At 39.0% G+C, this 144,179-nt stretch overlaps 2 protein-coding genes across 7 annotated transcripts; one reads left to right on the top strand and one right to left on the bottom strand.

The window, feature by feature from the left end:
- The first annotated feature begins 2,817 nt into the window (after positions 1-2,817).
- PLBD1 (phospholipase B domain containing 1) lies at positions 2,818-40,640 on the top strand. The gene is made up of 11 exons (XM_060777182.2): positions 2,818-2,999; positions 18,676-18,895; positions 20,720-20,803; positions 22,798-22,936; positions 26,010-26,171; positions 27,885-28,029; positions 34,619-34,819; positions 34,924-35,064; positions 35,367-35,552; positions 36,834-36,940; positions 39,250-40,640. The coding sequence occupies exons 1-11, from the start codon at positions 2,900-2,902 to the stop codon at positions 39,415-39,417; spliced, it is 1,653 nt and encodes a 550-aa protein (XP_060633165.2). The 5' UTR covers positions 2,818-2,899; the 3' UTR covers positions 39,418-40,640.
- Positions 40,641-49,466: 8,826 nt separating this feature from the next.
- ATF7IP (activating transcription factor 7 interacting protein) lies at positions 49,467-143,974 on the bottom strand. 6 transcript variants are annotated; one of them, XM_060777185.2, is made up of 15 exons: positions 143,725-143,974; positions 101,899-102,989; positions 87,654-87,737; positions 84,346-84,491; positions 79,402-79,539; positions 71,412-71,477; positions 70,253-70,314; positions 69,115-69,182; positions 66,374-67,000; positions 64,774-64,892; positions 60,982-61,051; positions 60,196-60,351; positions 58,306-58,491; positions 54,782-54,894; positions 49,467-53,826 (listed from the first exon to the last, which is right to left on the bottom strand). In XM_060777185.2, the coding sequence occupies exons 2-15, from the start codon at positions 102,980-102,982 to the stop codon at positions 53,410-53,412; spliced, it is 3,336 nt and encodes a 1,111-aa protein (XP_060633168.2). In that variant the 5' UTR covers positions 102,983-102,989; positions 143,725-143,974; the 3' UTR covers positions 49,467-53,409. The 6 variants fall into 6 exon arrangements, with proteins under 6 accessions (XP_060633168.2, XP_060633171.2, XP_060633166.2 ...); XM_060777188.2 differs by lacking the exon at positions 143,725-143,974 and adding an exon at positions 130,489-130,530; XM_060777183.2 differs by lacking the exon at positions 143,725-143,974 and adding an exon at positions 130,189-130,482.
- Between the last annotated feature and the right edge of the window lie 205 nt (positions 143,975-144,179).

Genomic DNA, 144,179 nt, shown 5'->3' with positions numbered 1-144,179 from the left:
TCACATTATCTGCTTTGAACTGGGTTATATGGCAGTGTGGACTCAGATAACCCAGTTCAAAGCAGATATTGTGGGATTTTCTGCCTTGATATTCTGGGTTATATGGCTGTGTGTAAGGGCTCTGAGTCATTACTTAATATCAAGGCAGATATGCCTGCTTTGAAGTGGATTATCTTAGTCCACACTGCTATATTCCAGTTCAATGTGGATTTTATACAGCTGTGTAGAAGAGGCCTAAGAGACTAAATAAGTATACTTGCCTCTGGCTTAAGTCACAGGACTGCATGAAATATTTACAGTGGTTGAAGCAGCGCCTGGTAAGAGGACACTGTCTCTTTTCATTCAAAACATAACTAGGATACGCTTGCATCAAAATGCCAGTCCATACATTTTCAGACATTTTAAAATGCTGGAGCGTGTTAAATAAGGAATGAATTACATTTTAATGACATAAAAACTATACAGTGGTTTGTATACTGAACTATATACCCCCATCCCTTTATCACTTTTGAAGAACAGCAAATGCCCTTGAAAATATGAGTATCTGGTTTAAGACCATTACAGAGCCATGAAGTACATTTACCTCTGTAACGGGACTACATAATCTGTAGCACTCCACATGCTTTTGAACTTCTTAACTTTATTTCCAACAATGAAAGGACCAAGACAGTGGCATCTCTGGCTCATCCCCTGTTTGGATATCAGCCAGCATGCCAACGCCTTAAAACAAGAAATAGTTTTCTAAGATCTACAGTAATACTCGCAGGAACACCTCAGCAAATGAGAGTCCAAAAGTGGCAGGCTAAAACCCGGAACCTCAAGCTATGGCTGATACTGAAGGAGAGACCCCCTTCTGGGCACTCAGAAGACTGGGCAACTTGGAAGGCGCTGAACAGACTGTTCTTTGGCGCCACGAGATGCGGAGCCAACTTTAAGAAATGGAGCTGCATGTGAATGTGGAGAAGGGCAAACCACAGATCACTTATGACAACGCAGTCTGATCCCCGCCACATGCACAGTGGAGGACCTTCTGATAGCAACACCAGAGGCACTCCAAGTGGCCAGCTACTGGTCAAAGAACATTTAATATATTGCCAAGCTTTTAAACTTTGTGTTTTTAAAGACATTAAAACCGTACCTTCACTTTGTTTCTGACACGATAAATAAATAAATTTCCCACAATGCCTGGTTGAAGTACTTGGAGCTGATAGGAATTGGCATCTCAAAAAATAAATCCAAACCAAACAAAGAAAACAGGCCCTCCATCTAAACCAGTGGTTCTCAACCTTCCCAGTGCCACGACCCCTTAATACAGCTCATCACATTGTGGTGACCCCCAAACATAAAATTATTTTCATTGCTACTTCATAACTTCAGGCTGAGAAAGGTGGTATACAAATACAGTAAATAGATATTAATTAACTGTATTTTTGGTACTGTTATGAATTGTAATCTAAATATCTGATATGCAGGATGTATTTTAATTCATAGGGCCAAATTTGGCACAAATACCCCATACACCCAAATTTGAATACTGGTGGGGTCTTGAGAGTGGGTTGATTTTGTAATTTGGGAGTTGTGGTTACCTGGAATTCTAGTTTACTTACAATTAAAGAGAATTCTGAACTCCACCAATGATGGAATTGAGCCAAACTTGGCATACAGAACTCCCATGACCAACAGAAAATACTGGAAGGGTTTGGTGGAGATTGGCCTTGAGTTTTGGAGTTGTAGTTCACCTACATCCAGAGAGCACTGTGGATGCAGACAATGATGAAACAAATACTCAATATGCCCAAATGTGAACACTGGGGAAAATAGACCTTGACATTTGGGAGTTGTAGTTGCTGATTTATAGTTCACCTACAATCAAAGAGCACTGAAGTACCACCATACCTTCGCTTTGCTTCTGACACGATAAATAAATAAATTTCCCACAATACCTGGTCGAAGAACTTGGAGCTGTTAGGAATTGGCATCTCAAAAAATAAACCCAAACCAAACAAACAAAATAGGGCCCCATCTGAACTTTCATATAAAATCCAGATTGTCTGCTTTGAATTGGATTATATGAGTCTACACTGTGATATAATCCACTTCTATGTGGATTTTAGGAGCCCCCAGTAGTGCAGTAGGTTAAACCCCTGTGCCGCAGGTTGCAGGTTCGAATCCGGGGAGAGCACAGATAAGCTCCCTCTGTCAGCCCCAGCTCCTCATGCGGGGACATGAGAGATGCCTCCCAACAAGGATGATAAAACATCAAAACATCTGGGCGTCCTCTGGGCAACGTCCTTGCAGACGGCCAATTCTCTCACACCAGAAGCAACTTGCGGTGTCTCAAGTCACTCCAGACACAACAACAACAAAAAATATGTGGTATTTATGCAGCTCTGTGGAAGGGCCTTTTGTCTCCACAGTGTAGTTCAGGCATGGGCCAATTTGGGCCTTCCTTCTAAGTATTTTGGACTTCAACTCCCAGAATTCCTAACAGCCTCAGGCCCTTTTCCCCCTCAGCCGCTTAAAAGGGCCCGAGGCTGTTAGGAATTCTGGGAGTTGAAGTCCAAAACACCTGGAGGGCCCAGATTGGCTCATGCCTGTGCTAGAGTCTGTTGACTAGATTGGACAGCTCTTTATGATTTGGTGATCTGTTTGCACTCGGTTTTCAACCCGTAGATGAGGGCGGCCATACATCCATCAACAAAGCTGCGTGTGAGGAAGATACCTGCAAAGAGTGGGGCCTTGGCCTTGTGGCCCATGGCGGGCGGGGCGGGGCGAGCTCCGGGAAGGCAGGGAAGGGAAGGGAAGGGCGGGCCATGTGCCGCCGGCCGGGCGAAGGTACAAAACTGGCCCAAGCGAGGAGGCGGAAAGCTCCGTCGGAAGCGCGCTTGGCTCCCTCAGCATGGCCCGGCTCGGCCTCCCAGCCTCCTCCTGCTGCTGCTGCTGCCTGTGGCGCTGCTGGGCGCTCTTCCTCCTGTGGGCGCCGTCGTGGACGCGAGCAGGTGAGAAGGAGCCTCTCCAAAGGCCTGGCTCCCATCTCTGTGCAGAACACCTGAAGTTGGGCCCTCCCTCCAGGTGTTTGGGACTTCCAACTACCCCGGGCCCTTTCCTTTTCCCCCTCAGCCTCTAAGCGTAAAAGACATGAATCCTTAGCAATTCAAGCTTAAGTATATGGGAATGCATGTATTTCCAGCCCAAGAGGATTCAGAGTTCCTTTGAGTTTACTTTGCAGTTTTTGGGGACCTTAAAAGACCACCTTAAGATGTGAATCCTCAGCAATTCAAGCTTAAGTATATGGGAATGTATTTCTAGTCCAAGAGTTCCTTTTGAGTCAGTTTTGGAGTTTTTGGGGACCGTAAAAGACCTTTCTTATGGTGTGAATCCTGTTTTGGAGACTTTTGAGTGTTTGGACTGACACCTTCCAAAGCCAGATACACAACCACCATCTACGTTTGCCCAGATACACAATCGTCATCTAAGTTTGAATACTAAGTTTTGGAGACTATTTAGTTTTTGGACTGGCACCTTCCAAAGCCAGATACACACCACCATCTAAGTTTGAGTACTAAGTTCTGGAGACTTTTGAGGTTTTGGACTGACACCTTCCAAAGCCAGATACACAACCACCATCTACGTTTGCCCAGATACACAATCGTCATCTAAGTTTGAATACTAAGTTTTGGATACTTTTGAGGTTTTGGACTGACACCTTCCAAAGCCAGATACACAACTGCCATCAAAGTTTGAACACTAAGTTTTGGACTGACACCTTACCAAGCCAGATACACACCACCATCTAAGTTTGCCCAGATACATAATCGTCATCTAAGTTTGAGTACTAAGTTTTGGAGACTATTTAGTTTTTGGACTGGCACCTTCCAAAGCCAGATACACACCACCATCTAAGTTTGAGTACTAAGTTCTGGAGACTTTTGAGGTTTTGTACTGACTCCTTCCAAAGCCAGATACACACCACCATCTAAGTTTGAGTACTAAGTTCTGGAGACTTTTGAGGTTTTGGACTGACACCTTCCAAAGCCAGATACACAACCGCCATCTAAATTTACCCAGATACACAACCGCCATCTAAGTTTGAGTACTAAGTTTTGGAGACTTTTGTTTTTGGACTGACACCTTCCAAAGCCAGATACACAACTGCCATCTAAGTTTGTCCAGATACACAATTGTCATCTAAGTTTGAGTACTAGGTTTTGGAGACTTTTGAGTTTTTGGACTGACACCTTCCAAAGCCAGATACACACCACCATCTAAGTTTGCCCAGATACACAATCGTCATCTAAGTTTGAGTACTAAGTTTTGGAGACTTTTGAGGTTTTGGAGTAACACCTTCCAAAGCCAAATACACAACCGCCATCTAAGTTTACCCAGATACACAACCGCCATCTAAGTTTGATACTAAGTTTTGGAGACTTTTGAGTTTTTGGACTGACACCTTCCAAAGCCAGATACACAACTGCCATCTAAGTTTGCCCAGATACACACACAATCATCATCTAAGTTTGAATGCTAACTTTTGGAGACTTTTGAGTTATTGGACGGACACCTTCCAAAGCCAGATACACACCACCATCTAAATTTGCCCAGATACACAATCGTCATCTAAGTTTGAGTACTAAGTTTTGGAGACTTTTGAGTTTTTGGACTGACATCTTCCAAAGCCCAGATACACAACTGCCATCTAAGTTTGAAGCCTGTTGGTGTCACTCCATGCTATGGGAACGTAGGACCAGTCTAAGAGAAAAAGGCAGTATTGTTTGGGTTCCCTTCCTGTTTGATGAATTTTTGGGGGGAACTTTGCAAGAAGATTAAGAAGAAGAGATTCCAACTTGTAGGTTGTAAAGTCTGGGAAATGTTTGGCAAATGAGGAATAGTCCCTTTGTGTACCTAATGAATTGCAAAGAGTTCTTGGTTTAAGCATTTCAATAAAACTTGGTTTTGAGCATCCTTTAAAAAAAAAGGAATGGCGGTAGTTGCAGTCCAAAACACCTGGAGGGCCTAAATTTGTCCATACGTGTTTTAAAATCTAAAAACGAGACTGTTGGTAAAGCTGTTGAATTCAGTGATTCCAGCCATGAAAGCCTTTGACAATACATTTAGCTCTGTGTTTGTTTGGGGGAGGTGACCCAAATGACAGAACACAATACTTTGGTATTTATTGTGTATTTTCAACACACTTCTCTTCATGTTTCAGATTGTTTTTTTTAATCTTAGAAATATTTATTATAGTTGGAGGCTCTAGAGAGCCCTGTACTGTTCCCCCCTTTTTAAACTGTTCACATTGTCATCAGATATTGTAAAGAAACATTTGCATTACTTCAATTTTTAATTTGACTGATATTTTGGAAGTCTACATTTAGAGTGTGAAAATGTTCCATCAATTTTCCAGAAAAGATTTATAATTTCTGGTGGAAATTTGTGCCATGTCCACAAAGATAGATTGGGCTAAGCAGTCTATACTAAGAGGTATCCAAATCCATATTACACAGCCATATCAATTTGATACCACTTCAACCACCATGTTCCATTCTACAAAACTCAGGGATTCATAGTTTGATGAGTTAGAATTGTCTATGAGAGCAGTAGTCCATCTCCCTGAATTAAATCCATAGAATGCCTAGATATACTATGCTACAACTCTTTTAATAACAAAATCTTGGAAATCGTTATCATACTTTTGGAAATGGAAACTGTTTTCACAGTACATGGTCATAACTGTGATATAACTATTACATGTCTGCAGCGGGGCTTGTAGGCTTGTGATGTAACTTGTAATTGCAAATACAGTATGATGGAGCTATGAATTAATAAGATTTCAAAATCCAAAGTTATCATGAAATCTTAAAGAGAGGTAATAGTATCCATGGGAAAATCCCTTGAGTACATTTACCACGTGTACTCAGTGATTTATACACACCATATGGGTTGGCCCATTTGTATGCAAAGAAAATATGCCTGTAGTCGTTGGCCCAAGCAGATGTGCCGATGTTATGCTAATTCTGAATCTGAATAGGCCAACTTGCATGGTAAGTTCATTTAAATGTGATTCATTTGTGATCTGTTGAATGGTTATTGAGTTCAACACACTACTCACCTCTGCCACAATGTCGGGGCATTTGTCTTAGGCTGTCGTCCTATGTGAATGAACTTCAGTAGGGCTGCTGTCTGTGCAGTTAACATTCTTTCATTGCAGTCATTCTGAAGTGTACATGGATTCCAAACATTTTGTGAATCCTGTTTGTTATTTCACATTACTTAAGCCTGTAAACCTGAAGTTGCTATAGCATCTAACAGGTTTTTTTTTCTTGATGGGTTAGTTATTTGGTCTCTTCTTTTATAATCTTCATTTAAGATCATTGCCTTTCCAGGGAAACTCATTCAGAAAATTGGGAGGAGGGGTATTTATAGTTGCTATGCTCTCACTTTTGTATTTTGCACTTTGTTGACTTCTTGTTATCACTGTTACTAGCTATCTTATTGGCCTGAGAAATTTGATGATCTCGATTTATTCGTATGGGAGTGTGAAATATGAAACCTAGTGTGGCTAGATAAGAGGTTTTTTTCTATAAACATCTTCTAGTCATAAGATAAATTTGGTGTACTGTACTTTAAATTCATAGGTTTCTGACAGTCGGCCATCTATAAATGGAAGATGTTATGTTAGCTAAAAGGGCAGTATAGACACATATATTAAATTACCCTATCTCTGTCTTATCATAAGTTTGCCCTTGTAATAACTGTTATCATGTGAAGTAGGCATAGCTCAAGAAATTTATCTTTTTAAACAATTGCTTCCACAACCTTTCAGCCTGCACAGCTATGCTAGTTGAAGGATTCTGCTATAGTCTAAAAGGACAACTTTATCAACTTTGTACATATACTGTATATATATATTATCATGTCAGGAACGACTTGAGAAACTGCAAGTCACTTCTGGTTTGAAAGAATTGGCTGTCTGCAGAGACATTGCCCAGGGGACACCTGGATGTGTTACCATCCTGTGGGAGGCTTCTCTCATGTCCCCACATGGGAAGTTGGAGCTGACAGACAGGAGCTCATTCCATCTCGTGAATTCGAACCACTGACCTTCAGGTCAGCAATTCAGCTGGCACAAGAGTAACCCATGACGCCACCATGGCTCCCAGCTCTGTTGATAATTCTCTGTAAATCTCCCTTTTAGAATATGGGAAGCTGAAGAGTTCAACTTGTCAAAGAACACATAGATTTATAGTGTTACAACTGGCTCGTATGCCATGTTATTTACTCATATCACTCTGTACTTCTATTTGTTTTCCTAACAAAAAGAATGAAACAATAACAGTGAAAATACCCAGTAAGCTGAAAGGAACAGAATCTTCAAAAAACACCTATCGGACAATAAGATTAAATTGTATCTTAAATGCCAGAGCAAATAAAATTCATGTGGTTTCTAATAATAAGGTAACTGCCAGTTGACCGTTTCTGAATGAAGTGTTCCATAATTGGAATGCCACCACTAAGAAGATACATTTCTTGTAGCTGCCTGTCTTACCTCAGGTAGCAAGTTCATATATGGGAGGTCCCCACAGACATTCCACAGATAATATATATCATTCCACAGATATATAAACCTCACTTGCCTTGTTTCCAACAGACCTCACAACTACTGAAGTTTCTTGTCATAGATGTGAGTGAAACGTTAGGAGAGAATGCTTCTGGAATATGGCCATACAGTTCAGAAAACTCACAGCACCCCAATAATAATTTGAATTAGACACATACATATTAAAATAATGATTTAAATGTTTTCAGAGCTATGTACAACACTGTTGGGGATGAATTAATGAAGCCCAAAGACCTTGATGAATAGCCAGGTTTTCACATCACCTAGTGAGTGTTGACACTAGTTGTGCCTCCAGACAGGGGGCTATTCCACAGTTGTAGTACCATGGCCAAGGAGGGCTTCTCCCATATTGCATATTGATGTCGCTGGTGGAATACATGGGAAGGCCCTCCCAACAGACCTAATTCCTCAGGCAGGCTTATATAAGCAGAAACACATCCTCAGGTTTGAAGTCCATTTAGGACTTCAATTCAAACCAGAAACATATTGGCAGATTCTGTATTTCTGTAGAGATTGGCATTATCTGCTGTTTTTATAGCATTCCACTCAGCAGTTGAACTGTTGCATTTGCTATATTTGCCACTTCCTATTTTTCAAGGGCAGCCTCACGTAGAATGCACTACAATAGTCTAATGCAGTGGTTCTCAACCTGTGGGTCCCCAGATATTTTGGCCTTTAACTCCGAGCAATCCTAATAGCTGGTAAACTGATGGAGTTTTCTGGGAGTTGTAAGCCAAAACATCTGGGAACCCACAGGTTGAGAGCCATTGGTCTAACGGGAGGCTAAGTTATTTCTGCTTGAGGAAGGCTGTAGCTGGCACACCGGTCTAAGTCCTCAAAGCCAGCTCAATATGAAGCACATAACTCAATAATTACTACAGTATGGAAACTGAAACAAGATTATTTCTGTCAAAGAACACTCAATGCTAGAGAAACAACTTGTTTAGTCCTTCCTGGTTTATTTTGTTCATTTGAACTTGTTCAAATGAACAAAATAAACCAGGAAGGACTAAATTTTGAGCATCTTTGGCTTCAGGAAAAGTGCAGCTCTATCTAGCATATATGGAACACTTTTCAGTGGCAGATCCAGAAATAAGTCTCGCCCCAATGGAAACTGTTGAAAGATCCCCCTGCCAAAATTCAACAGTAGGAGTGAAAATAATTGTTGTTAGTTGTTGGAGGAATTTAAGTTTTTGCTTTAATATAAATTCCAGGAGAGCTATTCAATGCAGTTTATATGCATTTTTTTAAAGCAGAGATACAGACAGAGAACCCTTATCAAAGCAGATAAGGTAGATGATTTGCTTTGATAGTCTGGATTATATGGCAGTGTGGAAGGGGCCTTAGTGATCAGTGCAGCTTGATTCCAGGACTTCCCATGGATATCAGGATCCAGATATGCTGAAATCCTGTTATACGCGAGTACAATTGGCCCTTCATATCCATAGATAAATTGAAAACATTAAAAAACCCAAAAAACAAACCTTGATTTTGCCATGTTTTATAAGACCATAATGGTGCTCCATGCAGTCATGCTGGCTACATGACCTTGGAGGTGTCTACGGACAATGCCAGCTCTTCGGCTTAGAAACAGAGATGAGCACCTACCTCTAGAGTTGGACACAACTAGACTTAATGTCAGGGGAAACCTTTACCTTCACTACATTTTCCTCATAAATTAAAACCTCTAAGAACCACAAACTAACCTTTTAAATTAAAACCAGTCTGAAATTAAAATAATATTCCCGGCATAAGTATGTAAAAGGAAATAAGGACGATTTTAAGGAAAATATTTTAAGAACATACAGCCAAAAATGAGAATATCATGCTGTTGTGTCCATTAGCCAAACTGTCTCTTGTGATTAAACACAATCAAACTCATGTGAGTGTGCTATAAAGGACAATTACTAATTTGATCCTAGACTACTAAAAGCATTAAAGGTCAACTCCAGCACTTCAAACAGTACCTGCATTTATTTGCCTTGCCTTGTATGTGAAAGACCTATGGTCTAAGCATCGAATAAACTTACTAGAAGATAAAAACAAAACACAATAACAAACATCAACATAAAACAATATTATGGCTGAGATAAAGTAGACTTTATCTTTGTCTTCGTTAAACTGTAATTTTCTAATCAGTGACTAGGTAGGTCAAGGCAAATACTTTGCAATGTTTCTTTTAGGTGGGAGATTGGCGAGCTTGTTAGATGTAAAGAATGCGTGTTTTCTACCTGCAAGCAAATAAATAGCCAATGTAGCTGATGCAGAATAGTTATAATATGGTTCAGGTTTTCAACTTTATCAGACTCTATGCTGTATGCGTTCTGTATCAAACGAAGCTTAAATCGTCTTCAAAGACAATGATAGCTTGACAACAGGTTGGTTCTGTTTCAGTTACCTAATTAAAGAGCTAGAATTTACAAGCAGAGTAAAACCAGTCTGGCAGTTTTATTTTTGATTAAATATGCAGGAGATTGCATTTTACTGCTTTGAAATTTTTTTTTTTTTTCAGAAGTAAAGGTATATGGCTAAATTTGGTATTGGCCTCAGGTAAAATAGAATCATTGGGGTAGATGGGAATTGTTAACCATCACATTTTAAGACTCTTACTTTTCAAAAAGTTATAGTTAGGCGTAAACTTGTATTTAATTCATAGAATTTACAAACTTGTGCATCTTGTGGCAAGAAACTCCATAGTTACCTAAGCTATGTACTAACTCACCCATTACGAGAAAAGCAAGAAAGAACATAAACCTTATCAAATTTTGTAATTCACTAATAATTATTTAACTTTATTAGAAATGTCATTGATTATTTATGTTGATCGGTTGATATGCCACAAATGTTCCTTATTTATTACTGGCTGACCATCTTGTGTTGCTTAAAAGCATGGAATTGATCTTGCAAGACACTGGAGTATCAAGTTGATATGCCAGCAGTACTATTGTCTGTTTGGCCATCCTTCTGAAATGGGTTGTAGCATGGCAAAGCAGGCTCACATAGTTTAGAGAACATGTGTCAAATTCAAGGCCCGTGGGTCAAATTGAGCCTGCCATGTTATTTTATGTGGCTCTTCAGATGCTGGACTACATTTCATGTATTCCTCATCATTAGACATCATGACTAGAGCTGAAGACAGGTCTGATACAGTAACATCTGGAAGGCTGCGGTTTGTTCTATTTAGTTAGGATAGTGGGATTTGAATTTAGATGCAAGGCTTGTGGTTATGATGTCTGGCTTAAAAATGTGATTTAACGTTTCTCTAACCTCAGAGGCACAAGTGCTATTGGGCTATAATTCCCATTATCCCCAGTTCATATGATAGATAATCAATAACACCTTGTAAAATATTATAGTTGGTTCCTTGTACCCACAAATTCTCTGCCCATGCATTGATGGCAACTATAAGACTGATGTGGCCTTCATTGAAAATTAATGTGCCCACTACAAAATTAACAGTGAGTTGCAGTGGCCTATTCCACGAAGGTTGGTTACATTCCCCTTATTCAGATATTCATTAGGTTGCTGTAGAATTGAGTTGATTTTCCAAAGCAGGAGTCAGGATGTTGTCACAAGTCTGTTTGAAAAGACATAAATCATAGAACCATAGAGTTGGAGGAGACCTCGTGGGCCATCCAGTCCAATCCCCTGCCAAGAAGCAGGAAAATCTCACCCTGACAGATGGCAATCGAACCTCTGTTTAAAAGCCTCCAAAGAAGGAGCCTCCACTACACTCCGAGGCAGAGAGTTCCACTGCTGAACAGCTCTCGCAGTTAGAAAGATCTTCCTCATGTTCAGGTGGAATCTCCTTTCCTGTAGTTTGAAGCCATTGTTGTACGTCTAGTCTCCAGGACAGCAGAAAACAAGCTTGCTCCCTCCTCCCCATGACTTCCCCTCACATCTTGGTATGTGGCCATCATGTCTACCTTCAGCCTTCTTTTCTGCAGGCTAAATATGCCCCACCCTTTAAGCCGCTCCTCATAGGGCTTGTTCTCCAGACCGTTGATCATTTTAGTCATCCTCCTCTGGACACATTCCAACTTGTCAACATCTCCCTTCAGTTGCAGTGCTCAGAATTGAGACAGTCTTTTCAGTACTCTCTCTTCACAAGCAGGCAAAAACTTATTGTTAAAGATTTAATGATTAGTAGTTTCTAGGAGAGATTTTTAGGTAGTATGTGCCTATTTTAACTCTATTAAAGTTTTGTGTGTGGTGTGTGTATGTGTATATATATATATATATATATATATATCGTTTTAACGTGATAATTTTTTAAATTGTGTTAGGTTGTCACTGATCTTGTTTGAACTTTATGGACCACCTTTGGTCTCACATAGGGAGAAAATGGTGTGAAATTGAATAAATGGGTAAACCTGTAATGTGTTTGTTACCTTTGGTAATAAAGAGTGAATAATAATGTTCTACTTCCCGTTTTTAAAAACTATGAACCCTACCTCATTAATTTTACGATGTTGTGACATACTGTACACATACTCACTATTCACAAGCTTAGCTTGTGAGGGGTCATTTTTCTGTTTCTAGTGTTAATGTTTAATGTTTAAGTAATAATTGAAAAAAGGTACAATGTTCCGTTAGCAACTCCTTAAATAACAAGTAATGATAAAGCCTTATCTTCTAAAAACTAATGGCAACACGTCAAAAGTTGTGCTTTGCACTCTACGTTGACATTGCTGCTTTTACATTGGCCACTATTGCTTCTTATTGTGGTCTGCAGGAACATTGATGGGAAACACTCCTTTCCTCACTGCATATTGACAAACTGTTTGATGTGGTGTAGCCAAAGTCACAGTGGGATAGGAATGAGTGGTAACTACAACGATGCTGAGAGGTCTGACCAAGGATCCTGCTATGCTTCTGGGAAGCTCATAAGAAGAATATGAATTTAACAGCCCCCCACTCTGTGTTTGCCTTCCAGTTTTATCGATGAGTTGTAAAGTTTCAATCTTAGCCTGGCTCAGCCAAAATAACTCAAGGGACAACATTGCACTGTAACTAATTACAGGGATACACGACGAAGCTTCTGATAGTTATGATATAGAAAATTACAATTTTCCAAACATAACCCTGGTGCCGCCGCTGTTAAACTGCTGAACTTGCTGACCGAAAGGTTGGCAGTTCGAATCTGAGGAATGGGGTGAGCTCCTGTTGATAGGCCCAGCTTCTGCCAACCTAGCAGTTTGAAAATATGCAAATGTGAGTAGATCAGCAGTTCTCAACCTGGGGGTCACGACCCAAAGGTGGGTCGTTAGGCCATTTTCTGGGGGTCACCAAGGTGCTTTGGCTGGCCCCGCCCCCTCCAAAATGGCTGCCGACCCCCGGAGCCAGCCACATGGCACTCCTGGCAGGCCCTTTCTCCTGCTCTTCCCACAGACCTGTTGGAGGCAAAGGCACGAGGGGAAGAAGACCTACCCTTTGTTCAGGCCGCAAGGTGAGTAAACCTCGTCCTGCCGTCCTGATGCCTGGCCATCTGTGGAGCCTTCACCGCCTGACCTTTGCCTCCTTCCGAGCTCAGAAGGGAGTGAGGGATGGGTGGAGGGAGTTTTCTGTGCCAAGTTTGAGTGCATTGCATGGTTGCGTGAGTTCAGAATGTTTTTGGATGGGAGAGGACTATATATCCCAGCAACTCCAAAATACCAAGGTCTATGTACCCCAGTCCTCTCCAGTATTTTCTGTTCACCATGGGAATTCTCTGTGCCAAGTTTGAGTACATTGCATGATTGGATGAGTTCAGAATGCTTTTGGATGGGAGAGGACTATATATCCCAGCAGCTCCAAAATGCCAAGGTACCCCAATCCTCTCCAGTAATTTCTGTTGGTTATGGGAGTTCTGTATGCCAAGCTTCTTCAATTCCATTTTTGTTGGAGTTCAGAATGCTCTTTGATGGCTGAGGAACTATAAATCCTAGCAACTGCAACACCCAAATGTCAAGATCCATTTTCCCCAAATTCCACCATTGTTCAAATTTGGACATATTGAGTATTCATGCCAAGTTTGGCCCAGATCCATAGTCATTTGGGTTCTCAGTGCTTTCTGGATGTAGGTGAACTACATCTCCCATAAATCACTGTCAATTCCTCCCAAACTCCTCCAGTATTTTCTGTTGGTCATGGGAGTTCTATGTGCCAAGTTTGGTCCATATCTGTAATTTGTGGGGGATCTCAGTGGTCTGTGGGCGACAGAGCTGAATTGGTTGAAGGTACTGTAAATCCCATCATACATTATCCATATTCCCCTAAACATATTGTTTTTGTGATTAATCACTATGCTTTAATTATGTTCAATTTGTAACAATGAAAATACATCCTGCATATTAGATATTTGCATTAGAATTTATAAGAGTAGCAAAATTATTTATGAAGTAGCAACGAAAATACGGTTGGGGGTCACCACAACACGAGGAACTTTATTTGGGGGTCACCGCATTAGAAAGGTTGAGAACCACTGGAGCAGATCAGTAGATACCATCTTGGTGGGAAGGTAACGACGCTCCGTACAGTCATTCTGGCCTCATGACCTTAAGGTTGTCTACTGACAACGCTGGCTCTTTGGCTTAGAAATGGAAATTAGCACCACCCCGCAGAACTGGACACGGCTAGACTTAATGTCAGGGAAAATCTTTACCTTTACCTTTTTTAAGGACCTCAAAAACTGCAAGCTATGGAATAAATTCAGATCTCTGTGTTTGTGCATACAGCATTTAGATGCTAAACTTTAGAAGATTTCTTTTAAAGTTTCCTTTTAAACTTACTTGGTGTGTCTAAAACATAAGCACATTTTTTTCAAAGAGCTGTGCAATTTCTCAATGCAGCTAGTTTAAACCTGATTTTTAATTGGTATTTTTGTTGCTGAAAATGAAGCAAGTACTTTTGTGCAACTTCTGCAATTGTGGTTATTTTACTGATTCATAATTGTTTCCACATGAATGATAGGGGAAATGAAATAATGTAGATCCTTTTTTTCCCATTAATTTTAAAAGCTAAGTGTTTTAGGTGGAATTACTATTTCCAAAAATGTCCCATAGAAGTTCATAAGCAAAAAGCTGTCTGCAGTCTGTTATCAACCCCCTAGTTCAAGGATGAGGCTTTGGGTTTTTTTCTTCGTATAATTGCACAACTTCAGATGCACAAGATGAAATTATGTTCCAGGGTTGAAATGCAAACATGTTGAATAAGCCTTGAAGTGCAAAGCATACTCCCCCTCCAGTGTCTTTTACATCAATGTGTTATCTTTAACAGGGTTATAGCAATTGAATTACAAGTTTGCCATTGTTCCATTGGAATAATTTTATAAACTAGAGGGCAATCAAATTAAGTAGGCACATACAGTATTTTCCCCATCAGTATGTCTCCATATGAAGGAAAGTTGTACCTGCTGTGTGTTCTATTCTATGATTTACCATAGCCAGTTGTTTGTAAATCCTCAAGTTTAGTAAGGAAGGCTATTCATTTATTTACAGTATTTATATTCCGCCCTTTTCAACCCGAAAGGGACTCAGGGCGGATCACCGAACATTCATATTTGGCAAACATTCAATGTCGTTTTATACACAACTAGACAATACAATTATACATAGATAAGAGGTATACATATCACCTTTCCCCATCTTTCCGGCATCTTGGAAGGTGTTGTGTTTGATTCCAGAAGCTCACCCTGACCTGGCTTCGAACTGGCAGCCTTTCGACAAGCTTGACAAGCTGGTGTTTAGCTTGCTGTGCTAAAGCTGGCCCTACCACACAGAATTTATTTACTGATATTTATACACACACACACATTTATTTCTTTCAGACCAAAAGTGAGTAAAATGTATGTGTGGATCAGTAACATATATTTGTGGTCTTGCAATAATTGTGGGTAAATTTACAGATCCTGAAATAAAAGGAACAGTACTGGTTTCTTTTCTGCATTTTCTGGTTCCATTCAGCTGTGGCATGAGAAAAGCAATGGCAGGAGCTTAGATGTAAATCAATATGATTGGGAGGAAAATCTGCTGGGAGGAAAATGACAGTTTCATATTTTATATTTTCTTCTTTCTGTCTTCAGCTACATTCATTATTACTCAAACAATGACTAGTCATAGCCTGGAGACAAGAACACATCAGATTGTGTTCACAGGCAATTAAAAGTACATTGAGGAGACACAGGGTATCAACATCTTACACATCAATCTAATATAAGCCTTATTTCTGGTAAATAAGTAACAAGCTTAAAAAATATAGTGCTGGTTTTAGTTTTGCATCTGAAAGAGGAGAGCTACACCCTTTTGGAGTTTTTTTTTTTTTTAAAAAAAAGAAACAGAGAAGAGTTGGTCGGAATAAAATTGTGCTACTAATGGAATCTGCAGCCAGAGCAACTACTTCATAGTAATGATGTCCTAGAAGAAAATAACATATTCTACTTATCTTGCCCTTTTTATGAAATGATTGTTAAAACTCTTAATAACAGATACAAATTTTCAGTTATCACACTACTCAGTATCCTTGTAGGTGTAAAAAGATGATCTTTTGGGTGTTTATTGTAACCAAACATAACCATAGAAGCATCCTAGACAAAAGTGTTATTGCATGAGCAATATTTTAATGATCGGATTAGGCTTGCTATATCAAAACTATTATTGGAATACATTTAAACTATTCATGAGCATTCAGATTGGAGCATTTCTTAGAATGGTATTCAGAACACAATTTGGTTATATGGTTCCAGTTTGTTTGATGGGTGCTTAGGATGTAGATCTTAGGTAGATATAATGTTTCTTTCTTGATGTTGCTGGACTGCAAAGTCCAGAATCCCTAGTTCTCACATCCAATAGTGAAGAATTCTGGAAGGTGCAATCTAACATCATATAGACCAGGCATGGGCAAACTAAGGCCTGGGAGGCGAATCCCCCCCCCCCCCCCCCGGTCACTTATTTATTATTTATTTACAATATTTATATTCTGCCCTTTTCACCCCGCAGGGGACTCAGGGCGGATTACAATGTACACATATAAGGCAAACATTCAGTGCCAAGACACACAACATAGACAAGACAGTCAGAGGCTATTTAACTTTTTCTGGCCACTAGGGGAGCTGTCGCTTTCATTGTCCATCTGTAACACCGATGAAGTACTTCTGCATTCCACGCATGCTTTTGCTGGAGTGCATTGCTGGAGTCTTTTTATGGCCTCGTAAATTTTGTTAAATTAGCCTCCCCACACATACTTGACATATGCAACTGTCTTTCGGGTTGCAAAGGTCGACAACAAGCTACACATTTGGTCTGACGCTCACTCCGACCCGGACTGGCTTCGAACTCATGACCTTTTGGTCAGAAGTGATCTTATTGCAGCTGACACTCAGCCAGCTGTGCCACAATCCCGGTGCTTACCTCAGGCCTTCCTCATCCTTATGCAGAAAGGACGGGGCAGGAAGGTGCACAGCGGTTAAGAGCCTTCCGGAGTGCTCTTGGACTTCGCCTGTGTCGCCCTCCTCCTGGCATAATGCTGAGAAGACAGCCTGAAGATCGAGGGAGAAGTATTTGGGAGGAGGATCAGGACAGTCGTCGTCTCATTTTCCTCCCAGCATAAGGATGGAATGAGCAGCCCCATCCTTATGCCAAGAGGACAATCTGAGAATGACCCGGCTCCTGCTCCGCCCCCTTCTGATCCCAGGCTCTCCCCCTCCCGGTCTCATCTTGGCCACTGTGTGCCCGGCCACACTCCCTCCTGGCCTGGCCCACAATGCGGCCCCAAAGCAAAACAAGTTTGCCCATGCCTAATGTTGGCAGTTTCATGGTTCTCAGCTGGATGCAGACAAAGTTCTTACAGTGATCAGTTTACATTTGTCAGAAAAGGCATCTGATAGAAGATCAAAGCTAATACTACTTGAAATAAACCATGTGCTATGTATGATCTAACAGAACTTTAACAGAAGTTTTAAAAGTAGAAAGTATACTATACTTTCCCAGAATATTATTGATTGAAAAATAGAGAAATTTTCAAGATGTTTGCACTTATTAAATAAGATGAAATACAGCTAGCTAAAAGTAGCCATTATTGGGTTAGATGCAAGGGAGAGGTTCATATATAAATATTACTGAAGTCTGTGATTGAAATGTGTTCTAGAAACAAATCTCCGTAGAAGCCAAAATGACTAAGCAGGCCACTGTACTTTGTGGCTCAGTAAAGACACAATAATGTTTGGTAAGGTTTTAGGCAATAGGAAAAGAGGAGGGTGGATAGACTCAACCAAGGAAGCCACACTTTATTGCTAAAGAAGGCAATTGCTTAAGAAACATGTTAAGGAAATATGGCTAACTGAGAAAGTCTGCATCATTTCAACAGATGGGTCATTTTCAGACTTTTTCTGTCTCAGCTATGTTTAAGTATTAAGACAAAATGTTTTTTGTACCTTTCAGTGTGACGAATTTGAATTGTGCAATGAACTAGAAATAGTTCAAAGAGAATAATTCAAAATCTGAACTTAAGTGTGGAGAGCAAATAGGCAAAAGTATCCGAATCTTAACATTTATTGTTTGACATATTAATGTGAGTGCATAGCTCTCCTTGTTAGATTTTGAAAAACAAAACAGTTTTCATTTCCTTTTTCGGTCACCAAGGATAATGTAAGATGGAAAGATTTGAACTTTAACCACTTTTGAAGTTTCTGGGTCTGTGTGCTTGTGTAATTCTTTACTAAAAACCCATATTTAATACAGATTGCTGTAGGGGGTTTTTAGGAGGAGGATAGCATTAATATTACAACATAGAGGAAGTTCCTTCATGTTCATATTTGGGGAAAATACTAAGACAATTTGGGGGAATTGTTTATATAATCAGTGAAAAAACAAGAATAGAACATATTTTCACTCACAAATGTCTTATTTCCATGGATTTGTTCATTGTAGCAGCATCTCCTCGCAGTATCTAATGTTGTTAAAAAAAGTTCTCAAATAGTTCCCATGTCCAACATTTAATTTTTTATAATTGTATTGAGATATTTTAAAATATTCGCAGTAACATATGCTGATTCTCTCATTTTCTCCTGGATTCCTTTGCAGATATTCAGTATGCGACTGTATATTGGTCAAAAGCTGAAAAGTCCTTCCAGATTAAAGATGTATTGGACAAGAATGGTGATGCTTATGGCTACTACAACAACAGTGTACATTCCACAGGGTGGGGGATTCTTGAGATCAAAGCAGGATATGGCAGCCATGCCCTTGGCAATGAAGACCTCATGTATGCCGCAGGCTACTTGGAGGGCTATCTCACTGCTTCGTAAGTACTTCTGTAAACTTGAATAATGGTGCTCTGTTAAACACTGTTTCAATATAATTATTTTCTTGTTTTCTTAAAAAAAAACCCTCTCAGCACCTGCAAGAAATTATCAACATGTATTGTTGGCATAAAACGTTTGTTTTTTCATATTTCCCATTACCTATTTGAATGAAGGACCAAAGTCTAGACTCAACAGGCTAATTGATACTCCACCACAGACATCAGAAAAGCTGCAAGACCAACAACAAGCCATGAGAATAAAGACAAAGATCCACCCAGAGGAAAAGTATTCTTGCCATACATCAAGGGAACCACTGACCGCATAGGGAAGCTGATGAGGAAACACAACAAAAAGCTATCTACAAACCCTCTAGGAAAGTCCAACAAATGCTATGTTCAGCAAATGACCTTTGCAGGAGTCTACCATATACCATGCAGTTGTGGACAAGTCTACATAGGGACCACCAAAGACAGCACCCAAACACAAATTGAGGAACATGAAAGGCACTGCAGACTAATTCAACCAGAGAAGTCAGCCATACCAGAGCATTTGATGAACCAACCTGGACACAGCATATTATTTGAGAACACAGAAATGCTGGACCACTCTAACAACCACTATATCAGACTACACAGAGAGTCATTGAAATCCACAAGCATGTGGACAATTTCAACAGAAAGGAAGAAACCATAAGAATGAACAAAATCTGGCTACCAGTATTAAAGGTAAAGGTAAAGGTAGTCCCCTGACATTAAGTCCAGTCATGTCTGACTCTGGGGTGTGGTGCTCATCTCCATTTCTAAGCCGAAGAGCCGGCGTTGTCCGTAGACACCTCCAAGGTCATGTGGCCAGCATGACTGCATGGAGCGCTGTTACCAGTATTAAAACACTCTAAAATGAGGACAGTAAATAAAGAGCAACACTCAGAAAACAGGGGAATTCCAGAGAAGAAACAATCAGAGCCAGTTAGCGCCTCCCAACAAAGGATTCCCCCAGTCAGGAAGCAGCCAGGCTTTGAAGCTGCAAGGCTATTTGATGCTAATCAAGGTGGCCAGTTGCAACATTAACACGTGCCTCAAGCAGACAAGAGTTCTTTCTCTCACCCTGGACATTCCACAAATATATAAACCCCACTTGCCTAGTTTCCAACAGACCTCACAACCTCTGAGGATGCCTGCCATAGTTGTGAGCAAAACATCCGAACAGAATGCTTCTGGAACATGGCCATACAGCCCAGACAGCTCACAGCAATCCAGTGATTCCAGCCCTGAAAGCCTTCGATAACACAACTTGCACTAAGTTCTGAGTAAATGAAATAAAGTATTTTTTAAAATTTCCTGGAGATGATTATTTGTTTGTTTTACTTCCTTCAGCTATTGACTGGAATTCTTTTGGTTTGTCTCAACTAGAGTAGACACCTTGAATCAATTATTGAGTCAACACACAGATAAATTCCAATATCCAACATGCAAAACTAAGAGATTGTGATACCCTTAGGTTTCAGCTGGTTCATTATACACAAACCATGTTTCATGCACAAAGTTATGAAAACTATTGTGTATATACAATTATCTTTGGCCTGTGTATATAAGGAGTATATAAAACAGAAACGTGTTTCATGTTTAGACTCAAGTCCCATTTCCAAGATACTCCCTTTTTTCTATAAATGTAAGTGCAAGAATTCCAAAATCTGAATGGTCCCAACCATTTCAGGTAAGGGATACTGAATCTCTATAGTATAGCTTATCAGTTTATGTATAAAAGGTATAGAAAAGGATAGGGAAGTATATAAAATAGTGCCGTTTTTCTTTTCTTTCTTTCAGACACATGTGTGACCATCTTGCAAACCTATATCCACAGCTGATTAAAAATGTGATCATTGAAAAAAAAGTTCAAGATTTCATGAGGTACGTACTCAATTGTCATAAATGAAGCCCCTTTATAACTGCTGGAGGTACAGAAGTTTCATAATAGGCTTCAGACATCCCTGGTGACATTATCCCAAACTAGCTGATGCGGGAAAGACTTATACCACAATAAATAAAACCAGTTACTTTGTAAGGCCTAATAAGACTTCTTGCTTTATTTTTGTTTTAATCGGTAATAGTGAAATGCGTCAATTGAAGGTAAATGCAGGGGTGGTTGTTAGTTTGCATATTAATGTGATAGTGAATCTGCTCCAGGTTTAATCCATATACGAGGGACATTCATAAAAGATTTCCTCTGACTCACTTCCTGTGGACTGAGAGCAATGAAAATTGGCCCACTTATTAGTCCTTTCCTACATAGATGCCACCTAGGGACACATACCTCTCCCATCTTTTAAAGCAACTGTAAACACCTCACTTGTAGAAGTCGACAGGTTGCTCTAAAAGCCACGTTGTGACTTCAGAAATCAGAGTCTCATAATCTGAAAAATTCTTGCCCTTCAACAATAACTTCCTTGTTGGAAAGAGGTGGAAGTCCGATGCTGCAAGGTCAAGTGAATAAGGGGGATGCTGTAGAATTTCAAAGCCTGCTTCCGTTTGGGTTACATGTGAGTTGGAAACTGGTGCATTGTCTTGCAGAAGGCAGACACCTGTGGTGAGCATGCCACATCTGTTGATTTTGATCGCCTCCGCAATGTCCACAGCAGTGAAGCATAGTATGCCACAGTGATCATGGTCCCTTTTGCTAGGAAATCCATCAATACTACTGGTCCCAAAATACTGTGAGCATGACCTTGCCTGCCAAGAGTTGGGCACGTGCTTTCTTTGTAAGCTGTAAGCCCTGATGTTTCCATTGCATCAACTGGACTTTAGTCTCAGGATCATAGTGATGGCCCCAGCTTTCCTCCCGTGTGATCAGTCCATTGAAAAAGTCCTCCTGGTTTCCATGGCACATTGTCAATAGAGCCTGAGAGCATTCAACCCTTTCCTGCTTCTGGAAAGGTGTGAGCAGCCGGGAGACCCAGAAAGCAGATACCTTATGCATGTGAAGATGGTCTTGGATGATTTTTTCCATGGATCTCACACTAATCTTGACATTTTGGGCTTGATGGTGAATGGTTAAGCATTGATTTTCCAAAATTGTGACCTCCACTTGCTGGATGGTGTGTTCATCAATAGCAAAGTAGGGTTGCCCTGGAATTGGAGCTTCTACCGAAGTCTGACCACATTTGAATTGACAATGCCAGTTCTGGACTACATCATATGGGGAATCATCACCATAAACCTCTTTCATCTCATTGAACGTTTCCTTTGGTGTGTGGCCTTTCAAGTAAAGGACCATGAGGACTGGCTGCTTTGGGTCCACTATCAAACCTCACACCACTTCAGTACATGTAAAATCAAGAGCATTATCAGTTCTGAGTTGTAAATTGCCATGTAACCTATGGAGACTTATATCATTATACATGTGCAGTTTCAGCATCCTGTGATAAATAGAAGTGGGTCAGGGAAAATCTTTAATGGACTCCCCTCATATCTATCCAGGGGATTGAAATTAGTTTAAGATTAGGGTTCAGTCCCTTGGAGAAGTCTTTTAAAATTGCTGAGAAAATTCACTAACCTGCTAATAGGAGAAAGATCAAGATAAATATGAACACTTCTCCTGAGCAGTTCAAAGGTAAGTTCATATAGCTGAGGGAATGTGACATCTGAACAGATCCTGTATGGGCAGAAAACCAACAACAGCAAGTGCCAGGGAAGTGGGCTGAGGGCTAGTTACTTCTGAACAGAATATATTGAAATAGCCTATATCTTCTCAACTGATTCTATTCTTGGTTGCATATTTACTTAGAGGAAAGTACTACTGGGTTTCTATTTAATTTATTCTGGTCACCCAGTGGAAATCCACATGTAATTTCAGATGATGTGGATTATGGAAAATACACTCTAAACTGATATTATCTTTTTTACAGCAAACAAGATCATTGGACTCGACAACAAATCAAAACCAAAAAGGGCGACCCATTCTGGAGACATGCAGGGTATATTATTGCCCAGTTGGATGGCCTGTACATGGGGACTGTGGAATGGGCTAAACGAGAACAAAGAACAGTAAGAATAATTAAATTAAAATCACTTGGAGTCAGAAAACGAACAAGAATGCAGAACAATATATTCCTTTATTTTAATAAAAAGGGTCCCCACTGCTTTCTTCTCTATATTGTAATATGCAAAAATACATTTTACATCTATGAAAGTGAAATGGAGTAAAGTATTACTTCCAATAATTCTTATTAGCAATTTTTGGATATTTTAGCAGCACGATGAAAATTGGTTTGCACATACAATCAAAATGGCACTGCATGGAGTTACTGTCATAGTTGTAATTGCTATGTAGACTGCTGACTCCTTGGGATATCTACTGGGATTTAGGAAGTTGCAGATTGACTGCAGGCAAATAGCTTTCACCTTTAATGCCAGGCTCTGTCATTTTTACTTCACATTGTGTGAATAAAGATAGGAGCAACTAGTTGACCTTTCCACCTTTTCTAAGTCCTGCAAAGAAACGGAGGGTGGGGTTTAAGAAGTCAGAAATTACAGATACTTCCCCCAAACAATAGCCAGTCTGTTGCCAATGGGAAGTCTTCAAATAAGATGTATGTGTATTCTTCACATCTGTAGTGAATTCAGATGAACGACTCAGCTGGGTAACTGAGGCGATATAGGGGTGCTATTTTGGAAACACAGTGAGCATTTTTATGAATATTATATTACTCACAATGGTAAATTGATCACCTCGTCTTCAAAATTCATTTGAATCTTTCCTATATTTGTGCATGCATACAAAAGTGTGTAAGGATGCTAGTTTGTGTACATTCTGTGTACATTTTTCCCAACTAAAATGCTATACTTATGATAATGCTTGTCAAGGGAAATGTTGACAAGCTGGAATGTGTCCAGAGGAGGGTGACTAAAATAATCAAGGGTCTGGAGAACAAACCCTATGAGGAACAGCTTAAAGAGCTGAGCAATTTTAGTCTTTAGAAGAGAAGGCTGAGAGGAGACATGATGGCCATGTATCTGAGGGGAAGTCATAGGGAGGAGGAAGCAGGCATGTTTTCCGCTGCCCCGGAGACTAGGACATGGAACAATGGCTTCAAACTACAGGAAAGAAGATCCCACTCGAACATTAGGAAGAACTTCCTGATTGTGAGAGCTGTTCAGCAGTGGAACTCTGCCCCAGAGTGTGGTGGAGGTTCCTTCTTTGGAGGCTTTTAAGCGGAGGCTGGATGGCCATCTGTCAGGGGTGCTTTGAATGTGATTTTCCTGTTTCTTGGCAGGGGGTTGGACTGGATCACCCACGAGGTCTCTTTCAACTCTATCATTCTACGATTCTATGCTGCATAATAAGTGCATTTATTGGAGATAGAAAACATCCCATCTTTCCAAAAGAAATACAGCACATCTTTTTTCTTCCTCAAAATCCTGCTGTTTCGCAGAATGTTTTTTTTTAATTCTGAGCAAATGTTTTTTCCTCCTGTGTGACTAGTAATATAGGTCTAGAATGTTACCTACTCTGTGGTAATGCTAATGTACTGAACATACTAACTGGAAGAGTGTTTTCTAGATGTCTCACATAAATCAATTTCGTTGTACATATGCTGTGGAATTTTGAAATTCTGTGGAAATATCCAACAGAATTTCAAAATTAGGTGAGCTTCAAATTGATGATTTGTGATTAAAATAATATTCTGACATCTAGCTGTAATGTCTCAAAAATATGCCCTGCCAATGTTATCAGCTTAGTCACAAGATGAGTTGCTTGTCTGGACTAGGAAGTGAAAAGCTTCCTTGTCCAGACATTTGCTTTTGATGTTCATTTGCTCATTCATTCAATTTATATGCTTATCTTTTTCATACAAATCATCTGTAAGTATAGGTTGAAACAAAGTATGGCTTAAAAATAGTAAAAAAAATTAAAAATAAATAAACCCTTCCTTTTTAGAACAACTCTAATTAAAAACAGTGTAAGCAGCATTTCAAAATAAAAGCTGAACAAATTCAGCAACCCCACTCCCTTTTGCCTAAATAGATTCTTCAATTCATAGTAATAATTCTCACCCCAATCACTAATAGCACTAACTTAGACTGATTTGCCTTGTCAGTCTTACCTAGCCATCCGAAAATATGCAAAAGTGAGTATATCAATAGGTACCGCTCCGGTGGGAAGGTAACGACACTCCATGCAGTCATGCTGGCCATGTGACCTTGGAGGTGTCTATGGACACCGCAGGCACTTTTGCTTAGAAATGGAGATGAGTCCAGAGTTGGACACGACTGGGCTTAACTTCAGGGGAAAACTTTTACCTTATGCAAAAATCAGGGCCAGATCAAACACATTGTCAATCTTCTTCTGTTACTTTGGCATTGATCCAAATCATTATTAAAGTACTTGGGGGACGTGCTGACTTGTCAGTTGATTAAAAACTGACAAGTTGACTTGTCAGTTGATTAAAAACATTTATTTATTCTGTTCATCCTGTATTCTAAGTAAAACTTAGTGAAGAGAATTAATTTATGCACAAAGGAAAATGACAGTAAGAACAAATAAAATACAATCTGTTATAGTTGTGTGTTTCACCATATTCTGGATGTCTCTGTAAATGTAGTGTAAACTATACACACCTGTTTTTGACCCCCATCAGGGACATCTGGCAAAGTTCTGTAAGATGGTTGCAGTCCATTGCTTGTTTTCCCTCTCACAATATGGGTTCGGGACAGTATCATCTGCCTATTGTTTTTCAGAGATCCATATGCCTTTTAAAAAGTCTTTTCCATCTGTCCATTTGCCAACTCAATTTGTTCTGTAACACCTCATGCTTTCCTGATCCAGCATTCCTACTTTCCTAGACATAAAATAAAGTCTGACCAACCAGTGAGAAATCTACAATAATGTTTTCCTCTGCGTATGTGAGGCTGAGTGCCGAACTTTGATGCTGATTTGATGCTGACATATAATACTGTCATCTGAATTATGCTTTCCTATGCTGTGTTTGGGCAATTAGTTACTCCATGATGAGAACTTTAAAATGTTGCTTGTAAAGCTAACATGTCAGCATTAATCTCTTCTTGGCATGTTTAGGATGAACCTGATTTTTCTCTCTCTCTCCATCTCTTCCCTTAGCCTCTCAGTGCTTTTCAAGTTAGTTTTTTGAATGCAGTTGGAGATCTCCTTGACCTTATTCCTGCCTTATTCTCAGATAAAGCAGTGGCCATTGATGATATATTACCAATAGGCATCCAGCGATACCAGGGGGATATGGGCCATTGTTCAGCTCTGATCAAGGTAAGAACAACAGCATTCCAGTTTCTACCTGTAGGACTAAAAGGAGTGATGGAACTTACTCTTAGTTATTTTTCAGGCTCTCAAAATGAAATTTTGCATTAATTCAATTTTAATAGGCCTCATGAACGCTCAGCATTGATATATTAATCTCATGCAAATTGGTTATGAAATACTTACTTAACTTTTTAAAAATTGTTTATATAAAAACCAGATGGAATATATTCTGATATGGATAAAAAAATTAATTGAAAATAAACAGGAAGGAGTTAAGTTTCTTCTACTGATTGTGTTCAAACTACTAACAGGCTAAGATCAGGAACTGAAAGTATTAGCTAAAAATCGGTAGATTCAGCTGTCTAATTTACTAATTTTAATTTTAATTTGCTTCAAAAGATAAATGTACTTGGATAGATCAGATATGTTGCAATAAATAAAGCAACAGGTTTAGCTGTAGTGGCTCAGATAGAACATTATTATTATTATTATTATTATTATTATTATTACTATTTATATCCCGCTTTTTCTCTCCATACAGAGACTCAAAGCAGTCCACAGTTAAAAGAATTACAATACAAATTAAAATATACAATTACACAAATATTAAAGCAGTATTAAACATAATTAATATTAAAACAAATCAGGTTAGATACATAAAACATAAAATCACAACAGCCCCTGATATGATCTTAAAAACCTTCTTCTTTGAATGCCTGTTTGAATAAAAAGGTTTTAGCTTGCAGCCAGAAGGACAGCAACGGAGAGGCCATTCTGGCTTCCCTGGACAGGGAGTTCCAGAGTTGAAGGGCATACCACTCTTTTGTCTGAAGAGTTGAAGGGCAACCACAGAGAAAGCCCTCTCTCTCATTCCCACAAACCAAGATGAGATGGAGGTGGGACCAAGAGAAAAGCCTCTCGTGAAGATTTCAGGGCCAGGGTAAATAGCCTGGACCTAAACCATCTAGGGCTTTAAAGGTCATAACCAGCACTTTGAATTGTGCCCAGAAACAGACTGGCAGCCAGTGGAGCTGCTGCAACCGCGGGTGGGGGGTGGGTATCCATTCTCTGTTGCCTGCCCCAGTGAGCAACCTGGCTGCAGCTCTTTGGACCAGCTGAAGCTTCCGAGCACCCTTCAGAGGCAACTCCACGTAGAGTGCATTACAGTAATCCAGATGGGATGTAACTAAGGCATGTACCACAGTGGCCAGATCTGGCTTCCCAAGGAATAGGCGCAGTTGGTGCGGACGTTTTAATTGTGCAAAGCCCCTCCCGGCCACCTCTGACACCTGGGCCTCCAGGTTCAGTGCCGAGTTCAGGAGGACCCCCAAACTGTGGACTTGTATCTTCAGGGGGAGTGTGACCCCCCATCCAGCACAGGCTGGATCCCTATTCTCTGATCTGCTTTCCAACTGACCAGGAATACCACTCTTTTGTCTGAATTAAGTTTCAATTTGTTTGTCCTCATCCAGCACATTACTGATGACTTGACACTGGTTTAGGGTTAGGACTGCTTCCTTGGATTAAGTAGGAAAGGAATAGTAGAGTTGCGTGTTATCTGCATATAAGTGGCCTCAAACTCCAAAACTCTGGATGATCTCTCCCAGTGGTTTCATGTATATGTTTAAACAGCATGGGGGACATAACAGAACCCCGAGGAACCCCACAGGACAACAGCCATGGGTTTAAACATACCATAATCCTGTGTCTCTTTTCTAGGTTCTTCCTGGATATGAGAATATCTACTTTGCTCATTCTAGCTGGTTCACATATGCAGCCACTCTGAGAATCTATAAGCATTGGGACTTCAGAATCGATGATCCACAAACAAGCACAGGCCGTGCCTCATTCAGCAGTTATCCAGGTAACCCAAATATATGAAAGGAACACCATAAACTTCGATGTTTGCATCTTGCCTGTGTTGGTGGAGGAGAATGAGACAGCAGTTTGGGGTGTGGGGTGTGGGGGGGGGGGGGTGGAGTAAGAAGTAGCCCAGCTTCTTTGCTCCCATGGACAGAAAGAAAGCAGAAGTATAACAGACAGGCCTTGGGCCCCCTTCCAGACTTCTGTGTTTTAGTAATACCTTCTGTTTTCCACTCTCCCTGTTGGTTCTAGCCCTGATCCTGCATTTATACAGAGAAATGAATAGCATACCAAAGGCTTTTTATGTATACCCTTTTGGACTTTTAAATCTTTCTGTGTTTTTTAATATTTCCATGTTCAGAAAGTAAACTAATACAGTATTAGCACCACCATCTATCCTAATCTAAATTACAACAAAAACAAAAACAAATGAGTAGATTTGACCAGAGGCGGCCCTAGGTAATTTTTAACAGTAAGCAAACAGTATTTTGGCGCCCCCCCCCCCCCCCAACCAATCATTGATATATATTTTGTGTTTGTCGTGGGAGTTCTGTGTGCCATATTTGGTTCAATTCCATCATTGGTGGAGTTCAGAATGCTCTTTGATTGTAGGTGAACTATACATCCCAGTAATTACACTTGCCGCATTTGCTCCCTTGCCTGGCCCGCTTTGGGTCCAGAGGCGTGCCTGAAGACCCCGGCGTGTGCACCAAAAGTCACCTCTTCTCCTGACTTTCTCCTCAGCCATTGGGACCGAGAGAGAGAGAGAGAGAGAGACGGAGGTGGAGATGCCCACCTTTCCAGAAGGTAGGCGCAAAAACAAAGGAGGGAGCGGAGGTGGGAGATACCTCCAGCCGGAGGGGCTCTCTCTCTCTCTCTCTCTCTTGGTCCCAATGGCTGAAGAGAAAGTCAGGAGAAGAGGAGACTCTTGGTGCGCACACTGGGGTCTTCAGACACTCCTCCGGACCCGAAGTGGGCCAGGCATGGCGGCTCCGCCCCTTGGCCGACCCGCAGATTGGGGAGAGGAGAGAAGGCGGGTGGAGCGCCGGGGATCAGGAAAGGGAGCCGGTCATGGGGAAGGGATCGAATGCGGAGAACGATTGAGCGCCGGCTCTGCTCGTGCACCCGGTGGCCGGGTGGAGCAGGAACAAGAGGGGCTAGGCGAGGCTCAAGGGCCCGGCCCCTTTGGGAAGAGGATCGCCCGGCAGCGAGGCAAGAAAGCCAAGGCTCCCCCCGGATTGCTAGGGCTGTTGTGAGCTGAGGGGGCGCTCCTCAAGTGGCAATCAAGGGGCATTTACAGAAGTGCCTCTGCGCCCCTGGCAAAAAAAGTGTTCTGCGACCGCTTACTTCGCGTAATGGACGAGCCGCCCCTGGATTTGACAGGTTCCAATTTCATGAAAACATATCACATTTCATTAAAAACTGTTGTATTGGGAGATCCCGACAAAACTGAAATTTAGACAAAATTAAATTCAAATTATTTTTTCTGATTTGAATTAGTGGAAGTTTACAATCATCAGAAATGAGGTAGACTACACAATTTGTTTGCAGATTTCACCCGTGGAAGCAGTTGTATTTCTCCAGTTGTCTAAGGGCCCTTCTACACTGCTATATAAAATCCATATTATCTAATTTGATAATCTGGGTTATATGGCAGTGTAGAATGGGCCTTAATCTTCAAGATACTCACTGCATCAATGCTGCTTTGACTCTCCTTGTGGAGAGAAAGTGGGTTATAAATACACATAATAATAATAATAATAATAATAATAATAATAGTAATAATGCCTAGGAGTGCTCTGTCTTCTATTTTGAAGTAATTGTAGAATTAGCTACCTTCTCTTTAGACCACATAGTATGTGATTTTGGTGGCAGCCTAGTAATGCTTGGCATCACAATTCAATATAAGGATTTGGATCTGGTGTATACTTATAGTAGCCTGCTTTTTCAAATTATGCAGGCTTCAGTTGCAAAACATAGGAAACCATCCAAATATTTAACAATTTGGATAATATAATTAATTTCTGATAGTTTATTTAAATAGTTGGGTACCAATATTATACTTTCCCATAGCCATGTTTGAAATTACACTGTTTGAAAATAATATGTACTGAGAACAGTTCTTGGCTATGAAACATTTTGCCAGACATTTTCATTGTGTTAGACCTACATATCTGACCATGGTTTCAAAAAATAAAATGAAACAAAATAAAATAAAGCAATGGAACCCCATTTCCTGTTAGGTAAAATAAACCTTTTCCCTGACATTAAGTGTAGTTGTGTCCAACTCTGGGGGTTGGTGCTCATCTCCATTTCTAAGCCGAAGAGCCAGCGTTGTCCACACACACCTTCAAGGTCATGTGGCTGGCATGACTGCATGGAGCGGCATTACCTTCCCGTTGGAATGGTACCTATTGATCTACTCACATTTGCATGTTTTCAAATGGCTAGGTTGGCAGAAGCTGGGCCTAACAGCGGGAGCTCACCCCTCTCCCCGGATTTGAACTGGCAATCTTTTGGTCAGCAAGTTCAGCAGCTCGGGTTTAACCCACGGTGTCACCGGGGGCTCCATTTCATGTTAAAATTACTTTTTCTATGAAAGCAGTGTACAATTCAAACGTTTAATCATGCAGTGTTTGATTAAGAATTAATACATATGTAATAGTATATCTGAACTTCATGAAAGCTGATACTTACCTGAAATAAAGTAAAGGGAAAGAGGTGAACAAGTGAAGAAGAGGAAATGAGGAGAGGGGTGGGGCTCTCCTCAAATAGATCCACCTTTGGTGCTGGTATTTATAGAATGTTTCTATTCATTTGTTGAAAGAATGTATTTGTGTACATCACATTTTAAGGGATCTGTCTAAACATTGCTTGAGATTTTATAGGACCAGTCCTGTTTCTGTTGCTGCTGCTAAAATGCCCTCCATTGAAACATGCATTTTTTGGCTAGGTACTTCTTCTTTTTCTATTATGTTTTGTGCTTGTATTCTATCCAGCGCAGGTAATTTTCTTTCAGATCATGACTTGCCCTTTTGGGAAGCACTTGAAGTAATGATCACTTCTAATGAATAAGGTTGTGATGAATGAGGCTGCAAGTTGTGAGCATTCTCTGTAATATCTGTTGAGTGGTTAGATGATAGGGATTCAGAAGATGCAATCAGAAGCATTCTTGTTAGCATTGATAGAATAATAGGACTTATTTCGGATGGAGAGTTATTGATGACACACACACTCACACACTTAATTACTGATGAAGTAGGCAAGTTTGATTACATCAAATTTCTATAAGCACATTCATAGTGCAGGGTAATTAGAGCTGACTGAGTAGAACTTAACAATGGCAGCTGATGCTGAATTTTCCTTTCTGTGGCAGCATCTTCTATACATTGTCTCCTGCTCCCAGCTTGTTTTGTGAAAGGGGTGTGGGTCCTCTAGATCAGTGGTTCTCAACCTGCGGGTCCCCAGATGTTTTGGCCGTCAACTTCCAGAAATCCTAAGAGTTGGTAAAGTGGCTGGGATTTCTGGGAGTTGTAGGCCAAAACACCTGGGGACCCGCAGGTTGAGAACCACTGCTCTAGATGATGTTGGACCTCATCTTCCATAGTTCCTAGCTGTTATAGCCAATACTGAAGCATGAAACATATGCCAGTCAAACTGGTTTGACCGAAAGTGATTTGTAATATTTGGTAGTCCATTTTGTGTAATCCCCAAAAACAGAAAGGGGAGGAGGGAACCAAAAAGCTGAGCAAAACAGATCAAGATTTATCAGCTACTGGAGATGATGGCGTTAAGTCTGCATTTTACCTGAGATAGGTCTGCCACGAGGCTCTTGGAGAAGATCTTGCCGTGTCTTTCTTTCCTCCCCGGCAGCAGAAAAGTTCCCCTAGGCTGCTCCTCCAGAGAGGGCAAAGCTGGGAACTCGCTTTCCCAGCAGCACTTGCATGGGATGGGCATTGAAAAGTCTCTGAGTTCCTCTCAGAGCACAATGGGAGTTCAAGTTTTTCTCTCTGTGTTTCTCAGCCAATAAAATTCCATGCTCTGATTGGCTGAGAATGGGCACAAGTGGTAACTATAATTCCCAGAACCCTCTCTTGCTGTTTGTCTTATTTTTAAAAAATGTTATGGTAAAAACTTGAAATAATTCTAAAAAATCAGTGGATTGATGAATTGTTCTGAAACTTGGCAGGCCTGCAGTTGTAAATGAGGTCTAAAACTGAAGTAGGTTACATGCAGATAGGCCTCAAAATGACTGAGGATTGAGCCTTTGAAATTTCCCATTGTGGCCAATGGGCTGAATCTTTGCCGAATGAAAATGGCACCAATCCTTCCAATTTGAGAAACTTCCCAGTAAACAGAATGAGAGGTTAGCCAAAAACGGACCCCAAAATGGCACGCCTTTTGGCCGAATTGCACAAACCTACTAGCTCATACAACTTTTTCACAGGATTTGGTTGTCAGATCCTTTTATTCCAGTGTTTGTTCTTTGAACATACTCTAATTTGTCAAGATTCTCCTTAAAATACAATGTCCAGAATTGTACACAATAGTTTAGATCTATGCATCTCAAGCTGTTAGTTGGGAAGGGGGTGTAAACACATACACACACACACACACGCACTGTGTACTAATGACATATTTGTTTGCAACTGTTTATTTCCTGGAAACTCAGTCAATGGTTTAAGCAGTGTATCAGCCTATGGATTATCATTTTGAGTAGCATGGTTTTAAATAGAGCTTGACCAGTATGAACTAGAACTCTCTCTGCGTGTTTATGCACACGTATGAGTTCATTACATTTCTAGCATTCCTTTCTGCCCCTAGTGGGCAATCAGGGCAACGAGTGGGAATGGAATTCAGATAAAACAAGTGCAATTTAAATATAAAATTATATTTAAAGTACTATATAAAACACATCAATTAAAAAACTTCATACATTATTCTTCTATTAATATAACTTAATACGGCATTTCCTGTTTCAGCAGTTGCATCCCACATGACAGCATGACTCTGCTCCCTCCTTTTACAGACAACTTTTGAAAGTGCTTTCAGACATCTCATTAAGAACCAAACACTTCTCCAGATCCAGCCGATACACTAGCAAACTGCTGTGTGTTTATTCATACTATGCATTTGGCCATGGCGTACTTGAACTTTCAAACTTCTCCTGGATGTTACTCAGCTAGCAAGCCCCCTTTTGTTACTATGTTTGCTTACTGTAATGGCCCATAAATATTAGTGATTATTGATTGATGATTCTTTATGGGAGGTAACCCGCTTGGCAAAACTCTGCAGTCTCTCTCTGACTAGGAGAATTATCAGGCTAGTTGAGCACCCCATTCCCTCTAACGAAAGAGAAGGGACGGCTGTGTGGAAGGGAGGGACGGGGAATTAGAAGAAGGTTCATTGCAAGGAAGTCTCCCTCTCTCTCTCTCTGGGTATTTTAAGCGGGTTAACTAATCTTCTACTCACAAGTTGACTATACTGTTTGTCTCCATCTATATTTTCAGTTTATTTGTAGTTTGCACTCTTCCAAAGAAAACCACAACCTAGTTGATACACTGTTGAAAAGTTCTTACTTGGGAGGATGTAACAACATATTTCCCTTCCATAGGATGTTGCTTCCATCTTCTTGGGCTGAACCTGAGCTGAAAATGTATTAATCTCTGGCCAACATTCATTTTGGTACCTCAAATGTTAGACTTGTTTCTGTGTATATTTGACCTGCTGGTTCCAAAAATGGCACCACTTTGGCCCTATCAGCTCTAGTATGTGGGACAGAACATATGACATATACCAGTCTTCATATGCTTGCCCATAGAAAACCATGATATTTATTAATTTACTACATTTATATCCACAACCAGGATTTAACTTTCTTCCTGAAGGTCAGGAGTGAGGGAACTGATTTAATTTCCTTGGGGAGGGAGTTCCAAAGCCAAGAGGCCAGCACCGAGAAAGCCTTGTCTCTTGTCCCAACCAGTTGCGCCTGCAAGAGGGGTGGGATCAAGAACAGGGCCTTCCTGCATGATCTTAACCTCCGAGATAGTTCGTAGTGGGAGATACATTTGGACAGGTAATCTGGCCTGGAACTGTTTAGGGCTTTATAGGTTAAAGCCAGCACTTTGAATTGTGCTCAGTAGCAGACTGACAGCCAGTGGAGCTGATGCAACAGGAGGGATGTCCTCTCTCTTTATGCCTCTCTGGTGAGCAGCCTGGCTTCGGAATAGCCCTCAAAGGCAACTGCATGTAGAACGTGTTGCAATAATCTATTTGAGATGTAACAAGAGCATGGACTACTGTGGCTGAATCTGACGTCCCATATCTAACCATATCTAAGAAACTAGAGCTGTTGTAATGCATCCAATGGAACAGGCCTAAAAACCAATACACACACAAAAAAAGAAAAAAAAACTTGAGTTATGTAATAAATTACAATAAATTATATAAGATTGTGGCTGAGAAAATGAAACCCTTATTGTAACAGCTTTTTCAGCTGTAGACCCTAGACCTAAAATAAAATAATGCTAGAATAAAGATTCTGAAGAATCTGCTTATAGATAACCCACATTCTTTTATTCTGCATTCAGGTTTTTTGGTGTCTCTAGATGACTTTTATATACTTGGCAATGGCTTGATCATGTTGCAGACCACCAACAGTGTATACAACCTAACTCTCCTGAGACAAATTGTACCTGAGAGCCTCTTTGCCTGGCAGAGAGTCCGCATTGCCAACATGATGGCAGATTCCGGAAAAGCCTGGGGAGAAATCTTTGAAAAGGAAAACTCTGGTTGGTATACCCAAAGAGGACTCTCTTTCCGTAAATGTTTTGCTTTCCATCTTTCCCTATAAATGTAGTGAAAATTTAAATGTCTCCTCACTGTTTTCCCTTAGGCACCTATAACAATCAGTACATGGTCTTGGATACAAACAAGGTCAAATTGCAAAGGAGCCTTGATAATGGAACCCTCTATGTAATTGAACAGATTCCGAACCACGTCGAATATTCTGATCAGACAAATGTTCTCCGAAGAGGTAGAAACTTAACTATAACTGTAATTTAGTATAACTTTTTAAAAATAACTGTCTACATTGATTGCTTAGTACTTCACCCTGCCACAGTGAAACTTGGTTTTATGGCTGTTGATTTTCAACAGCACTTAGCTTGTGCCCCTATCAAGCTAAGTGCTGTCAACTGTGAGCAATTTGGGGAATTCTCTAAACAGGGAGGAATTTTGTTTTCACATTCGTTAGTGGAGTTCAAATCTTTTAAGAGCATTCAAGCTGTGTGCAAAACTTCTGGCTAATCTACTCAATGATATTGATTCCTCTTATAGGATACTGGCCATCTTACAACGTCCCTTTCTATGAAAATATATTTAACATGAGTGGATATGTTGAATATGTTAAAAAATACGGATTGGACTATTCTTATGAAATGGCTCCCAGGGCAAAAATCTTCCGACGGGACCAAGGAAAGGTTGTGGACATCGAGACCATGAAATACATCATGCGATACAACAGTATGTAATTTTTTTAAAAACCCTGTCTTTTAAGATATATTCTCTCTGCTCTTTTTATGATAAGAAAGAGGGGATTCTTCCTTTGCCAAGACCTGTGCCCCTTAATCTTTTCAAGCAATATTGGAGGAATTACGTAAGGAATTCAGTACTCCTTAGATAGGTTTTTGGCCATAAACAAGGAAGAAAGATGCTGACATTTATATACCAATACAGGCAGTCCCCAAGTTACAAATACCTGGCTTACAAATGACTCATAGTTAAGAACTATGTGATCTTCCTGCTTTTTGGCAGGGGGTGGGACTGGATAGCCCACAAGGTCTCTTCCAACTCTGTGATTCTATGGTTCTAACGGAGCTGAGACAACAGGAAATGAGGTAAGTCTCATTCTAGGAAGGAAAATTCACTCCTAAAAGAGTTATCATGGGGAAAAGGTAGCTCCACTGAAGCTTTATCAACAATCTTTGTTTCCACAACAAGCCATTATTTTTCAAAATCCAATTATCAAAGGGACAGAAAGTGAGCTGAAATCTTCTGAACAGGGTCACAGGCAGCAAAGGAAGCATCACGGGGTGTTAAGCCTTCCCTATGCTATCCAAAGTGCGCGCTCTCTCTCTATATATATACATATTAATCAGGGCTGAGTAGGAGGAATAAACATCCAATTAAAATTAGCCCTCCTCACCTAAGAGCTTCTCAAATCTTTGATTGAAAGGTATGTGTGATGGTGCATCCCACTCCAGAGGAAAGAAAAACCTTTGTGCAACTTCTCTAAATCTTATTAATGTCAAAATACACTCCAGTAAGACTCAAGCCGAACTGTTTTTAAATTCCCGTCTAGAAATATCCATTCCTGTGACCAATGAGAAGTACTTGCATTCTGAGCAGCTGAGATTGCCCTGTATAATGTCCCTCATGTGGTGTACATAATATCTGTCTTGGAATACCATCCTAAGCAGTTGTCTTTAAAGTGAATGTATGATTCATCTCTCTTCCCTCCTGATGGCTCTTTCATCAGTACAAGCTTATGTCCCTTCTTCCCAGTGAAGTTCACTTGCTGCCCTTGGGCTGAACTCCCGCTTTCTCGATTTAGCCAACCTTAATAGTTATGAGAATTAAAGGCAGCAGGCAGAAAAATCCTCTGTGCTCTTTTAAAAAAGGAAATTATATCATCCATTGAGGTCTTCTGGAGGTCTCAGCAATAGCTGTGGGGTTAATGTTTGCCTGCCGATGCCACTCATGGGATACTAGACATACTCCTCTTCTGTCCCTTTTATTCCCTAGACTACAAGAAGGAGCCCTATGCAAGGAACAATCCTTGCAATACCATTTGCTGTCGAGCAGATCTGAACCTCAAGACTCCAGTTCCTGCTGGTTGTTATGACACTAAGGTAAGGAATCCCAGGGGAAGTCGCTAACTAGTGATGCCCAAGGAAAAACCTAGAAATCTGCCTGGATTCTTATGCACTTGCAATTATCTCAGGGGCCTTCCACACAGCCATATAATCCAGAATAACAAGGTAGAAAATCCCACAATATCGGCTTTGAACGGGAATATCTGAGTCCACACTGCCATATATTCCAGTTCAAAGCAGAAAATGTGGGATTTCTTTAGAGACAACTTCCAGCACAGAAGCTAGGGATGTACCATATTTATTCAAATCTGAGATGCACTCCCCCCCCCCCCAATATAATAATCTTAGAAAATCTTAAAATCATGTTTGCAAGACAGCATTGTACATTTTCCCACTCTCACCAGGACTCCTGTCAGCATATTCCCCAATACAACCCTCTACCAGGCTACCATAGAAGCTCCAAGTCCTACCTTTTCCTCTGCTCCATCATGGTTGTTGTTTGTCGCTTTTGGTAGTTGCCAAAGGAAGCAGGGATGGCAGGCATCTGTGGGAAGAAGCCCGGCACTTCTCAGCACAGAGCATCCCTTCTTCATCCTTGTTCTGGCCAGACCTTGCTTATCTGGGAAAAGGGAAGCTTGCCACCACTTTTGTTTCTAAGAAATTCTAAAAGATATTATAAGGAATTATTTTTTTCTTAGAATCAAAGCTTGCGATCTTCCAATCAACAAAGTCTCAGAATCAAAGGAATAGTAGTACTAACTAGCCAAAACAAAACCCCAAACCGAACCAAAAGTATTTGAGACAGGATACAGAAGTTGGCAGGTTAAGTAGTTACATAGAAGTGCTGAAGCTTCATGCCACAAACTGCCAGTGTGCTTAGTTTAACTCTCACTCTGGAGAACTTCCAGACTTTGGAAATGTGTGTTTGGACTACAATTCCACACCCTTGTTATATCGAGAATATCGAGAACCCCTCTACGTGGGGTTGCCTTTGAAAACTGTTTGGAAGCCTCAAGTGGTCCAATGGGTGACAGCCAGATTGTTCACTGGAGTGGCGTTTAAGGAGCACACAACCCCGTGTTATGTCAGCTCTGCTGGCTGCCAGACTGTTAGCGAGCCTAATTCAAAGGGCTAGCTTTAGCCTATAAATCCCTAAATGGTTCTGGTCCAGTTTATCAATCCAAACACATCTCCCTTTATGAGCCAGCTAGAGCATTAAGATCAGCTAGGGAGGTCCTGCTCCCGGTCCCACCACCTTTGCAGGTGCGATTGAGAGACAAGGCGTTTTCGATGGTGGCCCCTCGGCTATTGGAACTCCCCAGTGAGATTAGATTAGCCCCTTCCCTCCTTGTCCAAGTACAGGATCAGCAGAAGCAGTGAAATACATTGGCCAGGTGCCTATCCATGTCTTTTCCAAGTAACCATTAGCTACACATGATGTCAGGTCAGGAAAAGTCTGGCTATCAAAGCAGGCAGCTTTGCCTTGACTTAAGCCTTATTTTGGACCAATGGATAACTTTGAAAAATGTTTCCTCTCCCCTTGTATTGGACAGAAACCTATCAATTATATTTATAAGCAGGACTAGCTCAAAATATTTCAGTGCTTTGTGGTGAATCCTTCTGAAGACACTGTAGTTCCCTGCACACACCCATTACACACTAAAATCCAAAGAGCTCTGCATGTGCTAATGGCTAGGATCCTATTGTTAGTCCTAACTAGAGTAGGACTAACAATACCACTCCGGCAGGAAGGTAGTGGCACTCCATGCAGTCATGCTGGCCACATGACCTTGGAGGTGTCTACGGACAGTGCCGGCTCTTCAGCTTAGAAATGGAGATGAGCACCAACCCCCAGAGCTGGACACAACTGGACTTACTGTCAGGGGAAAACCTCTATCTTTACCTTAACTAAACAAATTCAATCAATGCCTGATTGGTTGGTCAACACATAAGTCAATCCAATTGATTAACTGTAGGATTTAGGCCAATATCCCAAAGAAGAGATGTTCAAAGTGTTTTATATAATTCAGATAATTTCTGCTGCCACCACCAGTGTCTTGGTGTGTCTGATTGTGTTTGTACAGAGAAAATACAGTCTCTGGGCTGTAAATTGCTCCTCAACCCCTCACTGTATCCTTCAAACATACAAATGTAACTGGAGGAGGAGTTCCCGATTTGTACCTTGCCTATCTCTAAAAAGAACAAAATTAGATGCAAACACAGGAACAAGGAGTAGATTTCTGGGCATTTCTGATTCTTGATGAAAAGACGCAGTGGCATGGCCTATTTAGGAAACATCTTTTGTGTCATGGCTTTGCAAAGGTGTCCTCTGTGCTTCCTTCCAGGTAGCAGACATCAATATGGCTATGAAGTTTACAGCCTATGCCATCAATGGCCCACCTGTGGAGGAAGGCCTGCCCATCTTCAACTGGAGCCGTTTCAACAAGACAAAACACCAGGGCTTGCCAGACTCGTATAATTTTGATTTCATCACTATGAAGCCAGTATTGTGAAACTACAATCAGAAACTGAATTGAATGTGTGTTTGTGTGGGAGGGAGGGAAGGAGGGAGGGAGATTTTCTCATTATGCTTTTACTGCTTACCAAATAAAGTGCAACCCAAGATCCCACCTTTGGTGCCTTAACTGGTGTTACGTGGGCTGGGAGTAGGTGGAGATACAATGAAGTAACTTCACAAGAAAGTACAGCAGAAATTAGAAAATGGCACACAGATCGGCAGTAAAAAAATCCACTTTCTGCAGTCCTCTTAATCCTCTGTACAACATAGAAGGTAACTTGCCATCCTTGGTGAAGTGTGTTATAGGCTGAGGAGGAAATCTTTACTATTATAAAGTTTGTTTTGGAATACCTTTAGCTCCCTAAAGGGACTCGAATTATTTCCTGGAACCAGTTTTATATGTATGTGGTTGCTATAGGCTCTCTGTGAGACTTTTTTGCATATAGTGCACCAATTCAGTGCTTCTTTTTCAGACGGGGCCTCAAAATTTATTTATTTCATGTCCAAAGCATTGCATACAATAGTATAAAACTGATAAAAATAGAAGGAGCATAAGCGGCTAAATAATTTTTATCTAAAACTGGGCAACAACGACCACATAGTCTGTATATTTAAACAATTCTTCCTCTGTTCATGAGGCAGAGCATTGTGAATGAGCATACAGGTGCAGAGTTGTTTGTTCTGCTCCACAGTTGCACAAGGTGGAGGATTTTTTTAGGTAGTGCCATTTTGCCAGATTGTCTTTTGATCTTGCCCACTCCACTTCTGAGTCAGAGCCCCCAGTGGCGCAATGGGTTAAACCCTTGTGTCATCAGGATTGCTGATCGATAGGTGAGCGGTTCGAATCTGGGGAGAGCAGGTTGAGCTCCCTGTGTCAGCTCCAGCTCCCCATTCGGGGACATGAGAGAAACCTCCCACAAGGATGGTAAAACATCAAAACATCAGGTTGTCCCCTGGGCAACTTCCTTGCAGATGGCCAAGTCTCTCACACCAGAAGCAACTTGCAGTTTCTCAAGTCACTCCTGACATGAAAAAAAAACCAACAACTTCTGAGTCTGTTCAGGGAGTTCCAAGTTGCCCATTCTTGGTTTGCCGCTGGAGGCAGACCTTTGTGGGGTGCCATCCAATTGGGATTTCCTGGTTTAGCTGCTGAGAGGGATACTCTTGCTTTTGCTGGGGGGACATTAAGAGGAGTGGTAGTTCTCATGGAGCTTTTCCTTGATTACTGGGAGGAGGCTGATAGCCATGCAGTGGGTGGCTTTCACAGTGTTCAACCTTATTTCTCTCATAGTTAGCAGCAACTTCCCATTGCACATTGGTGGGGGGGGGGGGGGGCAGTGCCCACTAGCTTGTGAGTGTCTATCAACAGGTGTAGGTTTGCGACATCCTGTGTTTATTCTGCATGTTTTGTTCAGTGCTATGTTCACCTGCTTCATATGGGCAGACTTCTGCCAAACAGGGCAGGCATACTTAGCAGCTGAGTAAGACAAGGCTTCAATGTGACTGGCATCCGTACTTTGGCTTCAATTCACTATCTTGAAACTTGGAGTTCTTGAATGTTTTAAAAGAGAAGTAATCCACCAGCCTGTAAGAAGCTTTCTTTGCATACATCACAGAAAGCAAGCAAACTTTTCACCTATATCAAGATCAGATCAAAGCACTTCCAACTCACGCTGCACAGTGAGTGAAACCAAAATTGAGAAAAATTCTCTTTAAAATTCAAAAGTGAAGAACTGATGAGAATCCAAGCTTTGAATGGAAAGACTGGTTGGCATTTGACTGTACAGATTGTGTGTGCGAGAGGTGTTTTTCTTTCTCTGTTTCTGGGATGGATGATCCCAAACACTTGTTCAGTGCAAGGAAAGACAATATTCCTAGATACTGTATTCTCTCTCAATCTCTTTCTAGATTATGTCTATTGCAGCAGAAACACCAAGGATTGTTTTGACATCTGAATGGTTAACCACTTTTATGTGATACAAACATTTCTAATCACAGTCCACTTAATACTTTAAATGGAGTGTTTAGTTGAAATACCCTTGGGCAGGTGGAGGAAGTTAAGTTGCAGTTGCAACGTAACTGGGGAAAGGTTCATTCATTCTGTGTCATAACAGCAACTGGTTGTAAACTGGTTTTAATTGCATACATTGTTACATTGTATATATAGCTTATTACTTAGGTGTGTTTTTATTTTGCAGGTGGCTGGTTTGCAGCATTTGGATTACCCTGTGACCAAAACTGCATAGTTTTAAAATTGTATCTTTCACAGTATTTCTTCAATGTTAACTTACCAAATCCTGGAGGTTTTACATAAACTGTATTCATAAACATAATTATCTGGAACAGTGGTTCTCAACCTGTGGGTCCCCAGGTGTTTTGGCCTCCAACTCCCAAAAATCCCAGCCAGTTTACCAGCTGTTGGGATTTCTGGGAGTTGAAGGCCAAAACATCTGGGGACCCACATGGTGAGAACCACTGGTCTAGAATCTGGGTTTGCATAGAGCAACATCTTGTGGAGAAGCAGCTCTCAAAACACTATCTTAAGCAATGGGCCAAACAGATTTTAGTTAGCATGAACTGTCTTCCCTGGCAAGAGTGTTCAAACATAACTCTGTAGTCCAGTCCAAAATATTTACATATTTCAGGTAAAGTTACATGCATTTAAGCCCTCTGGCTGTGATCCTAAATAGAAGCAAGTTAAAACATAGACAAAGCCATAGTGGGTCAGGGCTCTGTTTTCATAGTAACCAAGATGATGCTGTATGCACAGGACTACACTGGTAATTCAGAGCCTCACTTAGCAAGATAAATAAACATTCACTATAGCATACATTTCTTTAAATGTGAAGCACCACTTTTCTTTTCTGGTTGCTTATTAAAATGGTAGTTAACAACATTTTGTTAGGACCAACTGAAACATGGCTCGCTCCTGAGCAAGGTTTTGAATTCTTGATTTTTTTCTTGATCAGGCATTGGCAAACTTCGGCCCTCCAGGTGTTTTGGACTTCAACTCCCACAATTCCTAACAGCCTAGTGGCTGTTAGGAGTTGTGGGAGTTGAAGTCCAAAACACTTGGAAGGTTGAAGCTTGCTCATGCCTGTGCTAGATGAAACATGCTGAAGTCCTAGCTGTTCATCTTTATTATTGTTGCAGAGTTTGGTATTCTTTTACCATATTGACCAACATTTTCCATGGCCCACTGCTACATTGCAATAGTGTATTCCCCTTCCACTGTCAGTATGTCACTGGTAGGTTTCAGAGCTAGATGAAAACTAATGGCACCATCCAAGCATGTAGCCGGGGGGGGGGGGGGGGGGGGCTTGAGGAGCTTCAGCCCCCCCCCCCCCCCCCCGATATTCTCAGGGTGGTACATTATTTAAACTGTTATGTTTATTCACATCATGATCTGATCACCATGCTCAATACATCCCATATGCATGGGGGTATTGGGATAATGATACAAAAGGTTTGCTAGGATAGATCCTCGCCCCCCCCCCCCCCCCCCGAATCAAAATCCTGGCTACGGGCCTGGCACGATCATCCACTGAGAGTTCTGGAGAACCTCCGTGGATCTTAGTGGTCTCCATTTGGCTATGGTGGCATACAGCCATATACTTTTCCAATAGTCTCTTTTCTCCAGCAGCAATGGAATGGATAATCACAGAATAGTGGAGAGTCTATGGGTGGACCTATAGGAATGTCTTGCATGTTGGTTGCCAAAAGTGTGTTAGTATTTGTATTTCTATGCTTTTTAAAATTCACGGACTCATCATCCTACTATGTCATTTCACCAGTGAGCTTTTGTTTTTTATTTCTAATGTTTCACATTGAAAAAATGTATTAAGAAAAGGGACATACTGAGCCTTGAAACTGGAAGGCAGGTTTAAGTCAAGTTTGGAAATGTTGAGCTGCTGGGAGTGAGAGATAGTCAATATGTATGTTCTATGGAAGGAGAAATAAGAATAACTTCGTAATCGTCAAATGCAAGAACAAAATAAATTTTGTGATACATCTCAGGCTAATAAATGTATTGCCTTCAGGGATAACTAACCCATTAAAAGTCTCATCCTTCTCTTTTCCACTTCCGAAGCCATCAGTGCAACACAAATCAAGCCTATGTTCTGTTTCTTTACTGCAGCAGAATAACAGAAAAGGAAAGAAGCTGTCATGTAAGCAGAACTGTGCCCTCAATACACAGATGGAGGGAGAGGGTTCTGCCTGCAGGCCAGGCTTCAGCTAGAATTTGATAAGACTGTCAAGAGTCCCCTGTGCACCACATCTCTTCATACAGTTTTAGTCTGTAAAGGATCTTTGGCACAATTATACAACAAGCAAGAGAGTGATTGGAGTCAGATCGGGGAGAGGCCAGAATCCATGTAATTTTCCCCACACATTTATTTTGGCTGTGCTGAACATCTCTGCTTGAATACCACCTCTGAATGTCTTTCTTTGGTTCTGTGCCAAAGCAACACTTACCACAGAAGCAGTTCCATATGCTTTCAGGTGCATTTAAAAAGCTCCTTCGGGGACCCAGCTGGACATACCTGCCTCTTGCCTCTCTGATTTCTCTTTGTGTTCTTGACTATAGTAATCATCCCTCCTCAACACAGAATAGGAACAGGTTTTTTTGACATTTTGGCAGCAGCTGGTAGTTAAATTATACATAGACATTGTGACAGAGCACCTGCGGCTCTCTCTGAATGATTTTATTTGAACCAAGGCAAAGGGGAGCATATCTTTGCATGCGTTTCAAAGACTGCTATTATCCTTCTTTCCTTCTGTGAACTTCTAGACCTTCAAAACCCCTGCAGCCTGGAAGCTGAACAAATAGACCAGCAGGCACCAGGGAACGCGGAAAGCACATTTTTCACCCGATTTCCCTCAATTCTTGCAGTCCAGTTAGAAGCCACCAAGTGGCAGCAGCACCACACTTGAAAGAGGCAGCTAGACAAATCCTTCTCTTCCATCATCTGTACACCATGCATATTGGCCCAAATACAACCCATTTGTGTTATTCTTCCTCACCAACTTGTATCCTAAACATGAGAATAGCAGCACTTTAAACATTTCTCATACTGTCAGCACTCTGCTAGGCCTGTATCTCAAGTGAGGAGACCCATAAAACCAAGAGAATGACACATGTATGTATAGTACTTCATTTGTATGGGAACCAAGGCAGCTCCAAAAGCCAATTAGAAAGCCCAAATTAAAACAATGTAAATGCATTAAAATAATTTTTTTTTAAAAAAACCCAATGTGTATCATTAAAATCATTGAACATTAAATGTTAAAATGCATTAAAACTCCATTCCCAAATTCCAATTGCACTGTTCCAAGAACCTACCTCTCATCTGTCCACAAATGCCCAATTGCAGAGGATCATTTTACCTGCCTATAAAAGGAGACCAGGGACAGGGCCATCCTGGCCTCCTTAGAGGGGCTTGGGAGCAGCCACCGAAAAAAAGACCACCACCACCCGTTCCCACCAAACAAGCTTGAGAATGTGGTGAGACTGAAAGGCCATCTTCAATTCTTGTAGTGTTCTAACAGGATCATAAAGAGAGAGATGTTCCTTCAAATTGTTTGGGGAAACTACCCCAAAAACATAGCAGAGCATCCGAAATACAAACAGGATACTAAAAGTTGAGCAATCAGCTCACAGAGTGTGAAGTGCCGGGTGCTGTGGCTATAAAGAATTTAGAGCTTAGGCAGGCAAGAGATGCAGAGTCCTGTTTTAAAAATAACATCAGGTTTAATTACAATAAAAATAACTACATTTCTCTAATAGTTAAGAATTGGATCTGAGCTACTCTAAAAACCATCTCTTCTAAGGTTTTAAAGAGAGGGGAAAAATCAATCACTACACAAAGCAGAGAGAATAACTTCCTGACTGTGATTGCTGTTCAACAGTGGAACTTTCTGCCCTAGAGTTTGGTGGAGGCTCCTTCTTTGGAGGTTTTTAAACAGAGGCTGGATGGCCATTTGTCGAGGGTGCTTTGAATGCAATTTTCCTGCTTCTTAGCAGGGGGTTGGACTGGAAGGCCCACGAGGTCTCTTCCAACTCTATGAGTCTGTTATTCTATTAGAGATCTCAAATCACACAGCATACTAAGAAGTAAAAGTAGAAGTCAGAAATAAAGGCTTGCATTAGAAAAGTGTCCATTCTACATAACCAATCAGAATGAGAGTAGAAACAGGAGAGAAGAAATTAGATATATTCCAACTGTCCTACAGGAGACATGGGGGGAAAAGAAACCCTCAGCCTATTCTAAGCTAACTAACATGTTCCTCATTCAAGACTAGAGACTTGGGCAGTGTGGGGTTGAATTCCAACAGAAATAACCTAAGCCCAAGTTGTCTAGGGCTTTTTAGGTTGAACTAGCACTTGGAATTGTGGCCAGAAACACCGTGGCAAACTGGGGAGAGAGTTCCAGATTACTCTCCCAGGGTTTCATGCTGTTAAACAGCATGGGGAATAAAACAGAACCCAGAAGGAAGACCCTCACAGGCCAATAGCCAGGACTTCAGAGAAGCCCTCAGGCACAATTTTTTGAGTTCATCCCAGCCAAGAAAGACCGAAACCACTGCACAACAATGTCCCAAATTCTAAATAACCCATATCACCCGGAAACCTCTGTATCACATGCTCCAGAATATTTCTCAAAAAAGACTGGTCAATAAAAAATGGTGGAATTGAAGGAGGCTCTTCCTTTTTTTTTTTAAGTTCAGGTTTTAGGAACTTTTAAAAATAATTTCTTTTGGTAGGACAGAAACTTTTTTTGCAACATGATATTCATTCATCTTACTGACTTGCTTTCAGAAACCAAGGAGGACAAGATTCTACATATGGAACTATGCATAATGCAAGTGCAGCCTTGCTTTAATTCACCTACTTAAGTTGGAACCAACATTTGAATTGAAACCCCAAGTCGTTGAGGTAGCACATCATTTTTTTATAACAGACTCATGAGGTTATGCTTCTCTCAATATTGCCAGAGATTTCATTGATAGATAATATGGTAGATTTCATTGATAGGTATTTTCAGTTATATTTAGGAAACCAACGTTTAAATCCAGAATCCTGTCTTAACATTGCTGTAGCCCTATGTAATTACTTTTAAAGACACTGAAGGCAGATAGCCTGCACTATCAGAGTAATGTCGATATATATATGTTGTACAAATTTAAAATGTTAATGCTGCTAGCTATGAAAGAGTAAAGTTGTGGACTGTAATGAAGCATGCGTGGAACAGACAAGGAAGATGTTGCAATAGACTAGGAGGTTGGACGCTGAATTAATGAGCTGATAACTGAGTATAAATATAGCAGGCACCATTTTGTTCTTTCTCTTGGCTCCTCCCCCTTTCATATGACCATGCTAATGGGTGTTATTGCAATGAATGAAATGTAAATAAAGAGCCGCTACTGAAGCAGAAAAAACTGTGTCTGAAGTCAGTTAATTGGATGATAAGAAGCAAGTTGGCCAGCAAATTGCACTCACATGTCCCTCCTTTTTACTGTTTCTACATTTGGTGTGGAAGGCACTTTTAAGTTACACCAAATATTCCTGTATAGTTAGGGTTTGTAAAAGATGATGTGAGATGGGGAAGCTATCTTTCAGATAAGCTTAGCGAACCTTACCTTAATCAATCTTAGGGTAACCCAAAGCTTGATCAGAAAAATCAAAAAACAAAACCACACTGTGTATACGTCAGCTTCCTAATATTACCACTTTAAACTCTTATAAAATGTTGTGCATATAGATTTCACAATGCTGCCACTATTACTATTCTTGGAATTGTATGAATAAAAATTAGAAAAAATTACAGTAAGACAACTGTACGCTAAAAATCTTTGGCTGGCATCCACTGGACAAGTGCCGGATGCTACATTTTTGTGTTCCCATCAATTACTCACCAAACAGAGAGACTGAGCTGGCATACTCTCAGAACTGAGTCATGCAGGGACCATGCGTGAGAGACCTGCTCTGTTCTGCTGATAACTGATGATGGCACAAAGCCATTGTTCATGCGGCCGGATCATTTGTCATGGGAAAGTGAAAGGCAAATTCTAGAGCTACTCCTTGCCTTTTCAATGTCTCTCTAGGTGTTCATTGCAGACCATTGGGACACCAGGAACATAGCAAGAGGGGATGACGATATGCTGAGTTGTCTCAAAGCTAGTGTCCTTGAACGAAAGACAACATATTTGTCATAAGTTAAAGAGCACTGGCTGAAATTGTCAGAAATAATAAAAATTAACTAGGTATTTTTAATTACAAAAATGTAATTAAAATGACATTCCTCAAATAGTAGTTCCAGATGCTTCTGAAGCAGCTTCTCCTTTTGCTTTGACTCCGCACTAAGATTACCATATTATGCAAATATAATGTGCATCCTAATTTGGGCAAGATAATTTAGCCAAAAGAGGTGAGCATTATATTTGAGTAGAGTACTTTGCTTTTCTATATATAGATTGTACTCATCTATCTATCTATCTATCTATCTATCTATCCCACTGTGGTGGTGCAATGGGTTAAACCCTTGTGCTGCTGAACTGCTGAGCTGAAGGTTGGCAGTTTGAATCAATGGGACGGGGTGAGAACCCTTTGCTAGCCCTAGCTCCTGCCAACCTAGCAGTTTGAAAACATGCAAATGTGAGTAGATAAATAGGTACCACTTCAGCAGGAAAGACAGAAGACACTCCAAGTAGTCATGCTGGTCACACAACAGGGAGAGGGCAACACAGGCTTCCTCGGCTTGGAAGTGGAGAATAGCACCTCCTCCAGAGCCAGAGATGAGCACCACCTCTAAATTCGGAAATGAAAGGAAAAGCCTTTGTTGTGTCTCTCATTGTTTTGTCACAAGGCATTGAATGTTTGCCGGTATCTGTTTTTATTGTAATCCGCTCTGAGTCCCATCGAGAAGGGCAGAATATAAATGAAGCGTCGTCGTTGTTGTTGTTAGTGCAATGTCAGTATACCAAAAAGCCAGGATGGGGAGGGAGACAGTAAATATAACACAAGGAGTGGAGTATCAGCATTGCAACTTAAGTTTTCTATTGTGCAAGTGATGGCAGCAGAATTACTTATAGCTCTGCTTGCCATCATTTGGGCCTGGGGTCCTCGAAGGTTAGTACTAAGCCTCAATAGGAATGATGGTGTTTTAAACCTATGTTTTATCATTTTAAATTTTTATTGTAAATTGCTGTTTACTCATGCTTTGGTTTATCTTGTTTGTTTTATATTACTTCAATGTATTGTACTGTATGTATTCATGTTGTGAGCCACCCGAAGTCCCTTGGGGAGATGGGGCGGGGGTACAAATAAAGTGTATTAATTATTATTAGTAGTAGTAGTTGTAGTATATCACAACCCCTAGTAGCAGTAGAAGGCTCACAAGTCATCAATTCACACAAGCATATTTGTATTCATTCTACCAAAGTACAGCTGTGCCCTTGAGCTGTATCCTGGCTTAGAGATGCTTCTTATAGTTGGGTAAAAATCAGTAATGAACATTTGTAGAGATTCTCACAAATACTGGTAAACGTGTACTGGAGAATACACGAGAAACTCCTTCAAATCACACCATTCATCCTCTTGTTGATCTCTCAGCTCATCTTCATACATATGCATGCCAGCAAACTTTTCACATCTGTCAGTCAATTCCCATATATATCCGTGGTCTTACTTTTTCATATTATATCAGTGTAAAAAGTATTTATCACCACATCAAACCCCTCACAGCAGCTAGCTGATTACCAAAGTATTTCCTGTGTAGCCTCAGGGAAATGTTAGAAGAGTTGCTATGGAGCAAAGAAATCCACTTCAGTCAATCAGAATGTATGACCTTGAAGCTGGATCCAGTTAATTCTATTTAGTATACAGATGCAATTTCTCCAAAGCAACCGGTATAAAGTTCTTTTGTATGAAACATTGAACGTGTGTACCCAGCTTGTATTACATATGCATGTGCTATAAAAATCATGGACGAAAACCACCAGACTTTCTTGCTGATCGGAACCAACTACGTGAAACTCCAGAGGTTAAAAACCCAGTAGTTTATTTCAAAGTATAAATCTCAGGCTTGTCAGACAAAAATCCACTACAAGTAACACGTATACAGACACTAATCTACAATGCATACAAAAGTTAGGAGAACTTGTCATTGCCCTGCTTATACCGGACTTCTTGGTATGTCACACTTCATCTTTATTTACATGTTCACATCTGGAGAAAAAGGAAAAAAGAGTGCAAGTTTATAGAAAGGGGTTTGTAGCAGTTTACAATGGCTGATAAGTTAACAAGTTCAGCAGGTAGCCCAAGATCTGGCTGCCTGATCACTTTATTTACAGATAAAATTTCCAGGGCAGACAGCATTTAAAATATATTTTTAAACAGGAAAATGCCAGCACAGTTCAGTAAGAAATCTATCAGTGTGTTGTCAAATATTGATCAAACACATTATAATTTATATTTTACCTACTTGTACATTTTACTCTTCTTAACATGAAACTAGTTACAGGAACGATGGAATAACTTGTTTGTGGCAATACAAGAACCTCCTTTGTGATGCCAAAACTTTAGTACCGTTTTCATATTCATACACCCCAAAGGGAAAAAGAGAAGTATCTTTAAAGAATCAAGTTGTCATATACAAATACCTGTGTACTTTTGCCTCTGACTCAGAATAATAAAGGCATTCTAAGGGGTCATTTTCCCAGCTTCATTATGTATTGCAGTTGCAGTTCTAACATTGTTAATGTGGCCGCTCTGAGACCCAGGTTTAAAGCTAATGACACACTGGAACACTGATTCTCTTAGACAAAGCGTTATGCATGAAAGAGTGAGCCAGAGTAAATGCTTTCACTACAAAAGTTGTAATCTCACAATCTTTCCTCATGCTCTCAAAGTCAACAGTTATGTTATTTTTTTTCTTTGAACTGTTTGCAAATTATAGCTCTAACAAAATGTTTGAATGGTCACCCTTAAATTAGCCTTGATACTTCAACAGTTCTTGACATACAATACGACATATGACTTCCAGTACAGGATTTCTGGCTATACCTTAAGAATCAGAAACTACAAGGAAATTTAAATGCACCAGTAACTGTCCCTCCGCATTCTCCTTTTGAATATAAAACACTTTCTGCTTTTATCTTTTCCTCTTAAATAGAAATTCTTTTGAACCAGAAGATGGAATCTAACATATTAAATATAAAGAGTAAAACAATAGTGTAATTTGGGTTGAAAGAACAAACTGTTTTGCATGTAAAAGCAGCCTGACAACAGTAGAAAACAGATTTTTCAAGCATGTGCCCACCATATACTATAGTAAAAGCATAGTATGGTGGGGAAAAACAAATACTGGTACAGTTCAATGTAGACACTGAAATCTCTCCCTGAACTCCTTTTTCAAGATTTTTTTAAAAATCATAAGCAGTTCCTTCCTAATTAATAATATATTCAAAGTGCTGAGTAGGATGTATGATTTTAAATGAGCACAAACTAGTAAAAATCAAATCTGCTCCCACTTCTGTATTATGAAAGCCAGTTTAGTTTAGAATACTTATAGAGAGAAAGAAAATACTATTTTCAAATACCTGTACTTAGCCAGATGAACTCAGACTTCTGCTTTTGGGCAAAAATTAAGAAATATGGCATCAAATACAAGGTTGTAAAGTTGCAAAAGTGTGAGTTCTCCCATTCCATTCCAGAAAGTGTACTTCCCTCTTTAGTTCAGAAATCTGAAGACAAAACTATGTCCTTATTTAACTTTTTTTTAATGTAGTTGCACCTGCCCTACATTCATTTGATTCAAAGAAGAATGGTGTCATAAAAACCAATAAAGTGAAGCTTTAACTGTTAATACCTGCTTGCTCTCTCTCAGGTAAAACACTAAACATGTAGATGTACATTTCCCAAATTTAAGTTTTTTCTAGGTATATTTAGCAAATATAATTTATTTCAGTTTCATGGAAAATTATTTTTTTTTAATTGTCCTATGTACTCCACTACAAAATGAGTTACTTATGCAGCCTTTAAAAACCACTTTCCTTTCTAACTCCATTCAGGGTTGATTTTATTTTCTGAGTGCAATAAAATGTAAGAGGAATAGTCACTTTCTTCCAATGCAGACAATATAACGCCTTTGGATACATATAACAGAGATTGCTGAGATCAACAACAGAGTGGAATGCCCTTTGTTTTAATCTCTTCAAACTCAAAATACACCATATTTTATGTGCTTCTAATGCCAAGCATTTTATTTTAGAATTGTATTTTAAAAAAATAATTCTGGTATTGAAAGTCCTCCCAAACTAAGGAAAAATTGATCTTTACAGTGGCCATATTACTTATCTCATTGGTTGCTTACATTGGTTGCAAAAAAGCAAATGCCTTTATTCAGAAAGAGGCAAACCACTGCAATGTCTCCTGTCTACTTACTGCTTGAGATTGAAAGTATTCCTCACAAAAAACAAGCAAGGAATGCAGCCAGTTCAAATCTCTCTCTCAACTAGAGCCATTAGACAGGCAAGCTAAAGAGGGGATGTTTTGTGTCGCTCAAATGGAATGCAATGCAGACAAGGACAAAAGATGCACCATATAGCAAAATGCAACGATTTTTACTCAGTGTATATTCTCACAGAAACTGAAGTAAATGTTGTCTTCCCAAAATACAAAATACCAACAAGCATCAGTGTGTCCCCATTTTGCACCTTCCATTTCAGTTTCAACTCACTTGAGAAGAGCCTTCCCCACCATTGGAGCTGATAAGCCAGGATGACAATAGATGTGCCATACTTTCCTCTGGAAGACGGTTCAAAGTCCAAAGGTGTGGTTTAGGCATTTGTTCTGAGACTATCTCCTGGTGTGATGGATGAAACCAGGCAGAGGCACTATTCTATTGCCTTGACTCCACTACTGAAAGGAGTAAATATTAGATCAGGAGTTTATCTGATCGCTTTCATTAAGAGTTTTATCAAATTGGTCTTGCACAGCATCTCAAGTATTTGTGTGTAAGTGAAGAGAAAGAGATCTTTGATGCTACCGGTCTATATCTTCTAGAAAGAACATGATCCAAGCCAAAAGCTGTCAACTGTAACCTACTTTCACAGATTACTCAGAACAATGAACTTAAAATATTGATTGGAATGAACTGGGAATTAACCCAAGAATGCTGGGTGCTATGTGTCTTCAAACTCTATAAGGAGAGATGAGGACATTCTGGGTCTAGCAAAAAGAAGAGAAGGAAAGAGGGCAAAAGCAGGAGGAAAGCACAAAGTGTGGCTGCATTTATTTTCAAACTTATTGTTTAAGGCACAAATTAAATGTTTGTTTAAAAAAAGAGAAAGACCTTAAGGAGGGTCAGGGGAGGGCTGGAAATTCAAACAAAGTTTTCTACAAACCTGTTTTTGGTCTAACTTCAGAATGCCCCTGGCTATGGTGGTGAGCAATGAGCTAGCTGTAGTACTGTTCACTCTTCCCCAGTTCTGCTCAAATAAGCAGATGCAAATACATTCTTCAAGAACTGGCCACACACAAAGTCCTTTGCTCTCTAGAAAGTAGATGATGCTTTGTAAAGTAAGACTGGTTACTGTTCCTGAACAAAAGACAGCAAGACCCTGAATCCTGGCTTACCGTCTTAATCTGACAACTGAACACTTTCTTTGCCTTTGTATCACAGCTTGAGATTCTTGATTAATCCATTGATAAACATCAGATCTCTACTTTGCATGTAGACTAGCTTGTAAGGGAAGGAGTAAAGATTTTGTACTTCAAGATTTCACCAGCAATACAGGCTCTCCAAACTGCAGGCTAGGAATTTATTTTGGTTTTGGATAGATAAGTTTCGTAGTGTATGACATAGCTGTCCAAAATAATCCTGCAAGATGGTATTTTACAGCACATTTCATGCATGAGAATAAACCCAAAACCAGAGTAAGCCACAGGTGAGGAGCAAGAATGGAAGCCTTCAAAGTCTCAAGTTTAACTGCTCTGGGAAGCAATGACATCTGTTGATTGTGGGTCACAGAAGGGTCCAAAGCGCCCAAAGACGTCCTTAGCACGCACTGCAAAATAGTATTTGCTACCAGACACAAACTGTGTCAGTGTGCATGCCATTGGCAGCGGGAGGGCCTTTACTTCCCCAATCTTCTTCCACTGAGAAGGCACAGTGGCACTGGGGTCCTCATGGTATGCATACAGATGATAGCTGTCAACACTGGCACAGCTTCGGTCCACTTCCAAAACACTCCAGGAGAGTACGATGCCATTCTGACTTTGCACACGTGCCAACTTCAAGTGTGGCTTCTGAGGCAGAGAGGTGTTGGCAGCTTCAGGAGGCAAGCGTGATGGCTGTGGGGCCTCTGGCAGCGGGGCTGGGTGCACAGGCCGCAGTGGCTCCTGAGGAACAGACAACAAAAGAAATGAAGGCAGCAGAAAAGGTTGCCTCAACATCCCACCTTGAACAGGTGTGCTCTATAACAAGTCAATACTGCCATGCCTGCTGGTACACAAAAGCATTTCCCTACATTTGTAAACAAATGAATAAAAATTAGAAAAAAATCCTGTAAATGCAATAAAATGTGTATCATACACTAAGATGGTATTTTTAAAAAAAGTTCTCATGGAGTCTAGCTTTTTGATCCTTTGAAAATGTAGCTAGCTAGTAATATGTACAAATATAATACTATTTCTAAAATGTTGGTATGTTAGAAAAACATGAGTTATCAATAAAAATGAGGAGAGGGAAATTCACAGTGAAGCAAACAATAAATTAAATCAGAGTGAAAAGAAAACTGATTTCAATATAGTTGAGTTGAATGTGCATTGATTATTTCTTGTGGAATCCAAAGGGTACACTAGAAAATGCAAGCCATATTGTAAATTGGCAGACTTTCTTATAGCCAAAATTTGATGATGATCAAGTAATAACTGATGGCTGGAATCACTGGGTTACTGTGAGTTTTTTGGGCTCTATGCCCATGTTCCAGCAGCATTCTCTCCTAACATTTCATCTGCATCAGTGGCTGGCATCTTCAGAGGTTTTCAAATGCATAACCAAGTCCCTTTATAAAGTCAAGGGACAAGATGTCACTACACTTCTGTATGAAGAGCTGACAGACAGTGTTGACCATGAACAAAATGAGTACATGTGTGTTTCATGTACACTCAAACATTCACAAATTTACTATCAGTAATTGCTAGTGGTTTCCCTATCAGTTTAATGATTAATTCACCCTGGTATATAGTTCAGTTTGATTTATTTACAGCATTTATATCCTGATCTTCAGTCAAAAATGCCCCCAGAATGGCTTACAAATCCAAGAAAATATATGTATTTGGCTGTTCTACTCACTGAATGCACTTGAGGTGGCCGATGATGTACTGTGAGCTGGGGCCCCCCAGATCCTAAGGTTAGCCCGTTGTTCACAACATATGCTGTTGTCTGAGGCACTCGAACCGTCATACCTACAGATAACAAAAGAAGGACAACTGTGTGGCAGTTGCACTAGTGACACAATTAATTTTGAGCTGATTAATTATTTCGAAATCCTTAAAATATCTGCAACTAGCTCAGTAAATAGATTCCCTTCATCTGATGGAGCAACTTGGTTAATCTTATGTTTAACTTTTGTATCTTGGGAATTTTTAACATTTTTAAAAAAAAAACGTTAGAAACAGCTCTGACCCAGAATGGATAGAAACTAGGTTCATTCGGAAAAGACTGAAATTCGGAATAACATACGAATTTAGACATCCAATGCAGTTTTGAACCATGCAGGAAAGGTTGGGGGGGGGGGGAATCTGAATTTGAACCACTTACCTTTTTCGGATATATTCTATAATGTTCCGATGTCTCCCAAGGTTATTTTAATTTTCACAACCATTAAGCAACTTTGGTAAAGGCAAGGGAATCTCATGCCTTCTGCCAGCGATGCAAGGAGGGAAGCAGTGGGCGTAGCTAATCACAGCCATCTTTAATTGTAGTTTGTGAAGGCTAGGCCCCAATGGTAGAGATTGCAAAAGGCCCTGCTGTTAAACTACATTTCCCACAATGCTCGCCTGCGCATTAGCCAAAATGGCTGAAAGACCCAAAAATAGCTGTCTGTAGCAATCTTCATCTAAATATAAACTAAACTGGTTGAATCTACAAGTGTGTCTAAAGAAAGCAGCAAAGCAGTAAGCAACTTTTGCAAAGCCAAGAAAACATAAACTGCTTAAAGACCAATCATTTTACTTTTGCCTGATTGCCATGAACAAGGCACTGGGGTAGCCAGCCACAGCCAGCCCGCCAGCCATTAATAATGATGAAATAAAATGATTGATTGCATCTGCAGAAAGAAATAAACAGATGGATGTGTCTTGAGGGTCCCCTCCAATTCAGTAGTGGAAGCAAATGAATGTCAGGAGAGTTTTTGCCCGGAAGAAGGGGGTCAGTCTAGATGTCCCTTAATGGGGTCTGTACTATTATTTCTGTTCTCCACCAATTTAACATAGTTTGTGCGACACAAACAAAGTTTCTGGAGTAGAACAACTACTTTCAAAGTAAAGACCACCCAACGAGGAACAGATTTTCTTTATTATTATTAAAAAAAGATTAATAAGTACTGTAATGGAAGTAAAAGAAATAGACTAAATAAACAGTTATGGTACAGATCACAAAAGGAGGGTGGACTAGCGCTACCTAATATAAAAAAAATTATGAAGCAAGTAGATTAAGTTTGGTTATAGAAGGAATGGTTAAAAAAGAGGGAATAGATTGGCTTAGTAATGATTCAGGAAAAGTGGAAGATGAAACTTGGAATATATTTTTTAAACAGTTTACTAGAAAAGAAATGAGGGAAATTAGAAACCCAATGTTGAGTAATATACTGGAAATATGGAATAAATATAAGGGGAGGTTAATAAAGGAGGGATCAATTATAACCCCAATAGTGATGGAAAAGAAGTTCCCAAATTTTTTTTAAAAAGTAATGGATAAAAAGGTAAAGGAAATAAATTTAGATAGGGGATTGGATGAAGGTGGAAATGAAGAGGGAAATGATGTTGGAAGAGTTTAAAGAAATAAAATTGTCATGGTTTCATTGTATACAATTAGAACAATGGTTAATAAACTGGAAAAAAAAATAGAAATTGAAGCCAACCCAATCAATTCGAACAAATAATACAGAAGGGAAGGGGTGTAGAAGAACATGAAAACTTGAGAGGTACAATTAGCAAAATTTATAAGATACTAATTGAAATGAAGGATGAAAAAATAAAAAAGTGTACCCTTAAGGAGATTTGGGAAGAGGATTTAGGGATAAAAATAAGTGAAACAGAGTGGCAACAGTTATGGGGACAAAGACATTTAAAAAATCTATCGATATGAGTTAAAGAAAATTATTACAAGTTAATATGGAAGTGGTACCTGACACCGGTAAGAATAGCATATATGAATAAAAATAACTCAATAAATTGTTGGAGAGGGTGTCAAGAACCAGGAACATATATACACATGTGGTGGCAATGTAAATACGTAAATACTTTTTGGGAGAAAGTATTTAGAGAAATAGAAGCTATAATGAATATGAAAATAGACAAAAGTCCTAGTATAGCCTTACTATCATTATATAACAATAAGCAATTGAAAAAGGAGGATAAAGAAGCAATAACAAACTTACTAACTATAGCAAGACTGCTCATAGCAAGGAATTGGAAAAAAGAAATGAATATACAAATAGAGGAGTGCTATAAGGAAGCATGGAAAATAGCAATAAATGATAGACATGTATATTAAAGGTTAAAAAAGGTATATGGAAACAAAGTGATTTTGATGCTGTATGGGGAAGATTTGTGGTAAATGGATTAAAAAATAAGGAAGGAAAATTACCGTCACAAGAAGAAATGAAATTTTGGACAGATGAAATGTAAGAATTGGGGCTTGAGACAGGTGGAGGGGAACACTGTGGTGATAAAAAAGGAAAAAAAGAGAAAAGGGGGGGGGGGAAATGTTAAAGCAAAATAATAAAACAACATGTTAAAGAGGCTGATGTACAAAATGCAATAGTATGTAATAAATGTGATAAACGAATAAAAATTATCTTAAAAAAAACCAAAAAACACTGCCTGCAATTAGCAAAAAATAAATAAATGTTTTTTATAAAAAATTGCCAAAAATCCATGGATAAGTCAAAGTTTATGAAATTTGCTGAGCTAACAGAGGTCCATGTGTTTTGCCACTGTAGCAAGTTACATCCGCATTGGTCTAAAAATAAGGGAGGGAGAATCCCCTAAAGTTTCCCCAGTGCCAGTGCTGTTTTTTTTTTCTACTGTGCATGCATGTTTGCATTAACAAATCAATTCAGAAGTTTTGAAAAGTTTTGAATTTTTCTGAAAAATCTGGAAGTGACTTTAGAATCGGACCACCAGCATCCCCTACATCCGAAAGGAGTTTTGAACCCTTTTTTTTTTTGGATCAACTAAGCATAATAGAAACGCTGGTTAGAAAGTTGATGATGATGATGATCATCATCATCCAATAGCTGAATTTAAAGGTTACCCTCAAACTACACAACTCTTTTCCCACTTTGGTACAGATCTTTTAAGAAAACTTTTAAAATGGATTTCTTTAAGCTGTCTCTTCTTGAGATGTGTAATGAACATTTTCCCTCAACCTATCTCAATTTTCATTTCATTTCAATTAATTCTGACACGTGTGCTCTTGTTTATTCATATGTGCTTGTGTCCAATGATTTTACTGTTTATAAACTGATTTGTGAAGCCACCCTTCTGAATGTAATGCACTTCCTGTCTGAATGAATTCATGAATAATTCTCAGAGGGTTCCGAGTTCACACAATATATATATATATATATGTATGTTAGAAAAGCTGCTTACCTGAATTTTGTGGATTGACCTGTCTTAAACCGGGACTTTGCATAACAGGGGCTCGCACAGGATTCTGCCCTGATGGTGCAGGAACAGCAGTATAGACTACTTGATGGTTACCAGGGTTCCTTGGTATTGGGAGCCTGGGAGCAATCTGAGTCACTGGGCGATGGGTTACATTCATATTTGTCTGGGCTATAAAAAAGGGAAAGTTGGAATACTAAGGATAAATATCTCAAAAGCAAACTGAAACATATGAATCAAGTAACAACTCATAGTGTTCCATTAACTTTGCCTTTTAAATATGGAATTTACTGAAGAAAGTAAGAGATGGCTTTCAATTACTGAACATCTATAGTAAAACCATTATGAGACTATTTTGCAGTAGATATCAAAATAGCATAGAAGTATTGCAACAAGAGATCTTCCAGTAGTCCATCAGATACCATCAGGATTAAATTCTAGTTCAAATTCCTGACCCTATTACGTGCCAACACACATGCGTGCACACATACAATATAATACTTTTGGGGCCTTAAATTAGCATATAAAGTACACATAATTCAGTACTTTGGTGATGGAAGGAATAAAAGCTGCTCATGCAGCTTGCCCCTGAGTATCCATATAAATTATTTGTCCGTTCTCCCCTTTGGGCATCATTCAGATGTAAAACAAATATATTTTTGTATTATGAGAAGTTGGGGACTTTAGATATTTCAGATTGTATTCCCTAATACTACTACTACTACTACTAATAATAATAATAATAATAATAGTAATAGTAATAATAATAATGTCAACAACTTCTATTAAACTCCTATGAAATGTCTGTGATTACCAGCTGCAATAAGCTGGTAAAAAAATGGTCTCCTGATACAACTAGTGTTGGCACCACGGTGCAATCCTAGCAGGTGTTTCCTAACCTTTCAGAGACCATGAGGTTTAGCATTGCGTGACCACAGCACTATTAAAGCCTTATTTTCCATGTCTAATTGGCATAAACTGCTAGAAAGGCATTTAATTCAACCAGCTATTTAGCAATGAAAACCGTCTTCCCTAGTATGTACCATGGTTCAAAGCTGTTTTGGCAAGCACAGTCCATCATCTTTAAAGTCATACATTGTCTTCTCACATTACTTTCTTGTTGTTCTACCTTAAGCATCTCAAGGGTGCACAAAATCTCTTCAGACTCATCGCTGCTTCGAAGTGTCAGCATCCTGAGAATGGACACTGCAATTCCTTCAAGATTTTATTTTGTCTAACAAGGAATCGCAGAACATAGTATGCATTCAGATTAGCCAAGGGACTTCCACACTTTGAACTTGGTAGGATCCCTTTCATTCCATGCTATGTGCCACATTTTTATTTTGTTTTATTTATTTCAAGCATTGTGTGGCAAGGAATGCTTTTTACAAGGAGCAGTCCAAAAGTTTCTAACAGTATTTGCGTCTTCTTTGGCCGTGGGTGTTGCCGAATATTGTCTCTGAGCTGTCTGTGAATGTCATTACCAGGTCCTTTCATCCTTGCCTCTCACTACATAAAAGTCCATCGCTTGCTTCTCATCTGACCACTCTCACCAGATTCTCTCCATCATGTTTCAACCACAAAATGGTGTACCATATTTTTTTGTCCCCAAACATTATATTGTTCAGGGGAAAAAAGGACCCCCATTGGAAAATACAATAACTTTTTGGGAGAATTTTCCCCTCAACTTTTTACTGACTATAAAAAAGAACATCCTCTGCATGGGAGATGAAGATAGAGTAGGAGAGATAGAGTAGGTCTATCATCCTAATATGGGTCTAGTTGTGTGCAAATACTGTAGCAAAACATGGCTCTGGGTAATATAGCATCCTATCTGATAGGATGAGGCTTCAAAACTAAAACATGGGGGGTTACCTGTGGGTAAAACGTGTATGGTGGTCTGTGGTAGGCTATTTGTTGGTGCACTTGCTTGTTGGGGAGGGTTTGTCTGTACTGGTTGCAGGGGACGAGCTACCGACTGAGTTAACAGGCTCATTCCAGAAACATTAGGCTGGTTCTGTTTCTTTCCATCTGTTTAGAATTAAACAAAAACAAAAACGAATATGGAAAACAGACACAGCTAGAAAAACAAGTTGTTTCATATCCCTCCACAAATGTCTTGCTTGAAGCAATCCTTGGAGACTTGCCTTTTGCATCTTGTTTTTCTCGGAGGAAAAACATACACTTTAGAGGAGCTTCCCTACTCCATTTTATATCTATAGTTGTTTTGTAATGTTGCAGTTTCAAATAAATAAGATCTCCTACAATTTATCTAAAATACATGAAAATCTTAAGAAATTGCTCAAAAATGAACATTTTTAGAATAATAATACAAAATCTAGCAAGAAATTCTAACAATTCCTTAACGTGTGTGTGTGTGTGTGTGAACCTCCCCGGCTTCCTTGGGTCTCATGGATAGGGAGGCTATTAAATAAGCAAACAAATGGCCAGCATTTATGGACTATAAGATCACTTGATTTGAACTGTACATATGGGCACATGCATTCTGTGCAGGGAGAAGGGGAAATATCAGTTTACATTCAAAGCACATTTAAGAAGTGCTTTCTGGTAGAACCATTTTACTCAGCAAACATTTATTCTAGTATACATATTCATCCTCTCCAGCTACCCAAATCCCATAATGGACCAAGCATCACTTACCCCGAGATGAGGCAGCATCTTCTTCATCCAGTGTCAGATCAATTACTCCTCCTCCTGGGGCCTTACCACTCTGGTAAATTAAAAGAAAGGCTATTTATTTACTGTATTTCTTTCTCTCTTTCCTAATAGCATGCTAAAATGCCATTTGGTAGGTGAGATCCAGACTAAATGAATCATAACTGATTTCTACTGAAATCAGTGTAAGAAGTTACTCAATGATTAAGGTATCCCATTAATTTACTGTGATTAATTTAATCAGGACCTAAATCATTTGAAACCACATTTTTTTGTGTCAGGAGTGACTTGAGAAATTTGATGCCATATATGCATACATAGGATAAAACATATATATTAAAACCAAATATTAAAACATATCAATCTTAAGACAATTAATTAAAATTACACAATCCAAGGGCATGTTCCAGGAGCCATTCCGGTTGTCAAACTGCATTATTCTATTGTCACTTATTGCAATGAGAACTATTGTCCAAAGGCTTGGTTCCATATCAATTTCAATTCTGATGAAACTGTTTGAAAAGCTTGCTTCCTCTTCTGTCAGTCTTGCAGCCAAATGTCTGTGACGTATTACAGTGTTCTTGGAGTATTTAATCTCACTTGTGCTTATTCTTTTGGCCATATGGCTCCTTTAAACTTACTCTGCCAGTGACATTTTTAATAAAACCATCTTCATCTCAAAGGTCAGCAAAGCAACAGTGCGGCCATCAGCAGACAAAACTTTCTCTGTGAACTGTATTCAGAACCTGGAAAATTATTATACTGTTCACTTGCGTGTTTTGTTTTTTACTGTAGTGGAGACTTATCTGAATTCTTTCTTTAATTGGTTGCTTCACAGTCCAGATGCTCATTAATTCTTTATGTAACTGTTACCTATACTTGGACAGTGATACCTTGACTTATGAGTTTAATTTGTTCTGTGACTGAGCTTTTAACTCAAATTGGCCTTATGTCAAATCAGATTTCCCCATTGAAATGAACTGAAATGCTATTAATCTGTTCCAGCCCCCTCCAAAACCACACCAATTTTTGTTACATATTTTTAAATAAGAAAATTGTACTTTATAAATAACAAATAATGTAAAAAAATAATATGTAATAAAAGATAATGTAAAGAAATAAACCGGATTTATTAAGTGTAGAGGATGTATTTTCCTTAAGATCAGGCTTCACATAATCTTATTCTTCACTGACATTTGCCTTTTTCGCCACACTTTTTTCACATTTACTTACAGGGCATTTCAATAAAAACCTGTCCAAAAGGGGTTGTTTCTTCCTTTCAAAATGTTTCTAAAATGAGTGAGGCAAGTGTCATTACACAGCTCCAACACATGATTGTTGCAACTTTTTCAGGGTGCTTCTTTTCAATAAAATCTGAATTTTTCCTTTCACATTACCAATGTTTCCTTAATCTCACTTGTACAGATAACTTTCCTTTTGGACACAACCTCAGGCCACAGTTTCTTTCATGCAGAATTTAAGTTCCTCCTTATAAAACCCTGCCAGGCCATATCAATAATTTTGAGGCAGGTCACAATATTGTAGTGATCCTTCCAGAACTCTCAAAGGGTGAGGTTTGTGTTCTCAGTAACTTCAAAGCAGCACCAGAACAGGTGCTTGGTGAAGAGCTTTTTGAAAATTGAAATCACCTGCTGGTCCAGGGGCTGCAGGATAGGTATGGTGTTGGCTGGAAGGTACAATACATTAATTAATAAAGTTAAATTCTTTAAGGATGTCATCCTCTGGTTTTGGTGGGAACATTGTCAAGGATGAGAAGGGCTATTTTCCAAAAGATACTTCTTGATGGGAGGACCAAAGATCAGGTTTACCCATTGCAGAAGGAACCCCCTGGTGACCCACGCCTTTGGGTTTGCTCTCCAGATAACCTGCAGTTTTTCTTTAAGGCTTAAAGATTCTGGGGTTTTCAGTGATATATGAGCAGCGGATTCATCTTGTAGTCACCATTCCCATTTATGCACAGTCCAAGGGTTAACCTATCCTTCATAAGCTTGTGGTCTGGCAGGATTTTCTCCTCTGCTGTTATATACGCCCTACTCAGCATCTTTTTCCGAAAGCATCTTTTTCTAGTCACTACTCAGCATCTTTTTCTAGTCACAGTTGAAGACTTCCTGGAGGATGCATCCTTCGACTTCTAATCAGTTTGATTAAAAACTACTATAAAATCTCCAGCAGCCTTAACATTCAAGTTTGCTGCCTCACGACAAAGTGAAGCCGGTTCTCTTTTTAAAATTACCAAACCATCCCTGATTGGCTTTGAATGACTCTTCCAATGCCTCGTCCATTGATGTTCCCCACGTGTTACTGATGGCCTTTGTTACATTGGTCCCAGCTCTCTGCAGGTCATTCACTAGGTTCCCCCGTGTGTTTCTGGGATTTTTGCTCACCGTTCTTGTGATCATTTTGACCCCACAGGGTGAGATCTTGCGTGGAGCTGCAGATCGAGGGAGGTTATCAGTGGTCTTGTATCTCTTCCATTTTCTAATTATTGCTCCCACAGTTGATTTTTTCACACCAAGCTGCTTGCCTATTGCAGATTCAGTCTTCCCAGTCTGGTGCAGGGCGACAATTTTGTTTCTGGTGTTCTTCGACAGCTCTTTGGCCTTCACCACAGTGGAGTTTGGAGTGTGACTGCTTGAGGTTGTGGACTGGTGTCTTTTATACTGAGAACAAGTTCAAATAGGTGCCATTACTACAGGTAATGAGTGGAGGACAGAGGAGCCTCTTAAAGAAGAAGTTACAGGTCTGTGAGACCCAGAAATCTTGCTTGTTTGTAAGTGACCAAATACTTATTTTCTTCCATAATTTGCAAATAAATTTGTTAAAAATCAGACAATGTGATTTTCTGGATGTATTTTCTCATGTTGTCTCTCATAGTTGAGATCTACCTATGATGTCAGTTACAGGCCTCTCTCATTTTTGTAAGTGGGAGAACTTGTACAATTGGCATCTGACTAAATACTTTTTCCTCCACTGCAATATTATTCAACCAAAATTTTATTGCAGTCCAAAGACCCAAATAGTTCAGCAGTAAAAAAGTACACATAGTGCGGACAGATTAATAAAATGATAAAACCGATTAAAATGCAGAATGATGCACAATACAAGGTGCAAATGAACAAGAGTGAGAACACTGCAAATAAATACAGGGCAGATTTCAGCCTGAGTCTAATATAAGAAGTTGCCTTATTCTTGCTACTAATATGATTCACTGTTGCACTAACACGTTTTTGATAGCACTATATACAAACATCTGCAATTTACTGCTATGAAAAATATGATTTAGTCATCAGAAGAACATAAAAGGTGATGCACTGTACACAATAAGCAGAAACTGACTGCGGTTCAGCTGAAATGCACACGCCTAATACAAAACTATGTCAGCACACCGCACTTTGGGAAACTTGTGTTTTTTTGAAAATGATCTCGAATACCAGGAAATTGTTCTTTTATCTATGAATCAGGTGTATTTAATTTCATCAACACCCTGATCATTTACAGGATACTATTACCCGCAAGCTGATGAGGAAAATGACCAGTTCTGTATTGCTACTGAAATGACAGATTTTAACATTTTTAGAAAGCTCTGTCCCAACTGGTATGTAGCACTGCTTTTCATTAAAGCTTTAATAAATATTTCTTTAATAAAGAAATATTAAATCATGGATATTTCACAAACATAAGGACCACATCCAAGTTGATTTCCTAAATAGGGAAATATATGATATCGATTTCTGTGAATAATACAAAACAGCTTACCTGTGATGCAACCTCAGATGCTTTTTTGTTGGATGAAGTTTCTGTTGGAGGAGGTGGTGGTGGTGGTGGAGGAGGAGGAGGAGGTGGTGGATGTGGCAGCAACCTAGGTGCTTGATTTTCTAGAAGAGAAAGATTCATCATAATTTTGAATACACGGGCTTGAATTTTGTTGCGAGTCACAACTATAGTATACTAATGAAGTAAGAGAAATTATATAAGTGTTGACTTATCAAGTTATCACCAATTGAATGAGGCAACTCTATTTAGGTTTCACAAGATAAATTAAGTCATGCATTTAGTTGAAGGGCATTCCAATATAATGTTCAGCAGATTAATGCCATATAATTGACAATAAATAAATTATAGATTTATTTAAAAATCAGCATGTTTTGATAACTTGGAACATTGGGTTTGAAAATAGATTTGATAATATGAAATGTTAGAAAATTAATTTAATAATACAGATACTGAATATATTTTTAATTTGGAAAGTAACTGTTAATTAACTTGTCAATTAAACTGGTAAGCATTGGGCAAGTCCATGAGATTTCCGGAGTTAATAAAAACTGTTGTAACTCACTTTCTCAAAAGGTCTCATTTATTCTTTTAAAATTATAAAAGAATAAAATGGGACTTACAAAGACCAGGATTCCATAGAACTGAACTATGGCAGTTAGAGTTGTGTCAAATTGCATTAATTCACAGTGTAGATGCATGCAAAGAGATGGAAAAGCCAAGACAAAAAAGGAATTTAGCATATATCTCAGGAAACCTTATCACTTCATTAATCAAGGGCCTAGCAGTATATGAAAAACGAATTACAAAGTGATTTGCTGCAGTTCACCACAATAATGTAATATGAAATATACACTGAAATGAGTCCAGCATATAATCAATGGAGAGGGGTTACAGAAGAGAATACTGTACTCCTGCCTAGAACATTTTCATTTTATACAGACCTAAGAGAAGTGGGGGAACTTCCTTTTTGGCTAAAAGGCCTTCTTGCAACATTATATGATACCCGTATATTATAACACAATATACAGTAGAAATCCATTTAGAACAATACAGGGAGAGAAGTTACTGAACAGTTCCCTGGATTTCATAGTTCCTTTATACAAGCATTCTGTGGGGTATTCTGACAGTGTCCCGGACGCCTGAGGGCTTTGGTTTAGCTGCTAAGCAAACAAATAACTTTTCCCAGCACAATTTCCTTCGATGGCTCACCTCCTCCTTTCCATTATTGTTTTCCTTCTTTCTCAAACTTAGCTGTTTTCAGCTCTACTGCCTTTTCAAAGAAATCAAGAGTCTGTTATTGGTCTGCTTAATAGAGCCACATGACACATTTCCTTCAATTCTAACATTACTTCTCCTGATGTAGCCATCTTTCCTGTTTTAATAAATATGACGAAAGGAGAGGCAGCTACCGAATGTATCCTAACAGTTTAATGACCTAATTTACTAAGGATTATTTTTAACTTAGTAATAACTTAAGTACTGTAGTTCATGAACTAGTTCATGCCAAGGATTGCATGTTTCCCACAGATATATCAGCTTTGTATCATTATTCAAGTGCAGTGGTTGGAGATATGTAACTTACCAATTCTAGATATTGCTGCTGTGCTTGTTTCTGAAGGAACAGAATGGTTGAAGGCTGACAAAGGGATTTTCATTTGTATGTTACTCCTACTGGTGGGAGGAGTATAGATCCCTGAAGTAGTTACAGTAGCCAAAGTAGTCCTTGTAGCTTGTGCAACAGGATGTGCTGCTGAGACAGCTTGTACTGCGAGAGTTGTTCCTATTGAACAGCCAACACTTGCTGGAGAGTTCCTTTGAATACTGGAGTTGGGTACAGAAGGACTGTTGTTGGGTTTTGCTGAATTAGCCGATGGCAAAGCCAATGGAGTTTTGGTTAGGTTACCAACATTAGATGAGCTTTGTACAGGAATAAACTCAACACTGCCAGATTGCTGGTTTGTAACCAAGGTGCCAGTATGGCCTTGCAGAAGCTGAGGTTGGGAAGACATTGCAACAGGTACATGCAGTATTACCGGCAAGGACTGCAGAGAAACAGACATTGGCTGTGTGTTGCCACCAGACGCCTGGTTTGTGCCAACTACTGTTGCTGTGTTAGGTGCAGGAATAACAGGTGCACAGGTGATCGGTGTTAGTGGTTTGGTATGTCCGCTGATTTGTGTTTGAGGTGTAGTAATAGTAGTAGCAGACACTATAAAAAAGAAAAGGAGAAAAGTTTTAAATTTTGTTCCAATGAACTACTATGAACATATGGAAAGATTTGGGCCTTCAAATCCTTTCTGACATATGGCAACCCTATAATGGGGTTTTGTTCTCAGAATTAGTTCAGTTGGCGTTTGCCCTTGCCTTCCTGAGACTAAGGAGAATTTGAACTCTGGTCTCCAGAGGCACGGTGCAATGTTCAAACCACTACACCATGTTGGCTTGGGCCTGGGTGGTCCTAATTCCCCTGTCTACCTCCCCCTTGCAACTGCAGGAGAAAAATGGGGGAAATGCTGCTGTTTGCAATTTGAAACATTTGGGGCATACCATATATACTCAAGTATAAGCAGAATTTTTCAGCCACCTTTTTAGGCTGAAAAAGTCCCCCTTGGCTTATACTTGAATCAGAGTTATTTATTATTTTACTCTGTTGTTATATTGTTGTTGTTATTATTATTATTATTATATTACATTTATTATTTTACTGTTTATTATTACATTTGCATTATTTTACTGTATTATTATTATTACATTTATTAATTTACTCTATCATTATTATTTTTATTTCATTTATTATTTTACTCTATTGTTGGAAGGATATGTAAGCATATTTACATTGAAGAAAGTTAGGATAATAGTTTAATCAGAGTTGGACAGTCTTATCTTAAATTACAGTTTTATGTAAATATTCAAAAACATTTAACCTACGGATGCCTCAATTAATGTAATTTTATTGGTATCCATTTTAATTTTGAAATTCACCAGTAGTTCCTGCATTTCCCACCCTTGGCTGATATTCGGGTCAATACATTTTCCCAGTTTTTTGTGGTAAAATTAAGTGTCTTGGCTTATATTCAGGTCGGCTTATACTCAAGTATATAAGTTTCCAACTTCAGAATTTGTGAATGATCTTTGTAACAAATAAATAAACGAAAACATCTCTGTGTGGCTGTTCAACATCTAACTACAGGCAGTCCCAAAGTTATGAACAAGATGGGTTCTGTAGGTTTAGTCTTAAGTTGAATTTATATGTAAGTTGGAGTTACATTTGTAACTCCAACCAAATATATGCATTTTTAAGCTTTCAATGGCATAGGAAAGCATTAACACCCTCATGGTGTTTGTTTTGCTGTCTGTGCCTCCGTTCAGAAGATTTCACCTCACTTTGTCTGTATGATAATTGGATTTTGGAAAAAAATTGGCTTATTGTGTAAACAAAGATTGGTGAGAAAGCTTCAGGGGAGACATCTTTTCCCCATGAAAACTTCCAGGAGTGAATTTTCCTTCCTAGAAGTAGATTTCTCTCGATTCCTGTTGTCTCACCTCTGTTCTTAACTATGAATCATTTGTTAGTTAGCTGTTTGTAACTCAGCCACTGCCGCTATTTAGAAAGCATTTTGAAAGACTCTTGGGATTACCTGATTCCCCATTTATGAATAAAATAAAATTTAATAGCAACTTGGGATTGTGTGTTCTCTCATACATCAGACAATACACCTCTACTACAGTTTGTCTTAAAGCAGGAGTTGACAACCCTCAAGACAACTGGAGTGCACTTTCACCAGCAAATTCAGGAAATTCAAAATTCACTAATTTTGAATTTCTTTTAATTCCAAAAGCCCCTACAGATGTGAGGGGGAATTTTACCAATTTTATCTCTCTCTGGCCCCTTTTAGGCCCAAGAGAGGCTTTCATCACAAACAGGAAGTTACCTGACATTTTTTTAAAAAGCATCCCCTAGCCTAAAATGGAGGTGGGGAGAACAAATATGCTGAGAGATATGCAAAATTGTCCTCTATATTCCACAGAGAGCATTTGCAACATAAAAGGTTATGGGCTCTCAGGCCATAGCATAATTAATGTGAAGTTCACCATGACATTTTGTCCCACACTCCATGGCAGGTGACGCTCTGATTTTCTATAGATGTTTCTTTGGAAGGGTATCTTCAGGGGATCGTATTCTACAATCCTGAAACACTTCAGTTTTGAAAAGGAAAGTAATCACTGCCACTATAGTTTTCGTCTAGCACAATTACACTGATACTTATAAAATGCTTCCAAAGGGGAAAAAATGTTGTACCTGAAATCGGAAAATATTTTTACCTGTATTTGTTGTGCTCTCTCCCACATTTCTCTTGGACTCAAGCATTTGTCTTACTGTGCCAGCATTTCTATGAAATAAATATTTATGTTAGCTATGACAAGCAATACAGCTGTAGAAATAAGTAGTACAATGCTAGATCCTATTCAGTTCTGGAAGGCTACGATGTCTTTTTGATGCATTTCCACTAGGTTGTCCAGGTTACATTGGCTGCTAGAGATCCGTTTCTAGAGCACATGTTTCTTCAAAGCCTGCCTCTGAGGCAAAAACTTTTTTAATATCAACTAACCATAGAACAAAGAGGAAACCTGCGAAGGAAATCCAATCCAAATCAAAACTAACATGAGAATCGGGCTACAATCATTAGATTATATTACTAAATCTCCTCCTCCTCAACCTCCACCCTCCCCGCACACCTCTCCCTAATCCAACCCACACCCCTCCCCACCCCCACCCTCCCTATCCACACTCCCATACCTGCATCATCATTTACCGACATACTTTTACTATTGATATGTCGATGATTGACACTCTCTCGATGTACCCCTTTTAAAATCATCAATAAAAATCACTTAAAAAAAAAAAGCCTGCCTCTGAGGGTCATGGGAACCAAAGTATTATGGAAGAATAGCTTGGATAACCACCTGTGCTTCATCAACAAACTACTTCATAAGCCTTCCTGCAATAGAACCTCAAGTTGAAGAACCCCTTGGAGCAAGTATTGAAGAAACAAGTGGCAAGAGACATGAGCTGTCCTCTGGTGGAAGGTTGCATGCTAGAGGGCCACCTCTTTCTCCTGTATGTCTGTAAAGTGGGTAGAAGGGGCCACCTACTATTTCACTACCACAGTCCTTTCACTTGCAAAGCTCCAAAAGAAAAAAACCCATAAATAATATGAGCTCCTGCTGAACCGGTTGGCAAGCAGAGAGAACCCAAACATAGTGGATTACTCCTGATGTCATCCTGAGAACATATGAACAGACCCATGCTTTTAACAGCAGAAGACATAAACAGTCCACAATAATTAGGATACAAAAAATATAATCCCCCAAACTTTTTATATTTTTAATGGAACAACTGTAATTCCAAGAACGATTTTAAACATTCCACACAATGCATGTCTACATTTTCAAAGCTTACCGAAACTGCGCGTTGTTGATACCACCTGTATCACTGACTGCTTTTCCTGGGGAATGTGGATCCTGCAAAGTGATGCAAATTAAATGAGGTCTGTGTTTTAAAAGTTGTACTTCATACATGGTCACTATGCTTATGTCTTTTGAAACTCAACTTCTTATTCTTTAAGTTCATTTATTATATGTTGTCCCCTTCTCTGGAATATCAAATACTGAAATTCTATATGTATGGCAATACTGGTATGCCTACCTACATTTTTTCAACAATCCTGTTCTCTCATGGTACCACACAACACAGGGGAAGAACTTTCTGTTGCAAAAAAGTATTAAGATGACATATCTGATTTCCTCACCCCAATGTATTACAAAACAAATCAAAGCCACCTCTTGAAACAGAGGTCTTTACTCTGGTTTATGAGTGACATTGCACAGAGTATGCCAGAAGTGTGAAGTGCTCAACTCTAACAGAACAAATCAGCAATTCCTTTGTAGTAAAGCTAATTCTGTGAAGTATTTGAAATAATATTACATATTATTGATGTTTCACACCAGTAGGTAATAATAACAATTATAAAGTTCTGTTGCTATTTTTTAATCATGTTAATACTAATGGTAGGATTTCCAGGCATCTCAACTTACTTTGTATTAGTAAATATATACTGCATGTCCTAAATTAGAAGGCAAAGATTTTTTAAAATAACAACTAGACTACTGAGTTTGAAATCTTGTGGTTATGGTTTATTTCTTTAATTCTATAGGAGCACTAACGGCAGGACATTTCGCCCTGTTCTTCCTGTCCTAATTTTTAGTCGATAATAACTCATTGTCTATCTAAGACTAAATATCAACAAAGTCATGCACAAATAATCTCTGATAAAATACCACTAACTGAAGATATTCTGGTTCACTACAGTCTGAGAACCCCCCCCCCCCCCCGTTTAACCCTTTAAGTGATTGAAAACATGTTAATTCTGCTTAATTCTTTAAACAGAAATAAAGGTTTATCAAGTTAATATACAAACTTTCTCATCCCTTGAATTGTATAGCCACTTATTTTGTCTAGGAGTATTTTTCATGAAAAAAATGTGAGAATGCCTTGAGTATGATTACCACAATTATTTCGAACAGTAAATCAGAAAAGTAGCAAAAAGTTTAATTCTTACTTCAGGCTTTTTTTTGGAGTCTTCTCTGGCTGCTCCAAACCTTTTTGTCAATCTTGCAATTTTAGCCTTTAAAGAAGTGGTAAACAACATGTAAATAAGATTTTAATTTTTCTTCTTCCAATAATATATTTGACACAAGTCAACTAGTGACTACTGTTGGTTCCACTCAGCATTTCTTTAAAAGGTGTGTCATAACTCTGCATCCTTGCTATAAGAGAGGCCTATGGCAGAACACTAACCCAACCAGACAAATTCCTCTGACATATTTCATTATGCATAATGGGCAAAGAGGGTGATATGGAAGATGATATGCTTCTTATCTCTAAGAATACTGTTCACATCCTTAGGAATTATAAAATAAGAAGAATCCACCAGACAGGACAAGCAGCAGCCACATCCCACAAATAAAAACATCATTAACATTTGTAATTCAAATCAGAGAAATATAAGTATTTTTTAACCATAAAGTAGCCCTTGAGCCACATACATTTCTCATAATGGGAAATTAGTTGCATTTTTAATATAACATCTTACAAAATGGGTACCACATTTCAATTACCTTGTCTCTGTATACTCAAGAATTTCACAATTGGTATTTTTCATTAATGCCAGTTATTGTATTTCTATTATTGCTGTTAAATAAATTAAGTTCTCATGTAGGGGAGCATATTATTTTCCATGAATACAGCTATAACCACTAGTATTGGTGAAAATCCATTTTTACCTCAAAATTATTAATTTGTGGGCAGAATCAGAGTGCCTAGGTGAATCTTCAGCATCCAACACTACTGTCTCTGCTTCTATAATTAGATTAATTGGAGAAATAAACTACCTGTAACCGTAGTTTTCCGAGTGGTCACCTGTGAACTCGCACCTGAGCAGACAGCTTCAGAACCGTCTAACTAGATTTGAAAACTTTGGCGGTTGGCCCCGCCCATTCTCCCCTTGCAAGTATAAATAGCAGGTGTGCGGAGCTACTGCCTCAGTTCTTCTGCTGTGGAAGCAGCTAGAAAAACCGAGGCATGACAAACAACGGGGAGGATGTGTGGGGCTGTGCGAATTCACAGGTGACTACTTGGGAAACTACGGTTACAGGTAAGCAACCTATGTTTTCCCATCGTGGTCAACTGTGAATACGCACATATGGTAGACTAGTGAGCTACTAACCTTGGCTGGTGGGCGTCATACCACCACAGAGAAGACGACTGCCCTTCCAAACAAAGCATCCCTCTTGGAAGAGATATCCAGTTTGTAGTGCGTCACAAAGGTCAGTGGTGTGGACCAGATGGCATCACGGCACATAGCCTCCAAAGGAACACCCCTCATAAGGGCCGCAGATGTGGAAATGGATCTTGTAGAATTGCCTTTCACAGTCTGCGGAGGATCTCTACCTGCCATTTTATATGCTAGCCGAATTGCTGATACTATCCAGGAAGATAGACGTTGGGCTGATACTGGAAGGCCACTTGCATCTCTCCAGTATTTCACAAACAATCTTGGAGACTTCCAAATCCCCACTGTCCTATCAACGTAATACGCACATCTAACAAATGGAGGGATTTTCCAAAGTAGTTTCTGGATTCTGGAAAAAGGCCAGTAAATTTAATTCTTGAGACATATGGAAGCTGGAAGCCACTTTGGGAAGAAAGGCTACGTCTATGCGAAGCACCACCTTGTCCTTATGAAAACGGAGGTATGGTTCGTCCACCCAGAGAGCACACAGTTCACTAGATCTCCGAGCAAGGAGGTCTTCCAGGACAGATAGAGCATATTGGCCGTACCTAAGGGCTCAAACGGAGGTTTCATTAGAAAGGACAAAACCAGCTCAATGCTCCAGGCAGGCACCAACGGGACAACTGTAGGCTTAATATTCCCAAACCCTTTGTGGAAAAGTCTGACTAAGGGATCAGCAAAACAAGAGGGTAGGCCGGACTTCCTTCTGAACCAGGAAATGGCTGCAAAATAACATTCCAAAGAAGATAAGGATAGGTCTGCTTTGGATAGAGAAACCAGAAAATCTAACACTAAGGAAACTGGGGCTAACACAGGGTCCCATCCTTTTTGGGAAGCAAACTTGGAAAAACGGGACCACTTATAAATATAGAAGTGTTTAGTGGAGGGCCTGTGGACTGCTTCTATTATCTCCACAACTGGTTTAGAAAGGGAGGATAAACCAATTAGTGATTGGGAAGCACCCTCCATGTTGTAAGCCTTAGGTTCTGGACATCTGGATAAAGAACCTTCCCTTCCTGGGATGTTAGGAGGTCCACTCTGGAAGGGAGGCGGACATACACCCCTTTGGACATCTCTAACAGGGGAGTGAACCATTGTTGGCAAGGTCACCAAGGAGTCACCAAGATGCACCCCCCCCCCCATCCTGCTGCAATTTAGCAATCACCCTGAGCAGAAGAGGGAACGGTGGGAAGGCATACATGGGAAGAACATTCCAAGTTGAAGGCAACGCATTGCCCAGACATCCCTGATCTAGATTCTTCCTTTGGCGTGCACAATAAAGAGGACACTTTGCGTTCTGTGGGCTGGCAAATAGATCCAACTCTGGAGAGCCCCACATCAGGAAGAGATTTCAAATGGCCTCCATGTTCAAGGACCATTTGTGATGGGTGAGTGGGGTCCTGCTCAATGTGTCTGCCAGAATGTTTTCTTCTCCTAACATGTGGATTGCGGTGTCTATGCACCACTTCCAGATCTTTAGGGTTAAGTGCAAAAGTGGAGGAGAATGAGTGCCTCCCTGTTTGTTCAGGTAATACATCACTGTAGTATTGTCCATCACCAGTTGTACCACTTTTCCCAAAAGCACAACCTCGAAGACCTTTAGTGCTCTTTCTACGGCCAGCAGTTCTAGTATGTTTACATGTAGTATGCTTTTTGTGGGTGACCAGAGGCCATGTGCTATGAGGCCTCCCTGTTGGGAGGAGTCTGTAGTAAGGACCTTGGATGGAGTAGATTGACGGAAGACCTGCACAAACATTGCTGTGGTAGGTCCCCCATGTCAAGGAGTCGCAAACACTGAGGCATCACAAAAAGCATACGAGGGCTGTCCGAAGTGGGGTTATAAACAGAGAGGAACCACACCTGAAGGGACTGCAGATGAAGTCTTGCATGAGGGGTAACAAAGGTGGTAGAAGCCATGTGGCCCAACAAAATTTGGACCTGTTTGGCTGAGACTGTGTGAATTGGTGGCCTGCAAAACCAAGGTCCGAAGGGCCTGGAAACGCTCTTTGGGTAAGAAAGCCCTCTGTTGTTCCGAGTCCAGCACAGGACCAATAAATTGGATTTTGCGGGTTGGCTGAAGCTGAGATTTCTCCAGGTTCACGACGAGACCTAGGGACCGGGGCAGAGAGAGTGTAGATCTAACATGGACCTCTGAGCGGTAGCATGAACTATTTCCAATAATCTATATATGGGTGAACCGTAATTCCCTTAGTGCGTAGATGTGCTGCCACTATGGCCATGCACTTAGTGAAAACACATGGAGCAGTCATTAGCCCAAAGGGCAGAATATTAAAGCAAAACGCTTGATTACCAGTCTTAAAGGCAAGGAATATTCTGTGATTCTCTGCTATTGATAAATGGAAATAAGCGTCCTTCAAATCAGTTGTAGCGAACCAGACTTTTTATTCAACAGCGGAAGTATTGAGGCAAGGGAAACCATTTGAAACTTTCTAGAATGTATGTACTTGTTCACCCCTCTAAGATCTTAGAACCACCCCACTTTGATACTAAGAAATAGCGGGAGAAGTAACATTCGAAGAAAAAAGTAGGATGCAGGTGAGAGATTGCTCCTTTCTGTAATAGAGCAGCAACTTCCTCTAAAAGTGGTGGTGGGGGGGAGGATTGGTGAACCTTAGGCAACCAACAGGTGACTGCCTACTAAACTCAATAGAGTAACCTGACTGAATAATTTGGAGGACCCACCGATCAGAAGTGATTGTTGCCCAGGTGTCAAAGTACTGCGCCAGGCGATTTCCAAACATGGGAAAATAGGTCCCCCAGTCTGCTTGGATCTATTTTTATATGGTTGAAATCGGTTCTTAGACCCATACTGCTGTTTCCTGCCCTGGGGTCTAGCATTATTGGTGGTACGGCCCCTTGGAACAAAACCTGAAGAATTACCAAAATTCCTTCTGTAAGTAAAGAAGGGGTTGCCACCAGGGGTTTTGCTGGAAAAAGGCTGTGGGGGATACCCAAACTTGTGCGCTGCCTGACACACTTCTTGGTTATGTTTTCGTTTTTCGTCAAGTAAAGGGTTAAAAAGTCCTTCATTCATAGGCAAATCTTCAGCTAAAGCACAACCTTCTTCAGAAAGGGTTGAAGAGCGTAGCCAGCCATGCCGACGGATGGACGTGGCGGTACAAGCAGTTTACCCGCGGACTCTGCCATATGTTTCACAAAGTCTTTTTGAATTCAAGAGAGGGTTAAAGCCTCCGCCTGTAAGGCTTTAGGCAGACGCTGTTCTTCGAGAGGCAAAAGGTCAAAATATGGCAAGATTTTGTTCCACAAGAAGGTCTGGTATGCACTCATGTATGCCGCATAGTGCGACATACGAGTAAGGAGTCCTGCTGACAAGTGTACTTTCTTTCCCATAGAAGCTATCTTTTTGCCCTCTTTGTCCACTGGTGACAAAGTTGGTTTTCTTGAACGTCTACACTGAGGTACTTCGGCCACAACAGTGTTTGGTCTAAAGGGGCAGACTAATCAGTCTGCTGCAGATAAATCAATCTTGTATGAAGAGTCAACTCTCTTGGGAATTGTAGGGGCAATGGCTGGGGGCATACCAGGCACCTTGCTTAACTTTAGAAGGTATGGTAAATTTGGAAGTGCTGGTGTTGTAGGTAGCTGTTGCTCATTTGAAGGAAAAAGAGCATCCTCCACAGGAGCTGGTAGCTTAGGAGTAGGAAGGTCCAATGCTTTGACCACTCGTGAGACTAATCTAACAAATTTATTGAAATCTTCTCCTGGAGGTAAGTGTTGAATATCCTCCTTAGCCTCTTTATGAACAGAAGCTTCTTCATCTGATGTTTCTGACTCATCAAGTTCTATTATTTTATCTAGATTGTCTCCTCCTGTAATTACATTATAGCCAATAGGCTGCTAGTTGTATTGAGCAGTAAGTTGCACTGTCTGTACAGATGCTGGCTGAGCCATAGAGGGCACTAGCAGTACTGTCCTATGATTAGTGGCAGGCTGTACACTAAAGGGCGCTAACTGCGCTGGTTCTTGTGTTGTACCCGATATGGTCACAGAGGGCACTTGAAAAGCCACATCCGGTATTGGCCCATACTGCATGCCAAATGGAAAGATATCTCCCTGCTTTCATTCCCTCTTGGGAAGGTAAGAAGGGAGGGGCCCAAAGTAGAAATATTGTCCCCTCTGGAATATTTGCCAGTAGGCAGGATTTGAGGGAATGGCCAGATGGCTAGGTGCATGTCCACTCCAGCAAGAAGAGGCTTGAGACCAGCGGGCATGTCTCTTGCCTCTTCTGCGGGATTGATGTCCCAATATGGTTGAGGGGCTGGAGGAGGAGGGACTCAATCCGCTTCTCGAGATGGAGCGATTGCGACGTCAATGCAGAGATCGACATCGGGAAGGTGGGTGATCACGCCTCTGGTGCGAACAAGCCCTTGAGCAGGCTTGGGACGGATATGGGCCTGAAGGCAGGGGCGGAACCAGAAGTATACCATCTTCCTCTTGATCTTGGGCCTCCGGTATGGAGGGCGTTGGGAGGAATGGCGTCGGTATCGAAAGAGATGGTGGTGTAGGGTCTGGGGCCAGAATCTCCTCAGGGGGCTGAGGGCCCTCCCCACTCGCAAGGGGAGAGTTAAATCGAGCTGCGCAATCAATGCGGTTAGGCTCTGATTGCCATGCTCCTGCCCCAAAAAAGGAGCTGCCGTTTTCTGAGGTGGGGCAGCAGATGTCCCAACCCTTTAGGGAAGGATTTTTCTGGCTTCACTGGAGCCACCATGACCCTTCACCTTCTTAGTTTTTTTCTTTTTTCCGGAAGGTGCCATCTTTTCAACAGCCACCATTGGTAAGGCGTTATTGCTATTACCCCTTGAGGGGGCAGAAGCACTGACAGCGCTATTGGCCTGGGATGGAGGGAGCAAGGCTCACTAGTATAGCTCAGCCTTAAGGCAAGACACCCTATTTTTTCTTGTTTGGGGTGTAAACACCTGGCAGATAGTGCAAGACTGGGATAGATGGCTGTCCCCCAGGCAGAGAAGGAAGAGAGAATGGCCATCATTCTCTGAATAAAAAGTTGAGCATGCAGTACAGCGCTTAAAGGCTGATGGAGCCGCCGTATTCTCCACAGGGGAGTGGATTGTTTATTAGTAAACCTTCAGTAAATCCAAGAAACAGTCTGAGCTCAGGAAGGGAGAGAGACAGTGAAATGATATGCAACCCAGTCAAAAACACAGGCAGTCCTAAAGGCAATTTGTAAGCAAAGGTTCTTTTGCTGCTGACAGAGCGGCAGATCAAAAGAACTGAGGTGGTGGCTCCGCCCACCTGCTATTTATACTCACAAGGGGAGAGTGGGTCGGGCCAACCGCCAAAGTTTTCAAATCTAGCTAGAAGGTTCCGAAGCTGTTTGCTCAGGCGCAGAAACTACCATATGTACATATTCACAGTTGACCACGATGGGAAACCTTATATATTCGAGTATAAGCCGAACCGATATAAGCCGAGACACCTAATTTTACCACAAAAAACTGGGAAAACCAATTGACTTGAGTATAAGCCAAGGGTAGGGAATGCAACAGCTACTGGTAAATTTCAAAATAAAAATGGATACCAATAAAATTACATTAATTGAGGCATTAGTTAAATGTTTTTGAGTGTTTACATAAAACTGTAATTTAAGATAAGACTGCCCAACTCTGATTAAATCATTATTCTAACCTTCTTCAATGTAAATGTGTTACATATCCTTCCAATAATAACAGAGTAAAATTATAAATGTAATGAAAATAATAGAGTAAAATAGACATCAATAGAGTAAAATAATAAATGTAATAATAAGTATAATAAATGTAATGTTAACAATAAATTGAGAAAAAATAATAAATGTAATAATAGAGTAAAATTATAAAAATAAAAAATAGCGTGAAATAATGGTAATGTATTAATAATAGAGTAAAATCATAAATGTAATAAAAATAATAACAGAGTAGAATACTACATAACCTTGACTCGAGTATAAGCCATGGGCATTTCCACCCTTAAAAAAGGGGTGTGTGTGAAAAACTCAGTTTATACTGGAATATATATAGTATTTGAAGTTATTAGCTTCTATCGAACCAAATTAATGGTGATCTTCAAAATCACCCTATTATCATCAATCCTGCGCAGATCTTCCAGACTCAGAACTGTAGCCTCCTTCAGTCCATCTTTAATGCAGTTATCTCATCCTATTACTTTCTGACTTACCAAGCATGTATTGTGTTTCTAATTATTTATGCCGTCTCATAATATCTCCAAAGTATAACAGTCTCAATTTAGTCATCCTGGCTTCTAAGGAGAATTCAGGTTTGATTTGCCCTAGGACTCATAAACCGCGTTGTCGAAATTGCGAAGGAACTTTCCAAAGCTTAGCTTTGCAGTGGAAAAAGAGGAACTGCGGAGCGTACGCGCGGGGTGCTTTTAAGCCCTGCAAGGGGACTGCAAAACTTGGAGTTTAAACTTGGGAAGTTTTCCGTTGGAGCCTGCGCAGGTCCCGATACTCTACATGTGTGCATTCATAGAGTCCATGAAGAAAAAACTGAGGATTCCTCTACAGCAGATAAGGAAGTTGTATAGTGAACTATTGGGGAAAAGGGGAATTGTTGAAATCAGGACCTTTCTTATCCCATTGGCAGACATTCTCAGTGCTGCAGTCAGAACTGGAATGCTTATGAATAGGAATTGAACATTCCGATGCTGGGGAAAATGGCAAAATGATAATATAAAGTCTACAAAATACATGCATATGTACCTGTAATTCAGTAACTGCTGTTTTATGTCTCTTGCTACATTCAACCTTATCCACTCTGGTTTTCAAATCTGCTAGAGTTTTATCAAATACAGCACACTGCAGGGCACTGAACTTCTCTTCTAGAAACCGATGGATGATCTGCAAAAATATATCAAGATTTATTAGTTATATTGTAAATTCACATAAATTACACAAGTCAACAAAATCAAATTTTCTGTAATCATCAGAAATGAGAGTAGCACAGTTCAAATCAATTTTTTGCTGATTTTAAATATGCCTTTATTTTTCCCATCACATCAACTTTTTCAAATATGACAACAAATGGTACATTACAGCAGACTACTTTGAAGTCTGCACATTTCACATCATATTCGTGTAACACAAGTCAACAAGTATTTTTCATCAGATATAATTTTAGATCATTCTGATAAGAGTTTTTCGCATAGAATTCAGATTTGTGTTTATTTTTTCTCGATCACATGTAGTTTTTGAGATTATGCTTATTGAATAAGTACTGCACTTACGCACTGATATCAATAGAATCTAATTAACCACAAGCCAACTAGTATTTTTCATCAGATATGATTTTAGGTCTTTCTTATAGTTTTTTGCACTGAATTCAGAACTGTATTTTATTCTATCATGTGCAGTTTTTGAAATGAGGCTAATCAGATAATTAATGTAATTATGAACTGATATCAATAGAATCTAATTAACCACAAGCCAACAAGTATTTTTCATCAGATATGATTTTAGGTCATTCTTACAGAGGTTTTTGTGCAGATCTGTCTTTATTTTTTCTCTATCACGTGCAGTTTTTGCGATGAGGCTGATCGAATAATTAATGCATTTATGCACTGGTAACAATGAAGATTCTGAACTCTTTGGATGATCGGCCTTGTTGATTTTGGACTAGACTTTGAAATTCTCTGTTTTGGATTCTGACTTCAACCTTGGACTCTACTATCTTTAGACTGCTGGCTATGTTGACTTTGGATTGGAATTCTGGTGACTGGTGCTGCATTGTTGCTACCTACAATAACTATAGTTTTGGGCCATGTAAGTGTGTGAGGAATATCGAGGGGACCACACTTAATAGAAAGAAAACTTATTCCCTTAACTTCAGAGAAAGATATGCAAGCTGAGGCTGGAAACACATTGATAGAAGGCAGATGAGTGATTGCGAAGGAGGTGTGGGTAAGTGGCCGGGAAGGATAAAAGAGGGAAATGTAGAGGACAGCGAGGAGGAGAAGGAAAGAGATGCCTGTAAATCTTTTCTGTGAAGAGGGTGGAATAAAAAAAAAGGACTTTTATAAGTACATAGGCAAGTCTGCTTTGTTCATGGACTATTTAACTGAGTTTAATTGACCCACATGGCAAAGTGCCTGCTGTCAACATGGAAGCAAAAACATTCTGCCACCTGGTGTTTAGCTATAACAACTTAATTCAAAATGAGAACAAACAGCCTCATCAGAATTGGATTTTAATGGATTAACCCAAATTTTGGATTAATTGAGATTGCTGAGGAAAGAATTAAGAGTTAAATAAAAGAAATACATATCTCTGTGGAAAAGCTGACAAGGGAGCCAATTCATGCAAAACAGAACTTCATGGAACCAGAATTCAGAGGCAGACATTAAAGTTAGAGAAAACCCTTCTGGAATATTAATGACTTCACCAAGGAGGTTGACAAGATTTAGAAACAGGTCTAGCTTGAGGTCAAACTGAAAAAATTGAATAGAAAAGCCACAGCTGACTTTGTAAGATAGTAAATTCATGACTGGGCTATCCTGAGGGAGACTGGTTTTTAAAACACTGATATACATAGAAAGGGAAGTGAAGAAAAAGAGTTGGACCTTCTGGATGAACTGTTTACTGATGACCCTTCTGGAAAACTGAGTAAGGGAGCTTTTGATAATGGCTAACAAAGATTTATGAACTATTAGATGAGTAGGGTAGTGTATGTGTATGTATATACACACACACACACACACACACACTTTATGATATGTTTGCTCACTTTATAATAAGTATATTGTGTTTATTTCTTTTCTATCAATAAAATAGCAGTAAAATAATGAATAAATGGGATAGACTGATGACTTTTTAAGCAGATGTCTCAAAAACCATTAGGTACATAGAATTAAAATGAAATTGAGTTAATTTCCCTGTATAATAGCACCCTCTGCATTAAGAATAATTAATAACGAATTAATAAATTTAATGTAGTAACTGGGACATGATATGTTAGCTCAAGTACAATATCAACTTTTGAAATTTTAGTTATAACAATCTCATTTATAGCACATTTCTGCTAGGGCAAGGGTCAAGGATGCTATTACAAATTCTTCCTCCTTTTTCCAGGCATTCCCAATATATCCACGAAGTTGTTTTATAAAGAATTTTTGATTACTTAATAAACACGCTGAATATACTGTCCCTATTTTTGTATCTTGTCTAGCTATATTAATGTGTAAAATGACATTTCATTCACTTTCCCACATGTCTAACTGCAATTCACACATTTAAAATGTATAACAAAAGCTACTTAAAAAAAAAAAACACCACCAGCACAGACTTCTAAAATCATAAAATTGCTTTTAAAATTATTTTAGGAAATAATATTATTTTACTGCGTGTTTAAATCCCAAACAATTTTCTTCTCTTTAAGGTTGACTTTAGCTCTTTTACAAACCTACAAATGATTTATTTTTAAAATAATCCTACTCCTGCTTTCTTCCTTCTTTGACTACCTTAAGTAAGATGTTGTGCCTCTTCTCAGAGAAGCTAGCAGTACAGGAGTGTAGAACAGGAGTGTTTGATGAGAGGCTCAACACACCTCAAGATCAGTTGGTGTTGCCCTAGCTGTCTACACAAAAAAACTGTGTCCTTGAGAAGTCAGCTCTTTGGGCACTGGTAGAGACTATGTCTTATTTTTGAATCCAGACCACACTACTGCATAACTCTGTTTGGGGACCTCAATGCTGATTAACCACATGGCTTGTCATTTCTTGAGACAAACTGGAATGATCATCATTTCTTGAGACAAACTGGAATGATCTTTTTCTCAAAAAAAGAAAGTCATCTTCAGCCTCAGCAAGACGGAGTGGATGAGGGATTTGAGGACATCCAACTCCAAATTGGGAAACAAGTCGTACAGGAATACCTGGCCGCTCTAAATGAGTTCAAGTCCCCAGGGCCAGATCAACTACACCCAAGAGTATTGAAGGAACTAGTGGAAGTCATTTCGGAACCATTGGCAATCATCTTTGAGAGTTCTTGGAGAACAGGAGAAGTTCCAGCAGATTGGAGGAGGGCCAATGCGGTCCCAATCTTCAAGAAGGGAAAAAAGGACGACCCAAACAACTACCGTCCAGTCAGCCTCACGTCAATATCAGGCAAGATTCTGGAAAAGATTGTTAAGGAAGTGGTCTGCAAACATTTAGAAACCAATGCGGTCATTGCTAATAGTCAACATGGATTTATCAAAAACAAGTCATGCCAGACTAATCTGATCTCTTTATTTGATAAGAGTTACAAGCTGGGTAGATGCGGGGAATGCCGTGGATGTAGCGTACCTGGATTTCAGTAAGGCCTTTGACAAGGTCCCTCATGATCTTCTGGCAAGGAAACTAGTCCAATGTGGGCTAGGCAAAACTACGGTGAGGTGGATCTGTAATTGGTTAAATGGACGAACCCAGAGGGTGCTCACCAATGCTTCCTCTTCATCCTGGAAAGAAGTGACGAGCGGAGTGCCGCAGGGTTCCGTCCTGGGCCTGGTCCTGTTCAACATCTTTATTAATGACTTAGATGAAGGGCTAGAAGGCAGGATCATCAAGTTTGCAGACGACACCAAATTGGGAGGGATAGCCAATACTCCAGAGGACAGGAGCAGGATTCAAAACGATCTTGACAGATTAGAGAGATGGGCCAAAGCTAACAAAATGAAGTTCAACAGTGACAAATGCAAGATACTCCACTTTGGCAAGAAAAACAAAATGCAAAGATACAGAATGGGGGACGCCTGGCTTGAGAGCAGTATGTGTGAAAAAGACCTTGGAGTCCTCGTGGACAACAAGTTAAACATGAGCCAACAATGTGATGTGGCGGCAAAAAAAGCCAATGGAATTTTGGCCTGCATCAATAGGAGCATAGTGTCTAGATCTAGGGAAGTAATGCTACCCCTCTATTCTGCTCTGGTAAGACCACACCTGGAATATTGTGTCCAATTCTGGGCACCACAATTCAAGAGAGATATTGACAAGCTGGAATGTGTCCAGAGGAGAGCGACTAAAATGATAAAGGGTCTGGAGAACAAGCCCTATGAGGAGAGGCTTAAGGAGCTGGGCATGTTTAGCCTGAAGAAAAGAAGGCTGAGAGGGGATATGATAGCCATGTATAAATATGTGAGAGGAAGCCACAGGGAAGAGGGAGCAAGCTTGTTTTCTGCTTCCCTGGAGACTAGGACGCGGAACAATGGCTTCAAACTACAAGAGAGGAGATTCCATCTGAACATGAGGAAGAACTTCCTGACTGTGAGAGCCGTTCAGCAGTGGAACTCTCTGCCCCGGAGTGTGGTGGAGGCTCCTTCTTTGGAAGCTTTTAAACAGAGGCTGGATGGCCATCTGTCAGGGATTATTTGAATGCAACATTCCTGCTTCTTGGCAGGGGGTTGGACTGGATGGCCCATGAGGTCTCTTCCAACTCTTTGATTCTATGATACTATGATTCTATGTGTTACAAGCTTATTAGTGTAATTGCATTGGTTACCTGGATCATTGGCAGGCAACATTAAAAAGTAGTGTTGTTTAACTATGATAAAGCAGTGATGTGATCTGATAATTCTGAAAAACAGATTACTAAACAAGAAAAAAACAGGCCATGTTATAGTTAAATCCATAATGAATACAAATATACAAAACAGAAGAGGATAAACAATTCTACCTTTTCTATATTTTGTTGAACATTTCCTCGCGTTGTAATTTTTACTTCAAGTTCTGCTTCATATTCCTCCCCTGTATTTCGACAACGCTTAGAATGGACACTATCCATATCCTCTGACTTGGAACGCTTTCTTCTTGATAATTCACCTAAAATGTATATATTTTAATTTCATTTAAATAATTTTAGCTATATGTTCAAGAATGTGGTCTTCAGAAAGTGGCTTACAATTTAGAAATAGAATACCACAAATATCACAACATTATAAATTCTAGAAAGAAACAAAGAAAATAGCAAATTGACATAAGAGATCCTACTGACAAGCAGGGCATTATTCTTTCCCAAAAAACAGTTACATCAATGACAAATGAGTAACAGAAATCAGGACTAAAACAAGAAGCACATCTTAGTCTATGAATTTTAATACATAAGATTAACAAAATTAAACTAGAAAAAATAGGAAGAGTGAAAGATTCATGAAGAAAAATGTACATGCTGGGGAAAGCAGTAGTACCAGGTTGGACAAATGTGCTATTTTCATTTACCTTGTGGGGTTTTTTAAAAGTAAAAAAGTATTTGACAAAATTTAACAAGTGACACACTAATAGTAACTTAAATAGATACTACTACAACTACTGAATTCGTTGTCCCAACATATCCATTCTCTCCTTTACTGCCACAAAGATACTTAGTCAAAGTACACAATACAAAATGACTTTTCCATATGGTTTTGAATGACCTGGGTAGTCAGAACCAGTAAGACACTTCAGCAGCACACTAGGGGTGTGCAAAAGTATCGTTACTCCTCATAAGTCATATCAAATTAATTTAATTCGTACATACAAATCAAGATTAGAAACATGCACGAAGGGGGAGGGGGAAATTTTAGAATCAAAACAATCATTTTTGTTAAGATTCTGTATAAGCATAAACCAACTTTGGTCAAAACTTTGGCCATTGCTAGTGTTTAAATTAGTGGTTCCCAGCCTTTGGGCCTCCAAGTATTTTGGACTTTAGCTCCCAGAAATCTCAGCCAGCTTACCAGCTGTTACGAACTGTGGGAACTGAAGTCCAAAACACCCGGATGTTGGGGTTCAGCCTGCGTGCGAACCTGAATCTGATTCTCTGATTGTATTTCCTGATGCAACTGAACAGGCTACTGAACATGAATTTGTCCCTGATGGTTTGGAAACTGTTGATTCTGAGGTCAGTGGCTTGGAAAGTGAAACTACGCATCCTGATGGGAATGTTTCTGAATCAAGCGGTGATAGCTCTCCAGAGGAGCTAGCACCTGCCTTTTTTTTAATGAGGATAGAAAAGGACAGATTTGGAAAAACAGGAGTGAATCGCAGAGTTTGCGAAGGTCAAGCAGATTAAAGGAAAGGGAGGCACAGGCTTCAAAGCCTGGAGGCGTGTCCCGAAACAGTTTCTTTAGTTTTAAGTGTCTATCCCCAGGCTCTCGTTAGATCAAACATCGTTTAGACGGAGGCATTACCTTGGCAGATTTCCCGGTTCCCATGGCCTGCATTCCCAGAGGCTTCTAGTTTCCAAGTACAGTTAGTGAAATGCTAACAGGTTCCAGGTTTTTATAGTGTTGCTTTTGGAATTTTGATCTAGTTCATAGATATTCCTGACTGCTGAATTTTACTGTGGCTTTTTGGACTTTGTATTTTCCTCTATTTTGTAACCATTTTTCATCAATAAAAAAGGATTGTTTTTTCCTACAGTCAAGTGTGGTGGATTAATATCTTATGGTCTTGTTTCCTGATCTGGGTTGCAACACCGGAGACCCAAAGGTTGGGAAACACTGGTTTAAATTAAGGTCCTTTTGCCAATTGCCATAAGGAAGGGCGGCTGGGGGCAGGACTAGCAGAGCTGAGCATGAGACTGAGAACACAGCATTCTGGTGGTTTGGGAACATGAAGCCTCCTTTTGCAGAGAATTCAAAATGCCCCTCCCTAAACCACATTTCCCAGAATGCAGTGCTCAGCATCAGAAAGCTTCAATGAGGGCTGCAGCAGCCAGTCATTTAGAACGAGACTAATAATAAATAAAATTACTGAATCTGCGAAGAGGATTAAAGTAAGTAATAGTACAAAACTGTGCTAAGTTGACGTTATGTGGTTAATTGTGTGTCATATAGACAGACAGACATGCAAGGGGGTTGCTGTTGTGGCTTTTTGGGGGGATAAATGTTTTTGTCTAAATTTTTTAAATCTCCCAAAATACGTAGTTGTGTGAATCTTTCTGAAACTTCCAGTGATTGATGCCCTGGTTATCTTTTGCACTGTAGATAATATTCAAATAGATCACTCTTGTAGATATATATTGTTAAAAAAATTCAACAACTCCCCAAAAATTAGTTGGTAAGTGTAACGTTCTGAAATCCGGTGGTCTAAGAATGGAAAATGTGTGGTATAAATATAGCACATTTCATCACGATGAGTCCCTGAAGCTTCCCCACTTGCCTAATTACTTAACAAAAAAAGTAACAAAATGTTGTTAATCTTATTTATAGTAATGAAAATTTTACTAACTATACTTTAGAAACACTTTAGAAACAAAAATCCGGCATCCTTCGATTTTGTAATGACTTTTGAAACTTTTTTTTATCAATTGCACATGCCTACAGCACACATATCTAATATTTAAAACTTATTTTCAAAGAACACAAGTGGTTTAATGACTATTAATTTAAAAGCACAACAGGGTAAATCCAAATAAGTTAGTGATTTCTACATATACAACAGCAGGCATTCTTTTAGTGTCATCTGCAACTATAAAAAGTTCATCTTATACTTGCATTTTTTTTAGTCATTGCAAAGGTTGGTTTTCTCTTTCAACCTCCATAATAAACAATGTTCTCCTCCAGGACTCTGTTTTCTTATATTAGTGCCCCCCCCCCCCCCACCCCAAACAGTGATTTCATGGGTTGATGAAACATATGGGCATTCTACATATGCAGACACAGATAAATGACATAACTCAGTAAGATCTCAGCATATCTTAACTGAAGATGCCACTAGTCTGCATTTGGCTATGAGATAAAGCGAAATATTTTGTCAATTCCTTTCTCTGCTCTCAGTAAAGGTTAAGTTCTCAGATACTATGCTCAACAATTTAGATCCCAACCAAGAGTCACTTAGCACTACAAGACTTCTATTCTAAGATGGCTAAAGTCCCAAACAGAACCATTCTTATTAATGACATTGTTATAGCAACATTTTGCTGAAGATTTCACTGACATTCAGTACTTTCAAAATTGTATATTTTCTTCAAGAATGTGATTTGCAAATTTTTGCCACACATACTTCTTTCTGTGAGATTTCCTTCCTCATTTTGTTCTTTTTCTTCCACCTTGTTCAGTTCCTTTTCTTTTTCTTCCTCTTTATCTTCTGTAAAAAAGATCAAACATTTTACCTTATTGAAGTAAGTCTTTATACTTACTCCTATGGATGTATCAATTCGGTTAAAATCAGTATAATTGCCTATCCAGAAGAAATAAATGAAACTTGTTTGTTCAAAAATGAAAGACATCACTCATTTACATTATAGGCCACAAAATCATAACTGATGGAATATTGAAGAAGTAATTATATTCTAAAATTGAAAATGCAAACGATGGCTGCTAATCACTGGGGTAATGATATGTGTGTTTTCAAATTTCAAGCATATAAAACTTGCATGTTTTAGCAAGATGGGGTTCTAGTATTTTGGAAATTAAAAGCATATTTTTCACTTAAAATAAATTCTGTACAATTTCCAATTCAGAATGAGTATTGCAAGATCAGGAAGGAGAAACAAAACAGGGGTGCAAGCCCCACAGCTATAGAATGTGATATATTCTGAAATGTCTGAAGTACTTTGAGAGAGAGAAAATTGAGACAGGAAAATATTATGCCCAAGCAATAATTCACTGAATTCTTCTGGTGGAAGATGGGATTAAGGAACAGAAATTCTATTTGGCTATCTGGATTCTTTTTAAATCCACTGCAGAAGCAGCTGTGGTTTTGAATAGGTTCTAAAGGGCTTCTAGAATATAGCCCAGTCAGTCAAGACTTTGTGGCCAGAATAACAATTAAGGGCTGTTGCAAACATATCATCCAGAACCAAGTTGCTAGATGTATGGTTTATTTATGTTTATGCTAACTGACATATACAGAGCTAGTAGTTTTATTGATAGGATCTCCCCAAGATAGATTCAAGAGCCCTGAGAGACTTCTGGCTGGCCCATATGACATTCCTGTCTAAGTCCTACTTACTTTTTAGTTAGTTGAACACTTGGGGTTTTCTTTAAGTTGTGTGTGCTGGAACTGAACTGAGATCAAATTATTCAAATAGCTTCTATTGGTTTAAGATGAACATTCTCTAGATTGATGTGAAGATTCAAGTATGTCAGCATTGTTAGGACAAAGTTAGGATCTACTTTTACTTTGTATGTGGAAAAAGCAATGAGGGTCAATCATCTATATACAGTAAGGCAATTCTTAGAAATGTAATCATTGGTGCTACACATTTGATTAAATATGATTGGCAGTATTAATTTGTTTTTCTGTTAGTTTTCCTGTGCCTTCTGCTTGAAAAAAAAACTATGACAATATTTTTGTGATCATCTGGGAGGGAGACCAGAAATTAGTTGATTTTGTAAGCACCCACACAAATTTGGTAATTGCATGGGGGGGGGGGGGCAAAAGTAGCTGAGTAGAAAAATATACCTTATTAGTTGGAATAGAAACTATTTACTTCTCTTATCTCACCTCCACAACATTTACTACAAGAGAACTACTTGAAGAATGCTTTAAAAAGGAAATGTGATACTTTCTTCTTATGACTTATATGCATTCCCATTATTATGAAGTAGTACAGAGATACAAACATCCAGGAAACAATAAGAAAAAACAGCCCCCACGTATGTTTCTCAATCTTTTAAAATTAGATTGAACGATTCAGTTCTGAGAGCTGTCTCAGTCTCTGATCCATTAAGTGCAGTGATTTGATGTTTTGATGTTGACCTCGATATATGATGAAAAGATCTGTCCGATACTAGAATTGGTGGTATCGATCTTCAGACAGAAGGACAATGTGTCCACGAGACAGGTGTCATCGTTTAAATCCAAGTAGAAAACTTGAGACATTGAGGATTCATCAGAAGCAAATAGATCTTGGGCTCCTCACAGTGTTGAGCAAAGGGTAAAGGGCATCTGTATGGAGCTGCTATTTGTGACATGAGCTCAAGGTCATGCTCAGGGTGTTGGCCAGATGATCCTTATTCGTAGCAGGAGGATTCTCACTGAAAAGACCTTGCACTGCAAGCATCATTCCTAGATCCTGATTGTTAAATCCAGTAATCTGCCCTTCTTCACAAATTACATAGCTCCTGAGTTGTCTATCACAACTTGCACTACAGTCCTGATGATCTCCTTTAAGGCTTAGAGCACTTTGAATTGCAATATTCAAAGTTTAAATTTATGTGCTCCTGGGACTCTGTTATTTTTTTTTTTGTCATGTCAGGAGCAACTTGAGAAACTGCAAGTCACTTCTGGTGTGAGAGAATTGGCCGTCTGCAAGGACATTGCCAAGGGGATGCCTGGATGATTTTGATGTTTTTATCATCCTTGTGGGAGGCTTCTCTCATGTCCTCGCATAAGGAGCTGGAGCTGATAGCGGGAGCTCATCTGCCTCTTCCCGGATTCGAACCTGCGACCTGTCGGTCTTCAATCCTGCCGGCACAAGGGTTTAACCCACTGCGCCACCGGGGGCTCCATGAATCTGTTAATGACCACTGGCCAAAGCTCAAACAGTGCCCCCAAAGGGATGGGCCTGATCTTATCAGTCTCAAGGGCTGCCTTAGATAAAAAGGGAATTTCTCATACACTTACTGTTTAGGCCTCGCCCAAACAAATAAAGTACTTATGACCATCTCTCTGTGTGATTTTACTCCCAAATCACACATTTTCTGAAGAATGTGGTGAAGGACATATTCAAGTTGTTAAGACCAGGACAAAACTGACCAAAGCAGTTGAAACAGACCAAGGTAAAAAATACAAGATAATGGTAGTCAGATAATCCAAGTTGGAAAACCAGATGACAGAGAAGCTGAATACAAAGTTCAAGTCAAGACAGCTGTAAGAGACTAACTGTAATGAAGCCAGAATCTAAAAGAGAAATTCTTTTGCTATAATGGCAGAGGATGATTGCCTCTATCTCCCTCTTCCTATCGACTGGTTTTTCTGCTTAGTAGAAAATAAAAAGCAGCCATGGCACAGCACATATCCAGCTTGCTGTTTGAACATTTGAACGCTGAAAATTATATGGCTTGGAATGTTAAATTAAATAATTTTCTTGTCAGAGAAGATTTATGGTCCATTGTAGAAACTCTGCCGACAGTGGCTGCGAGTGCAGAAAGAGACAAGATCAAAAGGCAACAGCCACAACAATTCTTGCCATAGAAGATGCCCAGTAGTGTACATAAGAGAAGCTGTGTCTACAGCAGATTGTTAGCAGAAGTTAAAGGAAGTTTATCAAACAGAAACTTCTGAAATAAAATTATCTTGACTCTGCAACTTTACCATTTAAAACTCAAGAAGGATGAGAGCATAATGGAACCTGTGTAAAAATTAACAAGACACCTGTTCATAGAGCTTAAAAATAGACAGGTGGTATTCACAGAAAACCACAAAGCTCTTCTTTTGTTATCTTTGTTGGACCCCACTTGGGACAGTTTTGTTTTTAGTAGGTAGAGTGTGCCTGAAGCACAACCGACTTTGGACTTGGTTTCTGCAAGGCAGTTTGAAGAAGAAAGAAAACAGTTCCTTAAAGGAACAAGTACTGAACAAAATAATATCCCTTGTTAAGGTGTAGAATGCAGGAAGAATCCTGCTGTAAGGTGAGAAAGTGTTACAGATGTGGTAATATTAATAATCTCATTAAAAACTATCCAAAGAAAAAGAAGATAGAAGAAATGAAGAGGAAGGAACCCCAGGTGGTATGATAAAAATGCTAGGGGAAGAATGGATGCCAGTGTAATGACTATGTTAACCAAGGCTGAATATGGTGAGGCTACGTGGCTGCTTGACTCTGGATGTGCAGAACACACAGTTAATAGCCTTATTTTTTAATACACCAGAAAATCAAGAGATCCAACACGTTGCCTTGGCGGACAGATTGCTGGCTGAATACCAGATGATGGCATCAGCATTTGTTCCCAGTTTGGGAAAGTATTTGGACAATATTGTGTTCATCGATAAACCTGACTATTGATTACTGAGTGCATCCAGTCTATGACTAGAAAGGCGTGAAATTGAGCTGAGTGACAGTGGGTATACTGTTGGGAAAGAAAACAAAATACGTGCCAAAGGTAAACTGGTAAACAAAGTATATGCAATAAATAACTAAGATTATTGGTCAAATGTTTCTTGCATGAATAACAATCCAATGCATAATGATTTTATTCATTATTTACATAGTTTTTGGGCATGTGAATTTGAGTTATCTCCAAAAATTAAAAAAGGTAACCAAATTAGATTTAAAATGGTGCCAGAAATTTTGATTTTGGGATTGTGTGTCTTCATGCCAGTATTAATGGGGAAATGTCTACGAAACAGGAACCAGGGTATGAAAATCAGCCAAGCAAAGCTTATATATGGATTTATAAGATTTAAAATAGTCAGCCCATAGGTGGAATGAATGTATCCAAGAAGTATTAAATAAACTGAACTTCAAGCATAGCATAGCAGATGCTTGTGCTTATACACAAGGAGGGAAAAATATATGATTTATGTTGATGATCTTAGTATACTCACAAATATAAATACAAATCATATGTGCAGATCTTGGTAAGCATTTTAGGCTGCAGGATTTAGTGTGCTTAAAACAATACCTAGGAATCGAAGTAATTAGCCAAGAAGGGGATATGTCCCCTAGTCAAAGAAAAAAAATGGACATGAAAGCAAAAGCAGGGTTGCAAAATGCAAACACCATGCAAATTCTATTAACAGGAGATTTTTTAAAGCAAAAAATCATGGAAGAACTAAAAGATGTGAAGTTATATCACTATTTTATAGGGAGTCTGTTACATATAGGAAATTGGACACATCCCGCTATAGCATATACAGTAGGCTTGTTGAATAGGACACAGTCGAAGTCAATGGTAAAAGATTGGCAAGGGTTAAAAAGATTAGATTATTGTTTGTTTTCCCGGAAAAAGAGCTTACAGTATATGTGGACAGCTCATTTGTTGAAGAAAGTGACAGAAAATCTGTTAGTGGGTATATAATACAGTATGGAAATGCTCCAATTTATTGGAGATCTAAAAAGCAGACAACAGTTGCAGTGTCTACTGCTGAAGCTGAATTTACTTTATTATCTGAAACAGCAAATGAGTTAATTTGGATAAAACAATTGTTAAATGATTTAGGCTGCAATTTAAGCAACCCATAACCATTTACAAGGATCCCCAAATCTGCATTGCAATGGCTGAAAAAGAAAGTCTAAAAATAGAATAAAGTATGTAGCAGTTAAATATGAAAATTGAAGCAGTTAAATGTGAAACAATTGATACAACAAGGATTCATAAAAATTGTACATTGTCGTTCTGAAGACAATTTAGCAGACATTCTTACAAAATCGTTGACAGCAGCAAAACATAGTAATTTGATCATCAAGTTAGGCATGGTGAAGTTAAAATAGCCATTCAATATGTGTTATGTTACTTTGTAATATTATTACTTAGAAAAAGTCAAGGGGCATGTCGCAATTCATGATTTACTATGAGCTCTTTCTTTTTTTATTAAATAGTTTTTATTTCAAAGATATGGGGTGGGTGGGAGTGAGGGTAAAAGTGAGGGAATGCAACATTTGTATAAAGCCAACTAATAATTTTCTTGATAAAAAAGTATAAAAAGATAAAAACTGAATCAAAAGGGAAGGAGAAAAAGAAGGGGAAAACAAAGAAAAAGATTTTAGAGGAGAAATTGTTTGTTGTAGTAGAGCCTGTAAGTAACGTTGCAAGTGTTAGAGCCGTCGCAAACTAGCCTCCTGCGGGAGCAAACTGTGCCAGCACGTCCATGACGTCATGAGACTCCGCCTCTCTCTCCGCCCCTTTCTCCGCCTCTTTCTCCGTGCCAGAGTGGTTTTTCCTTTGCTAGGGCAGCATTGCCAGTATACTCTCGTTGTTGAATTCTGTCCACTCTGTCTTTATATAGTTATATTATTTTTTCTGATTTTAATTTTTTTTCAATAGAGTCCAGTTTGTTGCTTTCTTTGGTTTGCCTTGGTGTTAACTTATTCATGTTCATTATGTCCAATATTTTCAGTATTCATTCTTCTCTAGTTGGAATATCTTTAGACTTCCACTTCCTCGTGTAAGCGATTCTGGCAGCTGTAGTCAGAGTTGAATAAAATCTCTTGGTTTTTATGGAATTTCATGTCTGTCAATCCTAATAAATAATATTCTACCTTCATTTGGAGTTTAATTTTCAATATTTCCTGTATTGGTTCGTAGATAATTTTCCAGTAAACTTTTGTAATTTTACATCCCCACCACATATGGAAAAGGTACCTGCCTGGGCTTCGCATTTCCAACATTAATTGTGAATATTTTTGTAACACTTAACCAATTTTTGTGGCGTCATGTACCACTGGTACATCATCTTGTACCAATTTTCTTTAAGGTCATATGAATACGCATATTTTAATTTAATATTCCAGATCTTTTCCCAGTATTCCATTTTTATAGTATCTCCAATATGTGCAGCCCACTTCATCATACAGTCTTTTACCTCTTCCATTTCCATTAACCACTGTAGAAGAATTTTGTAGATTTTAGTTATTATCTTCCTTTTTAGTATTAGTATTCTGTCCCATGTTGAATCATTGTCGGAAACGCCATTTGTTTTAATCCATGTGGTAATATTCTTGGATCAGTCTATATTGTAGCCATGAGATGTTCTTATAAATATGCTTTCTCTCTTGAGATTTTAACGTGTACTCTACTTTGCTTTTTCACGATCTCTTTATAAATTGGCCTATCCTCCCAGCCCAGTTCGCTTCTTTGAGTAGCTTCAAATTGAGGTATCGTGTTTTTTTAAATAAAATCTCAATTTGTAATTTTCCCAAATCTAAATCAAAGCTGATCTTGTACAAAAATTTATGAGCTTTTTCTAAGTGATAAGAAGAGGCTAGAAAAGAGACATAATCAGATTTATCTAGCAGAGAAAGAAACCTAGAATAAACTATAAAAACATGACAGAAGGAAAAAACAAGAGGTGGACTAGAAACACTGGATATTAAAATATACTACAATTCGTGTGCACTAATTTGGATAAGAGACTGGGCAAAACTGGAGAAAGAAAAATATTAAATGTAGAAGGGACCAGTTTAAGATCGGGCTGGTACATATAGTACAGGAAGGCCAAAACCAAGAAAAACTTCGGTAATAATTTCATACGATCTTCTCTTCTGAAAGTATGGGAAAGATACAAGGACAGCTTCTACGGGAAAACAACGATGTGGATATCCCCACTCGAGGCCTTTCAAAGGAGGATAATAGGCTGGAACAAATGGCCTAATTAGAAGGATATACTGAAAAGTGAAGAAGGCAAAATCAAGATGAAGACACAACAGGAATTGAACAACATAAATAAAATGATATCATGGTATCAATATTGGCAGATTAAAGAACATTCCAAAAAAGAAAAAAAAAGGATTCGAAGGAAAATTTCTGGGATAAAATAATGCAAACTGAAAGTAAATTGATTTCTAAATTATACCAAAAACTTTTAGAAGGGACAAGAGGAAAAGAAGAAGAGAAAGCCTATACGAAGAGATGGAGAGAAAACATATGGAGAACAATAAAAAAAGAGGAATGGGAAGAGATATGGAACAAGAAATTAAAATACACAAGCGCAATGGAACTAAAAGAAAATTGGATCAAAATGGCCCACAGATGGTATATAACCCCACATAAACTAGGAAAATATTATAAAAACACTAATTCGAAATGCTGGAAATGTGGAGAAATTGAAGGAACATATTACCATCTATGGTGGACATGTAACAAAGCAATAAATTACTGGAAGAAGATCCAAAAAGCCCTACATGAAATGCTTGGAATTGACATTCCTAGGAAACCAGAAACTTTCCTACTTGGAATACACAATCTAAAAATAGATAAAAACAAAGACAAAACACTATTCTTATTAACAACGGCAGCTAGAATTTCGTACGCAAAACACTGGAAAAAAGAAGATCCCCAGAAGAAGAGGAATGGCTGACAGAAATTTTAGACATAAGAAATATGGATAAATTGACACATCTACTATCTAAAAAGAAGGGTATGCCAAAGGTAGAGACAGATTGGAAACAAGTAACAACATATTTAATTTAAAAAATGAAAATAATTACTTAAAAGAAGAAAGATGGACAATATGAAAAGAGGGCGAAAAAGACAAGAAAGAATGAAGAAGAAAGAAAAGAAAAGGAAAGAACCTCACAGAAGATACCGGGAGGTCAAAAACTCTACACCTTTTCCTGCTTTGAACTTCTCACTTTTTCCTTCTTCTTCTCTTTCCTCACACTCTTCAATTCAAATCTCTCTCTCTCTCTCTCTCTATATATATATACTCATCACCTTTTCAACTTTGCTACTCCTTACGGTTTACTCCCTCCCTTCTATCAGACCCGATACCCCTATCCCCCACCCCCATCCATTCTATAACTTTACTTTTAACTACTCTGTCTCTATACTATTAATCTAAAGCTACTGACTTTCTTGTCTTTCTTTTATCAGAATAATGTATTGTTTTAATTCAAATAAAGATTTTTTTTAAAAAAGAAAATAATTATGTAGGGCTTTATCCTTGGAAATAAAGATTTGAAGTTAATATATGGATAAAAGTGGTTATTTTTCTCTGTTGTTGCTAACTTGATTATGAGCCTCAATTGAAGATGGAGAACAGAAAATATAATGATCACTCTAGCCAGAAGAGATAAGGGACTATTTTTAAACAAGCAATACATGGAAGTGGAAGAAGATAATAGAATAGGAAGGAAAAGAGACCTCTTCCAGAAAATTAGAAACATCGGAAGTAAATTTCAGGCAAAAATGGGCATGATCAAAAAGAAAGATGGCAAGGACCTAACAGAATCTGAAGAGATCAAGATAAGGTGGCCAGGTTATAAAGAAGATCTATACAGGAAGGACAATACTGAGGATAGTTTGAGGGTGTGATGACTGAATTAGAACCAGAGATCCTGAGGAGTGAGGTTGAATGTGCCTTAAGAAGCATTGCTAATAAATAAGGCAGCAGGAGATGATGGGATCCCAACTGAACTGTTTAAAATCTTAAAAGAAGATGCATGTCATATGCCAGCAAATATGGAAAACAGATGATCAGATTGGAAAAATCTACCTATATCCCCATACCAAAAAAGAGAAACGCTAAAGAATGTTCAAACTTTCATACAGTGGCACTTATTTCACATGCTAGTAAGGAAATGCTCAAGATCCTGCAAGGTAGTCTTTAGCATTACATAGAGAGTGAGTTGCCAGATGTACAAGCTGGATTTAGAAAAGGCAGAGGAACAAGAGACCAAATTGCTAATATCCGCTGGATAATGGAGGAAGGCAGGGAGTTTCAGAAAAACATCTGTTTTATTGACTATTCTAAAGCTTTTGGCTGTGTGGATCATAATAAATTGTGGTAAGTTCTTGGTGGTATGGGAATACTAAATCACCCCATTTGTCTCCTGAGGATTCTGTATAATGACCAAGTAGGAACAGTAAGAACAGACCACGAAACAACGGACTAGTTCAAATTTTGGAAAGGAGTATGGCAGAGCTGTATACTCTCACCCTACCTATTCAGCTTGTATGCTGAACACATCATGTGATGTGCGGGGCTTAATGAATCCAAGGCTGGAGTTAAAATTGCTGGAAGATTAACAACCTTAGGTGTGCAGATGATACCACTTTGATGGTATCATCTGCACACCTGAAAATGAAGATGAGCTGAAGAGCCTTATAATCAAGGGGAAAGAAGAAAGTGCAAAAGCTGGGTTGCAGTTAAACATAAAAAACCCCCAAGATTATGGCAACCAGACCGATTGATAACTGGTAATTCTTCAAGTTCTTAGTCAGCTTCTTCCTGGCTTTGCTTGTTAATTTGTTGCCGGTGCATAAACCTGGATTGTTTTCAGAGTGCGATGTCCTTTTAACCTCAAGATCAGAAGACTATGCAATGTTTGTGGGAAAAGTTAAAAAGGCAATTGTTTATCAAGCGAATCCATTCCTCCGATGAAGATTAGAAGAATCCGACAAGGCACAAAACACTTAGTGGCAGTCAGAGACCAGCGAATAGCAGACAGCAAAGCAAAAGGGGAGGAGTACAAACACTTTACAACGAATTTGAAAGAGCCTACAGATGGGCGAATATTGGATTATGTAATTAAGAGAGGCTGCAGAGAACATGAAAAGTATCTAAAAAGAGAAAAAGCAGCTGAAAATGAAAAAAAGCCACCAATTGTGCTAAAAAATGAAAATGGAATGTGCGTAACAAATAGATTGGAAATGAAGAAGATATAGAACAACTTAAATGACTCCAAAGTGCAGGTAGTCTTAGTCAAACTACATTTTAAGACAGGAGAAATCCCAATAGTATTATTGAGTGAGGTAGATGCAGCCATAAGTAAAATGAAGCCAGACAAATGTCCAGGAAAGGACAGAATAAGAACAGAACCCCTAAAGGTGGGAGGTTATAATCTTCAAGAGGTGATTGAAGAATGTTTTATGCAATACTTGCGAAGTGCCATCTTACCTAAACATTGGACGGTGTCCAAAACCATAATGAGGAAAGGAGACACGGAAAACTTTAACTACTATTGCCCTATTACACTTCTCTATCAACTATATAAACTGTACACAACAATCTTGCTACAAAGAATATCTCAAGACGTGGAAATAAACAGAGAACAGGCTTCAGATGCAGTGACTCCACCCTCAATCATATTCATGCAGTCATACAGCTACTGGGAAAAAGCAGAGACTATTGAGTTCCAATTTGTCTTCTTTTCATTGATTACCAAAAGTCCTTAGACTCAGTTGAGATTAATGCTATCCTCTGCACCAAACTGGTGTAAATTCAGAGTATGTGAACATTATACAAACCATCGATTCAGGGTGCACAACAGATATAAAACTGCTGTCAGAAGTGCGTCATATCAGAATAAACAAAGGAGTGCATCAAGGAGACAGAATATCCCCAAAACTGTATGTGGCAACTTTGGAAAGCATCTTCCAAAAAATTAAATTTAAAGGTGGGATTTCAATGGAAAGTGAACTACTTTTTCATCTCCTCTTTGCAAACGATTGCATCCTTTTTCCAAAAACCAGAAAGATTTACAACATGATCCCCCTAACAACTAACTTGAGTCTCAAAACCAGCAGAACTGGAAATGAACTTGGAAGAAAATGATAAAATGGATAAAAATGAGCAGTGTGTCCTCGGTCGCATCGATATAAACAGAAATGAAATTGAGGAAGTGACTGAATATGTATATCTTAGACAACAAGTACAGTCGAAAAATTTGTTAAATGGCAAATGGGCAAGAAGACGCAAGGCTGTTTGGATGGCTTTTAATCAAAACAGGACAGTGCTAAGCTTCCAATGAAGGTCAGAGCAAATATCTTCAACACTACAGTTGTACTGGCAATGTTACACACATCTGAACATGGGCAGCAACAAAGGAGAAAAAACTGGTGGATGCCTCAGAGAGCAATAGAAAGAAGGATGTGTGGCATGACAATAAGAGATAAAGTCAGCAATAAAGAGCATTGTCAAAGAACTAGGGTACGTGATATGGTCAATTAAATTTATAAGACAAAAAGAAGGTGGACATGGCATATAGCACAAACAAAAGATAACTGACAGACATGTTGACTAATGAACTCGATACCAAGAGACCACAAGCGGCCCTTGGGCAGACCTCGTATTTGATGAGATGAACCAATGGTTAAGCTATTTGACCAGAAAAGGAAAATAAAAGCACAAGATCGTATATTTTGGCAAAGGGTAGATTTGCGTGAAGCCCAAAGGGGTGGACTGATGACAAATCGTATAGGATGGAATTAAACTTGATGTGAAGATATTTCTCAGAGAAGTACTTCTGAGAAACTGTTATACTGACATATAGCTTATAAGTTGATTGATATAGCACTTTGCTTAACTTCGTCTTTCATTATTCCAATGCCAACCTCAGATCTTTACCAATGTTCTGACGGCCAACAGAAGTAGCAGGGATACTTTAGATCTGTTGTTCTACACTGGCTTAGAATAAGGTGATATTGCAGCTTACAAGACGAACAGGTATAAGTTAAGGTATCAGTAACAGCCTTCTCAAATATGATACAGCTAAATCATCTTCTCAGATAATTATCTTGTCCAGAATTCTGGAGTTTGTGGAGCCAGAATTTGTAATATAATCATGTATAAATATATATATATATTTATCTACCAACAGTCAGTTCTAGTTTAGAGGAGAATTTCAGATAAGAATGCCAGAGTAGTAACAATTTGATGACAACAATTGGCGCAATCCTTCTCTTTAAATCCAAGTGAACAGACCATGGAGAACATCTGAAATGATATAACGGTGAAGAAAGATCAGGTGTTCTTCTTTCCTGCCCTGTGATCAGCAGAACCCATCCTGGTAAGATAGGGGTATTCAAGTCTTTGAAATAAAAAGTCCTTTGTTATTTATTTGCAATTCTTCAGAGACTTCTCAAATTGTCTTCTTCCAAAATATGGAGTGTACTAGGAGGATGAACGATTACAGAGCAACAGAAATGAAAAGTACCTGGTTTTAGAATGATCATCCAGAGCAGTTTTCAGAATATAGTGTAAACGATCCCCACTCCCCGCCCCATATTTCCATTCAACCAGACCTTTTTGATCATGCTATTTGTTTGATTTGGGATCTGGCCTAACAAATGTTGAGTTTGGGTCCAGGACCCCTTGTCATTGTCTTTGTGTTAAATGGAGAACGACTCATATGAGTGCCAGAGATCGACTGAGGAACTGTGAAATGGAAGATACAATGAGGTATGGCTGAACATCTGTGAGTATACAATTAGTTGTTTTTTTTGGAGTTTTTTAACAAAATATTTTCAAGCTGTCATTGTTTGAATTTATGGGTACAGAACACTTGGATATAGAGGGTTAACTTTTTGGGTACAGACATCTTATTCCCCTTTTACATGATATCAATAAGGTTTGATGTTTCATTTTTTTATTTTGTGTGAAATAACTTTAAGTCATTCAGTACTGTGAAATATGAATATGGAAGTATATAGAAATATTAATTAAAATAAAATGGTAACAACTCTTCTGGTTGAGGCCCAGTGGGAAATTATTTCAGATTCAGAAAGTGTTAAAATACAGACCTTTTTGTTCTTGTAGGAGAATTTGAGTAAACAACAGAACTCAATCTTTTAATTTTCCTTAAGTGTCTTAGGCATATTTGGTAGTACTGATTTCCTGACCCTTCTGGGCTATATGGAATTCGGAAGTTGAGGGTAATGTCTATCTGACCACACAGTCACTGAAGATGGGACATTTCAGGAGTTTGGTGCTGTATCCAATAATACTGGACATTTACATAAAAGCACTGGGAATGATTTTCAATAGAGATGCACTGACTGACATTTCAGTATGATGATAACTTGAAGCTGAGGTTTCATTTTCTGCTTACCTGTATTTGTTGGAAACCAGTAACATGTAATGAAGGTAAACAAAGCCAAATGAATACAACATAAACAGACAAATGGGTGGCCTTCTATCTGGTTTACATACTGGGATATATTTTCTACCTCATTTTACTCCTTCAAACAAAAGTAGTTTGCATATTATCACACTTTCATCAGTGCTATCCAAAACGCAAATACATTCTTTCCTGGAAAGCAGGGACCCAATTACTACTACTCGGCTAACTCAAGTAACTGATTTGTAACCTTCCCATCTTATGGAAGCTATGCATACTCAGGGCAACCGTGAAGGAATATGAGGTGCTGTACTAGAGGTGAAGGAAATGAAAAACTTTTTTCCTTGTCTAATAAAACCCTATACAATTATAGTATTTCCACAAGTTGGAGGAAACCTGAAGGCCTTAATAATCCTGGAAGAAATAATATACAGATCGAAAGGACTTTTAGGAGGTGAAGAAGTATAAAGAACGCAATACATTAAGTCTTCTTGGCAGGCAGGTGAAGATGTGTTTACATTCATGATCAAGTGTATGTGTCATTATTTCACAGTTAAAATTCTTTGGCTGTTAGGAGCTATTATTTATGAAAATACATTTTATAATAAATCAGTAAATTATGAATACATGTCAAAAAATTCTGGTGATCATTTTTATTACACACCAAAATTCCAAAGCATGTGAATTCTAACAAATTTACTGTAACTGCAACTAGCTTACTCAACAGATATGTTCAAAGTAACAAAAGAGATATGATAGAACAATTTTTAAAATAGCATGAAGAAAAGAAATACCATGTACCTGAATGGCTTGCATGATTTGATGCTATCACTTCAGCTTCTTTGTCACAGCAAAGTTCTTCTTCATCAGAAAGCACTAAGAAAGCTTCTTTGGGCAAACTTTCAGTACTTTCAGGTTTGGATGGGGAATTTACTGAGTTTTCCACTTTATCCTCAGCATCCAAGTTAGAATTTTCCACTGGAACCAAGATGGACTTGGAGAAATTGTTCAATTCATCTGCTGGGGCAAGCTTTTCCAAAATTGGAATAATTTCATCAGTTTCCATGGTGGCTACATTTTCCGAGATATTCTCAACTGCTTCGTCCTCGATAGTTTTTTGAACGCTACTCTCTGTAAGCTCTTCAGAATGGGCCTCTTCATTTTTTTGGCTTACATCTGTATCCAAACTGCTAGATATTGCTTCTTCGCCAATATTATCCTTGAGAATAGTTTCTTCTGTGTTCATTTCTTCTTCCACAACTATATCAGGAGCAAGAGCTAATTCCTTTGTTTCTACTGGCTCTGCCACATATTCATTAACATTGCAATTTACTTCAGGCTCACTTGGCATGGCTTTCTGGTCCAAGTCATCCTTTCCACAAGGGTTGTTGTGGTCCAAATCATTTTTTATACTAATCTCTTCTTGGATCTTTTTGTCTTTATCACAATCAAGTACTTGGCCTTCTGGGACAGTGTCTAAAGTAGTGCTGGTATCCTCATGAACCTGGTCAGAATCAATGCACACAGCTGGAAGTTTGGGGGTTATTTCAAGTCTGGCAGTCAGGTCATCAGCCTGGTTCTCTTTGATGTCTGGACTTTTGGTACCAATCATTTCTTCAGAATCCATTTTTACTTGTTCAGAGTCTAGTCCTAAATCCTCTATACCATTTACTGCTTTATCCTCAGGACAATCAGAATTGAATAAAGACAAACTGAGATCTGAATCCCCATTTTCATGTTTCCCATTTAGCAACTTAATGTCTGTAGTTTTCAAAAGCTCCTCCTTCTTCACTTTATATACACTCTCAAGCTGTTGACGATCACTGGCTCTCATAGTTTTGCGGGCCTTGAACACTTTTCTTTGACGCTCTTCACTGCTTTCCATTTTGACCCTAAAAATTAATTTAAAAATATTTTCAGACCACAAAGACTATAATAATGCATTGCTACATACATTTCAAGGTCTTCATCTTTCCCAAACAGCTTTAGTATTTGAAACAAATGAAAAATATGAATTGATAAGCAGATTTGGAATTTAGAGAACTCTTTTATATTTTTAATTTTTACTTATTTCATTAAGCTTTTGGATTTTATTTCTTTTTAACACTAAGGACAGCACAAAGCATATCAAATAATATCCTGTACGAAACAAAAACATAGTTGATACAAACAACTCTTTGGTGCCTGATTGGAAAACCACAGAGCAAGCCAATATAAATTTTATGAGAAGAAAATAATAGATCTAGGAAAATCAATTTCATTGTTTCAATAGTAAATAAAAACGCAATTTAATTTAATGTACCTTTATATTTAACATCATCTTAATATTTTAAGAAGTTAAGCATTCACATGCTGCTAACCAAGCTCTGAAATCCTGGATCATTAGTAAGAGGACCAACTGGAATATCATACATGGTAAATGTTACAATGGCTGTGAAGACAGAAGAAGACTGCAACAGATGGGAAGCCACCAGTTGTCAGGTTAACCATGTCACTGGATGAGAACCTTATTCTGTGAAGACTGTGTTGCTCGGGTGTGCACTGACCTCCACACATAAAACAAATTCACACACAGGCATCATCCAAGAAAAAGAAAAAAATTAATGGCAATCAGTGAGTGGCACCAGGGGCAGGACTGTGAAATCTGGAAGTCCCTAGTCACAGACTGGCACATGGATAGTGGATATGCATTGAGTCGTTCTACTTCAAGGTCCAAAGAGGTTGAGTAGTTTGACAGCTGTATCCACGACAGAGCAGCCCATTTTACGATCCACTCTACTGACTCCATACTGGGAGGGGGCTTAAAAAGGTGCTCTAAACATAGTCTGCTTCTCTTATTCCTGACTGGACTGCCATGTTCAAAGGGTCACCATGCTGCGGTCAAAAGATAAAAATGAACTTCTGAATGTGGAACATATGGACACTGTTAGATAACACAATGAACGCCCTGAAGGCAGGACTGCTATTATTGTTAAGGTGCTTTAACACTGGTATAGCAGAGCTCCAAGAGTCCCAGAGAGGAACAGCTGAAGGAAGAAAAAGCAGGTTACATCTTGTTCTGGAAGGGACTGCTTGAACAAGAACAAAAAAATACACAGAGTTGGCTTTTCTAATAGAAATGACCTTGTGAAGCATCTGTCTGAAGCACTCATCAGCATTAACAAATGACTCTCAACCCTCTGAATTAATATGGTCAAAAACCAGCAGGCAACTATCATAAGCACCTATACACCAGTATTAGATGCCGATGAAGACATCAAGGAAACATTTTACTGTCAGATGGACACCATGCTATCTGAGATACCTATAGACAAAATCATCCTCCGAGGTGATTTTAATGCCAGAGTTGGATGAGATTTCAACCTGTGACCAGGGGATTATAGGAAAAGATGGTGTTGGAAACAGCAATCCGAATGGCATCCTAATTCTCACCAGATGTGTTTGAACACAACCTTGTCATCACCACCATTCTCTTCCACCAGAAAAATAAGTTTAAGACATCATGGAAGCACCCCCGGTGGTCAAAGCATTTACACCTCTTAGACTATGTAATTATATGTGACAGAAACCACTGCAGTGTACTTTTCACAGAAGCCACGATGGACACTGATGATTGCTGGAAACAGATTAATTTGATCCACAAACGTCATCAAAATCCCCCCCAAACGCAGATTCCAAGGAAAAACTATAAGATGTAACATGTTTGGAGAAAGGAGCCTTCTCCAAACAACACTGAAGGATCATCTAACCACAGAACACATTGAGGAACATAGTAATAAATTGAAGACCTCTATCATTACAGCCTATGAAGAAACCATTGGATACCAAACTAAGAAACATCAAGTCGTTTGCTGAAAATGATAATGAGATCCAACAGTTAATTGATAAGAAAAGGAAAGGCTTCCAAAAATTGCAAAGAGTCACCAGATGTCCTGCTAAGAAAAAGATCTGTGTGTTGGGGTTCAGCCTGCGTGTGAACCTGAACCTGATTCTCTGGTTCTCCGGGATTTTTTGGATTCCAATTTGCGAAGGGGTTCATCCAGCCCTCGCAATCGCCGGCCGGAGCCCCCGTCTTGTTTGTCAAGAAAAAAACAGGGGAGCTGCGGTTGTGTAATGACTACCAGGCACTAAATGAGATTACCACCCGAAACGGTTACCCGCTCCTCCCTGAGTTGTTGGACAGACTGCGTGGGGCGCAAGTTTACACCAAGCTCCATCTTCAGGGAGCTTACAACTTGATCCGGATCCGGGAAGGTGACGAGTGGAAGACCACTTTCCAGACACGCCTAGGGGCCTACGAATTCCTCGTGATGCCGTTCGGGCTCTGTAACACTCCCGCCACGTTCGAGCACTTTGTGACCGACGTGTTCCGTGACTTTTTGGACCGATTACTAGTGGTCTATTTGGACGATTTCTTGATTTTCTCCCCGAACCAACAACTTCACAATCAACATGTGCAGGCTGTGTTACTGCGGTTGCGAGACCATGGATTATATGCCAAGTTGGAGAAATGTGCTTTTGACCTGACCAAAGTTGACTTCTTAGGTTATCAAATCTCACCTCAGGGCATCGCCATGGACCCTGCCAAAGTTGAGGCAGTGTTAGGATGGAAGGCTCCCACTAGTAAAAAGGACATTCAGAGATTCATGGGCTTTGCCAACTACTACCGGAAGTTTATCCCTGACTTTGCTCATTGGGCTGACCCGATTACCCAATGCCTGCAGGGGAAAACCCCGTTTCAATGGACGGAGGCAGTGGAGGTCGGGTTCCAGAAGTTAAAACAGTTGTTCACCTCTCAACCGATCCTCCAACATCCGGACCCTCAGACGCCATTTGTGGTCCAAGCGGCTGCTTCAGATGTGGCCATTGGGGCCATGTTACTGCAGCCAGTAGGACAGGATCTGATGCCCTGTGCATACTATTCCAGACAGCTGACCACGCCGGAGAAGAATTAAACAATTTGGGAAAAAGAATTATTGGCCATCAAGATGGCATTTGAGAACTGGAGACATTGGCTGGAAGGGGCACGCCACCCCGTGGAAGTGCACACGGACCACCGCAATCTCGAACACCTCAAGACGGCGCGGAAACTCAATCAAAGGCAACAGCATTGGGCACTCTTCTTCGAACGTTTCCACTTCCGGATCTGTTGTGTAACTCCGGCGGAAACAAAGCAAGCGGATGCTTTGCTGAGAAAACCGGAATATACAAGAGGTCGGGAAGAAACTTCGGAGTCGCCCGTTGCGTCCCGAGAACTTTGCAGTCACCACGGTGGCCGAGAAGGACAATCAGTCAGGCCCTACGGATCAAAGAAAGACTGGGACTGTGATTCCAGATACAACTTCCCTACCAGAACGCATTCGAACCCGTCAAGATCAGGATTTGTGGGTTCAGGAACAACTGGTACGTGGAGTACAGTTTCCATTTCATGTCAAAGAAGGACTCCTCTGTCGCCGCTCTCAGGTATATGTATCCTTGGGACCTGAGAGGGAAGAGATCCTCAAATTATGTCATGACAGTCGTCCAGCGGGGCACTTTGGCCTATTCAAGACCTTACAATTGATTTTGCAAGATTTCTGGTGGCCAAAGATACGTCGGGACGTCGAGAAATATGTGGCTACCTGTCCAGTATGTCAACGAGCAAAGCATCAAGTGGGCAAACCAGCCAGTTTGCTGCAACCAATGACCACCCCCACCAGACCGTGGGAAATAATCTCGGCGGATTTGTTCCTACACCATGTCTTCCGCCTGCACGGGTTTATCCAAGAACCTTGTTACCGACCGAGGAGCACAATTTACCTTGCAGTTTTGGAAGGCTGTTCATCAGTTGTTGGGCATTGACGCCCGGATGTCGACTGCGCATCACCCCCAGATGGATGGCCAAACTGAGAGGACCAATGCTACTCTGGAACAATGTCTACGATGCTACGTCAATTACCAACAGGGCAATTGGTCATCCTTGCTTTCCTTGGCAGAATTCTCCTATAACATCGTGACCCAGAGTTCCACTCAAGAAGCTCCTTTCTCTGCCAATTACGGCTATCACCCCCGCTTCTACCTGATGGTAATAGTCGGGTATGTTTCTGCCGCAGAAGATTGGTTTCAGGAGTTAACCGCGGTGCAAGAAGTTCTTAAGACACAGCTAGAACAAGCCAAACTGGATTACAAACATGTTGCGGATCAACACCGGCAGGAAGGGCCGGAGTTTCAGGCAGGCGGATGGGTGTGGCTGTCTACCAAACATTTCCCCCTTCAAAGGCCTTGCCGGAAGTTTGATGCTCGGTTTGTGAGACCTTGTCGTGTGGTGGCTCAGATCAACCCTGTGACATTCAAGTTACAACTTCCCTGGGACATGCATATTCACCCTGTGTTTCACCGGTCTTTGCTACAACCGGCGGATGGGATACGCCCAGATCTCAGGAAGGGACCACCACTTCCCCCGGTCCTTCGAGAGGAGGAAGAGGAGTTTGAGGTTCAAGACATTTTGGATTCCCGTTTCAGACGCCGCAGATTACAGTATCTGGTGGACTGGACTGGGTATAGACCTGAGGAGCGATCCTGGGTCGATGCTCGTGACTTACATGCTCCTGACCTTGTCGCTCGCTTTCATCGGGCTTACCCTGCAAAACCCCAGCCTCGGGGCGGGCCTTGGGGCATGGGATAGTGTTGGGGTTCAGCCTGCGTGTGAACCTGAACCTGATTCTCTGAATGTATTTCCTGATGCAACTGAACAGGCTACTGAACATGAATTTGTCCCTGATGGTTTGGAAACTGTTGATTCTGAGGTCAGTGGCTTGGAAAGTGAAACTACGCATCCTGATGGGAATGTTTCTGAATCAAGCGGTGATAGCTCTCCAGAGGAGCTAGCACCTGCCTTTTTTTTTAATGAGGATAGAAAAGGACAGATTTGGAAAAACAGGAGTGAATCGCAGAGTTTGTGAAGGTCAAGCAGATTAAAGGAAAGGGAGGCACAGGCTTCAAAGCCTAGAGGCGTGTCCCGAAACAGTTTCTTTAGTTTTAAGTGTCTCTCCCCAGGCTCTTGTTAGATCAAGCATCGTTTAGACTGAGACATTACCTTGGCAGATTTCCCGGTTCCCATGGCCTGCATTCCCAGAGGCTTCTAGTTTCCAAGTACAGTTAGTGAAATGCTAACAGGTTCCAGGTTTTTATAGTGTCGCTTTTGGAATTTTGATCTAGTTCATAGATATTCCTGACTGCTGAATTTTACTGTGGCTTTTTGGACTTTGTATTTTCCTCTATTTTGTAACCATTTTTCATCAATAAAAAAGGATTGTTTTTTCCTACAGTCAAGTGTGGTGGATTAATATCTTATGGTCTTGTTTCCTGATCTGGGTTGCAACACTGTGCTAGTACAAAAGCTGAGGTTCTAAGAAGGACCAAAGAAGTCAAGGGCATCTGATGGAAAAAATGCTCAAGAAATTCAACACTTTGCAGATGTGCATGATGCATGGTATTGTGGTTTGTGAAGAATCTGATGCTTCAGAGGATGAGAAGAGGATTTTGTGGGGTCTCAGGAGGGGGTTTGGGGATATGGAAGTGAAAGTAAAATCTGTTTCTACGAGAATCTGCCCGAATTTGCACCTTCTTCACTTCACTTTCACTTCACTTTATTTCTTAATTAGTCGCTCTCCACCAAGGTGCTCCGAGCAATTTACAATCTAAAATAGCATTTACACAATATAAAAACATTCAACATAAAAACATTCAACAGTGACTATTTGGCAAATTAGATCTGATTACTTAAATGCACAACCAAACAGCCAAGTCTTGAGTGCATTTACAAAAGGTCACAACCTGAGAGTAATGAGGGTGAGTGTTAGTCTGTTACTAGGTTGTAACGGCTACAGCTGTACCGCGAGAATATGAAAGAAAGACAGACTCGATTTTCCCGGTGGCTTTGAAATAAGCAGAGGAAAAACAGGTGTATGAAGAATGATGTCATAGGAGAGTATTGAGGCTTTTAAGTGGGCTTCAAGTGTACAACTCTTTGGGAGAACAACATTGCCTTCAAGTGGATCCAACTCCTAATTTCTATGGCCTTGTTCCAAGTGTCCAAGTTTCTGGATTGTGACTTGTTCAGGTTTTCTTGGTTAAGTTTCAAGTTTGTGGATTTTAATTCCTGTTCAAGTCTTCTTGGTTTTTGGTCTGGATTATGCTCTATTTTGTTCTCAAGTTCTGGATATAATTTTGATCAAGTGTAAGGTTTTTGCCTTGTTTCCTTGTATCTGTTCAAAGTCCAATTCCAAGTTTTTGTAGTCCTATGATTTGATTCATGAAACTGAATGTCACTTATACTCAACAACGGAGGAATTTCTGGATTTGTCTTTTGGTTTGTACTTTTTTATTGTGCTTTTTCTTCTCTTAATAAACTTTACTTAAAGGATTCTCTCATCTCTGCATGGTGTCTGGGTGAAAAGGTGTTACATGGCTGGGGCAAAACACACAGGAATTCTTCAAAGCCACAAAGGACATCTATGGTCCAAGAAATCGTGGCATACACCCTATACCAGGGGTCCACAAATGTTTTAAACAGAGGGCCTGGTCACAGACCCTCAAACTGTTGGAGGGCCGGATTAGAATTTGGAAAAAAAAAACATGAATAAATTCCTATGCACACTGCACATATCTTATTTGTAGTGCAAAAAAACCCACTTTAAAACAATACAATAATTAAAATGAAGAACAATTTTAATAAATATAAACTTAGTATTTCAATGGGAAGTGTGGGCCTCCTTTTGGCTGATGAGGTATGATTGTTGTTGTTGTGTGCTTTCAAGTCGTTTCAGACTTAGGTTGACCCTGAGCGAGGGCCGGGTAAATGACCTTGGAGGGCTGCATCTGGCCCCCAAGCCTTAGTTTGAGAACCCCTGCCCTATACATTCATCAGATGGAACCAAACTTCTGAAGGATAAAATATCAATTGCACTAGATTGGAAAGAGCACTACCATAACCTCCTTTACCACAGCTCCAATGTAGCTGAAGAGGTTCTCTTGCATATCCTGCAACAACAAACTGGGAATGACTTTGCAAAGCTGCCTAGTTTGGAGGAAGACAACAAAGCCACCAGCCAATTAAAAAATAACAAAGCCAGTGGTCCTGATGGAATCCCCATAAAATCTTCCAAGAGGGTGAACCTGAACTGACACAGCAACTCCACCAGCTCACTGAAAAAGTGGGCGATTGAAAAAATCCCAGCAGCCATCTAGGATGCCACCACTATCTCCCTTTTCAAAAAGGGGAAAAGAACAGACTGTGGAAACTATTAAGGTATCTCTCTTTTAACCTCCGCTGGAAAAAACCACCTTCTACCTATTTCAGAAGTCTTCCTCCCGGAATCCCAGAATGGCTTCCACTCCTCCAGAGGAACACTAGGAATGATCTTCACAGCACAATAGCTCCAAAAAAATTGGGGGGAGGGGGGAGATCAACCACTATACATGGCATCCATTGACACAGAGAATTGCAATGCTCTCTGAACCATCATCCTAAAAATCGGATGCCCTGATAAATTCGTGAATATCCTGCAGCTCCTCCATGATGAGATAGAAATGGCTCCCAAAGAGATCTGTTTATGGTGGAATGTGGTTTCAAATAAGAACGTGTTATTGCCCCAACCTTATATTCCGTCTTCACAGCTTTGATACTGCACCTTGTTGATAGGAAGCTTCCCACAGGTGTGGAAATCACCTATTGGACAGATGGCATGCTTTATTTCAGCAGACCGAAAACCAAAACCAAGGTAAAAACAGTATCTGTTATAGACTTCCAATATGCTGGTGATAATGTAGTCCTACAAGCCACTCTAAACACTTTTGCAGAAGCATACAAAACTCTTGGGCCTCTCACTGAACATTGAGAAAACCAATCAGCCAATCACTCTGCAATGCAGAAATACAGCTTAATGGTGTAACATTAGAAAATATTGACCATTTCCACTACCTTGGCAGCCACCTCTCCACAAACGTCAACATTGACACTGAAATACACCATCTGAGTTCTTCGGGTGCATCATTTTTCGAATGAAGCAGAGAGTGTTTGAGGATCGGGACATTCGTAGGGATACCAAGATGCTTATTTATACAGCTACTGTCCTCCCAACTCTGCTATATACATGCAAAATGTGGGGCATCTACAAATGTGAGACAACTTCTTGAAAGATTCCATCAACGTTGCCTCCGAAAATCCTGCAAATCTCTTGGGAAGACAGGCAGATAAGTGTCTGTTCTGGAAGAAGCAAAGACCGCTTCACCATCAACTTTGCTGTACTGGCCACATTGTCCAAATGCCCGATTACAGCCCACTAAAGCATTTACTATACTCGCAACTCAAGAACAGAAAACGGAATTTTGGTAGCTAGCAAAAGAGATATAAAGATGATTTAAAGTTAACCTTAAAAACTGTGGCATAGGCACCAAGAACTAGGAAGCCCTGGCCCTCGAGCACTCTAACTAGAGGTCAGCTGTAACCAACAGTGCTGTGGAATTTGAAGAGGCACAAATGGGGTGTGAAATGAAGAAATGTGTCATGCCAATCCTTGTTGCAACCACCTTCCATGTTGAGATTGATGTCCTTATTGCGAAAGAATAGGTTGATCAAGAATAGGTATCTACAGTCATTTTTTTTGGTTCACAGGGAAGAACATGGCTATAATCTGCTAGATAAAGAAATGTACGAAGCTATACCTCCAAAACACTTTTATTTCTTTTATTTTGCCCCGGTTAGACAAAAAAAAGTCTTATTAATATGTTTAACAACTTTAGTCCATGTAGCATTCATCAAAGTGTATCTGACAGTTGGTTTCCAAAAGTTTTCATTCATCAAATTGTGAACAGCAGAAAAACATTGAAATAGGAACTGCAAACTTCTGCTACATTCCCTGGCAGATCCTGTTTAGTGTAATAAATACTAAAATCTGCATTCCAATTATCTATTTTGCCCAGTAATTTTTAAAACCAAAAAAATGGTTATACAATACATAACTTTTCCAATAAATAAATATGCAAAAGCTGCAGCTGCAAAATTAGAGTGAATAAATAACAGTATCCAGAAGTTGTACATATTCATCTCAACTTTGTACAATATACACTTATAATTAAGCACATCTACTGAGTGATATGTAAGTACTAAAACATCATAATATTATGTTGTTAATAATCATTATGTTGTTAATAAACGCAAAAACAAAACATTTAACAAAAAAAGTTGATTTCAATTTTCTTAGTCACGTAGAAAATTCCATCACAGCATATGACAACTATCAGTCATTACAGAAATTCTAGATTACTTGGAATGTGGCACCACACCTGTGGTAATAGCTGTTATATACACTGAACTTTCATTTAGTTTGTTTCCTGTGACATTTCACTTTTCAACCCAGACTCTTAAATTGCAGCTTATTCTTAACATATGACTCTTACTTATCTGAGGAGAGATCAGCCAGAGTGGTAGTTTTGGATATTACAAGAAGCAAACAATGAATGTGGTTTGCTTAGCCTTTCCTGCTTTCAACAAGAAATCCAACTCATTTAGGAGTGTTAATGTGCCTTATATTTTTCTACAGATTTAAGGCACACGTATATGACCTGCCCAGCCCCCAACATAAAAGATTTAATTAAATCAGATATTAAAAAATCAACTATATTTGTGAAGTTCAACAATCATATAGCTGCATCATTTAGCCACTAACAGTAACCTAAATTTAACAACTGCAGTATAAACTTGACTCTACAATATAATTTCATGCAGTATCCACAAGGGTGCACACTGTAGCTACTAAAAAAAAATGTCTCGTGGAAGTGAATGGGGGGAAAGTACCAAGCAGTAGGGAATTAGATCACAATAGACTAGTTTACATACTTTGTTTGTATCTGTGCAAGCCAATCAGTAGTCCTCTTTAATATATCGTCAGGTTCCAAAAGAACAGAGATACTCTAGAAAAAAATGATCTTACCTATGTATATGTTTATGTTCACATTTGGTCCCTGAAGACTACGGCTGCATCATTTAACCACTAATAACCATACAAAAAACTTGACGAAATGATAATTTCTCCTTCTAAAAGTTCTTAAATCAAGTTCAAAATAAAGTGTAAAAATGTTTTTTTGAAAATTTGACACTTATGACAGATTATGTTTAGTAGCATCCAGAAAATAATAATTCAACTGTTTTGACCCTGTCGGTATAAACCAGGGGTCCTCAAACTAAGGTCCCGGGGCCCGGATGCAGCCCTCCAAGGTCATTTACCCGGCCCTCGCTCAAGGTCAACCTAAGTCTGAAGCGACTTGAAAGCACACAACAACAACAATCCTATCTCATCAGCCAAAAGGAGGCCCACACTTCCTATTGAAATACTATTAAGTTTATATTTGTTAAAATTGTTCTTCATTTTAATTATTGTATTGTTTTTACGTGTTTTTGCACTACAAATAAGATATTTGTAGTGTGCATAGGAATTCATTCATTTTTTCCCCAAATTATAATCTGGCCCTCCAACAGTTTGAGGGACTGTGACCTGGCCCTCTTTTTAAAAAGTTTGAGGACCCCTGGTATAAACTAAGGCACTTCCACAAACCTTAGAGACTACTATGATTTCACAAGTTGTGTTCTGTGCTATTTCGTTTTATTTACTACATTCAAACACTTCCCTCCTAAGGACATACCTTTTCTGGCATTCCGTACTAAGAAATAACATTTGCTAGAAATCAACAACTTTATTTCAAGAAAAGGAAACTGTACAGTCATAAAGAATCACTTTATAAGACAATATACAAATGAGACCTTATATACCACTTTTGCAAAATCTTATATAGAGATCAGTCAAAATTGTGTTTGCCTAAGTACTTCTTCCCGTATTAAACAAAGTCAGCGCCATTTGCAGACATTCCTCAAAATTATTATGAATAATATGTTCTTAATAAGAATTCAGGTTATGTAGTAAAACTGAATGAACTATTGGATTTACAAATTATATCCAAAAGGACCCTTGCCTGCCCTATTTGGTAGCCTTCCATTTCCACACCTCCCCTGTATTTTCCCCTGGAGAGGGATCACTGATGCGTGGCAACAAAGGAAGTATTAGCATAGCTGCTATGGTTTAGCATATAATCATAAACTCATGTGAGCTGCTCTTGAGTTGCTGGAAAGGTTAGCCTATCAGCTGCTAGTTCTTTGGGTTTTGCCTGGTAACAGGGACGGGGAAAAAAGAGTAAGAGAGAGAACTAGAAAAGACTACAGAAAGAAAGCAATTATGAGCTAGAATCCAAAATGACTGCTTAGTGGTTCTCTACATAACAGAAGGACTCTAGAACAACATTTGTTAGTCACGCAAAAACAAGTTGCATTTGCCCAATGCACAAAAGGAGTGTGTTAAAGGAACATATAATGCTGGTTGAAACCCTGTCAGTAAGTCTGCTTGGTTTTTAATGTTGTCTACATGATAATTATGATCATTTGCCACTGTATTATATTCTAAAAGCCACAGATTTCAATCTCACAACATACAATTAAAAATGCAATACTTTTTTCTGAACCTGAATGGACAATTTCCAAATAACCTATTCAAATTCTCTTTGCTTACACAATGACCACTGCTTGTGTGTGTCAGTTCTAATATGTAGGAATATGTAGTAGTATATATAATAGTGTCCAAGATTATTGGGCAATTTTTTACATATATATCTTTTCTCGCCTCATTTTGTGCTTAAAAATTAATTATACTTAAAATGCAAAATTCTCTCTCTCTCTCTCTATATATATATATGAATGATTTATTGAAGCGTTCAATATTATATATAAACATGTATTCATTTTCTATAAATGCCATTCTAAATTTATGTTCTCCATTTAAAAATAATTCAGAACATACATGTGAAATAGAAATAAATGCATGCACCTCATATGAAATGAAATAAACTTTTAATCACAAGATCAGCGCTTATAATTGCCCAATTTATTTCCCAAGAAACAAATTCAGATAAATTGGAACACTTAAGCAGTTGTACGTAGAACATTTTCTTTCTTTATACAATGTTCTAATATTTAGAAGAAGCATGACTGAGAGGGGAGGGGAAAATAAAATAGCACTCTTCCTCCCATTAATTTCTTGAAACCCTGTAATTTCTGAAACATACCCAAGAGGGAGCCAGCTGTAGCCACACTCTTAGTTTGTGTGATCTTCGCACAGGAAAAATAAATCGGTAGCTTTGCTTCATTGTTATGGATTCCTTTCCCTGCTCAATTTCATGCATTCTGATTGGCTCAAGGAAATTGAAAACCATCCACCAATCAGAAGTGAGGACTCATTGTTCTGCCCAGCAACAAGCAAAATATATGAAAATCACTACAGAACATTTAGTTTGCACCTCAAAACCAAAAGTTAAACAGCAAATGATTAGACTACTTGAAGGCATAACCCTTTAAAATGCTTTGCTTAAGAATCTAGAAGTTAATTATCATTTTCTTAACATTTTTAACATTTAAGGATAAATCTTATGTTATTTTAAACACACAGGTATTATACTGTACAAGACAGACATCGGACTACATATATTCTCTGCAAATGAGAATTCAAGGACTGAATCACTCAATCAGACTAATCCTGTTTTAGTCTTAACAGATTTCTGACACTGGTGAGATATACAAACTGCCTTCCATGCCTAAACATTTAAAAGCTACATATTAACCTGAGATCTAGTAACACACAAAACAAAAATACTTTTGAAAATCTTAGCTCAGTATGTTCCTGCAAATGATGGTTGACAAACTACCGTAATCCTATGGTGCTGGAATAATGAAAGGACTATAATGACTTATCATTCTCCTGAAGGGCCTCTAGCATTCTGTTAACTTGCTGTCCATTCTTCGTATCCTTTTCTCCCAGAACTGTGGATTCAGAAGCAATTCTTTTGTGGAATCAGAGTCAGAAGACATATCATGAACCAAAAATTATAATATTAAATGCCAAGGTTGTTTCATTTATCTCTAGAAATTAAGGGAAGTTTTCTTGTTCAGACTTTTTTTTCAAATAACTATATTTCACATTCTAAATATCAGATTATTCATGTGGTCATAATTAATGCCATACGCTGCCATTTTAGTATAGCACATTTGCTGTTACATCTATGAAGGAGTTCGGAAAATAAGAAAATAAGAGGATATTGGAGGTCTGGCATACTACAGCCTGGCTTCTTCCATGGTTTGGAGATTAATTATGAATTTATAATGGCATGAACCTCTCTCAGTGGGAGAGGCTTGTGCCATGTCTGCATATGCCTACCCATGTTTTCAGGGGTGCAAGAAATAAGTATTATCTAGTCTTGTCAAAAATATACTTGGGAATGAGTTGTCACTCTCACGTGCCTCCACTGCTCTCTTCTGACCACATTTCACTGCTGGTGTGTAGAGCAGGAGTAGAATCGCTTTTGTACTCACAAGACACTTTTTAAAAATATATACTGCACATTCCTGCTTTATTGGAAGCAGTAATTAGAAAAAGGCAAAGGGGACAATGCCATACTGCCCCATTTTAAATGAATTTATGCATAACAACATAAACCAGTAACTTTTCCTCACGCACACACATGTCATAAGTTCCTAGAGAAAAGGCATGTGTTTTAGAAATGTAATGTGGGGGAAAACCTTTTTTTTTAAAGGTTAGCATTTAATGAAGACCTCCATTTTGATTGATTTAATATTTCAGGTTGTACAACATTTAACTTTGCCATACTCTTGACGAGATGTACAATGTGATGAAGAATCTGTATTGGAACGACTTTCTGCACTACACGCCATGATGACACAACATTCTGACAACATCTCACAACATTCTGATATCATGTGAAACACTTTGGATACACTAATAAGATTTGAAAGAAGTATAGTATTTATATAGCAAGATTCAAAATTAAGAAACTAGCATTCAAAAGTGCCATAAAGGAATATTAGTTAACATATTCTATTACAGCTATTTTAATGTTAATTATCAAAAGGCCAAACTGAAAACCTACCAAAATTGCATCCGATTTGTTTCTCAGAAACTACACCTTGTTTGCCTACTTCTTCTATCCACCGAGAATTTCTTTCTTGAGGGAAATGAAATGCACCTGACTGCACATGCAGAGTCACAGATAGAGATCACAGCCAACCTCACACCAAAGTCATAAATGTGGATCAAGCGGGAAGGGGTTACAAGTTTGGAAATGATAATAATAGTGATTCATCTTTTTTCCTGGTAGCTACTGGTTTATCTCTGCATTAAAAATGATTTTTTTTTTTGCAATCTTAATTAAGAGTCCCCTGAAGTCATGTTGCCATCTAAGCAGCAAGGCAAGCTACAGAAAGTATACTTGACTAGTCTCATGCCAGAAAACTGAGTGAAGATTTGCATATTCACTCTGATTGGTTGCTGAAAACTGCTTTGTATAATCCCTTCAATACCAGAGGCTGAGAATCGTCAGGAAGTAGAGAGAGATCTGCCTGGCAACAAGGCTAAAAATAGAATCAGTCTGAAGCATTGGAATGGGTGCAGGAACAGGGGCAGGGCACAAATCAAGCTTTCCCCCACTATATGAAGTTACAATAATAAAGGTAAATATTCTTCGCCAGAAAACTTTGACACAACAATGCTCTCTGAACTTAAAAAGCATATGTGCAGCTATTCTAAATGCTGTCTTCAAATAAACTGCTCAACATTGGTGTTAACTTTTTCTCAGGTTACTTCCTTTTTAAAGTTATTTTAAAGGAAGGAAATACAGTTCAATCTTCAGAAATGTAATAATTCCACTATTTTATCATTTCACAAAGTCACACAAAAAAAATTCAAAATGATCTGGCTAAAAAAGAAATTTTAGATAACAAATACATCTATATCATCTAAACGTTTCTATGTAAATTAAGACTAGGCATTAAAATATATCACCAAACCAGGAGCTGCATTGTTATGCTAATCTAATATTTACTGTAATACAAGACAAGAGGAATATGTACTTTCAATTTAATGGAGAAAAAAGAGTATGCCGTGTCCACCTCACCCTACTTTCCTCCTTGAATGGTCTCTGTACTAAGATCTCAATTTTCTGCTTAGGTTCACACAAACCCTCAGTTGTCTGTACGGGGAACAAAGGATTATGTGTTGTTCTTGTTGTGCTTTAAAAAAACCCAGACTCCGCAGCCCTAGATCTACAATTCTGGCTGGCCCAAGATCATCAGATATAATCTGAATAAAGGCAGGGCAGGACAGCAGAGACATTGAAGCATGCACATTCATATTGCTACCAAGTAACAATATGGGGGGGGGGGTGATCACCCATTTTTTTCATATTTGTGCAGGATCCTTGAACTGAATCACCACAGATATGGTTTCCCCTATTGTAAAGAACCCAAATCCATGAAAAAGGTGTCCTTATCACCACATTACAAGATGTATAAGCATTCCTCTCCACTCCAGGAAGCAATCAAAGACATGACAACAAAACAGGGAGCTTATATAGGTTGTCCAAAACACAAAGAGGACTCTTCTTTCCATAAGATCTGGGAAAGAAGCGAAGCAAATATGGTATCTCATCACTAGGAAGTGAGGAAGAGAAAAAGAAAGTCCTCAAAGGAAAATACTGTATGTTAGGCATGTGAAAAACACACACACACACACACAAAAGGAAAGCACTGTAAGTCAGATCACTTTTGTATGATTCATACTTTCAACGTGATATACGATGCGCACGCGCGGTTCCTCTCAAAAAATTAGGAAATTGAAACTAACTCCATATTTTTTTATGGAGTAAGTTTCTGCAAGGAGACATGTTTGTAGATTTGAACAGATAGCCAGCTTTTTAGATTAACATGGCTTCATGGGAAACAGAAATTCCAGGGTAGACATAATGCTTTCATATCTGGTTATTAAGAGATCACAGGGACTTTGCTCTTCAGTTCGGGAAATGTGGCTTTCAAGTACAGGCTTGAGTACAAGCCTTGGTTTTGGGACTCAAGTCTTATGAGAGTTCTTCGTGTTCTTGTTTTATATTCTGATTTTGCTTATGGATTTTGGATGCCTTTGTATTTTGCGATTATCCTTGGAATATACTGCTTTTGGATTTCTAAGACACAATTGATTGTTGACTATTGGGATCTTACACCTTAATTCCTTATTCCTACTTTTCCATTATATATCTTTTGTGTGCTTTTTGCAATAAACTATTTGCCTTTACTCTTGTGTGATGCTGTAGCCATAGGTGGCTTCAGACATGGGGTGCGACATATTCATACTCAGTACAAAGAAGCAAAGCTCAAAAAGCAAAGCCGAAAGCCAAAAAGACTGCCTTAGTGCCTCCCTTTCCTCTCTAAATTAATGGCCTCTTGCCCTAAGGAGAGGCCGGAAAAGGAGGAAGAAAGCAGTGTTTGCTGGGAACAGCACAGAACTCTAGGAAATGTAGAGAGGAGCCCTATGCCAGAGAATTCAAAAGGCCCTGCCCTAAACTACATTGTCCCTTCATGTAGAACCACCACTTTCAAAGTAAGAACTACACAAGTAAACAGGAAATAATACTTTCAAAATAGGAACATACTTTATTATTTTAAATTTGTTGTTTATAAAAAATTCCCCAAAAATCCATGGATAAGTGAAACATTCTGAAATTTGGTGGGCTAAGAGTGGTAAATGTGTTCTACCATTGTAGCAAGTTTCATCCCAATAGCTGTAACAATGAGGAAGAAGGACCCCCTTAAGTTTCTCCGATTATAGTAATTAATTATGCGCATGCACAATTACTATAATGAAATAGTAATGAAATTTCGATACTCCCATTATTGTAACAATTTTTTCACTAACTATACTTTAGAAAGCACCCCCCAGTTTTGTAATGACTTTTGAACCATTTCAATGTGTCACTCATCTCTACTGTAGGATTGCATTTCCTTACCCCTTGGAGTGTTCAGATATTTAGTTGAGAAATTCACTGGGGCTGCTCTGCTTATTCACAGTTTAGGTTGCACTATGAATCACACTTTAGGTTGCACCATGAATGTCCTGTACAATGTGCAATACCAATCCTCTTTAGTATTCCCTGACATCACTGCCTACCAGCTGCTATGCTGGGTAGAGCTTTTCCCAACTTTTTTTATCTCAATACAAAGCTTCCATTGTAAACATCTTCAGCTACAAACTCTGTTAGCTGGACAACACATGATTTAGATATCAAAGAGTGGACAACACTGGAAGCAGCTGGACTGTCTGAATTAGCATACAATCATTTCACACAAACATTATTTTAAAATCTTCTTTTTCCACTAAGAACTATAATCTAAATTTTAGCTTAGTTTCACAACACTATTAAGAAAGGTTCCCTATAGTTCCAATATTTAATTAAACACATCCGCCTCTCAATTTAAAGTTCCTCAGGTTGGTATTTCCTTCTGTATCAATACTCTTTCAACTTCAGTTGAAACAAAAGATTTAACCTAGCAATAACATCAGTACAAGATGAGCAAGCCACTGTAATGTGTGCACACTCCAAAATGGAAATAATATAGTCAAATTCATATAGTGTACTGCTTCATGACAGGAATAAAATATAATGGTAGGACAGCAGCTAATAATAAAGAACCATCATCACAATTGTTTGGCACCCAGTTGCCTTATGTAACATAGCAACCTTATTAGGTGCCCAGGGGCTGACAGAATATGTTTCTTGGAATAAGCACAAATGCAAGCAAGTCACGGTATTTCACTTAACTGTATTGTGACTTTCACATACAGTTATGGCAGAATCAATATTATTGTAAGGATTGCCATTGCAAATACAATCCTCTAATGGGGCCAACACTGAAAATAGTTCTTGTGATTCCTACGTTCACGCTCTTTATTTATTTATTTATTTATTTATTTATACCATTTCCACCCCGCCCTTCTCACCCCCGAGGGGGGACTCAGGGCGGATTATTTAAATAATTATTTAATGCTATCATGATATCTGTTTAGTAACCACTAATTTATTAAATCCTGACATTCGAATTCTAGAAATGAAAGTAATTGCTTTAAGTAATCAATTTTTATCTCGGCCCATAAACATTACTGCAGAAATCAAGAGTGGGCAGTTTGTACAGCATGAAGGTAGGTGGTTCTTATAAAGGATCCAGCATTTATACTTATCTACTATTAATTACAACCTGAATAACAATCTGAATTGTTGTGTAAAAAAGTAATTCAGCTTTTAACTACCACTTTGCTTTCTTTCTGGGTAGGTTGCTTGTTGATGTAATTTTAATAAATTTCAGGAAATTATGAGGGCTAGAAACTTAAAAGGCAATCTTTGTATTTCGCAATACACCTAGAGTTTGGATAATTGCTTTCTAATATTATCAGGATTGCTATTTGCAAATCTGATTCTATCTACTGATACTCCCTATCATGATATTCTTATCATTGCCTTTTGAAAAAAGAGATAGACCGCCAGTCCTTATTGTTACATATTTGGAGAGACAACGTAGTTTTTCTAAATGTGTCTGCCATAACAATATTTTCAAAAAATTAAAGCAATTATTTTTTTATGATGAGATTCCTAATCTCATCTTTGAACTATGTTGACCAAATTAATCTGCCCACATTATTAAAACAAAATATGTGTCTGCTTCCAGAAATCTTGGTAGGTTAGTAATATATCCTCCTAGAACACAGAAAAGCACAAAGCTTTTAAAACTCAAGGAAGAGTAAATGGAAGCAGAGAGACACAGCCCCTCCCCTTCCACCCTTGAGTAAGATCTTAGCAGGGCCTGTCAAAATGCTATGAAAGCATTGGTTTTCTTACCTGGAGTCAGCCTGACACAGGAATCAAACGAGCCTCCTTCCTCAGCTCTGCTGCTGATGCACTAATAGTGCAGAAAAACACTTCCAGGTCAGCCATCTTGAGAACAAACCTTACTTGTCTTCATACAAGCAAAATACCTTGCATTTTAGCTAAACACTTGACCACAATATGATCTTTTCTTTAGTCGCCCCATGTGTGGAACAGGACATGCCAAGATCTTTGTTCACACAACAAATATTCCTGGAGGAATCACATTCTCTCTGTTAAAAAAATATAGTCTGGAAAAGCCAGCTACAATGTCTACAAAGTCTTCAGAATGAGGTTATTCGTACTGTTTGCTGCAGTGCTAGCAGTTGCCTGTATAGAAGTATATGCAGTGTGAGACCTCCCCGATGCCATACAGTTGCAGAAAAATGCATAATAGAGCACAACAGAAAGAAGCATACAAAACCTGTTAGCAATTCAGTGTTAACATTCAAATCAAAATAGCTGGATAATCTTGGTACCTTTTAATAATTCAAAAAGACATAAAATTATAAAAAAAATATTGTCTTATAATATTTGCAATATTTTTTTTCTTCCTAACAGAAAATTAGTACTTGGATATTGTGGGCAACCATGACAGAAGCTAAAATAAAGCCAGAATGATGTTATGGCACAGTAGAAAATAACATAAAAGGGACTCTCGTCTCATAAAATAACTGCAACAGGACCTTACTGAGCGAGACCTTCAAAATATGCATATTTAATAGCCAGTAGCCTAAGCAAGAACAGAACTCACTTAACATTTGCACATTCCTGCAAAAACAATTTGTGAATAAAATCCATTAAATCCATTATTTAATTTTCCAAAGCGTATGTATTAAAAGCCTGTATTTTTAACATATTCCTAATGATCAAATTTGAGCCATGAAAAAACAATGAACTTGGAAATCTTTTTTTTTAAAAAAAAACAATTCAACCTTTAGAAAATGCCTGTCTTCATCGTTCCCACTCTATTCTTCTACATTCAATATGGATAAAGTAGTAGTCAGTTTCTCTTCTACACATGAACTGGACGGCTGGGTAAATGGCAATGAGAGAGCTGAACTATTCATTATATACAGACTGTAGCTGTAGCGATAAAAATGTCCTGTCTAACACAAAATATAAGCAACTGCTGTGTGAGTCAGTTGTAGTGTAGTAGTTTTGAGTGTTAAGTCAGGATACCAGGAGACAGGGTTTGAATCCCTACTCCAGTGCTTCTCAACCTTGGGTCCCCAGATGTTTTTGGCCTACAACTCCCAGAAATCCCAGCCAGTTTACCAGCTGTTAGGATTTCTGGGAATTGTAGGCCAAAAACATCTGGGGACCCCAGGTTGAGAACCACTGCCCTACTCATCTATGAAAGCTTGCGGGTTAACACTGAGCAAGCCACACTCTCTCAACCTCAGAAGAACACAAGGGCAAAACCCCTCAGAATCAATTTTGCCAAAAGAAATATCAAAGAAGGATTATTCTAAAAAAAATATCTGAATGCACACAACAACAATACATCTGTTGCTGCGAATTTTTCACTTCTTATTTCAGTTTGTGATTTGAACTGAATTTATCTTCCTCCCTCTTATCTAATGGCTTTATATTCTTTTGGATTGAAATTTCCATACTGGAAATTGGTAACAGTTTTCATAGTGAAAACTCAATTGAGAAAAATCAGCTTGGGCTGATATGCCAGCTATGCCCCTTCATAGAGAATTGGAGGACCTAAAGATGGTAGGGTACATACTGGTAAACTCAAGGTCAGACTAATGGTTATTGTTCTGCCACATAAAATATGTCTCTTTGACATTTTTATAGCTGAAATATGTCATCTACAAAAAGTGTACAATCACATTTACACATTTTGTTACAGTCATTTAAGATCAACAAATACTTGAATATTTCACACTTAATTCCAAGAACCATGTGGTGATTTGGATAATTTAGAAGCAATCCTTTACTAGATAATGATACTAGAGAATAAGGAAGGGGATTTTGTAGGGTCTCAGGAGAGAGTTTGGGGAAGTGGCATGAAGAGATGTGTTAGTGAATGTCCTGGTAGTTCTCAGGATGTTAGAGAAAATGAATTATGTTCCCATGAGAATCTGCCAGAGTTTGCTCCTGAGAGAAATGTGGGGGAGTGTGAGGTTTCCTCTAGGTCAGGGAAGCTGCAGCTGCGCTGACTCTGTGAAATTCTCGTTTTTCCCAGTGGTTTCAAGATAAGCAGTGAAGAACCAGGTGTATGAGGAGTGATGTCATGGGAGGGAATTAAAGCTTTTAAGTGGGCTCCAAGCAGACCTCACTTTGTAAAAACAAAGGTGCATTCTAAGTGGGAACAAGTTTTATGGCCTTGCTTCAAGTTTCTAATTCTTGCGTCTTGTTCATGTTTGCTTGTTAAAATTTCAAGTTTCTAGATTTTAATTCCTGTTCATGTTTTCATGGTTTTGGTTTGTTTTCTTCTCGGTTTTGTTCTCAAGTTCTGGATATAACTTTGATCAAGTGTATGGAGTTTGCCTGGTTTCACTGTATTGACTCCAAGTGAAGTTCCAAGCTTTTTAATTCCTGTGGTTTGATTGAGGAAACTGATTGTCACCTATATGCAGCAACTTTGGAGCATCTGGATTTGTCTTTTGATCGTTCTTTTTTATTGTGCTTCTTATCTTTTATATTTTTATTAATAAACTTTACTTAGCAGATTCTCTGTCCCTGCGTGGTGTCTAGGTGAAAAAATGTCTCACAGCTGAGGTGTAACAGGGTCAATAAAAGTATTCCAGCAGCAGGGACACAGGTAGCTACATTCTGCACCTGTCACAATACAAATCACTTCTTGAAGACATAAAAAGCACTGGTCAACATAGTAATGTCTTCCATTTTCAGGAAGAAACTGCAGATGTAAACACCCCACCAGAAAACCTTCAACCTGAATTTCATAAAACAGATATTATTCCAAGAAATTCTTTCTAATCTGTTTAGACAGATGAGATTACTCTTAATATCACATATATAGTTCATCTCCTCCAAACATGTGGGAATTCCTACCAATATCCCAATTTTAAACTCATTTCCATCACATGATAGTAAATGTTTGCTTTAGCCATTATCACCTGAAAAATTGCAGAAATATTGTTTTTCAAGCTGTTTTGACAGATTTCACTAAAGAAGCAATCGGTTGCTTGAAACAGTACAACAGATTTTACTGTCCATCGTTTTCCTTTTCCAGGAAAACATTACACTAAGGAAACAGGATTTTCTTTTATTACAGTGTGATTGTTGCCAATGTCATAATTGTGACCTTATACAAAATATCATTCCACCAGAGGCAAAAGGAAGAGATAACAAGATCAATAACAGTGGTGAAGCTAAGACAAAATATAATTATCCTTGTTCTGAAACATTTAAATCTAATCCTAGATTAAGTTTGATAAAATGATATTTTTGCTTTATCACTGAAACATACCAATGATAATAATTTTGCTCAACAGAACTCTTTGGGGTGATGAGCAGTTTGTTTCGTATTTATTCTCAGGTCCACTAGAATCAATTTGCATTTCACATTGCAAATAAATTTACTGCACTGATGCCAAAGTTTTGATAACATTAGTACTGGAATTAACTGGCCTTTTCATATTAGCCTTACTGTCTAATGACTGACTTTTTGATAGTAGCCAGAGCAATATTTATAGTATGCAACTTGCTAATGCCTCATTAAAGGACGTGGTAGTTTCTACACTCCTCAATACTGAAGAAAGAAACAATGAAATTTCTGTTGAAGAAGTCAAGCCTTGATTCCGTGGCTATGAGGAGTTATCACTCAGATTCATGACTTTCTTGATGCGACTTCCTGGTCCCCATCCTAAACTTTAGACTTAGTCCCTAAGTCTGAAACAACTTAAAGTCACACAACAACAATTCTAATTAACTTGAGTATCTCATTAGCCAAAAGCAGGCCATTGAAATACTGGTAAGCTTGTGTTGGTTAAAACTGTCCTTCATTTTAAATGTTGTCGTGTTTTTTCATGGGCTTTTTCCTCACTACTAATAAGATATGTGCAGTACGCATATCAATTCGTTCATGTTTTTTTCAAAGTAGAGCCCGGCCCCCAAACAGTCTGATGTACTGTGAACTGTCCCTTTGTTTAAATAGTTTGAGGACCCCTGTTCTAGCCATACTTTGCATTTAATTTGCATTTAATTTGTGTGAAGTTGTTCCAGGGCACATTGCCAGAGATGAAGCCATCTTGTCATTTGAATCTATACTGTAACTGAAAAAAGGGATAATAAATTTCTGTGGCTTTGTTTAGTAATCCAGGTTTAAGAAAGCAGTAAATGTGCCCACTCACATAATATTAATATTTTTGCTACTTCTCGTTTGGTCTGTTTCCCTCTATAATAAAATACTTTTGCTTTTAATAAAAGCAATGAAATTGTCCTTTAAAGACAAAAAATAAGGCTATAATAAGAGCGTCTTTAAAAAATAAGATGTTAGCTTGATGGATATCAGAACTGAGTCCACGGTTAATTAAATATTGGTTTACATGCATTACACACTTTGTGGGAGAAAAGATTTCATATCTGAATAAAGCAAGATAAGGCTGCTTCATTTTTGTCAGAATTCTTTGCTACTTGATCAGTTCAATATTTTCAGAAACATGGTGGTTGCTACCAGACATTTTTCAAATACATGAAAAAAAATCTAGATAATTAGTTGACAGTCTAAGCACTCATAATCTGCATAGTAACTGTTAGACATGATCTTTTTATAGATCATTTATCCAAAAAATATTAAGAAATGAATGTACTGTACATTCCTTTTGCTTTGAAACACTTTACATTTTAATTTTGATGCTACAAACAACATAAATATCAGCCTCCTACGCTTTAGTCATACTAGTTTAAGAATAATATCCCAAATATAACTTTTTTTCAAAAGCAAGAGCCAATTAACATTTTGGCAGGACTTAGCCGAGTGTTAATGAAATTACTGGCTTGGGGAGACAAGCAAATTGAATTGATTTGTTCTGAATTCAGTCCACTGGCTAATTCTAGCAAGATTTCATTTTTCCAAAATAATGCACCTGAAAGAATACTGGTCAGGATCACCAAATATTCAGTTAAAAATGCCAGATCATTGGCAATAACAGTGTAGTTTCCTGGAAGTATTCTAGCAAAACTCAATATAAATCACAAGTAATAGAAAGTAGAATGAACTAAAAACTACTGCAATTGAAGCAATTGTGAAACTCAAACTAAGCAGTTCTATAATAAAATCTAGAGACTGAATAAGTGGAAGTATTTTAGGTTGCTAATAATTCTAGCTGCTTTGCCACGATTAAGTTGTCATTGGAGTAAGTCTCAAGAGGGTATTGAAAGAAAATAATGCAGCCACCAATCAGGCAATGCACATCAACGAATTTACCCCTAAATGGCTCCAATTAACCCTAAAACATTTAGTTTTGGGAAAATAATCCGGTTTGTAAACAAAACATTTTTTTTGAAAACAGGTAAAGATAAGGCAAAGTTCATCATCAATCTGTCTGCTCTTATACTGTGATTACTAATTACCACGACTGGTACCTCTGAACATGCAATAACAATATATAACCACTTTTTAAAACTATGTTCTGGAAAAGTGGGATCGAGACATTGGAAGAACAATGACACTAAAATTAGGAAAACGTAATCAGATGGCTAACAGCAATGGGCAAAGTTGTGAGTCATACTCTAACCAGCACTGTTGTGTCCTACTTCAGTTAAAAATTAGCTATATTCTGAAATCTCTTGTTAAAATTAATCGCAATTCATCATCTTGGTTTTTGTATTGAATCTTGCGTAATATGAAAAACAATTACAATTTATCACTTCCACATATAAATGTTGAACTAGACAATATTTTTCAGATGTATTAAGATCATATTTTAGTTCAGAAATTTGAAAAAATGAATATGGTCATTAGCAAAAATGCTATTAGACCTGTCTGTTATCTTAAATGCCAAAATAAACTTCATAACAGTAAAAAGAAATGCAAAAAAGCCAATCATTCTGGTATATTCCCTAATCATGAATTTCCTTGCTTTCATTAACTGTCCCTTCACATATGTAAAATTCTAGATATATATATACAACAATAAGGAAGAATATTAATTATTGTTAGCATTCTAGGTGTTATGAGGAAATTAAAATCAGAAGAGGCAGAAGCATCCTTTTCTTCATTCCAGCCTCCCTCCCTCTTGATCCCTCTCCATGAAGCCAAACATACCAGGAATAAAAACCACACAAAAATCAACAAACCCATGGTTCCTCAAAACACATAGCAATCTCCCAAAAGCAAACAAGAGCAAAGCAGACAGCAATTTCTCAAAGCGGACAAGAGCATGAGGCACAGAGGCTGCTTCCTTTAATTCCTAAAGCCCTGTAATTTCGCGCTAGTGCATTCTCTGCAGCTAGCCCTTAACTCAAAATGCTGCTCTTATGTCAAAATGAAACCAAGGCTAAGTGACAACTCTTAACTCAAAACACCCTTAAGTTGAGGTGCTCTTAAGTCAAGGTTTTTCTTTTAAAAGCAGCACACTGAAAAATCACAAACCCAATATTCTATAGCAAATGTCAATATAAAATTGGAGAACATTCTCCTTTTATTAATGTTGGTTTAGTTCCTTGGACTACACTGTATTCTATAAAATTTCTAAGCTCTCGTCATTAGCAAAGAGCTATCTAATTTGCAAAAGGATAGAAATGAGGAATGATGAGGCTTCCTTGAGATGTTTGGAAATACGAGCATATTGCCTTGCCATTGGAATGCCCTTCAGAAAGAAAAAAACCCACTCCTCTCTACTCATATCTCCACCAGAGGGGGAAAGATGTCACAATATGCATATTAGGCAAGTTCAGCGATTCCCCAACAAAATGAGTAATACCTATGTATTTATAAGGACTAGCCTTCATACTTTTAATGTCCACGAGTGGACTTTTTAACAAAATGCTCTATGTTAGGTAAAAAGATGAACTAAGGAAAGCCAAAGAAGTGGTGGTTAGCATTCCTCTGTGTCACAAGGAAATCAAAGGATAAAGATGTGCTGCAATCTCAGCAGCTTTTTGGATTAACTTCACATATAGGAGTGCCTTTTGGTTAGATTTATAAAATAAAGTATTTTTAGATTAAAACTCAACAATTTTTATTGTCATCCTTATTTCCATAGTGTTTACATTCAATCATTTTTCTTATTTAAGGATGTTTTATTTATGAAGAACTCTACCTTCTAATATCCTTCAATTCAGACTGCTTCACATGAAGAAGTTTTGTTGCTGACAAAAGGGATAAATCTACTTGTACATCCTATATAGAAAAGAAACATGATCTCTGTGTTGCAGAAACACATTTCTTCTATGACTTTAGCTGCCACCTGCCCTTACTATATCCTTGGGCAGTAAATTCCTCAAAATACTGTCAACTAAATGAACACATCAAAACAACACATAAGCGGTAACAACTATACAACTGATCTTGAGGTGCGAGTGTGGTGTGATGATCTGAACACTTGACTAGGACCCTGCAGGATAGTTTGACCCTCTGCTCAGCCGCAGAAACTCACTGACCTTGGCTCAGTCACATCCTCTCAGCCTCAGAGGAAGGCAAAGGCAAACGCCCCTGAGCAAATTTTGGCAAGAAAATCATGTTATAGCAATTTAAAAGTAGACAACAACATTCATTTGTATTTCAGTTAACAAGGTTGAGGATTTAATATATTTTGTTTTATGTCTAAGTTTGCTTGCAATATAATGCATTTGTAATAAAGCTATAGTTGATAAATTTATCATGTTATTGTCAAGTAACTGTTATTTATAAATGCTATTATACACATTCTTCTAAAATTTCTGTAATCCAAATATTTGGAAAATACAAATACATGCGCATCACAGACCCCAACCCTGTGTGTGTGTGCATAGGGATGCACACAACTATTTCATTCTTTAACTGCTTTATGAATAGTGCCGGAGATAAGTAGGTTCAAAATATTAGAGAAATTCAATTAAAAATCTGAAAAGTTATTTTCTTCAAATTCACATATTTTAGCACTTTTTACAAAAATATTTTCACCTCTGAAATCTCTTTGAACTATGCAAAACTTACCTTCTCCTAAGTGGAAAACTATAAACAAAAAATAAACATCCCTCACTCAATAACTACATTCGTCTCATATTTGTACATTTATACGTCACTATTTATTGAAAAAAGGGGGAACCAAAGTTGTAACTTACCTCTGAATGTGTAACATGTGACTCCTCCAGATTTACTCATTAGCATACAGCCAGACTAATCTGTTCTACCGAACATTCGTCAGCCATTTTGAGACTGCACTGTTTCAGCTGTACTGAAAGTGTGATTAAGATGGCTGCAGTGTGCTTTCAACATGAGCCAGTAATTGCATGGGAAAGTGTGAAGCACTTGCCATAAAGCACCTCCCTCTTTATGCAATAGTACAAACGCTGGGGCTATTAGTGCACAGGCTGCGACACACTGCAGATTCTCAGAGCACAAGTGCTACAGAGAAAACTTACCAGGCACAAAAGACTGCCTCTGTGAACCAGCCGGTAGCTCACGATATAACACTCCAATCCTGATCTGAATCCAAGCAGCTGCAAGTCCATGTCATGTTTTACTAACTACAGGAATGAAGCCAAACTTTACTGGCAAGCAGGGAATGCTACTCAGGAAGAGCCTTATTTGAGCTTCCCCCTCTCCAGCATTAGAAGAACATCCACTTTACACTATAAAATATTGAAAAAGTATTTCTCAATAACTGCTTTGAAGGGGGGGGGGGGAAGTACTTAGGTTTTCAATAACCAACTAACTGCAAACCTTTTCCTTGCATGCATTTTTACTACAAGATCCGTAGTAAGCTTCTGTTCACTTATGAGTTTGCAAAGGTGGAAAATTGCTATAGCATCCTTCAGTTTTGTGTAAGAACTTCTGCTAACAATTTGCATCAACATTTGACACATCAAGCTGAAAAAGGCAAAACGCATAAGAACAGAGCCAAGTAATCTGGTGGGAAAATTTCTTCTCTTCTCTGTCTTAACATAAATTACGTTAAAAGGTCTTTTAAGAATATACATTTTAGAGAAATTAAACATCCGCCATCTCAAAATAAACATTTTGGAATTATCTTGCTCATGTTGGATAACCATTCAAATAAAGTTTCCAAACCCAGGAATATGTAGATATTTTAACCAGATTCTTTTGACAGCATGTGTATTTTACTGCTTTGTACATGAAGACAAAACCATTCAGAGTAGTCGTTATTCCAGAACTTAGCAATTACTATATAAGTAACCAACAGATACTTAAACACTGTTTTTGCAACATCTGAAACATCTCGTATACACTGGCTTGCTAAACCCAGTCCTTACTATCACCACTGTTTTGTATAACAATTACAAATTTAATTTGTTACCAGCCTCTCCTCACAGCTCATGGTGGGGTACAACATAGTTAAAATACACAGAAAAAGCAAAGGACCATAAAATATTTTTAAAAAACAGAATAAAGATGAGTAAAACACTAATAACATGAAAATTTCAAATTCATAGTGTTAAAAAATGGACTGGCTACGCATGCCGGAAGAAATAGGTGTTTAATTCTGTTTTAAATTCTGATGGCTGAGTTCTGGCTGCCATGTTTTGAACTAACTGGGGTTTCCAAACTTGGTACAGAGGTAGCCCAGTTTATAGTATACAGAGATAGATAAGATGCTTTTGGTATAAAGTCCCCTAATATTTTCATGCCTGATGAATATTTGCATAAGGGACTTCATGACAAATGGTTCACATTGTTGCCATCACTATGAAACAATGAGTTACTACACACAAAGGACCCGCAGAATCCATGGCCTCACATTCCAGTAAACAGCTTCCGCAAAGACATCAGTGGCACTCCTGCCCAGCTCTTGATGAACAATTGCTATGCTGCTCCAGAAACTGCTCAAGGTGGAACCAGGCAGCTTGATGGGCTTGCTGCCACCTTCCATTTTTAATAGGGACTTGAGCATTTACATCTTTTGGAATTCAGGGCGCTCCTGGAAATGAATCTCCCTCCCTTTGTTAATACTGAGGGTCCATTATAACTACAAAGTATTACATGTTTTACATATTTTAAATATTTTATATACACTGTGTGTGTGTGTGTGTGTGTGTACACACACGTGGAGAAGGGAGGGAAAGAGATACACACAACCACAGAAGGAAGCACATAAGATGTGAACAGAATTACATTGCAATAACATAACAGAAAATAAGACATAATCTGTCTGTTAAGGTAATAAAACAGATGAAATATATGGTACTGTTTCATTATCTAGGCAGAGACCAAAGGGGGGCACTAGACAGAGAAGGATAGTGCATTTTATGGGGAGGGGGAGGTTGAAGAAGAAATACAATTTCTTCCATTTTCACTGGTTATTCCCCCTCCCCACTTCATAAATTAGGGTTGTTTCCAAGACGGCAACATGGGTGGAGGGAATAACAGGAAAACGGGGAAATCGTTTTTCTCCTTCACCCCCCCCCCCCCACCCCATAAAATGGGACTATCCTTCTCCATCCAGGGCCCCCTTTTAGCCTCTGCCCAGATAATGAAACAGTATCAAATATTAAATCTACAGATAGAATATTAAAACCAGTAATGTTTTGAAAAAAGAAATCCAAAACTAACCACAGAGCAATCACACTTATAAAACCTATTTAACAAAGCATGAGGAATTTCAGGTCTTTAGCCCTGTTTTCCCGTTAAAAGAGGGAAAAACCTAGAGATTGGAGATGGAGTGAGAATGGTGCCCAAGCCACGTTCACACCGCCCAGTTATGTCCTGCACTCAAATTTTCCATCCCTTTTGCATGGCCAGCCAGAACCAGCTCTAAAAATAAATACCTGGATGAGACAACTTTATGATCACACAAAGGAAAGAATTTAAACAGGATACAAATACCAAGTCACTGCACCACTGTATACTTTCCTCAAATTCCCCCTGCATCAATAAACATGGTACTGGAATACGCATTCTTGCAAACCAAACTCTTCCCAATACGTGGGCTTTTCATGGCCCAGGAAATGCACACTTTAGCACACAGAGATAAAGTATTTTGCCCAATTTGTCATCTGAATGATGATGAAAATTAATTTTAGAAACTATGAAATTGGTTGAAATTCTGTACGCCCAAAAAGCTTTCTAGAAAGGAAGGAGAAAAGAAGAATGGGAGAGTATTTCCTAGATGTTCTCTATGTTCAAACCCTATGTAGTGAGAAAGCTTGCTGAGCTACACTGCTTGCTTGCACACTGAAGAACTCATATCAGCACAAAACTGCAGGCACATGCCCATATAAGGCCATTCTAAAACAGACTGCTGACAATAAGTGGAGGAGGGAGCATCCACTCCCTCCAATCAGAAAGAAGCAATTCTTCACCTAAAGACTCAAGCTCAAGCTATGCCCTTTGTGGAAAAGAATAACAGTGCAGGGAAATGAAGTAGTATTTAAAGATATAGTCAGCAACTGGTATTTTTCATTATCTGCTACTAGCAATATGTAGCGTTGAGGTAAAAAAATACATATATGTAGATTAAGTTAACACTATTTTATTTTTCTGATTTAGACAATGTTTAGCTTCTGATCATATCCAATACTGAATGTTGATATTTGAATTATTAACAAGATAAATTTGTTATTTAAACGTTTGTGACTCAAATCACATTATTCTTGAACGCTTCCCTAAACTTTGTGATTTTAGTGGTTTAGATGAAATATTTACATATATGGATAGACTGAGTCTGCGATATCTAGACTACAGCAACAGGAATAGGGCACAAAATAATCTTTTTAAATCCTTGGTTTAGAACTGCGTGATAAAAATGGAACGCATGTCTAAAAACAGACAACTTGCTGCAACATGTAGACGTGTTCATACAAGAACATCTGTAACAATACACAATGTGACTAAACTAATTTCTCTGAATCAGATTTGAAGCAACTAGCATTGCTATCGGGCTGCCCAGAACAAAAAGACTGAGATAGAATCAAAAATGTCGATTAAATTACGGATCAAAGTTAACTATGCTAGCTTTAATTTTTTCTAAACATGGTAACTGATCAAAAACAAACGTAATTCTCCTCACTGGAAAGATTTTATAAGGCACACAAAATGGCTGCACTAACACAAAATGAAAGGCAGAACATTATGGCATGTTTTCTAAAACATGGCACATTTTAAAGTTGGGAAACCGTGTAGGTAATTACAAAGAAAAAAAATTAATTCACTAATAGTTGAAAAGCACATTCCCTTCCTTGCTACAGATGTATTTCAGATATATTTTGTGTAATGTGCAAAAATGAGCTAAAGGGAAATTAAGACAATCAGCATGGATAAATATGGAGCAAATGAGTGGAACTTAAACTGGCGATTAGGACATAAGGATTTAAATAACACCTGTTCCCTAATGTCAGCATGCACCAGGATGTAAATTGGACCTTTCCATATTGAGCACTAAGGCGGTCAGAAGGTCTAATGCATTCCACTGTTTTAGTAATACAGGCAAGACTAGATTATCCTTTGTGTGACATGAGGGTTAGTGACAGTAAAAAAAGTTATGTACTTTTTGTTCAGTAATCTTCACAAATATTACCAAGTTTAAAAATTAAAATTTTATGAAAAGTAATATTTTCCTCCTACTTACTTTTCAGTGAACTATGTTACTTGAAGCATGATTCAGCCCAGCCCACTTACATTGTAAGAGAAAGAGAAAAGACAAGCAATGATGTAAAATGAGACAAGGCAGAGAAAGGTTCCACAACCCTCCTCACCTCTACTTCATGAACCATTTACTGAAGACTAACAGATATTCCAAAACATACTTCATGTATGTTACTGTGTGTCAATCCTCAAATTTGAACAACACACTGAGTGATTTAAAGCCAGTGACTCCCTCAATATAATCAACCACACAGGAATACTATGCAGATTTAAAGTGATAATGTCATATATGTCTGAGCCCTTAGGAAAAGGGCAAAATACAAATATGATAAATTCATAGAACAACATACTGTCCAATAAAGGGATATTAATGTGAGCTCTGAAGAATATAAATTGTAGCATTCTGTGTTTGAAATTGGGTCAATCCCATCCCATCCCAATAGGCCTCCAGTACTTTCAATAAAGTAGCATGCAAACTGCTTTCAATATTTATTGTATCTTTTATCTAAATAACATTTTTTAAATAAATTATTACATTACTTCACAAAAATAATGTGCTAGGCTTTATTTATTAGCTGTTACTTGTTTTGAGTACCATAATATTGAAATTTTGTTTTTTGCTTCCTGCAGATTTTTTAAAAGTAAGCAGCACTTAATTTTTTAAAACTAACTATAATATTTCTAGGCTCTATAAACAAGGTTTTCAAAGTGACAAAACGGGGAATTGCTAAAATCACACACATTTTATTCCAATCAGTCCCCCCTTTCCACAACTGTGTGAGAGGTTAAACAAATACTAAGACCCAAGAACCTGCCTGAAAATGAAGAGAGAAAACAGCTACTTTGATATTAATATTCCCCTCCCCAAATATTCTAAGAGACCCAACTAATTCAGCTAAATATGGAATCCTCAATACAATTCTCAGTCATAATAGCCCTTGTGAAGATTTGTTTGTGTTCACAAACAATTTGCCATCTCCTCTCATTGTTTCACCTACATCCAAAAAAGGAAAAGGGGTTATTTCAGCCTTAGGGAAATCTATTTGTCCAAGGTGAGGCTAGCACTAGGAAAGCTGAGCAGAAACTAGTGTGAATAGACAATGTGTGCCCTCTGAAAACAGATCTTTTTAGGAAAGCAGAGACTGACATGATTCAGGGTAGACTGGGGAGAAATGCAAAGCAATTGGGAATTGCAAGTAAAAGCGATGCATGTCTGTATTTCTCCTACCACCCCCACACACATACTACTTCCTGACTCTGGTTCTGTATCCACCTCTTCCTACATGCTTGGTTCTCTTCCTTCCCCTTGTTTATTGTCTTTCGATCTGGTGTTTTTGTTATATTTTACTCCTTACTCCTCTTTCTCTGGGTATAAGTCAGTGTGCATCCTGGGAAAGAGAGGCGGATGAGGCAATAAGGCTTGAGAGAATATTTGTTTTTTTATGAAATAAGTATTCCACTCAAGTAAAAGTCTGGATTTAAGAGTGGCTTAGTGTTGCAGGGCTCAGATCCTAATGCTCACATATTCGATATCTGTGGGTGAGCACTACTTGCTACATCGGTTATCAGACATGTTTTATGAATGTAGTATTTTGTAACAGGCCGCATCTATTCTGCCAGCCATTTTGTGATGGGCACCCACTACAGTCTGAAAAATTCAAACATGCTCATTGGTTCAAAACAGTTTAGGTAGGTATACAGTTGTAATTAACTAGACAGTCTCTACTATGTCCTGTGTGCTGTAAACCGTAGTTATAAAAATAAATTCAAAGATGTAGCTAAGCCTCTTGGTCATCAATTTCCTCACCAGTGTCAAGGAAAGAATGGCAGAAGGTAAAAAGCCCTCCCACTTAGTTCAACTAACTAGACAGAAAAGAACAAACCCTGATAACCAATAATAACCTGAGAAATTTAGGTATGTATTTTATTAATTTAGTTTTAGTTTTAATTTAATTTCTTGTAGTTTATTCTTTAGTTTTATTGTAAATCACCTTAAGTTCTTAGCAAGGAGACAGACAATTCAAATACACATAATAAATATGAATAAAGTAAAATGAATATGAAGAGGGTCTGTGTAACTGCACTTGAGTTCTAACGAAATATGCACAACAAATACTGTCTATACAGCCTGAATGTAGATCCCAAAACAGTGATGGCCAGTAAAGCATTACCATAGCATTAAATACAGGTCATGTAAATAGTATCTTCCAATAAATAAGAAGCTAAAGTAAAATGCATTTGGAAGAGGAAACCCAATAAAGTAAGACATAGTATCATAATGCTGAATGTGAACAGGAACTCGAGAACCTCTTAAATGTTTGAGCATGAATATGTTTCCGCCACCTGAGCTTGCAGCAATGCAGGTGGGATTGAGAGAAGGGCCTCTCCTGAGGATCTCAGGGCCTGGGCAAGTTCGTAGAGGGAGCTGCAATTCAGTCATGTCGTCTGGATATGTTCTGAAGAGTCTGCTACCAGCAACACTGCTACTGGTAGGATACCCTAACACAGGCAGGTTTTTCCTGTGCAGCCAGACTAAATGTGTCAAAGGGCTACTGGGCAACAGCAATAATGGATAGTGACACTGGTAAAGGATCTTTGAGAGACAACATCAGTGGCACTTTAGATAATTCTATGAAGAAAGAAGAACTGTTAAATCACTTCTGGATATATCTTTAATGTTGTAGTTCAGATACAAATAAAACTTTTCAAAAGGTTAAATAGAAGTGAGAACCAAAAGTAGATGGTGACAGATGTGGGGAAGTATCCTGAAGACAACTGTTTAATTGCTTTTGCAGTGATAGAGTATCAATAAAAACAGACAACAAAAACAAAGGTAGAGCATACCTCTTCCACAAGATCCACCAATAAAAAGGAAATGTAAACCAAGAATGAGGGTGCTATATAAATAAATAATGAACCGGGGGCAGAGTGGCATAGAATCAGAGTTAGAAGAGATCAGAAGGACCATCCAGTCCAGAAGGAGATTCTACCAAACTCCAAGACACCATATTTCACTGTCAAACAGCTTTTATAGTCAGGAAGTTCTCCTTAATATTTAGATCAAATATCTTTTCTTGCAGTTTGAATCCACTGCTCCTGGTCCTAGACTCTACAAGGCTGCATCATATTCACTATGACATCCTTTCAAGTACAGGGTTAGTCAAAATGCATAGGCCAATAAGCCATTCAATTGAATGGCTTATTGGCCTATGCATTTTGACTAACCCTGTATTTAAATATGACTATCAAAATAAAATGAAATATCTTTAAGAATATTATAAATAAGATGAAGGAATAGACAAAGTCCTTCAAAGAATATTTTGATGATGAACTCAGAGTTTTACAAGAAAATGAATTAACTATTATTATTAACAAAATGAATTAGCTATTGTTCTTTGGATGTATCAAGACACATGGTCCATTAAAAAAAGATGATGTTTGATAAACTGAAAGTAGTACGAAATGAGAACGATTGCATTACATATGGATTAATTCAATCAAGGAAGCCACATTTCTGAATGTACATATCCTGAGTTAGACTTCTATTTATATCTCATGTTTTCCACAGCATGGTACCCTAAGCAGCTCATTTGCAGGGTTGCCATAAGTTGAGACTGATTTGATGGGCATTAACATCAATTTCTGTAAACCTGAGGTTTTTTCTCCAAACCTGCCAATACCTCCTCCTTGTGCATAGATGTGTGCCTTTTTCTTCAGAAAAAGACTGGAATTTTAACCACTGAGCTTATTTTTATGTATATGAGAATTATGATGAAGTAGCTCATACCTAAACTTTTCAGTCATCATAGATTGAGGACTTGCTTTAAACTATGATGAAATCATAATTACTTGGGCTCTGAATACTATAGCCTGAGATCAAGTGAAGATGATTTGATGTACACGTGAGCATTACATAATGGCTTTCTAATACACATCCCCTCTTATTTCTTATCTTTTTTATTACATGACACACAGAATTCCTCAGCTTATATGAGTTGTATGGTTAATAATATCAGCTAAGCCATGACAATTTTAATAAATTAAAATTATAATAACTAAAGTTCACTAGAGTTCACACTATGAAGCATCTTAGAAAATGTAATCAATAACAAGGAAAGTTCATGTTCCTCAAAAAAGATTCCCACGTTTTCAGATATTCTCCAGACTATCCCTCATCAACCAACTTACTCTGTATACAAGAGTAATTCTGGAGGTGGAAGGAACTGGTAGCAACTGTAAATAATAATAAAGAATGGAGTACCTACATGTTAAGAAAGGATACTGATAATAAATATACGGTCTCCCTTTAGTTTTCCAAAAGGTCAAACAGACACCTACAGAAGAAGTTCAAATTTCATTACTATTATGGAATACCTAGATCAAAAGTCCCACCTATCCATCTGAAGATAATCAGCTTCATTTTCCTTTATTTCAACTAGAAAGCAATCCTCACTGTATTTTCACCTTGAAATTAAGAATATTTCATAATTTCAAAATGAATTGATTGAAACGTATAGTCCTTGTTCTGATGGGACACACTGTAAAAGTACATTATTCAAAAATGAGAACAGAGCACGCTCTCCTGCTCTGTAGAAAGTGGAAACAATTGAGTTTGACGTCAAATTTTCATAGCTCAATGCTATGAAATTTTGGGATTTGTAGAAGTTTTAGCCTTCTCATGCAAAATACTGCTGGTACTTTACCAAACTAAATTCCATTATACCCTCACATTGAGTCATGGCAGTTAAAGTAGTGATAAAATGAATTAATTCTACAGTGCAGACGCACTCTGAGCAAGCTTGTACATATTACTACACCCACTAACAAGTCCAAACTACCTCACAAAATCGTTGTAAATAATATGTGGAAATATATCATGTTTGCTGCTTTAAAATTTTTGAGGGACAGGAAATATATATATACAGTATATATGGAAAATATACTTTATGCATAAGAGAAAACTACAGGTCCTTATTTTTGGATTATGTATCGCAGTCAAAGAATACAATGCTTTTATATACTCTTCCCCATTAAACCTCTCTCAATATAGGTAAATATATAGAGGCCTTACACTGAACAAAAAAATCGTATCTTCTTGCATTTATACAATTAAAAGTGAACTACTATAATAAGTTGAGTTAGTTAGCAATGTACAGTTTGTAGTTATAGCAGAACTTAAAATTATTTTTTTTAGTTTCCACAGATATAAACAATAGCCAAGATGTCAATGGTAAGCTTGCTGCTTCCTCCTATAGCGCTCAAGCACACTTTCTCTGGAGGGCTAGCCCCCCCCCCCCCCAGGAGATATGGAGCACCATAACAGATAGTCCTTTTCCCTTCAAATAAAGCTATCAAAATATTCTGTTAAAAAAAAAAAATATTCTGTTAAATCTTGATCACAAGACGTATGACCTTTCTCCACACAGAAACAGTGTAAGTTATGCCACTTGCTCTATATACACATTCACTACCGACTTTATGAACAAGGAAGAGGTATATATACACTTCCTGTTTCCATGCAACTCTCTTCCTATAGCTTAATCAAGGGACCAAAGAGAGCTTGTTCTAGTTATGAAAAGTACAACCAAAACTCCACTATTCTCCTAACAACTTTCTTCATGTGTACTGAGGTATAAGAAAGATTGCTATATCATACCATATGGTGGAATTCCTTCCACAAATAGCTAATGTCCTGCTTGCACAATAAAGGACTAAATTCACATTTTAATCATTTCATAAGAACTACCTCTTAAAAACTTAGCCTACTGAATTCTATAGAAAGTCACCTCAACATTATCCAACTTTTCCTCTGTAAATTTACTGCTGTAATTATGTTGTGAAAACACAGATTGTTACAAAAAATAAAATGTAGTGCATGTAAAAAATGTACAAAAAGTCAGCCAAAAATGTAAACTTATTCAGTACTACAAAAAAAAAGGAGGAGGGGGGGTTGGGTTCTTTCTGATCAAATGTAAGTCATGAGTTAACGTAACTATATAACCTGGGTTAAAATGCTAATCTGCAATATAAGAAAAATGTGAAATGTCTAATAAAATTTTCAGATTGCAGAACATTTTTGTTAATACAATTCTGCAGGAAGTATCTCAATACAATTTGATTATGCATAACACTATCCAGTTTTGAAAGAATTCTGCAATTATCAATCCAAGGCAGATTTCCTTCCTCTGCACATTTATCTGCCTGCTAATTACCAGCCCTTGTGTAAATTTCAAGTTTTTCTTTCTTTTTAAAGCATTTTCAAAAGCAAGCCAATCTACATTTTCCCCTCCCTTGCGCTTTAACATGGCATTTCTGGCTAGAATGTTAATGTGGTATTTTTTCTCGCTCCTAATGAATCCATACATATTTGCATGGGCATCTTGGATCAACATATTAATAGTTGGATGAGACCTCACAGGTCATCACATCCAGCCTCTTTTTAAAAGCCTCCAAAAAAGGGGCCTCCACAGCTAGTTGTTATACCCTACGTCATTGGTTCTCCACCTGTGGGTCTCCAGATGTTTTGGCCTTCAACTCCCAGAAATCCTAACAGCTGGTAAACTGGCTGGGATTTCTGGGACTTGTAGGCCAAAACACCTGGGGATCCACAGGTTGAGAACCATGGCCCTACATGATAGTGTGCATTATCTGGGCGGAGGCCACCAGGGGGAGATAGATGGATAGTTCATTTTATCGGGGTGGAGGGCGAGTTGAAGGAGGAAAACCATTCCCCCTTTTTTCCTATTATTTCCCCCACCCATGTCCCCTTTGTGACAACAACACTTGTTTATGAAATGGGAATGGGGGGGGGAGCAGGAATAACTAGCAAAAAATGGGGTAAACTGTTTTCCTCCTTCAACCCACCCTCCACCCTGTAAATAGGATTATCCTTCTCACTCTGCCACCCCCTGGTGACCTCCACCCAGACAATGGAACAGTATTTGCAATAAGAATCAGTATTTTGTAATCTTTTGGGGTCAAGGACTCAACTGAGAACCTAATGAAAATGCAGAGATCAGAAAGTGAGCCCAAAATAAATTATCAAAATAAGAAAAGCATGTTTGCATCTGTGTCACGGAATCCCTGAAGCCCACACATGTGCCCATGATACACATTGCATTAGAGATTTATGCAGATCCCCCAAAAAAAAGAAAACATGTGTGTAAGATGGCAGTAATGTAGTTCATATCTCAATCAACCAGAATAAAAAGGTAGAAAGTGCTGAAGGCAGATTACACGATTAGAGATTGGGGGGGGGGGGGTTAAAGAGAGAACTCTCTCTCTAATTAGAGCAGGAGTCCTCACACTAAGACCCGAGGGCCGGATACAGCCCTCCAAGGTCATTTACCTGGCACTTGCTCAGGGTCAAACTAAGTCTGAAATGGCTTTAAAGAACACAACAACAACAACAACAACAACAGTCCTATCTCATCAGCCAAAAGCAGGTTCGCACTTCCCATTGAAATACTAATACGCTTATATTTGTTAAAATTGTTCTTCTTTTTAATTATTGTATTGTTTTAAAGTGTTTCTTACACTACAAATAAGAAATGTGCAGTGTGCATAGGAATTCATTCGTTTTGTTTTTTTCAAATTATAATCCGGGCCTCCAACAGTTTGAGGGACTGTGACCTGGCCCTCGGTTTAAAAAGTTTGTGGACCCCTGAATTAGAGGATAGTGGTAATGTGCGAGATCTGATTTTGGTCATCTCAGTCAACCAAAATAAAAGGGAAGTTTTCATTCTATATAAATTTCCTGACATTAAGTCTAGTCATGTCCAACTCTGAGGGGTGGTGCTCATCTCCACAGACACCTCCAAGGTCATATGGCCGGCATGAGGGCATGGTGCTCCGTTACCTTACGACTGAAGCGGTACCTACTGGTCTACTCATGCTGGCATGTTTTCGAACTGCTAGTTTGGCAGAAGCTGGGGTTAACATCAGAAGCTCACCCCTCTCCTCGGATTTGAACCACCAACCTTTCGGTCAGCAGCTCAGCGGTTTAACCTGATGTGCCACCAGGGGGCGTTCATTGTATATTGTAGGAAAATACAATGGCTGAGGAAATGGATGGTTTCCTACGAGTTATGATTTGATACATTTTACATTAAATTTCACCCACAGCATGTTAGAAAAGCAGATTTATCCCAGTAATCCCATGGAGCCCCTGGTGGCGCAGTGGGTTAAACCCCTGAGCCAGCAGGACTGAAGAAGGACAGGTCGCAGGTTTGAATCCAGGGAGAGGCGGATGAGCTCCCTCTACCAGCTCCAGATCCTCATGTGGGAACATGAGAGAAGCCTCCCACAAGGTTGATAAAAACATCAAATCATCCAGGCGTCCCCTGGGCAACGTCCTTGCAGACGGCCAATTCTCTCACACCAGGAATCACTCCTGACACGACAAAAAAAAATCCCAGTAATTACTCCCACCCCTTTACTTTAAAAACATAATAATTAATTTGAAATAAATACAAATTGCATAAGTTTATAATTCTATAAAATCCTTTGCCAGTTTGGTGATCTGGGAGAATTGTTGGTATGCACAGCAACCTCACCAAAAATCCGTAAATATTGAACCACTAAGAAATGAAAGCAGGATAAATAAATATAATAGGAGTGCTTGTAACAGCCAGATTCAGCCCTTCTATCAATCCCACTTGATTTAGAGTTCAGCTTGCTGGGCTTCCATGCGTCCAAAGGCTGGCGAGGTCCGTCCTCGACTCGACGGCTCCTCGTGGCCAAAAATGGCGCCTTTCCCCGCGCAACCAAGACCGGAAACGCACTGCGCATGCCCGAGCGCGAAGGCGGCGGGGGAGGGGGCAGCGAGGGGGAGCGAGCCGCCCGGAAGGAACTGCCCTCCGCGGGGAGGTTGCCTTCCTCGCAGGACCCACGCAGGGAAGGCTTCCCAGAGCGAGGGAAAGGCCTGCTCCTGTGGGGCAGGGCCTCAGCAATCTCAGCGTACTCGTCATGTTTCAAAAGGCGACCTACAACCCGACCTGGACCCGAAACTTCCTCCCTCCTGCCCCTTTCTCCCCCTCCGAGGCTCTGAGCACTACCTGGGTTTCTGAGTTCCTCCCCGCCGCCAGAGCGCTGCCCGCGAGCTCTCCCGTCCGCCTCCGCTTCCGCCTCTGCTGCTGCTGCTGCCTCTGCCGCCGGTTCAAAAAAAAAAAAAAGAGGACACCAGGCGCGCACAGCCAACAGCACGCGCTGGGCCGTTATGCAAATGAGGGCCGATCTCTCCTCCCACTCGCTTTGGCCACGCCTCCTTCGGAAAAGCGAGCGGGGGGAGAGCGGCCGGCAGAGAGGGGTTTGATGCGCGAGCTGCTTTCCCCCCACTGGCCAATCCGCAGATCAGCCATGCGACGGTTATGCAAATGAGCCGCAATTATTTAGCATACTGGTCGCCTTGGCTCCTCCCCCTCCTCCTCGCGGATTAGGGAGATCACTGGGCGCCTGAGAGGAGCGTTGGAGGTCGTCCTGGCGCCTCGTCCTTTCTGCCTTGGAGGGAAGG

Source organism: Anolis sagrei, chromosome 5, assembly GCF_037176765.1.
Source record: "Anolis sagrei isolate rAnoSag1 chromosome 5, rAnoSag1.mat, whole genome shotgun sequence".
Lineage (NCBI taxonomy): Eukaryota > Metazoa > Chordata > Lepidosauria > Squamata > Dactyloidae > Anolis > Anolis sagrei.
Note: the sequence above shows the minus strand (reverse complement) of the source record. Positions and strands in the feature narration are given on the sequence as shown.

Coding starts and splice junctions, on each gene's coding strand:
- PLBD1 (XM_060777182.2), top strand. CDS start 2,900: ATGGCCCGGCTCGGCCTCCCAGCCTCCTCCTGCTGCTGCTGCTGCCTG. Junction 18,896..20,719: donor GAGGGCTATCTCACTGCTTC/GTAAGTACTTCT, acceptor TCTTTCTTTCAG/ACACATGTGTGACCATCTTG. Junction 35,553..36,833: donor ATACATCATGCGATACAACA/GTATGTAATTTT, acceptor TTTATTCCCTAG/ACTACAAGAAGGAGCCCTAT.
- ATF7IP (XM_060777183.2), bottom strand. Junction 79,540..84,345: donor TTCAACAAAATATAGAAAAG/GTAGAATTGTTT, acceptor ATATTTTTGCAG/ATCATCCATCGGTTTCTAGA. Junction 71,478..79,401: donor CAGCAGTTACTGAATTACAG/GTACATATGCAT, acceptor ACTTCTTTAAAG/GCTAAAATTGCAAGATTGAC.